The 129970-nt window shown below is 42.8% G+C and overlaps 9 protein-coding genes across 18 annotated transcripts; 4 read left to right on the top strand and 5 right to left on the bottom strand.

Annotated features, from left to right (window-relative positions):
- The first annotated feature begins 23185 nt into the window (after positions 1–23185).
- On the top strand, positions 23186–41394 carry scn1ba (sodium channel, voltage-gated, type I, beta a). The gene is made up of 6 exons (XM_029679862.2): positions 23186–23629; positions 36118–36284; positions 39011–39248; positions 40573–40714; positions 40904–40975; positions 41260–41394. The coding sequence occupies exons 1-5, from the start codon at positions 23578–23580 to the stop codon at positions 40968–40970; spliced, it is 666 nt and encodes a 221-aa protein (XP_029535722.1). The 5' UTR covers positions 23186–23577; the 3' UTR covers positions 40971–40975; positions 41260–41394.
- A 2511-nt stretch (positions 41395–43905) lies between these two features.
- On the bottom strand, positions 43906–77406 carry gramd1a (GRAM domain containing 1A). 4 transcript variants are annotated; one of them, XM_065000091.1, is made up of 21 exons: positions 77040–77406; positions 76246–76422; positions 71884–73088; positions 63571–63787; positions 60335–60355; positions 59431–59515; positions 59207–59310; positions 58777–58872; positions 55497–55577; positions 55054–55172; positions 54405–54702; positions 53673–53829; positions 52608–52754; positions 51678–51799; positions 51119–51261; positions 50406–50509; positions 49990–50196; positions 49637–49715; positions 48832–48939; positions 46540–46660; positions 43906–46398 (listed from the first exon to the last, which is right to left on the bottom strand). In XM_065000091.1, exons 3-21 carry the CDS (start codon positions 72357–72359, stop codon positions 46297–46299), a joined length of 2787 nt encoding a protein of 928 aa, XP_064856163.1. In that variant the 5' UTR covers positions 72360–73088; positions 76246–76422; positions 77040–77406; the 3' UTR covers positions 43906–46296. The 4 variants fall into 4 exon arrangements, with proteins under 4 accessions (XP_064856163.1, XP_029535719.1, XP_064856165.1 ...); XM_029679859.2 differs by having other exon boundaries at positions 71884–73042; XM_065000093.1 differs by lacking the exons at positions 71884–73088; positions 76246–76422; positions 77040–77406 and adding an exon at positions 74960–75530.
- A 1335-nt stretch (positions 77407–78741) lies between these two features.
- Positions 78742–81830, top strand: si:ch211-225p5.8 (uncharacterized protein LOC555567 homolog). 2 transcript variants are annotated; one of them, XM_029679855.2, is made up of 7 exons: positions 78742–78990; positions 79131–79191; positions 79532–79698; positions 80000–80237; positions 80645–80819; positions 81049–81103; positions 81323–81830. In XM_029679855.2, the coding sequence occupies exons 2-6, from the start codon at positions 79146–79148 to the stop codon at positions 81092–81094; spliced, it is 672 nt and encodes a 223-aa protein (XP_029535715.2). In that variant the 5' UTR covers positions 78742–78990; positions 79131–79145; the 3' UTR covers positions 81095–81103; positions 81323–81830. The 2 variants fall into 2 exon arrangements, with proteins under 2 accessions (XP_029535715.2, XP_064856167.1); XM_065000095.1 differs by having other exon boundaries at positions 78743–79191.
- Positions 81831–81896: 66 nt separating this feature from the next.
- Positions 81897–93683, bottom strand: LOC115141160 (dnaJ homolog subfamily C member 28-like). Its single transcript, XM_065000094.1, has 4 exons — positions 93505–93683; positions 87057–92969; positions 86773–86948; positions 81897–86331 (listed from the first exon to the last, which is right to left on the bottom strand). The coding sequence occupies exon 2, from the start codon at positions 92939–92941 to the stop codon at positions 91772–91774; it is 1170 nt and encodes a 389-aa protein (XP_064856166.1). The 5' UTR covers positions 92942–92969; positions 93505–93683; the 3' UTR covers positions 81897–86331; positions 86773–86948; positions 87057–91771.
- On the top strand, positions 90037–91736 carry LOC115141159 (potassium voltage-gated channel subfamily E member 1). Its single transcript, XM_065000096.1, has 3 exons — positions 90037–90242; positions 90334–90414; positions 90555–91736. The coding sequence occupies exon 3, from the start codon at positions 90600–90602 to the stop codon at positions 91020–91022; it is 423 nt and encodes a 140-aa protein (XP_064856168.1). The 5' UTR covers positions 90037–90242; positions 90334–90414; positions 90555–90599; the 3' UTR covers positions 91023–91736.
- Positions 93684–97592: 3909 nt separating the features above from the next.
- On the bottom strand, positions 97593–98996 carry LOC115142061 (apoptosis-associated speck-like protein containing a CARD). Its single transcript, XM_029681537.2, has 3 exons — positions 98907–98996; positions 98428–98496; positions 97593–97998 (listed from the first exon to the last, which is right to left on the bottom strand). The coding sequence occupies exons 2-3, from the start codon at positions 98462–98464 to the stop codon at positions 97736–97738; spliced, it is 300 nt and encodes a 99-aa protein (XP_029537397.1). The 5' UTR covers positions 98465–98496; positions 98907–98996; the 3' UTR covers positions 97593–97735.
- Positions 98997–99488: 492 nt separating this feature from the next.
- LOC115141157 (protein C-ets-2-like) lies at positions 99489–107625 on the bottom strand. 2 transcript variants are annotated; one of them, XM_029679851.2, is made up of 9 exons: positions 107523–107625; positions 103326–103551; positions 103043–103124; positions 102034–102144; positions 101835–101909; positions 101491–101691; positions 100954–101220; positions 100572–100690; positions 99489–100431 (listed from the first exon to the last, which is right to left on the bottom strand). In XM_029679851.2, the coding sequence occupies exons 2-9, from the start codon at positions 103389–103391 to the stop codon at positions 100150–100152; spliced, it is 1203 nt and encodes a 400-aa protein (XP_029535711.1). In that variant the 5' UTR covers positions 103392–103551; positions 107523–107625; the 3' UTR covers positions 99489–100149. The 2 variants fall into 2 exon arrangements, with proteins under 2 accessions (XP_029535711.1, XP_029535712.1); XM_029679852.2 differs by lacking the exon at positions 107523–107625 and having other exon boundaries at positions 102034–102111; positions 103326–106131.
- Positions 106087–120660, top strand: LOC115141155 (retroviral integration site protein Fli-1 homolog). Of its 5 annotated transcripts, none has more exons than XM_065000090.1 (11): positions 106100–106217; positions 112187–112283; positions 113267–113472; positions 113888–114057; positions 115444–115647; positions 115763–115837; positions 118115–118186; positions 118449–118511; positions 118642–118689; positions 119024–119107; positions 119711–120660. In XM_065000090.1, the coding sequence occupies exons 3-11, from the start codon at positions 113333–113335 to the stop codon at positions 120232–120234; spliced, it is 1380 nt and encodes a 459-aa protein (XP_064856162.1). In that variant the 5' UTR covers positions 106100–106217; positions 112187–112283; positions 113267–113332; the 3' UTR covers positions 120235–120660. The 5 variants fall into 5 exon arrangements, with proteins under 5 accessions (XP_029535704.1, XP_029535708.1, XP_064856162.1 ...); XM_029679847.2 differs by lacking the exon at positions 106100–106217 and adding an exon at positions 106535–106773; XM_029679844.2 differs by lacking the exon at positions 112187–112283 and having other exon boundaries at positions 106087–106217.
- A 5492-nt stretch (positions 120661–126152) lies between these two features.
- On the bottom strand, positions 126153–127595 carry lypc (ly6 domain containing, pigment cell). Its single transcript, XM_029681536.2, has 3 exons — positions 127022–127595; positions 126566–126685; positions 126153–126444 (listed from the first exon to the last, which is right to left on the bottom strand). Exons 1-3 carry the CDS (start codon positions 127071–127073, stop codon positions 126239–126241), a joined length of 378 nt encoding a protein of 125 aa, XP_029537396.1. The 5' UTR covers positions 127074–127595; the 3' UTR covers positions 126153–126238.
- Positions 127596–129970: the final 2375 nt, after the last annotated feature.

Here is a 129970-nt window from a genome sequence, read left to right as displayed (position 1 = left end):
CAGTGAAACAAAATTGTACACTTTACACACATGTTTATTGACTTTTAAAAAGACCACAGTAACATGACAGGTATAGTGGAGATGCTACAAAAATCTGCTAGTGGATATTCAATGTACAACAGTAGTCTTCTGTAACAAGCAATACGTGTTAAATATGTGTCACAGTCAATCATGACAGCCTCTTAATGAAAGGCCTTATGACTTAAACAGATTCATTTTCTACCCATCTTATTAATTAATGCTGTGGGCATACCCAGGATTTACATGCCAAACGGATTATCTACCCATGGAGTGAAAATTTACGGAGCTTTGACGGAGCGTGCAAGCGTCTTTGCGATTGTGAATTGGAAACGGATAATGGTCAGGGCTAACCAGCTCCTTTATCTGTAAGAAAGGAATAGTAAAAAGGTTTAATTATAACGTGCTTTAAACGGTATGTACTAAATATTTTGAATTAAATAAAATGGTTTTAAAATTGTATATCACCCCTTAATGAACGGGAAGCTCTCGTTTTCACTCTCACCCCGGTCTGTCACAAAGAAAAAGACTTACGGAAAAGCCATGTGCGTGCGCGGGTGTGCTTGTGCCGGGCCAGGAGGTGTGTGTGTTTCAAAAACAAAAGGGGTGGGGGGTGTGTGTCTCTGTAGGGATCGTTTGAAACCAAGGTTTGCACTATCATGCATACAGTATGTCTGGATATCTGCTTCCAAACACTTTTTATATTCAGCTTCTTAATGAACTAACTCATAAATATGTTTTTTTAAGTCAGCTTAATGTATATACTAGTACAACAGACTAGGTACATACACTTCAATCATTAGAATAATTTTCGTACACTCGAGAAAACAACACATACAGTACATAATATAAATGTGTGTGTTGTGCAAAGTATTATTTATTCTCAGTCCACAGGATGGAACACCTATCATTGAACCATGATAACGTGAGTTACCAATGATATACACTATTAGTTTCTGGGAAATACATCCTTGTTCCTATCTCTTCTAGCATATTTATTTTGACCCCATTTATGAAAGCTCACCCTTCCAGGAAAACATTAATTTGTTCCCCCACAACGTAGACCAGGTATAACAATCACATATGTGTGGATTATGTCTGGATTTTGGACTAGCAGAGCATACCTATAAAGCAAAAAACACTGGGGATGACAGATGAGAAAATGTTGCATATACATTTTTTAGTATCTCAATATTGTGTTATATGTTGGAAGGTCTAATAAACATTTACATTTAAGTCATTTAGCAGACGCTCTTATCCAGAGCGACTTACAAATTGGTGCGTTCACCTTAAGACATCCAGTGGAACAGCCACTTTACAATAGTGCATCTAAATCTTTTAAGGGGGGGGGGGGGTGAGAAGGATTACTTAATCCTATCCTAGGTATTCCTGAAAGAGGTGGGGTTTCTTGACATGCAGAGATGCGATTCGCCACCTGGTCATCAGAAGGGGGAAAGGAGAAGATTAATTGTGTGTCGTCTGCATAGCAATGATAGGAGAGACCATGTGAGGTTATGACAGAGCCAAGTGACTTGGTGTATAGCGAGAATAGGAGAGGGCCTAGAACAGAGCCCTGGGGGACGCCAGTGGTGAGAGCGTGGTGAGGAGACAGATTCTCGCCACGCCACCTGGTAGGAGCGACCTGTCAGGTAGGACGCAATCCAAGCGTGGGCCGCGCCGGAGATGCCCAACTCGGAGAGGGTGGAGAGGAGGATCTGATGGTTCACAGTATCGAAGGCAGCCGATAGGTCTAGAAGGATGAGAGCAGAGGAGAGAGAGTTAGCTTTAGCAGTGCGGAGGGCCTCCGTGATACAGAGAAGAGCAGTCTCAGTTGAATGACTAGTCTTGAAACCTGACTGATTTGGATCAAGAAGGTCATTCTGAGAGAGATAGCGGGAGAGCTGGCCAAGGACGGCACGTTCAAGAGTTTTGGAGAGAAAAGAAAGAAGGGATACTGGTCTGTAGTTGTTGACATCGGAGGGATCGAGTGTAGGTTTTTTCAGAAGGGGTGCAACTCTCGCTCTCTTGAAGACAGAAGGGACGTAGCCAGCGGTCAGGGATGAGTTGATGAGCGAGGTGAGGTAAGGGAGAAGGTCTCCGGAAATGGTCTGGAGAAGAGAGGAGGGAATAGGGTCAAGCGGGCAGGTTGTTGGGCGGCCACACTGATATATAAACAAATATATTGTATACATTAATAATATTATTTTGTCAGAAATTCAAGCCGTGGCCTCCTGGGTGGCACAGTGGTTAATGACGCTGTACTGCAGCTCCAGCTGTGCCACCAGAGACTCTGGGTCCATGGGGCGACGTACAATTGGCCTAGCGTCGTCCGGGTTAGGGAGGGTTTGGCCAGTAGGGATGTCCTTGTCTCATCGCGCACCAGCGACTCCTGTGGCGGGCAGGGCACAGTGCGTGCTAAACCAAGGTTGCCAGGTGCACGGTGTTTCCTCTGACACATTGGTGCGGCTGGCTTCCGGGTTGGATGCGCGCTCAACCTTCGTCTCTCCCCAGCCAGTAAGGGAGTTGTAGCGATGAGACAAGATAGTAATTACTAAACAATTGGATTCCATGAAATTGGGGAGAAAAAGGGGTAAAAAAAAAAACATTAAAAAAAAAAGACATTCAAGCCGTTGATACAGTTATGTACTCTATCGCCCGAACTGCTGATCGTGCTCTATCTGAACTACATTATGCTTTCATTATTTTGCATCAAATCTTTATTGACCTTAAGTTATTATAGAATACGTGTAAAAACTATGTATCTGTTGTTTTCTCGAGTGTACGAAAATTATTCTAATGATTGAAGTGTATGTACCTAGTATGTTGTACTAGTATATATGTTAAGCTGACTTTAAAAAAAACATACTTATGAGTTAGTTAATTAAGAAGCTGAATATAAAAAGTGTGGCTTCTTACATAGACATGGGTCAGGCCTCTTGCTCAATAGCACAAAGCAGATCATTCAATCTATGTTCTTACTAGTTCTAGACTATGTTGAAATAATCTAAATGAACGCAGCGACCACCTCATTAAAAACTATAGATGCATTTGACCGTAGACCATTTTGTTTTATAATAGGTACATGTTCAGTACACATCCCTGCATTCTATATTATAAAGTAGGCTGTCGGTCTTTGAGGTCACTTAGGTCAATTTGTTGCTCTCTTTGCCTTTATACATCTCATTGACCTACTGTAAACTCCCTCAGTTGTAAACATCTACAATAATCATTAGACATACGCATCAGAGTATAGCCAGTGTCGGGGTTTGTACAGAGTTGGGTAAATCAGCTCTTTGCACCCCCCCTTACATGGGTAATAATCTCCAAGCTGCTCTAAACGTTGATGTTTTGGTGTCTCTAGATTAATCTCTAGACTGTTGAATGAGGCCATTTACAACTTTCTTACAAAATCTTTAAAGGTAGTTTGTGAAACCATTCAGTCATGGATGTATGTAAAACATGTTTAACACGTATTGCAGGTTACAGAAGACTCCTGATGTGCTATGAATCACCACTCATCCCTGTTAGATCTTGATGTGTTGGCTCTCTATGTATGTACATGTTAATAATCCACATAGTGTGAATATTGTTTTCCATAAAGTTAATAACCCCTAAACCGAAATATGAAATTACCTTTAGGATCTTTCTTACCCCCTATTACTTTTAGGGTTCTAATCTCCCTCTTTCAAAATCGCCACTGTGACCAAATCTCTAACATTCCTGATCCTTCCCATATATTTTAACCCTAAACCTCCCACAATAACTATTGTCCATTGTTAGTCTCAGTGACCTTACTGACAATATCAATGTTTTATACAGATCGAAATACATTGTTGGACACAGTTTTCATGTCTTTCATTATGCAGACAGTTGTTTATTAGATTATATTTCTCATTAAGAATACTGTTGTCAGCCACTTGGAGGCTTGGTGCATGTACAAAGAAAAAGTACCAAATTCAACCATTGGTGGATGGTAACTAAAATAATGGCAATGCATGTAGTCATGTTAAGGTTTTCATTGTTTTCTTGTCAGAGTTTTATGGTTTTGCATATGACTGTGCATTATATGCTGCCGTAATAGTGTTGAGGATCAGATCATGCATTCTTGATCAATTATTGTTCCAAAAAAGACACACACACACACCGGTTCTGGGTTAATTCCATAGCTGTTTGCATGGCTTGGTAGTGTATTAGCCGGGTATGAGACATGATAAATAATACAATTTAAGTATTGTATAAAATAAACAGTATTATCCTAAATTGAGAGATGAATTAAAAATCACATCAACATCATAATCTTTCAGAATGTACCTGTTTTCCATATAGAATGACAGGTATACAGATTATATTACAACTTGTTGTGTTTTGTCTTAGTGGTTGTTCTTTAGTAAATAGGAAACTCAACAGTGTGTTAGTCCGAGAAACATTATTGAGATGGTTGTTTTATTGTTGTTGAAAGCTTGAAATGTACACATTGTGAAGTGATATTGCAGCAACAGTTTTAAAGGGGGTAATTGTATCAAATATATATCCTTGCATGTTTGAATTAGAGCTCCTTTAAAGTGTTTTCATCACAGCCTGGTAAACACATTCTTGTAAGTTGTCTACGTTGACATTTCTGGTTATGTCTCGCATGTAACATAATAATACTAAAGATTAGGATAATAATGTTAGATTATTTTTATAATAATACATTTCTGCAAACCAAATGTATTTCTGAAAACCCCTTTTTGCATCTTCAATAGTTGTAGATGTTCCAACGTTCGTAGATGACCCTCAGGGTCATATAACAACCAGGATTGCTGTGGAGTGGGCATAAATTCATCACTCAGGAATCAATGTCCTATCTTTTATCTTTTTCATAGCCTGAGAGAGAGAGAGAATATATTCCACACTTAAATAAAAGGTCATCATTCACGCACACACAGCCCTGTCTTCATAGTTGTTTATAGTTTATTATCATAGTTTTGTCATAGCTTCTAATTATCGTTTCTAATCACAGATTGAATATAGTTGGCCTTGGTTTCTAATCACAGATTGAATATAGTTGGCCTTGGTTTCTAATCATACTTTCTAATCAATAAGGGCAGAAGCTATTGTTTACAAAGAGTATGAATAAAGACAATGTTTCATTGTATAAATAGCCTTCATTTTTAAAAACATACACGTAAATGCCTAGAATTAATACCTATCATTCTTAAATAATATATATCTATATACAAACATCACCTTGAATATTCAACTCCCCTTCAAAAAGTTCCATGAGGAAGGAAGGATTCCCTGATTATCGTTGTATCTGTCCTGGGACTGCTGACTTCTTGTTTGGAGTTAGGGTAAGGCCGTTAGTACAAAAAACGTAGAATAGCATGTGTTTTGATCTGCTCTTCCGAAGTCGTTCAGAGTCCCTAATGCTGCATGTATCGCTGTTTGTTGGCTGACCGCTGTAAACACAAAAATAGCTTTCTAAAATAGGGTGCACACTTTTTGTTTTTAATATATAAATATCATTATGGAAATAGTGTGATGGTGAAGGGCTACGTAAAGGACAGGGCGCAGTTTTCTTCTGAGAATCCCCGTCTAACTCTCGCTTCCCAATCAATTATGTCCGGTAGCCTCTAGATATCCTGCGAACGTTAGATAATATTGATATGTTATACGATATATATAGATTTTTTAAATTACAAGGAATATGGGCATATTACATTTAAACAATCACTGTCATTGGTTTAAAACACATATAACTCCTGTTTAATATTACAATAATATCCATAATATTCAAACAATTCCCCGCATCCAAATCGAATATATATATTTTCACGGACTCACCTTCAGAATGCTCCATTAGGATGGATTCACAGACTATCTTTTTATCTGTCCTGGCCGCTAAATATTCGGGGCTGTTGGCCTGTGGGTTTGTGGGCTTGTAGTTGCGCTAAAGCGGTGCTAACAGAGTGGATCGGTTGTCACTAGACTCGCTCCACGGTCGTGTCCCTAACTAGACATAGTACGGAATGAGTTTACTTTGGGGTGACGTTTTTTGGGGGCGATATCCCGTATGTCATAAAAATGTGGATGAGTACCCCCCAGAATGTTTCAGAGAACAAAAGGCAGTGAATTCAAACAACAGGGGGGATGTCGAGACATTTTGTATGCATGTATTGCCTTTTGATTTAGACCGGGGTGGGGGCACCGGGCGCTGATCAGAAATAACATTGTTTAACCCCGGGGTCGGTTTATACATACTGTATTCTTTCTGGGGTGTTTGAATTTAAATTCGGATTTGAAAGACCTGTGTGTTAATGAATCGAACGTGCCCATTTTAAGAGACGCCATCACACTTTTTGATGGGGGGTAGGCCGATATCCGGACATACTGTATGCATGATAGTGCAAACCTACAGAGACCCCCCCCCACCCCCACCCCTTTTGTTTTTGAAACACACACACCTCCTGGCCCAGCACAAGCACACCCGGGCACCAGCGCACGCACATGGCTTTTCCGTAAGTCTTTTTCTTCCCGACAGACCGGGGTGAGAGCGAAAACGAGAGCTTCCCGTTCATTAAGGGGTGAGATAATTTTAAAACCATTTTATTTAATTCAAAATATTTAGTACATACAGTTTAAAGCACGTTATAATTAAACCTTTTTACTATTCCTTTCGTACAGGTAAAGGGGCTGGTTAGCCCTGACCATTATCCATTTCCAATTCACAATCGCAAAGAGGCTTGCACGCTCCATCAAAGCTCCCCCAGTTCAACCAGGTCCCTACACATCACATCAATCATCATGACTACTTCAAAGGAATAGATACAATATATACATAATTTCACACACCGTGAAATTAGGCGTGAGAACAGGAACAGGATGTCCTGACCGGATGCCCAAATATGGGCGTGCCCACGTCATCCTGACATAGGGTCATAAATCATACGTTTGACGTGTGCCGTCTACTTTATTCTCTGTCATGGAAATCATTGTATTCCCCATACCAAGTCATTTACGGTTTCTATGTCTTTAGTTTTTCATGTGTGCCAATTCACCGGTGAATTCTGAAAAGATTGTTCCATAGGGGTGTTTTTAGGGTGTGAAATTGGTCTTGTAGAATACGCTTCATTTTCTTCCATATTGTCATGGTGTTCGTAGCTATGAAGTTGTTAATGTTCTTAGCTTCATCCTTTGAAAACAGACACGTGAAATATTCTGGGGATGAGCATGCGCATCTTCAATATGTACCCATTGTTCCTCTTCAGTGTATTTAACTATATGTCACAAGTAAAGGCATTGGGTGGCGAGTTGATACAATTCCAGGTCTGGAAGGCTAAAACAACCCTCAAACTTAAGGACATGTAAAACTTTCCTATTTATTCTATGAGTTTTATGTCCAAGTATACTTTTTTAAAGAGTTTCTTCGATGGGGTAATTGGTATTACCAAAAATAAATATAAAGTCTTTGGTAGCCATGCCGTTCTAAATAGGTCTATTCTACCGGTAAGATTTATGGGTAGATGGCTCCATTTAATTACATCTGCTTTCACATAGTTGAGTAATGGAATAAAGTTGTCTTTATATATTTGTTGTTTGTTGTCGCTCATTAGTATTAGTATTTAATATGTTTTTGTGGTCCACTTAAAGGATTGCTGTAGATCATGAGTTATTCTTTTTCCTATTGCCATTATTTCAATTTTCTCCACGTTAATTTTATATCCTGAGATTTAAGAGTATTCTGAAAATATTATTTACAAGGGGGCAGTTTTCAATATTAGTCGTCAGGTATATCAAGAGATCGGTGTCAAATAAGTTTAGTTTATATTCATGTTTACCAATACTGATGTGTCCTGTCTAATTATTTTTGCAAGTGGTTCAAATGCCAGTGCAAACAGGAGAGGGGAGAGGGGACATCCCAGTCTCATACCCCTTTCTAAAGACATGTCATCAGATGTATTATTTGTGTATATTTCTGCTTTAGGATATTTATATCATATTTTTATTAAATTATTATTTCAGTTGGAAAGTTCAAGGCTTCCAAAGTTTGAATAGAAAAAGCCAACTTTGTCAAGTTACTTGCTCATCTCATATGCACATGAATTAAACATAGACAACAAAAAAAAGTTTTCATTCTATTAAAAAACAAAGAGGTGGTGTGTTTCTTATAAAGTTCTCTAGATTACGTAACTTAACCATACAATAGATACAGGACATGATACCTAAAAACATTTCTGCACAGCTTGTATTCTCACTTTAATCTGTGTTGACGGAAGACCACAATACTCAGATCATTACTGTGGCAAAAAGGAAGATGGCAAAGGCTTTGATATCATCAAATTGTCTTAACCGCTGTAGGTGAGATTTTTCAACCCATTCAGTTATTATTGTATTAAAAATGTTATAGCAAGACAAATTCATATTTGAAATAAGTCTGACTGCTTCATCATTACTAAACCATGATGAACACATAGCCATAAACTATATTTAGAGCAAACTATGTTAACAATCTGTCACGAGTAAAGGATAATATCCATTAAATACCATGGCTAGTAACAGGTACGTAGTAGGCTAAACATAGAATTTTGCTTGATCATCCTCTATGTTTCTCAGGAACCTGGGCCCTTAAAGTTATCCAGAGACCTGATGAGATTGTAAAACTGGCTCAGAATACCGCATTGGGTCTGTCAGTTCATCCACATCCCAGACTAGCAGGTAGCAAAGAAGTCCCATTCTCCACTGGCATAAAATGACCCAAATGACAAGACTGTGGCCTGACCCAGAGTCACCGTACAAGGATCGTGTGGATGTTCTGGACAGTGACCGCAACTCACCAAACAGATCTGTACTTCTGAAGAATGTCCAGTGGGACGATAGCAGAGGAAAGTACGAGTGTAAACTTTGTTATAGGGCCGCCGGACAAGAGGACCAATGGGAGCGGCGTTAAGCTGTTGATACATGGTAATGATATAATTTCTATGCTTTTGCCATGTTGTCCACTAATTGCAGTTTTTCAATTTCTATACCAGACTATGTTATGATACAAATGTGTGTGTGTGTCTTTCTGTATGTCTAATCCAGATTCCATGAGAATGAGACCCAAATCATGTGTGATGTGAATGTTTCCCGGGACTATCGGTTTGTCTTATCCTTGCTACAAGTATACACCATTCATCCTCGTCACCCCAACATTCCACTGTCTGTTACCCTGTCTGTGATTCTCCTGTTGGACAAGGGCAAGAACTATGAGTGCCAAATCCACCTGGGCTCCACCATGATAACGAGCCAGCCCTTCCAACAGCCGCTTGATTACAGTGGGTCACATCTATGATGACTTCTTGTCCTACGCAGGTCAGACAGTAAGACTGACTGTCACTGGCTCATTCTACAACACATTGAAAGCCATTCATGAAAGCGGTGGATGTTGTTAATATTTGTATTATTTATTTTATCAAATCAAGTTTTTCACCACATTCGTGTGAGGATAGACTTTTGTTATAAAATTAACTTTACTGCGTGATGAGGGGAATTCTAACTCTTTTGCTTCCTCACTGTTTTGACATCCATGTTTCAGTAAATGTTTTCTTGTGCCCAAACGGGGGAAGTTCTAAAAGGGGACATTTGTGCTCCTATATACCAGCCAACAATATATTACCCTGTCAACAATCATGAACATTTTGATTATAACTGAAATTACTGAAGTTGTATCTATCAGGTTTCAGGTATGACCCAGATGCAGACAGTGTCGAAGAAACAACAACAATGTTCTAGTACAGGGGCAGGCAAACGACAGGTCAAAGGCATGCAGAGGTCAGTAATCCAGAGAGGGCGTAAAAGGTCCAGAACAGCAGGCGGTCTCAGGGTCAGGGCAGGCAGAGGTTAGTAATCCAGTGAAGTGGGCCAAGGTATAGAATGGAAGGCAGGGTCAGGGTCAGGGCAGGCAGAGGTCAGTAATCCAGGGAGGGCGTAAAAGGTCCAGAACGGCAGGCAGTCTCAGGGTCAGGGCAGGCAGAGGTCAGTAAATCCAGAGAGGGCGTAAAAGGTCCAGAACGGCAGGCGGTCTCGGGGTCAGGGCAGGCAGGGGTCAATAATCCAGTGAGGTGGGGCAAGGTATAGAATGGAAGGCAGGGTCAGGGCAGGCAGAACGGTCAAAACCGGGAAGGACTAGAAAACAGGAGCAAGAACAGACAGGAGAAGGGGAACATACTCTTGTGGGTTTCACAAAACAAACTGGCAACAGACAAAAAGAGAACAAAGAGATAATGGGGAAGATGGGCGACACCTGGAGGGGGGTGGAGACAAGCACAAAGACAGGTGAAACAGATCAGGGTGTGACAGTATCAGACTAAAGTGCCTTTTTCTAACTTGTGTAAAATATTTCTTCAGACAAGATTATCGATCTTTTCTTGAGAGAATGTTTTTCCACGTCTCTTACATAAGATGGAGTGTTTACCCTTTCCCGCTACCAAACAGAATGAAACATATGGCATGGCAACAAGGCCCCAGGATACAAGCGCCAATCAAATTGGAAGTAATCGACCAGTCAGTCGAGTCACTGTGCAGCTGCAAATGTCTTAAGGAGACTCTCAAGTAACATCTGTGACTTGCTTCAGTATTGCTGGGATAACACTTGAGTACTAGGAATCAGCGACTTCTTCACTGTCACCAAGCACAAAACTGACTTCTTGTTGTTAGAGTCCCAACTAACCATATCTACAGAAATCTGTTGTATTAACTGTGTGTTCTTTTGTTGTTTTCTCATTGTTTTAGCAATATTATATGTATTGTAAATGGTCAACTAAAATGCACTCATAAATCAAATGAATACAAAAGTATATTCTCACAGCTTTGCTCCCTGGAAAGTCACAATTTGTGTTTGAATATGGGTCATATTTTCATTCCCTCATTTGATAATGCTGTGATTTATAAAGTGTTATCCTCGTACAAAAAAAAATACAAATGACTGGAGTTAGAGGAACAAACAATTTGGAGGTCAGGTCAGACTGACTGGAAGAGATGAGTAGATGTGTCTCCCTGTGAGCCAAAACATGGGACAATAATCCTAGAGTCTACTGTCATTGTTCAAATGTAAAATGAGATATGAGCCATTCATTTGGCTGATGTTCCCTGTCCCAGTGTGCACTAGACTTGCTTTAGTTGGCCTGTGTTCAGAGAGCATCTGTGTGTGCGTGTGTGTGTGTGTGTGTGTGTGTGTGTGTGTGTGTCGATGTGTGTGCTGGCGAGTATTCTTCACAAATGAGCTATTATAACACCGTTATAGAATAAGTTGTGTTTTATTGGGAGTCCAGTAATACAACTACTTACTAACACTCCTTTATCTCTCCTTTCTCTCTATTCCTTTTCCTTTTTCCTCCTCCTCCTCTCTCTTCTCGTCTTACGACTGAACTGTCATCCATTCCTGGTTTATTCATTTCCTATAGGAAACACAGTCACCATGTTTAGATACAATGTTAATTAACAGCAATTGACACCTCTCTCTCTCCCCCTCTCAATTCGATTTCAATTTAAGGGCGTTGTTGGATTGGGAAACATATGTTAACATTGCCAAAGCAAGTGAACTAGATAATAAAGAAAAGTGAAATAAACAATAAAAATGAACAGTAAACAATACATCGTTGTGATGGCACTGTGGTATTTCACCCAAAAGATATGGGAGTTTATCAAAATTGTGTTTGTTTTCGAATTCTTTGTGTATCTGTGTAATCTCAGGGAAATATGTGTCTTTAATATGGTCATACATTTGGCAGTAGATTAGGAATGTAACAATAGTGCTAGTAGAGTCTTAACAGAAACAAGGCAACCGCTCAAGAGCACACTAATAAACATGAAACCTAAGCAAAGATACAGGCCAACTGTGGAACCTAATTAACAAGGCAACCAGGTGAACAGAGAAAGTCATTCAACACAGGTGAATCCAATAAGTAATAATCAGGGTAACCTGGAAACTAGAAAACAGGGTAAGGGTGCCCTCCAGCGGTAACCTAAGGTAACAACAATCAAATAACAAACTGTGAAGGAAGTGCAGCTCAGTTTCCACCTAATTTTGTGGGCAGTGTGCACATAGCCTGTCTTCTCTTGAGAGCCAGGTCTGCCTACGGCAGCCTTTCTCAATAGCAAGGCTATGCTCACTGAGTCTGTACATAGTCAAATCTTTCCTTGAGTTTGGGTCAGTCACAGCGGTCAGGTATTCTCTGTTTAGGGCCAAATAGCATTCTAGTTCGCTATGTTTTTTTGTTAATTCTTTCCAATGTGTCAAGTAACAATCTTTTTGTTTTCTCATGATTTGGTTGAGTCTAATTGTGTTGCTGTCCTGTGGCTCTGTGGGGTCTGTCTGTGTTTGTGAACAGAGCCCTAGGGCCAGCTTGCTTAGGGGACTCTTCTCCATGTTCATCTCTCTGTAGGTGATGGCTTTGTTATGGAAGGTATGGGAATCGCTTCCTTTTAGGTGGTTGTAGCTGCTTAATTCTGCTCTGCATGCATTATTTTGTGTTTTACGTTGTACACAGAGGACATTTTTGCAGAATTCTGCATGCAGAGTCTAAATTTGTTGTTTATCCCATTTTGTTAATTCTTGGTTGGTGAGCGGACCCCAGACCTCACAACCATAAAGGGCAAAATGGGTTCAAGTATTTTTAACCAGATCCTTTTTTGTATGTTAGATTTGATGTTCCTTTTGATGGCATAGAAGGCCCTTCTTGCCTAGTCTCTCAGCACGTTCACAGCTTTGTGGAAGTTACCTGTGGCGCTGATGTTTAGGCCGAGGTATTTATTTGTTTTTGTGTGCTCTAGGGTCGTGGTTCCCAAACTTTTTATAGTCCCGTACCACTTCAAACATTCAACCTCCAACTGTTTACCCCCTCTATAGCAACCGGGGTCAGCGCACTCTCAAATGTTGTTTTTTGCCATCATTGTAAGCCTGCCTAACACACACTATACAATACATTTATTAAACATAAGAATGAGTGTGAGTTCTTGTCACAACCCGGCTCGTGGGAAGTGACAAAGAGCTCCAGGGCACAAATAATAATATTATAATAATTAATAATTTTGCTCTTTATTTATCATCTTACATATAAAACCATATTTGTTCATAAATAATTGTGAACAACTCACGACAGGTTAATGAGAAGGGTGTGCTTGAAGGATGCACATAACTCTGCAATGTTGGGTTGTATTGGAGAGAGTCTCAGTCTTAAATAATTTTCCACACTCAGTCTGTGCCTGTATTTAGTTTTCATGCTAGTGAGGGCCGAGAATCCACTCCCTACATAGGTACGTGGTTACAAAGGGCATCAGTGTCTTAACCGTGCGATTTGCCAAGGCAAGAAACTCTGAGCGTAGCCAGATCCAGAAATCTGTCAGTGGCTTCTGATTAAATCAATTTTTACAGAACCGCTTGTTGCAATTTTGATGAGGCTCTCTTGTTCAGATATCGGTAAGTGGACTGGAGGCAGGGCATGAAAGGGATAACGAATCCAGTTGTTTGTGTCGTCCGTTTCGGGAAAGTACTTGCGTAATTTCGCACCCAGCTCACTCTGGTGCTTCGCTATATACATTTGACATTGTCCGTATGCTTGAGTTCATTTGCACACAAGAAATCATACAATGATGGAAAGACCTGTGTGTTGTCCTTGTTAATGCAGACAGAAAAGAGCTCCAACTTCTTAATCATAGCTTTAATTTTGTCCCGCACATTGAATATAGTTGCGGAGAGTCCCTGTAATCCTAGATTCAGATCATTCAGGAGAGAAAAACATCACCCAGATAGGTGTGAGAAACTCGTCATCATGCAAGCGGTCAGACAAGTGAAAATGATGGTCAGTAAAAAAAAAACATGTCAATACTTTGCCCCTTGATAACCAGCGCACTTCTGTATGTTGTAAAAGTGTTAAATGGTCACTGCCTATATCATTGCGTAATGCAGAAAATACACGAGACTTCAGGGGCCTTGCTTTAACAAAGTGAACCATTTTCACTGTAGTGTCCAAAACCTCTTTCAAGCTGTCAGGCATTCCCTTGGCATCAAGAGCCTCTTGGTGGATGCTGCAGTGTACCCAAGTGGCGTCGGGATCAACTGCTTGCATGCGTGTTACTACTCCACTATGTCTCTCTGTCACGGCTTTTGCGCCATCAGTACAGATACCAACACATCTTGACCACCAAAGTCCATTTGATGTCACAAAGCTGTCCAGTACTTTAAAAAGATCCTCCCATGTTTTCCTGGTTTGCAGTGGTTTTCAGAAGAGGATGCATTCCTTAATTGACCCCCCATAAACGTAACAGACATATACCAGGAGCTGTGACAGGCCCGCCACGTCTGTTGACTCATCCAGCTGTAACGCATTGAATTCACTGGCTTGTATCCGAAGCAGTAATTGTTTCAAAACATCTCCTGCCATGTCACTGATGCGTCGTGAAACAGTGTTGTTTGATGAAGACATTGTCTGTATAGGTTTATGGCCTTTTCCCCCAGCATTGTCCAAGCCATATCCACGGCAGCAGGAAGAATTAAGTCCTCCACAATAGTATGGGGCTCGCTTCTAGCCCCTTCTTATTAATAGTATCTGTTGCTTTTATACACGTCTTACTACTCGAAAGTCGTCTTTATTCTCACTCAAAAAACCCTGTGGCTTATTTTTCAAATTGTTTCTAAATGTCTGCGCAAGAGTGAAGGTTTCCTGCGAGAGAGTAACAGTTAATGTGATTGGATGCTAATTATTTGACTAGGCTACCTATGTTTGACATTGTGTTGTTATTAAGCTGAACTCTAGATGGTTTCATTTTATTTTTGGCAGTGAAACAAGGCTACTCAGGCGAGAAAAAAACCACACCCAAATGTATTTTTTATTTGGTGTACACCCGACGGCATTGCGCATACCCCAGTTTGGGAGTACCTGCTGTAGGGCAATGGTGTCTAGATGGAATTTGTTTTTGTGGTCCTGGCAACTGGACCTTTTTTGGAACACCATTATTTTTGTCTTACTGAGATTTACTGTCAGGACCCAGGTCTGACAGAATCTGTGCAGAAGATCTCTCTCTCTCTTTCTCTCTCTCTCTCTCTCTCTCTCTCTTCTCTTGTAAGACTTGCCATTCTACTTTTTGCCTTCTTTAGCCTCCTTTTCCCCCCACCCTTCTTGTTCCTCACTAGATCCCGTGTCTCTTTTAAAACCTTCCTTTCTAATTCCATTTTTGTCTTCCCTCGTTCAATGGCTTCCAGTTATTTCATTGTTGTTTCAATCTTGATTGTGTCATTATCTCTCTCAATCATTTCTTTGTTCTTTCTTATTTCCCACTTTGTGTCTCCCTTTTAATATTATCTCTTTCTATCTTAGCCCTCTCTTTTACTGTCTCAGCTCTCTCTTTTACGATCTCAGCCCTCTCTTTTACTATCTCAGCTCTCTCTTTTACTATCTCAGCTCTCTCTTTTACTGTCTCAGCTCTCTCTTTTACGATCTCAGCCCTCTCTTTTACTATCTCAGCTCTCTCTTTTACTATCTCAGCTCTCTCTTTTACTCTCAGCCATCACTTTTTCTATATAGGCTTTCTTTTTTCCTATCTCAGACAATTTTTTCTTCAACTGTTCCTCGTTATCCTCCAACCACCATTTCTCTTCCTGGATCTCATGTTGGGGGCATCTCCCCCCATGTATGGTCTTGAAGTGTATCTCCTTATTTCTGACCATATCCTTTCCCTCTTTCTCTCTTTTCTTTCTCCATTTCTCCATCTGGTTTGAGTGTGGCAAGAACTGCAACATTGCTGGGGTTTTCACACAACAGTTTGCACTGTTTATCAAGAATGGTCCACCACCAAAAGGACATCCAGTCAACTTGACACAACTGTAGGAAGTTTTGGAGTCACCACTTACACCTTGTAGTCCATGCCTCGAAGAATTGAGGCTGTTCTGAAGGCAAAACGGGGTGCAACTCAATATTAGAAAGGTGTTCCTAATGTTTTGTAAACCTAGTGTATTTTACAGTAACAATATAATAGAATATAACAGAATAAAATACAACATATATTTTTCCCACACAACTTGTGGAATTTGTAGAACCGCTGTCATATAAAAGAGTGATTGTTTCAAACAGTGCCCAAGCCCATGCTTTTTTGATTGCACTTTTCAGCTCTTTCCTACCCTCACTCTGCTTTGCTAGGGAGCAGGCGTGGGGTCTTGCCTTCATAGAAAATAATAGCAATCCTATTTCCAAAAGCATGTAAGTCTCGTTCATATTTCACAACCTCCACAGGCTTTTGGAGTTGCTATACACGATAGAGCAAAAATAATAGGCCTACACTTGATTTGGTCTACATTATTGCTTACTAAATGTTTCTGATCAGTGATAGATGAGCAAACCAATAGATGAGCTATACCACCTCCCCTTATTTGCACAACCAGAAACCAATTAATCAAATAGCCTATAGGCCTGGAGATGGAGATTCAGTGAAACAAAATCACATTGATTATCATACGTGTCAGTGAAGTCACAGGCTTTTGGTCGGGAGTAGGCCGAGGCTACTAAGACACTGTGAGTGAAGAGCGAAATAATCCACTTGTTAAACTAACTATAATGAACACATAGAAATTGTTGCATGTTGCGTTTAAGATTTTACTGAGTTACAGTTCATATAAGGAAATCAGTCAATTTAAATAAATTCATTAGGCCCTATGGATTTAATATGACTGGGAATACCGATATGCATCTGTTGGTCACATATGCCTTCAAAAAATAAAGTAGGGGCGTGGATCATAAAACCAGGCAAATGTGACCCCCATTTGCCTCATGCAGCGCGACACATCTCTTTCTGCATAGAGTTGATCAGGCTGGTGATTGTGGTCCTGTGGAATGTTGTCCCACTCCTCTTCAATGGCTGTGCGAAGTCACTGGATATTGGCGGAAACTGGAACACGCTGTCATACACGTTGATCCAGAGCATCCCAAACATGCTCAACGGGTGATATGTCTGGTGAGTATGCAGGGCATTGAAGAACTGGGACATTTTCAGCTTCTAGGAATGTGTATACAGATCATTGCAACATAGGGCCGTGAATGATCTTGCTGAAACATGTGGTGATGGCGACGGATAAATGGCACGACAATGGGCCTCAGGATCTCGTCACTGTATCTCTTTGGATTCAAATTGCCATTGATAAAATGCAATTGTGTTTGTTGTCCGTAGCTTATGCCTGCCCATACCATAACCCCACCGCCACAATGTTGACATCAGCAAACTGCTCGCCCACATGACGCCATACACATTGTCTACGGTTGTGATGCCGGTTGGACGTACTGCCAAATTCTCTAAAACGATGTTGGAGGTGGCTTATGGTAGGTAACAGCTCTGGTGGACATTCCTGGAGTCAGCATGCCAATTGCACACTCCCTCAAAACTTGAGACATATGTGGCATTGTGTTGTGTGACAAAACTGTGCATTTTTGAGTGGCCTTTTATTGTCCCCAGCAAAAGGTGCACCTGTGTAATGATGTTGTCTTATCATCTTCTTGATATGCTACACCTGTCAGGTGGATGGATTATCTCGGCAAAGTAAAAAATACTCACTAACAGGGATGTAAACAAACTTGCGCACAAAATTGGAGAAAAATAAACATTTTGTGGATATGGAACATTTCTGGGATCTTTTATTTCAGCTCAACACTACATGTTGCATTTATATTTTTGTTCAACTAGACAAGAGGATCATGGGAAGCACTCACTTCAACTCCATTTTCACAGCCTAATTGTAACCTACCCAATGTCCAAACGGAGATTCAGGTTAAACAAAAATCTGACATTTATTGATTTATCAAGAGGATTCCCCACGCTTGTCTCAAAGCAGAGCCATGGCGCTGTCCCAATCAAAATGGTACTTAAATTGTGGTCTAGTTGACCGCATGCTTTTGCTTCAAATGTATTACAATGATTGGATGACTTTGAAAGTGTCAGTAAGCAACTATTTCATCCATACCTTCAATTGCAATAGCCTACTTTATTACAATACTTTCATCATTCAGTGATATTTATTCACACAGTAATTATTTATGGATGCATTCGGTTGTGGTTAAGAAAAGTGTATCCTTAGTGGTGGGCTATGCGAAGAGACATGCCTTGCAAAGTTAAGAACTGGCAGGAGGATGGTTAACAGGCCACTACAGCAACCATCAAGAGTTTAAGAGCATAGTGCGTGCCAAAGCTGCCTCGGCCTTACATGCTGACCAAACCGTGTGCATGTGTGCATTTGCGCACAAATTGATTTTGTTCACCCACACCAGACGCGATCAGGACACGCAAAGCAAACTCTGAACCAATTATATTAATTTGGGGACAGGTCAAAAAGTATTAAACATTTATGGCAATTTAGCTAGCTAGCTTGCTAGCTATAAATATTGGGTTGTTATTTTACCTGAAATGCACAAGTAAATCCTCTACTTTGACAATTAATCCAGAGAAAACGGTAAACCGAATGTGTTTCTGTCATCTCTCCTCCTTCCTTCAGGCTTCTTTTTCTTCTTTGGACTTTATATGGCTGTTGGCAACCACCTTTATGGTGCATTACCACAAAGATGAACTGAGTGTGGACCTCAGTTCATCTTTCAATCACTCACGTGGGTATATGCTCCTAGAAACAAATGTGTCACTGGTGTAGAGAGGAGTAGGCAGTCGCAGGTTAAGAAATACTGAATTTATTTAAGCACCATAGATCAAAGCATGACGAAACCCAAACACTCTTGTGCTCAAAATATATCTTCATAAACGAAAAGGCACAGGGTGAAACCAAAGTGCAAAATATAAAGTACTCAGGAAATAGAAGAGATTCCTCTCAGGAAAACAAATAACATTCACAATGACCGACAAAGACAAATGGCAGAGGGAGTATATATATATATACAGTGATAGAGTGGGGATTGGAACCAGATGTGTGTAATGAGGCACGAGGACTGCAGATGTGGCCAGGGCAATAAATTGCAATGTCCGTACTGTGGGATGCCTAAGATAGCGCTACAGGGAGACAGGGTAGACAGCTGATCGTCCTCGCAGTGGCATACCACGTGTAACACCACCTGCACAGTATTGGTAAATATGAACATCACACCTACGGGACAGGTAAAGGATGGCAACAACAACTGCCTGAGTTACACCAGGAACGCACAATCCCTCCATCAGTGTTCAGACTGTCCACAATAGGCTGAGAGAGGCTGGACTGAGGGCTTGTAGGCCTGTTGTAAGGCAGGTCCACACCAGATATCACCGGCAACAACGTCGCCTATGGGCACAAACCCAACATCACTGGACTGAGCGTTACACCGAGGCCTGTACTCTGCAGGCCTGTACTCTGCAGTGGGATCGATGTGGAGGGCCCATCATGGTCTGGGGCGGTGTGTCACAGCATCATCGGACTGAGCTTGTTGTCATTGCAGGCAATCTCAACGCTATGTGTTACAGGGAAGACATCCTCCTCCCTCATGTGGTACCCTTCCTGCAAGGCTCATCCTGACATGACCCTCCAGCATGACAATGCCACCAGCCATACTGCTCGTTCTGTGCGTGATTTTCTGCAAGACAGAAATGTCAGTGTTCTGCCATGGCCAGCGAAGAGCCTGGATCACAATCCCATTGAGCACATCTGGAACCTGTTGGATCGGAGAGTGAGGGCTAGGGCCATTCCCCCCCGAAATATCCAAGAACTTGCAGGTGCCTTGGTGGAAGAGTGGGGTAACATCTCAAAGCAAGAACTGGCAAATCTGTTGCAGTCCATGAGGAGGAGATGCACTGCAGTACTTAATGCTGCTGGTGGCCACACCAGATACTGACTGTTACTTTTGATATTGACCCCCATTTATTCAGGGACACATTCTTCCATTTCTGTTCGTCACATGTCTGTGGAACGTGTTCAGTTTATGTCTCAGTTGTTGAATCTTGTTATGTTCATACAAATATTTACACATGTTAAGTTTGCTGAAAATAAGCACAGTTGACAGTGAGAGTACGTTTCTTTTTGTGCTTAGTTTAGAAGGCCGGCAACACCCAACGCCTGAGCTGGACAGAAAGGGGAGCCAAAGCGAAGGCTGGTGTGCCAGTACACGCTGGCAGAAACGCAGCCCACTCCCCCGACCAGTCCTGACAGTAACTACGAAGGTACGTACCCAGTTCCTGATTTAACCTTTCCACCTGCCCATTTGATTGGGGACGGTACCCGGAGGTGAGGCTGATCGTGACCCCCAGTCATTCCATGAAGGCCTTCCAGACATGGGAGGTGAACTGAGGACCACGGTCAGACACGATGTCCTCCGGGATCCCGTAGTGCCGGAAGACGTGAGAGAAGAGAGCCTCCGTGCTTTGCAGGACCGTAGGGAGGCCAGGTAGAAGAATCAAATGACAGGCTTTGGAAAACCGGTCCACAACGACCAGGATGGTGGTGTGCCCTTCTGAGGGGGGAAGATCTGTGACAAAGTCCACAGAGAGATGGGACCAGGGTCATTGTGGAACCGGCAGCGGGTGGGGTTTGCGATTAGGAAGGTGTCTAGGTGTCTTGCTCTGTGCGCAGGTGGAGCAGGAAGAGATGTAAACCCGGACTTCCCAGGCCAAGGTGGGCCACCAGTACCAGAGAGACTGTCGATAGTCCAGGCTATACCCGAGTGCCCCGACACAGGTGATGTGTGGCCCCAGGTGAGGAGACGGTCCCACACATCAGAGGGCAAGTAGATATGCCCCTTGGGACAGTGGGCAGGTGAGGGCTCCTATCGCAGGGCTCGACGGATGTCCGTGTCCACATGACAGGAGCCACAATGCGGGAGAGGGGAATAACGGGTGTCACTTTCTCCCTCCGATCCTCTGTGTCATGCACCCGGGACAACGCATCGGCCTTAACGTTCTTTGATCCCAGCCTGCAGAGGGTAAAGTCAAACCTGGTGAAGAATAGGGCCCACCTGGCCTGATGCGGGTTCAGCCTCGTCGCTTCTTGAATGTACTCCAAGTTCCTGTGGTTCGTCCAGACAAGGAAAGGGTGTTTAGCACCCTCCAGCCAGTGCCCCCATTTTTTCAGCGCCTTCTTGACGGCCAACAACTCACGATCGCCCACGTCGTAATTCCACTCCGCGGGAGACAGCTCCATGAGTAGATGGAGTTTAGCTGGCGATCCAATGCGTTGGGAGAGAACAGCCCCTACTTCAACCTCGGAGGCGTCCACCTCCATGATGAAAGGCAGAGACGGGTCAGGGTTTAGAAGGCCGGCAACGCCTACCGCGTGAGCTGGACATGAGGGGGAGCCAAAGTGGAGGCTGGTGAGATGGCATGCTCCTAAAAATCAATGAGATGGGAGGACTTGCAGCGGCTGATGAGAGCAGTGTGGGTGCAATGATTGAATAACATGTATGTGCAAATGTATTATGTAACGCTCGCCAGTATGTTACATACATGTTTAATGCTTTTTGACCTGTCCCCAAATTAATATAATTGTTTCAGAGTTTGTTTTGATATTTCAACCTGCGTGTCCTGATCGCATCTGGTGTGGGTAAAACAAAATCAATTTGCGCGCCATGGCGGACGCACGCGCGGTTTGGTCAGCAAGTAATGCTACAGCGCCGTTTCATAGGCGTATTGGCTCTGATTTGACCATTTTACATTTACTATAGGCCTATACAGTATGTTCGAGAAACACACGTGGATTTAGCATGGGATGAAAACAGCACATTAAATCATTGTTGCCATCACAACAACATCCACATACCTCTCCGATCCTCCCTCTCCATCCCAGTGCTGCAATACACTACTCCTCCCATTCACCTCACCTCTCTTAGCGCTCCCGGTCCCAAAGAGTGATACAGCCTAAATAGGCTGCAGCCTTCCGAAGACCATGTAATCTCGCAGATTCATCCGTTTTCTCCTCGGCGCTCTGGTCACCTATTCAATAGCAAATTATGTTGAATAATAGCCTGTTCGTAGGCCTACTGTGGATATTATTTGAAAGTGCCTAGAATGGGATTTTTCGCTTTTTATTTGTAAAACTCTGTGCCACGTTTTACTCGCCGCAGCAGATCTCTCAAACGCACGGATTTGCCTGGGAGGCAACAGTCGTCCGAAAACCTTGGAGTAGACGCAATGGAGAATATAATCTAAAGAGGAACACATGGGGAAAGAAAATAAGGAATATGAGGGCACCGTACATAACGACACATATTGCTCATAAACGCAGCCTATCTTTTTAAAATGTGAAGTGGCCAGAATCAGAGAAAGTCACGAATTTTAATCGGTTTTTAATGAGGCATTTTGATTAATTAATTTTGTGCTTTGTATAGTCATATCCAATAATATACCGGAATGTAGCTTTGCAGGGTATGTATATGACCACTGCTATAATAACAAATGGTAAAACGTTAGATAGGTCAATAAGGCCTATTGTAAAGTTATTTCTACATGCCTTCTTGGCCACAATCACCCTCAATTGTTGTGTATGGAATGACATGTTATCCTGACCAAAAGGGATTAGTGTTACCATGCAGGAGTGTATTGGTATGAACAAGAACAAACATGTAAGCACTAAGAAGGCCTACTGTAAGTCCTCTGGATAAGCGCATCTGCTAAATGACATAAATGTCATGTAAAAACCTCAATTATCATAAGTGTTGTGGAATGATGTTTATTTTTGCAAATATAACACTTTCTTATGTTGAATGGTGCATTGCATCTCTCAAACTCATTGCACAATTATCTGTCTTCCGTGAAATGCACAAATTCTATCAGACACACTAATGTTGTCTTCTAAATTTCTGAGCCTAAACTCAACATGTCTTCCCGAACAATCTCATCAGAAAGAATCATTGATCATATCAGCTGCTAGTCTATTCACCACATGTTGCTTTTTTGTCTGTGCACAAGCAGTCACATTGCCAACCAACGCGTCCAGATTAGAAATAGTTGAACAAAAGCTTTAAACGAGCAGCCAGGGTTACTGAAACCGAAGGCGCAGGGCATTATTTCTTCATCATTAGTTACTGAATACGGTTGTGTGGAGACTGTGAATTCTGTATACTATCAGCTGGACAGGCACCAGTCTGATTTAGAACGGAGGCCGGTGAGGTAAAGAGGAGGCTGCTTATTCCTGACGCTGAAGGGGCACTGACAAGGACTCAGCCTAGAGCTGACATCCACCTCACCTGGCCACTCGCCCCACTCCCCCCCCCCCCCCACACACACAGGGACACCCCCTAGGCCGAGCACCAGCTGAAGAGGAGGACGAAAAATGTACTCTGACTGTGAGCTGCGTCTCACCAGAAGAGGTCCTGCCTCAGATCTCCTCCCTCAGACTGGTTGAGACGCTCCGGTTGTGTTTTGATACTTTTCTCTTGAGTTTTTTTTTTTACTCATCCTCACTGGAGTGAGAGAGTGAAGACATTTTGAAGACCCAGAGGTTTTTGCTGTGGGAGCACCGTTACTTGGAGTAGCTGCTAATAGACGGAGACCTCCAGTCTTTCTTTGTCTTCCCCTGTCTGTGGTGTTTGTGGTGTGTGTGTGAGTGCTTGTCGGTTGGCATCGGTGAGAGCCGTCTCCCTTCCCTCCGTCAGGATGTTTGCAGTTCAGCTGCTACTGGTCCCGCTGGCGCTGTGGGCTCTGCAAGGTGAGTGGGCATTGGGTGGTTGTCACAGCCACAGTCCAGTCTTCACTCTTTGTCTGCTCTTATTGGGGCCAATAAGCATCGGGGCCCAGTACTGTGTGCATGATCAGCTTTTGAGAGGAGAAGGGTGTGTGAATCTTTTGTTGGTTTAGCCTTAGTTACAGGAACTCTGACTGCTGTTGTTACACTGATTGTTAAATAATAGATATACAGTATATTGAATATCCTGTGCACTGTTTAACCAAGCTTTCCTTCCCATTAACTGCAATGAACAAGACCAGTGTGTACTTCTGTGTGTGCGTGTGTGCATGCGTGGGTGGGAGTGTTCCCTCATTTTGCCGGATTGCTCACTAAAAGCCTAAACCAGCTGCTCTTGTTTTCAGAGCGAATAATGAGATGAGATGAGATGAGGCCATGCGTTGGAGTTAAAATTGAGGACTCAGTAGCGGCAGCATGGAACAGTCTAGAACAGTGTAGATTATTACCTGTACTCATTGTTGCTTAATCGGTCACACAAGCCCACTGTGTCTACCCACCTAGCATCATGGAAAATAGAATGGACTGTGCTGTGAGGTGTACTTCACTATGGTTCGCATACATCAAATATATTACAGTATGCACATAATGCACATAATGCACATAATGCACTCTGAATCCATATTACATGGACAGTGATGTGAAAAAGTATTTGCCCCCTTTCAAATGTTCTCTCCTTTTGCATATTTTCGATACTGAATGCTATCAGATATTCAACCTAACCTAATATTAGATAAAGGATAAAGCGAACCCGAGTGAACAAATAACACAACAATGACATATTTCATTTATTTCATAAACAAAGTTATGCAACACCCAATGCCCCTGTTTGAAAAAGTATTTGCCCCCTTACACTCAATAATAACTGGTTGTGCCACCTTTAGATGCAATGACATCAATCCAATGCTTCCTATAGTTGAAGCTGAAGCACAGCTGGGTCATGTACGAGATGAGTCCCGTACTGCAGTCCACAGTAAGAACCTCATACCAACGGTCAAGCATGGTGGTGGTAGTTTGATGGTTAGCAGATGTTAATGTGAGTGTAGCGAAATGCTTGTGCTTCTAGTTCCAACAGTGCAGTAATATCTAATCTAACAATTCCCGACAACTACCTAATACACACAAATCTAACAAGTAATCTAACAATTCCCCAAAAACTACCTAATACACACAAATCTAAAGGGATGAAGGAGAATATGTACATATAAATATATGGATGAGCGATGGCCGAGCGGCATAGGTAAGATGCAGTAGATGGTATAAAATACAGTATATACATGTGATATGAGTAATGTAAGATATGAAAACATTATTAAAATGGCATTGTTTAAAGTGACTAGTGATCCATTTATTAAAGTGTCCAGTGATTTGGGTCTCAATACAGTATATACATGTGATAGGAGTAATGTAAAATATTTAGACATTATTAAAGTGCCATTATTTAGAGTGGCATTGTTTCAAGTGACTCGTGAACCATTTATTAAAGTGTCCAGTGATCTTGTCTCAATGTAGGCAGCAGCCTCTCTGAGTTAGTGATTGCTGTTTAGCAGTCTGATGGCCTTGGGATAGAAGCTGTTTCTCAATCTCTTAATGAATTCTGCTCTGTATCAGAGAATTCTACAGGAGAATGTCACGCCATCCACCTGTGAGCTGAAACTGAAGCACAGCTGCGCCATGCAGCAAGACAATGATCCACAACACACAATCAGATCTACATGAAAATGGTTCAAAAGCAACACATTTTAAGTTTTGGGATGGCCTGGTCAAAGTCCAGACCTAATCCCAATTGAGATGTTGTGGCAGGACTTGAAACGAGCAGTTCATACTTGAAAACCCACACGTCGCTGAGTTACAGCAGCTCTCCGTGCAAGAGTGTGTCAAAATTCCTCCACAGCGATGTGAGAGACTGATCAACAACTACAGGAAGCGTTTGGTTGCAGTCATTGCAGCTAAGGGTTGTCACGACCAGTTATCAAGTGTAAGGGGGCAATTACTTGTTCACAAAGGGGAATTGGGTGTTGCATAAGTTTGTTCATTAAATAAATGGAATAATTATATATTTTTGGTTGTTATTTGTGAAGTCAGGTTCCCTTTATCTAATATTAGGTTTTGGTTGAAGATCTGATAACATTCCGTATTAAAAATGTGAAAAAAATAGAGAAAATCAGAAAGGGGGCAAATACATTTTCACAACACTGTAGTAGCCTTTACAACCTCATTAGGCAATGCAGGAGGCAAGGTATAGAAAAATGCTATTGGAGAATAAGGTCCTGTTTTACAATGCTAATGCCCCAGTTGGTAATTTGGAGAATGTCCCCTATGGTGCAATTCATACACACCTGTACCTGTGTGGAACTGTGGAACAGAGTAATCCATCTCTCCCCAATAAAATATGTTATAAATAGGCCAAACTGGCCAAACTGACCCTCTATGTCATGTTTCCCAAACTGGTTCATTGTTGGACATAAACGACCATAAAATCCCAGGAAATCAGCTCCAAGTGATGTTAATTTTGGAAATCTGTTCCCAAGTGTTCCCACGCATAATAGAGACACATGTGATTGTATAAAAATGTAAGTATGGTTTGAAATGATTATGTTTTAGTCAAATATTATACACTGTATATACAAAAGTATGTGGACACCCCTTCACATTTGTGTATTCTTTGTGTATTCGGCTATTTCAGCTACACCCGTTGCTGACAGGTGTATAAAATTGAGTACACCGCCATGCAATCTCCATAGACAAACATTGTCAGTAGAATGGCCTTACTGACGAGCTCTGTGACTTTCAGTATGGAACCGTCATAGGATGCCACCTTTCCAAAAAGTCAGTTCATCAAATTTGTGCCCTGCCAGAGCTGCCACGGTCAACTGTAAGTGGTGTTATTGTGAAGTGGAAACGTCTAGGAGCAACAATGGCTCAGCTGCGAAGTGGTAGGCCACACAAGCTCACAGAACAGGCCTGCCGAGTGCTGAAGAGTTTTATTTATTTATTTCACATTTATTTAACCAGGTAGGCCAGTTGAGAACAAGTTCTCATTTACAACTGCGACCTGGCCAAGATAAAGCAGAGCAGTGCGACAAAAACAACAACTCAGAGTTAGACATAAACAAACGTACAGTCAAAAACACAATAGAAAAAAATCGATGTACGATGTGTGCAAATGTAGAAGAGTAGGGAGGTAAGGCAATAAATAGGCCATAGAGGCAAAATAATTACAATTTATCATTAACACTGCAGTGATAGATGTGCAGATGATGATGTGCAAGTAGAGATACTGGGGTGCAAAAGAGCAAGAGGATAAATAACAATATGGGGATGAGGTAGTTGGGTGTGCTATTTACAGATTGGCTGTGTACAGGTACAGTGATCGGTAAGCTGCTCTGACAGCTGATGCTTAAAGTTAGAGAAGGAGATATAAGACTCCAGCTTCAGTGATTTTTGGAACCCGTTCCAGTCATTGGCAGCAAAGAACTGGAAGGAAAGGTGGCCAAATTTACATTTACATTTAAGTCATTTAGCAGACGCTCTTATCCAGAGCGACTTACAAATTGGTGCATTCACCTTATGACCTCCAGTGGAACAGTAGTGCATCTAAATCTTTTCAGGGGGAGGGGGGGTGAGAGGGATTACTTTATCCTATCCTAGGTATTCCTTAAAGAGGTGGGGTTTCAGGTGTCTCCGGAAGGTGGTGATTGACTCCGCTGTCCTGGCGTCGTGAGGGAGTTTGTTCCACCATTGGGGGGCCAGAGCAGCGAACAGTTTTGACTGGGCTGAGCGGGAACTGTACTTCCTCAGTGGTAGGGAGGCGAGCAGGCCAGAGGTGGATGAACGCAGTGCCCTTGTTTGGGTGTAGGGCCTTTAAATCCAAAAACCTCCATTTGGTTTGCGCGTTATGTTCAGAAATCCAATAGTATCCGTAAAGTTTGTAGAAACATGTCAAACGTTTTTATAATCAATCCTCAGGTTTTTACAATAAATAATCAATAATATTTCAACCGGACCGTAGCTTTTTCAATAGGAGTGAGAGAGAAAATGTCTGCTCCAAGCTGCTCACGCATGCAAAACTCTGCTGACACTCAGCCAACCAATGACGAGATGTGATCTTTCTCACTCATTTTACAGAATAAAAGCCTGAAACTATGTCTAAAGACTGTTCACACCATGTGGAAGCCATAGGAAAAGGAATCTGGTTGATATTTTCCTCAGGTTTTCGCCTGCAATATCAGTTCTGTTATACTCACAGACAATATTTTGACAGTTTTGGAAACTTTAGAGTGTTTTCTATCCTAATCTGATTTATATGCATATTCTAGATTCTGGGCCTGAGAAATAGGCAGTTTCATTTGGGTACGTTTTTCATCCAAACATCAAAATACTGCCCCCTACACTCAAGAGGTTAAGCATATCCCAGTTTAGGTCACCTAACAGTACGAACTCTGAAGATAGATGGGGGGGGGGGATCAATTCACATATAGTGTCCAGGTCACAGCTGGGGCTGAAGGGGGTCTATAACAAGCGGCAATGGTGAGAGACTTGTTTCTGGAAAGGTGGATTTTTAAAATTAGAGGCTGGAATTGTTTGAGCACAGACCTGGATAGTATGACAGAACTCTGCAGGCTATCTCTGCAGTAGATTGCAACTACTCCCCCTTTGGCAGTTCTATCTTGTCGGAAGATGTTATAGTTAGAGACGGAAATTTCAGGATTTTTCATGGCCTTCCTAAGCCATGATTCAGACATGGCTAGGACATCAGGGTTGGTGGAGTGTGCTAAAGCAGTGAATAAAACAAACTTAGGGAGGAGCCTTCTAATGTTAACATGCATGAAACCTGAGGAGTAGGTTAAGGGTACGGCTAAAGGCTATAAGAACTGGTCATCTAGTGCATTGGTAACAGAGAGTAAAAGGAGCAGATTTCTGGGCACGGAAGAATAGATTCAAGGCATAATGTACAGGGTATGGCAGGGTATGGTAGGATGTGAGTATGGTAGGATGTGAGTACAGTGGAGATAAACCTAGGCATTGAGTGACGATGAGAGAGGTTTTGTCTCTAGAGGCACCAGTTAAGCCAGGTGAGGTCACTGCATGTGTGGGGGGTGGAACAAAAGGGCTATCTAAGGACTATTGGGCAGGGCTAGTGGTTCTACAGTGAAATAAGACAATAATCACTAACCCGAAACAGCAATAGACAAGGCGTATTGACATTAGGGAGAGACATGTGTAGCCGAGTGATCATAGGGTTCAATGAGTAGCACTAGAGGAGTCAGGGAGCCAATTCCGTAGTCGCTGCTACGCTAGGCGAGCTGGATGCATGGCGATTCAGACAGCTAGATGGGCATCCGGTGACGTCGCAACGGAAGAGCCTGTTGAAACCACCTTGGACAGTTACATCAGCAGACCAGTCATGATGGATTGGCGGGGCTCCGTGTCGGCAGTAAAGGGTCCAGGCCAATTGGCAAAAGAGGTATTGTAGCCCAAGAATTGGCTGGTGGACCTCTTTGGCTAGCCGGAAGATGGGCCTAGCTCCAGGTTAGCTCCAGGCTAACTGGTGCTTGCTTCGGGACAAAGACGTTAGCCAGGAGTAGCCACTCAGACAGCAGCTAGCTAGCTGCGATGATCTGGTGTAAAGGTTCAGAGCTTGCGGTAGGAATCCGGAGATGTGGCAGGGAAAAAGCAGTCCAATATGCTCTGGGTTGACATCGCACTGTACAGACTGGCAGGAATTGACCGGGTTGAGGCTGGCTGATGTCCGAGTTAACGGTGAGGACCGCTAGCAGTGGCGGTCTGACTACTAGCTAGTAGCTAGTTAGCTGGCTAGCTTTTGAAGGGGGTTCCGGCTCTAAAGTATAAAAATAGCAGATCTGTACCACATTGGGTGAGGCGGGTTGCAGGAGAGTATATTCAGTCCGTAGATGGAAAGTGAGATTAAAATATATACGAAAAATATACGAAAGAAATATATATATTGTGAAGAGTGTAAAATTAGTCTGTCCTCGGTTGCAACTACAGAGTTCCAAACTGCCTCTGGAAGCAACGTCAGCACAAGAACTGTTCGTCAGGAGCTTCATGAAATGGGTTTCCATGGCCGAGCAGCTGCAAACAAGATGAATATGCGCAATGCCAAGCGTTGGCTGGAGTGGTGTAAAGTTCATCGCCATTGGACTCTGGAGCAGTGGAAACGCATTCTCTGGAGTAATGAATCACGCATTTCCATCTGTCAGCCCGACAGATGAATCTGGGTTTGGCAGATGCCAGCAGAACGCTACCTGCCCCAATGCACACTGCCAACTGTAAAGTTTGGTGGATGAAGAATAATGGTCTGGGGCTGTTTTTATGGTTCGGGCTAGGCTCCTTAGTTCCAGTGGAGGGAAAACTTAACGCTACAGCATACAATAACATTATAGACAATTCTGTGCTTCCATCTTTGTGGCAACAGTTTGGGGAAGGCCCTTTCCTGTTTCAGCATGACAATGCCCCCATTCACAAAGAGAGGTCCATACAGAAAAGGTTTGTCGAGATTGGTGTGGAAGAACTTGATCGGCCTGCACAGAACCCCGACCTCAACTCCATCGCACACATTTGAGATGAATTGGAATGCTGACTGTGAGCCAGGTCTAATCGCCCAACATCAGCGCCCAATCTCACTAATGCTCGTGTGGCTGAATGGAAACAAGTCCCTGCAGCAATGTTCCAACATCTAGTGGAAAGCCTTCCCAGAAGAGTGGAGTTTTAGCAGCTAAGGGGCGGACAAACTCTATAATAATGCCGATGATTTTGTAATGAGATGTTCGACAAGCAGGTGTCCACATACTTTTGTTCATGTAGTGTATCTGTTTGGGCTTCTTGCAGTCAATTTGCAGTCTACAAATGATTTGTAATAATGTTCCGGCCCCCCGACCATTTGCTGAAGAAGAAAATCGTCACCATGCGGAATCTAGTTGATGATCCCAGCCCTATGTGAAAAACCTGCATGTTTCTATTTGAATGGATGTACACACATTGTCTGGCTACCCAAAATTCTTGCTCCGGCCAAACGCTACGCCACGCCCAGGAACGTTAGTTTCTTCTCCGCAATTAGTCTGGATCTGAGTACCTCCCAGATGATTTCTAGAACGCTAACAAATTCTTACCATTCTGATTGGTCCCAGAAACCGATGGGTTGGGCGAGAGCCAGAACACATGTGGGTAAAGCAGCACTTGGAAAATTCGCCATTGGCTTTGTTACTCTGATTGGTTAGAAATGATCCAATCGCTGATGACTTTGTTTTGTACAACACTCTTCATTTTGACGTCACCACAAACGACTTCAGTGATAGTAGTCAGACTGAAACATGTAGTGAACATAGAGCAGCGGGACGAAGTCAGAGTCGTCAGGCAAGTACGCACACGTGGCCCTTACTATTACAGAGTGGTGGTGAAAGCACAAATCAGAGAGAATGTTTGCTGATGCATGGTCAGATCTATGAGTGTACAGTATATTCTGTATATATGTATACAGTATATGTACGTATGTATAAGTACGTGCTGTGTGGTTTTGCTTATGCTTCCGTGTGACATGCTTTGATTATGCTGAGGCTCTGAATACAATAAAGAGCTTATCTCCCCCAGCCATCCTCTGTCCCCCTCTAACCCTGCCCCTGTAAACGAAACAACCGCTACCACCACTCGTTGTCCCAAATGTAGGACACACAGTGTGCCCACCATGTCCCCATCTAAACCTGCCCCCGTTAGCAGTACCGCGGCCCTCACGCTACCATCTGTAGGACACACAGTTTACCCTCGCTGGCAGAACTACAGCCAAATCTCCTAAAATTATGTCAGTGCATCAAAAGAATGGATGGATGGAGAGAATGGAGAGTTTCTGCACAAAGAGAGCTGCAGAGTGATGGAGGACAATGAGACCATGCTAACAAAAAAATAGTTTTTGAGAAAAGGTAGAGGGAGAAAGAGCGAGAGAGAGAGAGAGAGAGAGAGAGAGAGAGAGAGAGAGAGAGAGAGAGAGAGAGAGAGGTTGGGGTGGAGGTATGAGCGTTATGCAACAGCACTTCTGCAACGGGTAAATAAAGCAGCCTGTCTGTCTGCTGGACCGGCCGGGCCAAGTGAGGGCAGCCCAAAGAGAGACAGGGTCTGGCGTGCTGTGCACATCTGTACCCATTCAGGGAGAGGAAACGAGAGAGGACAGACAATGGGTGATGATAAGGACAGACAGAATCCTCAAAGAAGCCTGGTCTTCAAATACAGTAGATGAGAGTGAGACAGGTAGATAAGAGTGAGACAGGTAGATGAGAGTTGGACAAGCAGATGATTGAGACAAGTAGATGGTGAGACAAGAAGACCAAAATGGGCTGATCTCAGTTTTTCCCCGATATGACTAAATTGCATACTACCTGCCTCGCTTGTGCTTGCTGTTAACAAGAGTGTAAAACATAAAGACATATCAAAACTAAAGAATGGCAGCCTTGAGGAAACCTCGCTGTTAGAGTGACCATCCTCGCTGTTAGAGTGACCAGCACAGGCCCATAGACCCATAGCCTGTCAAATGGACGAGCAGGAATTGCTAGAGGACGAGGTCAATGTTAATATACTGGAAGTGGCAAGCCTCTCCAAACTCTCAAGCACTTTGAAGATGAGATCAATTTTAATAGTTCATATCTTCAATTAAGATTACCCTAATTTCTTCACTTGCCCATTTCAAATAGCCCTCCCAAAGGCTTTCCTGATTGATGGGCTCAAGTTGTGTGTGCTAGCATCTTGGGCATGAAGACTGTAAATGGAAATGCAGCAGCCATCATTCAAATCCTTGCAGTTGTGATCTGGTTCAAGCTTCTCCTATGTGTTCAGAATAGCCTCAAAATGAAATATATTATTCAAATCTGTAAATTTGATGGAAGGTGTAATCTATCCGTTTAATCTAATCCACTAATCTGGACCATGACCAAATGTTCTAATTGCACACACACACACACACACACACACACACACACACACACACACACACACACACACACACACACACACACACACACACACACACACACACACACACACACACACACACACACACACAGTGAATGGAGTGTTTTTATAAGCTCTTTGCACGTTCTTAAGTATGTTTTACTTGACTGTAGCTAGTATAATGGCAGAAAGTTTGTACCTGTTATGTACTCACTGATAAAACAGTACTCTAAAAAACATTAAAGAAGTTTTCCATTAAATGTAAGAAAAGTATGCATAGCCTTTATTTTTGGATTGAACTAAAATATTTGTTTCTATCTAATTACAACAATCGACGAGACAAGAGAAACAACCCAAGACAAACACATGCCCAAGGTCACCTGCAGTGGTAGCCATACATTTGATAGATAAACTGACTGTTGGTCATAGATCCTCTACTCTCGCTTGGTGCTCCGTTCCTAGTCAGTCTAGACAGGCAGGCACCACTGATGCGGGGTCCTCCGTAAGAAGGGACATGGCGGCGTCTCTCTCTCCCTCCCTCTTTCCCTCTCTCTCTCTGGGTCTGCCCGTGAGTCAAAGCAGTTCAGCCTCAGTTTGAATCAGTTCACACACACAAACACCTCCACACACAAACAGCCAGCGTATTGGGCCTGGAGACAGGGAGACCAATGAGGAGGGAGGATAGTGCTCCAAAATGATTTCCTGATGTGTGTGTGTGTGTGTGTGTGTTCGCTCTCTTTCCCCAAACTGATAGAAGTCCCCAGACCACACTTCAATGTACAGTACTATGGACACAACTCCTTCCCTGGAGATTCTAATTCAAATATAGAAAAATCGTAGGGGGTGTCAATAGGCCATTTTCAACACAGATCCAAGAATTCTTGCATCCTCAAATGCGACGCTGGTCTAGATGTGTCCATTCCTCTGAGAAAATGAATGTGACAAACAGTACATCACACGTATTTGTTACTATGGAAAGTTTCTTTCTTGGTTAGTGTCCAGGGACATGTCGTGGATGTTTGCTATTTCCTCAGGTCGAGGGTGTGTGTGTGCATCTCCACTGTGAATGGGTGGTAACCTTGTCATGGAAACTGACGTGATCTGCTTCCCTTCTCTCTCTCTCTCTCTCTCTCTCTCTCTCTCTCTTAATCTCTCTCTCTCTCCTTCACTCTATAGATTCCTCTTTCATTCTCTCTATTTCTCTCTGTCCCTCCTTCACTCTACTGTAGATCAGTCTCTTTTATACTTTCTCTCTGCTTTTTCCCTCTATCTATCTCCTCTCTGGCTCAGAGAATGACCATCCATCCTCTTGCAATCCCTTCCGTTTCTAACAGTTGACTTACCAACATCAGTCTGTAGGGACTGACAGATAGACAGCCTTTTCAGGGACTGAACTACAACTCACCATTTTGTATTGTTGCATTCAGACTGAGGGCATTCAGTAAATTGATATCAAAGGCTAATCCCCCACACTGCCTCCTCTCCTAATCTAATCTGCAGTTTCTGGAATATTAGTTGCATAAGGCGAATCTCTGCCCAACCGTCAACAGATTACGCAACGGATTTGGATATTGTGCTCTGTGTCTGTCACATTACCGGAAATGAGTTTGCAGAAGGTTGATGTTAGGTCGCTGAGTCTGCACTTTGTTTGGATGAGTCTACACACTCTGCATGTTCTGTTCCTCTCGCTGTCTCTGCTATGAACAGCCGGCAGCAGCATCCACTCCTCCCCACTGTGCCTCTCTCCTCTCCTCTCTTCACTCCTCTTCAAACAACGGCCTGCTACTGTTTGTGTACTCTATAATTACACTGCACTGTGTCAGTTTTCACCACTCTCCCTCTCTCTCTCCTTCCTCTGCTGTCTTGCAGCAATGGTGCATCAGCATTATCTCCTGTCTTGCGACCTCCCCCAACCCCCTTCCAACTCTCTCATTTGCTGGATGATATGGTGGTAGTGTGAAATGTGACAGTGTTGTGTCCTCATGTCTCTGTGTTCCTCCCGGGTCTTTTCCTTTCTGAGCAGTCAAAACCAGCCATCTCTGTCCCCTTTCTACACGTCTGTCTGCATGGGCTGTCTCCCAATCCCCCCCACCCCACCCCCCATGTGGAAGTAGCTGATGTGATGAAACTGTTGTGATGTTAACTTTCTTTCCTCCTCCTCCCCCTCTCTCTGCAGTGAATCAGCAAGCATTACGCCTGTCCCCTCCTCTGCCTCTCCTGGAAACGGCTGTGTTAACTCTCTCTCTCTTTCCTCCCTTCCTTCCCTCCCTCTGTTTCTTCGCTCCCTCCCTCTGTTTCTTCCTCTTTCTCTGCAGTATTCTCTCTCTCTCTGTCTTCATCTGTATAAGTATTCAGTGTTGCAATATTTCTATCAGAGAGTTCTCACATTGGTGCATATCAGGTAGTATATTATGAATGGTGACTATGAAATTCAACCAAACTATGTATTGGTTTATTTTCAAGTCACTTTCCATCTGACCACGTGTGCAATGTGTATCCTGTCCCCTTCATCTCATTACGGTTGAACAAAAAAGCATCGCCAGAGGTCAAAGCTGAAAATAGCACAAGATCATTGGTTGAGAGCGATGCAGGTTCAGATGCCTTTGTGGAAACTGCAGGGTGCAGTGTGAGAAAGGAACACTTGCAGTTACAGGTGTGTTGCTCTCGGCCGATGTACAGTATGTGAGATTATGTCATATATAGACTTATGCGTCTATATATGCAAATAGCTTACTTATATAAACCTCGCAGTCAGGCTGCAAGGAGACTAGCGTCGCTCACTGCAATCTGTTTATTTCCCCTCAATTTCTACATCCAGGTCACCCTTAGCCATTGTAGCTTTTTTAGCTAATTCGTCAATCGACTATATGAATCTGAAAAACAAAAACACAATTGACCAAAACGACAACAAAAGGTATATCGAAATTATGAGTGGAAATAAAATAAGAAAATAATTTATGCTCTGATATTGAAAAAAAGACAAGCATGCTATGAGCGATAGGAGCAAGCACGCAAAACAAAAACTCTGAATTATATAATTTCCATATCATTGTCATATTATCTGCAAATTCAATTGATAAGCATTATGAGACAGTTTGCCTGCAATGTATTGAGACGATATCACTAGAGCGTTGGCCTTGTGTCAGCCTGTTCTCAAGCCATCGATCAATGAACAAGGGTCAACACCCATTATGGCTCTCAGGCCTACTTCAGATTTACTCGTACACTGCACTCCATTTTTAGTGAACGTGGTTATATTGACCAACCGTTTATAGTGATCAAATTATCGTGCTGCACGGATGTGAGGTGTGAGGTGTGCACTCCCACTGGGCACAGACGTCAATTCAACGTCTATTCCACGTTGGGTCAACATCATTTCATTGAAATGACGTAGAAACAACGTTGATTCACCCAGTGGGCTGTAAAGACAAATATCCCTGGCTAGCACCAAATATCCATGGCCAACTGTATGTTTGTTGTACTTTATCTCTCCTCAGCGTCTCTATGCCATGGAGCGTGTGTGGAGGTGGACTCTGACACTGACGCAGTGGTCAATGAAGGCTTTAAGCTGGGCTGTATCTCCTGTAAGATGAGGGGCGAGGTGCCCGCCGAGGCCACTGTTGAATGGTCCTTCATGCCCAAAGGGGAGAGCGAGTTCACAAAAGTGAGTAGACACGGATCTTCGGGCCCATAGGGACAGTAGCGGGTTATGTCCCAATTATCTCTCCTCCTCGCAAAATGTGCACCTGTTCACTTTCCTTCACTGATTTGATAGGAAATGACAGAAGAAATATGGTACGCCCACCAGCCCATGACTGCACCAATACAGTGATTTTAGTGAATGAGTGCACACTTCAGGAGAAAATAGATATTGTTGAGACACACCTTAGATTCTCCACACTTTGCCTCTATTGCTTGACCTAACTAACTATAGCTTGACTAATCATGATGTATTGCTTGACCTAACTAACTATAGCTAGACTACTCATGATGTATTGCTTGACCTAGCTAACTATAGCTAGGCTACTCATGATGTATTGCTTGACCTAGCTAGCTACTCATGATGTATTGCTTGACCTAGCTAACTATAGCTAGGCTACTCATGATGTATTGCTTGACCTAGCTAACTATAGCTAGGCTACTCATGATGTATTGCTTGGCCTAGCTAACTATAGCTAGGCTACTCATGATGTATTGCTTGACCTAGCTAACTATAGCTAGGCTACTCATGATGTATTGCTTGACCTAGCTAACTATAGCTAGGCTACTCATGATGTATTGCTTGACCTAGCTAACTATAGCTAGGCTACTCATGATGTATTGCTTGACCTAGCTAACTATAGCTAGGCTACTCATGATGTATTGCTTGACCTAGCTAACTGTAGCTAGGCTACTCATGATGTATTGCTTGTTTGTTTTTTGCTTTTGAAGCGCTTTGATTTTTATGAAAACCGCTATAGAAATGTAATAAATTATTTTTAGCATTCAACTTTGCACTTGCGCACTCACCGACATGGATTTTAAAGGATTGGATTGGTGTTAACATTGGCTAGAGGGAGTTTCCACCGCTGTTAAATCCATGACAGGGAGTGTGCAAGTGCACAATAAGTGATCCCTCCCAGCAGAGTTTAAAAAGTGTCCCCATTCATTCTGTGGGGATCGACCCCATGAGGGGTCAATGAGGTAGCCAAGCAGGTTGACTTGTCTGTTGTATCAGCAACAATGCAGGTCTTTTAGTTTCAATTTGAATTGTGAAACGAGGTGTCATAAGCAATTCATGAATGGGAGAGCCCCACTGAACACAATGACTACCAAGTCATCACACCAATGGGTGCTGTACAATGGAGATAGATCATTTTAACGTATTCAGTAAAAAGACAAAACACATCAATCAAAACAAGCATGTATACATTTAGTAGGCAATTTCTATGTCAGCAGAACAAGTAGTCTTTTCTCCAGTGAAATGGGCGCTATCATGTATCATGAAAGAGCATCACAGCCATGTAAATCATGCAATGCTGTCAATAAGAGATTGTTTTAAATATGCACACTGGTCTAAAACGGATTCACCCCTTAACATCCAAACTTTTGTTTCACAGTTTCCAAATATTGTAGTGTCAAACCAGGCAACTGGCTGCTGCCACTCCCAGCAGGAGCCCTTGTTGAGGCTGTATTAGTCAGAGCCTGCCTGCACCACTTCCTGATGGGATCTCTCTCCTCATGTATGCGTTTATGTGCTGGAGCGATTTAACGGCTAATGGCCGCCCTGTATTGATGTTGGAACACACTCCTTCCTGGTAGGGAAACGTGTGCATGTTTACATCTGACACCGAGGAAAACTAAAACCATCTCTTATTGATAGCAATAATTGTTATACACATGCATGATGTTATAGACATGCATGCTGTATCAGGAAAAACACTGCAAATTAAACTTAAATTGATGCAAAAGTACTTGGAAGTTTTTTTTACTCCATTCCTTTTCCCTGACACCCAAATGTACTCGTTACATTTTGAATGCTTAGCAGGACAGGAAAATGGTCCAATTCACGCACACGTATCAAGAGAACATTCCTGGGCATCCCTAATGCCTCTGATCTGGTGGACTCACAAAACACATTGCTTAATATAAGGAATTAGAAATGATTTATATTTATAGCAATTACATTGACTTTTGATAAAGTATATTTAAAAGCAAATACTTTTAGACTTTCACTCAAGTAGGATTTTAATAGGTAACTTTCACTTGAGTTATTTTCTCTTAATGTATCTTTACTTTTTCTCAAGTATGACAATTGGCTACTTTTTCCACCACTGCTTATACTGTAATAACCAAACTGCTTTAGAAATCACTTCACCCTTTTTTTTAATCACTCCATAATCAAATCATAACAGAACCAAAGTGCCCGATTGAGCACTTAGTCAAGAGATATGAGCCCTTGTTGATGCAGAACATTGGTGCTTTGACAAAAGTGCTGCACAGATTTCATCCAGTAATGTAAAAATTCTAATATCCTAATATGATCTGCCCAGGATGAGTGTGTTGGCTCACCAAACTCGTATAGCCTAGAATAAAAACAAGTAATCTTGTCCAAGCCAGAATAGCAGGATCCTATCTCCTGTTTCTGTAGCTCATGTGAGGCAGCCCGATGTACAAGTACACCCCTGGACAGGATGCGAGTCTATCGCAAGGCCTTTCCCCAATACATCTCCTTAATGTTTTAACAGTCTTTGGTATGAGACAACCAAGGTTCAAACGGCCTACCTTCCAATCTCAGGGCATACGCTCTAACCACAAGGCCAATCCTAACTGATATGCTCCAGTTAACAGCATATTAGTTTGGATTGCAAGCTCGTATTTCTCACTTTCCCCCATTGTGTTTTCCAATAGATCTACAGCTACGAGGACCTAATGAGCGACATTCCGGACGAGCGCTTCTACGAGCGTCTGGACTGGAACGGCAGCAAGAAGACCAAGGACCTGCAGGACGGCTCCATCTACATCCTGAACGTGACGTGGAACGACACGGGTACCTACCGCTGCATCTTCAACCGCACCCTCACCTTCACCTCCTACGAGTTCCACACCAACGCCACCAAGATCGTCCAGCTCAACGTGGTGCCAAGACGTAAGGCTTTGGCTTTAGGGTTCACAGGGTTAAGCTTAGGTCTAGACACAAACGAACACATGCAAACAAACACACACACACACACACACACACACACAAAACAGTATAGTAGACACACACCCTCCTCTTGGGATAGGGGAGAGGGAGAGAGGAGGGGAGGGTGGAAGAGAGGGAAATAGTACACTAAGATCACCCTCGTGAAAGTAGTGCCATGACATAGGCTTACTTACACCCTGCATGGGGAGGGGGAAGAGATGGAGGGGAGAGAGGGTGCTGGGGAAGGGGGTGGGGTAGAGGGAGGGAGGGAAGGAAGGAAGGTTAGAAGAGAGGATGAGAGAGGACAAACACTCGATGTCCATGCCTGAATTGCCAAAAATTGCAGTATTGTCAGAGCGGATGATGGGTTATGCATGGGTTATATAATTTTGATTTAGGGCCAGGGTTCGATAGCCCATGGTAGATTGGACCATGTTTCAAAATGGAAGCATTGATATCAAAATCAAGGACATATGACAGAGGGACAAACAGGAAACAGTCATACAGCTCATTATCTATACAGCTGTTGATGGATGGTTAGTAGTAGTAGCCCTGTAACAGAAGCGGTCACAGCTGTCATTAACGCTCATATCTCCCAATCCAAAGGCTCAGCCACAGCCACGCCAATGATTGTCCAACACATCACTGTCAATGACAGCTGGCCATTAAGTAGATACTGTATCAAGAAAGACATACAGTAGACATGTACATACAGAGACAGATACAGTGCCTTCAGAATGTTTTCACACCCTTTGAATTTGATGTTATTTTAATGGACAAAAAAAAAGCTTTTCTTTCAAAAACAAGGACATTTCTAAGTGACCACAAACTTTGAACGGTAGTGTACATACATACATACATACGAGACCTACTGTACTGCTTTAATGGACCTGCATTTGGATGAATGATTTTTCTCCTAAAGAGAGGAGAGGACTTCCAAGAGCTAAATAGCTTTCATAATCCTAAGTAATATTTTAAAGGCTTCCACAAAAGGTTGATACAATGTCTCTAGAATGTTGGGTTTGGCAGCAAGCTTAGTCAGCTCACTTGCTACTTGAGGTCATTCCACCAGTTTTAGTTGAGATTAATGTTCACCTTGAAAAACTGGGCTATTTACAGTGAAACACTGAACCCTTGTGGATGTCTGGGGATAATTGTACCATTATGTTTTCCAGGAGGCATCAGACATTCAGAAGCCTGTACATTTTCATTGAAATAGCTTCTAATGAATTAATAATTAATTAAGCCCAAGGCGGACTCTCTCTTAACCCCTCCTCTCATTCTCTAGTGACCAGGGGGATAGCGTCCATCTTGTCTGAGGTGATGATGTATGTCACCATCATTGGGCTGCAGGTATGGCTGGTGGTAGAGATGATTTACTGCTACAGGAAGATATCAGCACAAGGCGAGGAAGCATTGAGAGAGAGCGCGTGAGTAGACACAAACACACTGCTCCAATTCATCGCAGACACCTTCGCACAAGAGCACACACTTTTTCCTCAATCTTCCTCTGAAAATATTATTTTCTTGCCATGTAATTTCCTAGCTAAAACTGCTACTTTCTAACTGCCCCCCTCTCTTATTCCTCACCTTCTCTCTCTCTGTCTCTTGTCTCTCAGGGCGGAGTACTTAGCTATCGCTTCGGAAAGTAAAGAGAACTGTGCAATGGTGGCAGTGACAGAATAGCACTGGTAGGTTTCCCCTACTAATAATCCATAACTGGACTCTTGGCCGTTTGTTGTCTGTTCTTTCCTTTACTCCTATTCTGTCACTGATGAGAACTCATATCAGCACCCAGAACCAAATCCCCTACATTTGAATTTTAAAAGGGATTGTTCAGGATTTTATAACTTGATATTAGATGGTTTCTTCCCCGAAAATAAATCCAGGAGAAACTTCACCTTTAAAGGCAGTCACAAGAGACTAGTGGACTCATGGCATCTCCATGTTTTCTTACACGTCGTCTTCATTTCAGGTTAAAGAATGGCTCCAAACGACGAATAGCTCTCGATAGCTCTTCGACACTTCTCCACTTCACCCCTTCTTCCAGACTTCCATCATGACACCATCTCATTACCCCATCCAAGAGGAGCAGCCAAGAGGCTTGTCCAGAGAACAGATGGATGAGAAGTGAAACAGCCAATGAAAAAGGACTTGTGTTGAAAAGCAAATATACAGCACGAGTGTACTATCGAGCAGCACTATAATATCAAGGAGAGTTGTAAATACAGTACGTGTGCTTAATTATGCAATCCAAAAATCCTCATTGTAATACCGATACATTATAATAAGTTAGTTCATACATAGCATTGTACATTAAGTAGAGCTGCATGTTTACTGATACATCATAACTAATGGCGTTAATGTTTCTTAAAAGGGTCATTGTCAGGATTATAAAAAGTGTGCTTGTATGAGAGCAATTAGAGGTCAGAACTCAACTGCGATCTTGCCCAATGGCTTTAGTAGCCTGTCTTGATCAGACCTTCCATGGCTATTTATGCGCAGGTCCAGACTAGCCTAGCGGTATATTCAAAAACATTCCAAGAAAACTTGAGGTTATGCATTCAGGTGAATGAAATGAGTACCCTGAGGAGGAGTAGCACAACACGGTTGACTAGCTGGGAGTAATGGATTGTACACAACCAGAGCAACTATTTCTGGTTTGACAGCATCTGTCTACCTGTTAAAAAGGTTCATGCTTTATTTGCTAGATTTTCCTTATCATATTTACAACAACCAAGGGCTTGTGATATTAGCTACCATTTTACTGCCGTGGGAAACTACCATAATTTGTCCAGAGTGCCTAGAGCAGGTATGTCTGACTGGTCAAAGACCAATCCCTACGGAGCAGAATACAGTGAGCTGCTATTGAATAAAATACTGGACATCCCTGTCATTACTATTCGGCAGTCAATTCTGTATTACACCTCCAGGGGCAGCAGAACACTGCCTAATGTGGACTGCAATCTTGCACACATACTTTCTTGTACAATTTCATTGGGATCTGGGGTTAACTACTAAGGGGTCTGGGTTTTCTACCTTTGAAGTACGGAAAAGTGAAAGAATAACTGCCACACGTGAACAAATTGTAATTAATGTTCAAGAGTCGAAATTCCCTTTAAAAGTCCTTGAAGCTGGTTTGGTCAGATTAGAGATTCTAGTCACCTTTCACAGAACTTCTACATTCAATAGCGGAATATATGTTGGGAAAAAAAACAGGCTTATCATAGGGAATAATCGACTTCTGCTGTAATTTAAAATGTTCACTGAAGAGAGCTGATCCAGTACACACTACTGTGGAAATGTTGCTTGCCAAAACGGTCAGCTTTATACCTTAATATAATTGTCATGTGAGAATGGAGTAGGCTTTATGTCTGGTTTATTAAATCAAAACAATTCCTACCTTGTCAGATTTCTATATTTGGGGAAATGTTTGTGGGAACTTTTCAGGTCTTTGACCGGACCCTCTTTCACTGCACACAGACAGACAGAGAGACAGACAGAGTGTAATAATACAATCTTAAGAGCAGAGAGGCAACTGAAGTGTGGGACAGAAATGGCCTGTTGTTCTGGCATGCAGTCACATGTTTGGCTGTCACTGAGCTGTGGCTAACCTCATGATAGAGTACCTGACTGGAAACTGGTGATGTGACATTTCCAGGGAACTTGACGGGCTCACTGGGAGTCAGGAGGATCAGATAGCAGATAATGTAGTCTGTTGACCGTGGCGTTGACCATGACCGACTTCGGCGAGTGTCAAACACAAACTTTCCCTTCTGACCCTTTAAAACCACTCATATTAAATATTTAATTGACAATTTCAAAATGTACTTTAACATAAGGTACAAGGTGCCTGAGGGTGGCCTTTACAGTTAAGGGCTCTATCCTCTGCACATATACCTTCTCCCCCCCCCCCCCCCCATTCGAGCTTTGACTCGACTGATAGCTACGTTGACGGGAGAAAATTTACTTTCTATACCTGTGATATGTGGTTGTCCCACCTAGCTATCGTAAGATGAATGTACAAACTGCGTCTGCTAAATGAGTAAAATGTTTTTTTAAATGTACGTATCCTAGCGACTACCAGCCCTACATTGCAAACCCCTTCTCTCAGTCTCCTCTTAATTTCATATCTTCTGTTAATAAACAATAAAAACACAGGAGAGCTCAAGTTGTCTCCCTTTAAATTAACGTCGGAACAGCGGGTTGGATTCCCGGGACCACTCGTAGGGATAACGAATGCACGCATGACTACGTTGCTTTGGGTAAAAGCATGTGCTAAATGCCAGATATTATGCTGATATATTATCTAAGAGGGGAAGCAGAACAGGTGGGAGTCACCCAATAACCGCCCTTAAATATATAGATATAGCAGATCTATTAATGTCACAGGAAATTATCATAACAGTGTCTTCCTGCTCCTTGGTAATGATGTAGGCCAGTAGTACAAATGTGTTTGTAGGTCAATTGACAGTATCGATCTACATGGACTTTGTCTGAAGTCGCTGTCATTGGCAGACATCTAAATCAATTAAATGCTTTGCCTGAACAGGTCAAACCAACAGATCAGCTTGAATTTGGACACACTGGGAAGTCAGAAAGATGACATAATTACACAGACTGTTTTTAAATACTTTTGTAGTTAAACTTTATGAAAATGGTTGATGACACACACTTAAAAAAAATAACACTCCGATGAGTTGTTGCATATTTTAGAACTTTTCATTTCTCTCTAGGGCATTGTGTACAATCAAATCTTTTACAGTACATTTGCTCCCCCCACCCCCCCACCCCACTTTCCTCCCTGAACCTAATAAATACAGTACATCCTTTGATCACTCACTGTTTGGCCGTGCACAGCAAGGCTCACACACTTACACAGCTGACTTACTCAGTGCACAGGCAAGAGACGGAAGGAGAAGGGGGGGGGGGGGGGGGGGCAGTACAACGATGGAAGAGAGAGAGGAAGAGTGAAAAAGACAATAGGAGTGGAGATGAAAGGGAAAATAATTAGGAAAAGAGAAGATGGTTTTTGATGGGAGTGAGCGGGAATCAGAGGTTGGGGGAGTGAGCAGAAAATAAAATGAGATGACCCTCCGACAAACAAAAACAAGAAGAAACAAGACAGACTACAAAATAAAGATATAAAATGAAAAGGAACAACATATAAACATCAATTTGAACTCACAAAAACAATACTGCAATATTTCCCTTTATCCAGGCCTACACTTCTGGTTGGTCCTTTTTAAGTCCAGCCCAGTTTACACTAGAAAGTCACTAGTTTATTGCATCCCTCTGTTTACCTGGTCTACAAAGTCGGCGTCCCAAAGGGCACATTATTTCCTATGTAGTGCACTACACTATAAAGGGAATGGGGTGCTATTTGGTACGCAGAGCCTGGGTCTACAGAGTACAGTCAGTAACCCTGAAACACTTCAAGTCCAATCCAATAACACAATCAGAAGTTGACCAAGTGCGAGAGAAAAAAAAAGTATCCGACAAAAACAAACTCAATCATACTCATCTTAATAATACCAAATGTAACAGTGACAATGTGACGTTGAGGACACTCCATTCTAATACACATATATCTCCGTCTTCTTGTCCAACTCCAGATCTTCGCTTGCTTGTCTCATTTTGCCCTAAACACACTTTAGTGATATACTACTTTTTACACATTCAAAAGTAGGATAAAAAATCTCCAAATATCCTTATTGCTATGACCAGTAAATATAAAAGATTAACTTAATAGCTCTTTCTTGGTCCGCGCTGAAGCATTAACACAGAACATATAGGGGGAAGAGAAATCACTTGTGTTGAGAGCGGGACAGGACTTTTCGAAATCAAAGTCGTGCTAAATAAATACTGGAACGGTCTGGCACGCACACTCATCATTCGCTCGCTCGCAATTCTCGAAACAACCCAGTCACCCTCAAAAAGACAGCTAACGATAAAAATAGAGCTAGTAGAGGATTTAGGAGTCTTTTTGGATTATTAACGTCTACAAATAAAAAATAAAGTATTGTTTGGAAATGATTCTCCAATAGCAGATAAAGTCTAAGATGGAAGCTGCTGATCCCAGATGGAGAGAGAATGAGAGAGCGAGAGAGAGAACGAAAAAAAAAAGTGTTAGAAACAGGAGACTTTCTGTAATCCATCAGAGCTTTCCCCTCCCTCGTCATGTGTCCCTCATTTCCAGAGGCTCAAGGGGGACTTAGCTGAGCGGACCCCTCACACCGAGGCACATAAGTCCCCTAGGCTGGCTTCAGCTGGGAACAGAGCCATAGCTGTTTATCAGGGCTGGGAAAGCTCCCAATTTCCAAAATGTCAGAGTCCATCCATTTTGAAACGCAAAGTTAAATCTGGGTTGGCCCATTTTGAGAAATGCCGTCGGTCCAAGTCAAGTCAGTCCGTTGTGAAATGCGCTGGACCGGAGTCTGTCCATTTGAAACGCAGCAGCAGGGCTGCACATGTTGAAATGCAGTAGATCGTCCGTTTTCTTTTGAAAATGTCTCTTGGATTCTAAAGCAGGGGAGATGGTTCAGGGTGAGCAGCATGGTTGGTTGCATGTGAGGAGCAGATGGTACTATACAAACTGGCCAGCCTTTAGCCCTGACTGTGGGAGATATGGTTGGCTCACCGTGCTATGTTATTGCTGTAGTCCTGAAGACATTCCCAGTCTGTCTGGGCGTGAGAGAAGGTGGGACTTTGCCATTGCAGGTTACTCAGACTGAGGTGTGGGGAGTTATGGGTAGTGTAGTACCCCAAAGGTCACTCACCACCCACCCACCTCATTGCAGGTTGCCCCCCCCCCCACCCCCACATCTCTCCCTGTCTGTTTTGAGTAGAGAAGCAGGAGCGGAGCTTGGGATCGGGTGAGAGAGAGTGTCACTCTCCCTGATTGGCCCAGCTGGACCCTCCCTCTCTGGCCACCTCCACCTTGGTTCTCTCCCCCCGTGGACCATTCATACCCACTTGAGGGCTTGAGGTTGGAGGGTGGAGGGAGGGAGGATCAGTGCTCAGTGAGAGACTCTGAAGTGGGGTTCGAGGGGGGATCCTGCTGGACTTCTGGAGTGACGACGCCTCGGTGGAGCTTTTCCAACGACTGTTTCATCTGAGAGAGAGGACAGAGGAGGAGGATAATGTCATTACGACAGCCATGATGACTCACTCATGAATAACAGTGAAGCCGTTTGTAAGCCTTAGGGAACGCTTCGTAAATGATGCGTGCACATGCTTGGACACATACACACACCTGGTCTAGCAGAGTGACTGAGGATTGGAGGATCTGTTGCCATTTGCCCAGCTGGGCCTGGTGGAACTGTCTCTGGAGCTGCAACACCTGGGCCCACTCTCCTGCCGACTGGGGTAGAGGACTGGATGGAGAGAAGAGAAGAGAAGAGAAGAGAAGAAGAGAAGAGAGGGAGAGGAGAGGAGAGGAGAGGAGAGGAGAGGGAGAGGAGAGGGAGAGGGAGAGGAGAGGGAGAGGAGAGGGAGAGGAGAGGAGAGGAGAGGAGAGGAGAGGAGAGGAGAGAGAACAGTTAGTTCACATGCTAAAAATGCATCTTTGGTAGTAAGTAATATCCAATGAAAGTGCTGGTTTGTTCTTGAGCAACGGAAGAGAACAAATCATAGAACAAAACAGAACAGTGGGAATCAGAGGTGCATTCGGTTCTAGTTTAAATCTAGTTTTCAATGAAATGGAGAACAGGAAGCCTCCTGGGAGGCGCAGTGGTCGAAGGCAGTGCTAGCTGTGCCACCAGCTCCCGGTCGCGGGATATCCTTGTCTCATCGCGCACTAGCGACTCCTGTGGCGGGCCGGGCGCAGTGTGCGCTAACCAGGTCGACAGGTGCACAGCGTTTCCTCCGACACATTGGTGCGGCTGGCTTCCGGGTTGGATGTGCGCTGTGTTAAGAAGCAGTGCGGCTTGGTGGGTTGTGTTTTGGAGGCCGCACGTGTCATGACGTTGGCCTGGGGGGTAGGTTTATGACAGTCATAAATACCTCTTCCCCCCTTTCTCTACCCTACTGAGGTTACATTTGCAAAACCCTTGGTTAACAGAGATTCTGGGAACATCGGAAGGTGAGGGGGAAATTAACTATATTCTGGTAATCCGACCAATGAAACATATGCGGTGGTACTTAATGAATATGATGTCAGTTCGGTTGTCATCTGAGACATTCTCATCAATGATATGACATAAACTCTACAGTGGAAAGTCTACACAGAGTTATCGGATTCACATGGAATTGTTGTTCAATTTAAATGTTTGAATATGAAAATATTCGTGATGGGATGAAATGTGATTTCAGCTTCTAAAATGTGAGATTTTGGTTTTCATAAGATAGGGCTTCTCAATCAGTGGCACGCCCCTGTGAAGGGACATGGGCTATAAAACTTTTCAAACACGCCCTCCACTCCCTTCCTATATAAGCCCTTGACGACAATATAACCTCCTGTTCCGAGGACGTGAGGACGACGGTCCTATGTCAGAATGGTTCAGATAATAACTACAGAACGAAGCCAGCATCAGCGTGAGCTTGGTAGCAAATGGTATGAACTTTGAACTCTTATTCACTACAGAAGTGATACCTCCTAGCCGTTGAGTTAGCAACAGCAGATGCAAACAAGGGTTAGGAAGGAACAGACAGAATATCCCATCTATCACCCAACAATGTTACTACAACGTATGCAATTGACAACCAGAGACATTCTTCAAAGGACTCGGTTGGGCAACACGGCCTTCCATCTACCACCAACCTACCGAAGCGAAGCTCAGAGTAAATATTTATTGCATTTTCCTTTTCCAAATGGGCGGTAATTTAGAATGCATAAGATACTGTATTTACGATAGCACAGCTTCTTCCCTTTGTACATCAGTCTTCCCGCTCTTTCACTCAAACCCAGCCCCTTTTCTTTTGTGTGACAAGCTGTCATATCTGTTCCGCCCGCTAGGGACGTTTTCCTTTATGACGTAATTTGTAATCAAGTTATGATTTAATTATGTGTATGTGTAATTCTTTGTGATTAGTTAGGTATTTAGTAAATAAATCATTAAACCCAATTTTGTATCATTGATTCAAGCCAGGATTCGTGCAGATAACCAAGAATTTACAACTTTCAGATGAGACTGAATTAAGGTGAGGATTAATATTGACTGCTATTGATGTAAAATATTACTAGGTCTTTAAGAGTTTATTCGGAAGATTACAGCTCAAAAATATTATTTGGTGGTGCCCGACTCTCTAGTTAATTACATTTACATGATTAGCTCAATCAGGTGATATTAATTACGGAGAAATTATTTTATAGAATAGCACTTAATCCGGCATAGCCAAAGACACGACACATGTCTTTCGATCTTCGTCTCTCCCGAGCCCGTACGGGAGTTGTAGCGATGAGGCAAGATAGTAACTACTAACAATTGGGTACCATGAAATTGGGGAGAAAAAGGGGGGTAAAAAAAGAAAAAGGAGAACAGGACAGTGTCCTCTGATGGGTAAGTAGTAATGGCTATAATATAAAGATGTATCCTGGTTTGGTTACCTGTCAGACAGAGAGAAGGAGTGCCACGTCTCCAGTGTGTGTGCAGCTCTCTCCAGAGAACACAGCTTGTAAAACAAGAGCATGTTGAGGGCCACCAACACCACCAGACTAGAGGAGAGAGAGGAGAGGTGATAGGACAAAACAGCATGGAACGAGAGAGAGGGTAAATGTATTGACGTTAGTAGGGGCCAAAAACGGAGGGAGCGAGACTGGGTTATGAATAAAGGGAATATGAGAACTCGAGGAGGAATGGAAAAGTGGTTGCGCACCTCAAACTGTAACACAGCACAAAATGTTTTAGACTAGACCATCAAATGACAGCGCAAACGCCACAACGCCGAACAGTCATTCAACGAGACATTGACGATGTGACACCCAGTCTCTTATTATACTGTACCTGACACAGATCCTATGCACATGAAGCGATAGAGAGGGAGAGACAGTGGGAGGCCGTCAGTAAGCAGAGGAAATATACATTTTCATTGAACCCCTCCCCTCAAAACACTGACGACATGGACTACAGAAACAAAGAAACAAGCATTCAGACTCATTTGTCACATACTGTGGTGATTACGGTAATGCTACAGGGATGAGAAGTCCCCAAAAACACTTCCACAATCACTCACAAAAGTTCCAATCCCAACTTGAGTTTAGTGTAGGTTATGTATTGATGTCAATAGGAGGATTGTCTCAAGTATGGATTCATCCTAAAGCTCATACGCTGGACAAGATTAGGCCATTGATAATTCCCTTAGGGGAAACGATCAGTGTTTCTTTTCACATACGCCGAGAGGTCAGAACTCACATGAAGCTGACTATGAGCAGTATGGTAGAGATGCTGTTGCCTCCGCCACGCGACCGCTCTCCGTGCTTGTACTGACCACCTGGTCAAAGGGAGAAACGCATTACTTCCTGCCAGAAGAGCCTGGATGCAGTTCCAAAATCACACCAGCAGATGTCAGTGTATAAAGCAAAGAGGAACACCAGTGGCATCTGACATTTAGCTGTATGAATCATCATAAACCTGGAGACAAATAAGTTTGAGGTAATCGTTGAACTCTGCTTGACAATCTTTTATATGGGTCTTATTTATCAGGTGATAACAGAAGAATATTAACTGATGCATCTCCTGACGCCACCACGACCCTGTTGACTCACCCGCCTCTCTCCGCTCCTCTCCTATTCCTCGGTCCCCGCGCTCTCCACCTCCCTCTCTTTCCCGGTCCGCCAGGCGCCGGGAGCAGGTGCGTTTGCGTCGCCGCAGGGCCGGGGGTGTCTTGGCAGAGTCTGCCCCCACCACATCCCCAGAGGTCACCACTGACACCTCAGACTGGAGCAGGGTCTCCAGCTTACACACCTCACTCTCTGATAGGGAGGGAGGGAGAGAGAGACGGCGACAGAGAAAGGGAGGGAGGGAGAGAGAGACGGCGACAGAGAAACAGAGAGGGGGAAACACAGAGAGGGGGAGACACAGACATAACCAGAAAGAACCAAAAAGAGAGGTAAGCAATAAGAACACAGACACTTCTTTATCCCGAGTAGGAGAATAAGACTACAATGTAAGTCAGTCTCACCCATGTGTCTGTAGTACTCCTCGATGCCGCTCCAGGTGTTCTTCTCGATGAGCGCCTTCACCAGGCTCCACGGCTGCTTCTTGTAGCAGATATCTGACGACACCCTGCAGACACACAAGCAGCCACAACTCAGAGTCCATCACACTGTAACCAGTAAGCCATGCCTGAAGCACTCTGCACCACTAGACATAATACACGGTACTGCACATACCTGGGATCCCCAACAGAATTAAATAGAACGTATTATATAACAGTATTATATGACATCTCTAAAGGGATCACACGGTTCACCAACGACAGAAGCTAGAAACGTATCATAATGAACACCGATCTGCCACTCGCGTGATGGCGGCGACAGACCTGGCAGTTCTGCTTCTAGCATTTCGCTACGCCCTCAATAGCAATCTGCTAAATATGTGTACGTGGCCAATAAATCCGATTTTGAGTTAAACTTGCACCTCTTAGAACAGTTTAAAAAGGACACTTCATCCATATCGGGTGTATTTTATGTGACGTAAGAACATACGCTTGCGGTTTCTAAGGCAGTGAGTTCACCTGGTACATACAACATTTAGTAGGTTAGCACACAAAAAAAAGTCGTTTCAAACAACTAAATGTTCCTATTGCCATTTGATCTGCACAGGCGACTCATATACAAACTATTAGTCAAAAGGCCTTCTTCAGTGTGCTGGGTGGTGAAAGTAGGTATATACCGGAGTCTGCTCTTGTTCTTGTTGATGGCGGTGAGGCAGTAGCGGTGCACGGTGTAGAAGTAATCCTGGTAGGGGATGCCCGAGGTAATCACCTCCGAGTCCACCACGTAACACTCGCCCGGCGCACTGTTCTTAAACAGCGTCTGGATGGAGCGAGGGAAAGAAAGGTGTCAGCGTTAGTGAATGAACTACGGGGGTGTGTCTCGATCCTCAGAAGGCGAGTCAAGTCTTGTTCTCCAACCCAGTGGAGACTCCCAACTCCAACGTCTCTGTGCCGTGACCTAGATTTTGTGTTGTTGTTGTTGTGTGAACCGGATATTCAAACCAGAACATGGGAGGACAATGGAGGCTGGTGTCACTTTAGAAATTGGAGGACAGGCTCATTGTAATGGCTGGAATTAAATGAATGGAACCCTATCAAAACACATCAAATCTATATGTTTGATCTGGTTCCATTCATTACAATGAGCCAGTCGTCTGATTTAACGTGACACCAGCTACCACTAATGTTGACCAAATGTTTTTTAAACTGTAAAATCCAACGTGCTGACTGACTGACCTGAGTTTCCACTACGGGGGCGGTCTTGGGGCCCAGGGGGTTGTTGATGGCGATGGTGTAACTCAGGATCCGGTTGGTGTTCCCACTGCAGCTGTCCTGCTGCCACTCGCGAACTGACAGGTCTGAGAGGGACAGAGAGAGAGGACAAGGAAAAGAATGAGGGAGGGAGTGAGTGTGTGTGAGGGAGAGAGAGAGAAAGTAAGTGAGAGAAATCGAGAGAAAGGAGGAGTGAGAGGACAGAATGAGAGGAAGACAGAGGGAGAAAAGCGAGAGGGACACAGCACCGCTTCACAGAGGGAAATGCACTAATTAAAGCCACACAATGTCCTCAAAAGCTGGCAGGGGCACAAACCAGGGAGGCGACCAACCAACCAACTCCACGCCTCTATGGCAGCATCTAATAAACGACAACTTTAGGGAACTGTGCTAAGAACAACGAATATGCAGAGCCCTGTTCAGCTTCTCTCAAAACAGACAATAGCATACATATCAGGTGTTGAAGAAAAGAAAAGAGAGCGAGAGAGACAGATGGAGGAAGGTTAACACAGTGTAAACAAACACAGTGGACTGCTCATTAGCGCTACAACACACTGGCCTATGTCTGAGGAGAGGGGAAGGAAGGGGGCGGAGGGGGGAGACCCTGACCACATCCCAAATGGCACCCTATTATTCATGTAGGGAATAGGCCAGGATGCCATTATTTGGGACAGCTCCAGTCTAAGCACTAGGAGGATAATAACAATCATTCCATCCCCGTACATGACGACAGCCATACTGCGTGGAGCAGCAGAGACGTACCAGGACTACTACAATTTGGACTATTTTGTGTATGTCACATTACATGAAATCCAAATAAATTAAAATATGAAACAATATGAATGTGTATGTGAAGAACAGGTGTGAGTGTGTACACGTTTCCGCTGTACGGACCTGTGAAGTGCCGCTGGGAGAAGAGATGCTGGATGAAGTGTGTGTCTGCGGAGAAGAGCAGGTCATGCAGCTTGTCCACGCTCATGCGCACCACCATGTTGATGTGCAGCCGGCCAGCCAGGTCCGCACAGAACGACTCCACCTCGTCTGAACGGGGACAGAGTTACACAGTCGTCACAACTATAGTAGAGATACCACAGGTGAGATCAAGTCTAATCATCAGAATTTCTATGATAGATTTTTAAAATGTTATATCCCCCCAGGATTTGTTGCAACTGCATTGACAAACGGGGCCTAGATAAGCTGGCTTGCCAATCAACTTCAATTCCAGTGTCAGATGAAATGGCTTTTCAAGTCAATTAAATATAAAAACTTTCAGCGATAATGGGGAGGATAATGTCATTTTTGTTGATGAGAGACACAGTTTAACACAGTTCTGTTTGAGCAGAAGAGAACTGTAAAAGACTCCCCACTTTACAGGCCTCAAAGTAAATACATTGTGGTTGCGAACACTAGCACAGTTCAGACTTCTGTAACGTGAACGTTGCACTTTATCGGTCAAATCAGTCACTATATATTGTTTTTCTGTTCCTAGTACTCTGTCATCTGCTAAGTGAATGCTGACGTCTCGAGTTTCTCTTGAGTTTTGCCTTTAATGCAGCAAGTAACAGTCTGTTCTCAGGAGAGTCCATGAATACAGTAATGTAGGTCCTACTAGACTACTATTATGGTATCAACAGGAAGGGAGTATTTGCAGTAGTTTCAACTGGCGTTCTCTTCTGCATCTACACTAATCTGAGAAAAAAGGATAGCTGAAAGCAGGAGAGTGGAAACCAATCGCTTTCACCTGTCACCTTCTTTCAGATTAGTGGGAAGGAAGGAAAGGAGACGAGGAGAGAACCACCCTACGGACTATTATAATTTCACCTTTGTGAAGTGTCTACAATCCCATTTTTCCCTCTCAAATCTCCCACGTCTGCATCAGATTAAAATGTATTTTCTATGTTTGCCTAAACGTAAATGTTTTTCCATTAAACTACTCTCCTGTGGGCTCCAGGAACTCACCCTCTTCCTGTGTGTCTGAGGAGTTGCTGGGGTCAGTGGGCAGCTCGTCGTCGTTGGTGAGCTGGTCCAATGAGGAGAGGTTTCCCAGGCTGGTGGCAGACGGGGGCATCATGTGATTGGCAGACTCCAACAGGAAGTCCCCGTCCTCCTCCACATACTAGGAAATGGCATGCGAGGGGAGAGAAAGGGGTAGTTAGTTACCACACGCCGTGAGGTCATTATGGCAGAAACACACACTAACACAGCAATCCCAACACCCTCACATAACTGAGGAGCCTTGGAGGACTAGTACGACCTCAAAGCCTCTCTACTCTGCCCTGGTCAGACAACAACACTGGCTCTTTTAGGCACAGCATGGGCCACGTCCCGAATAACACCCTATTCCCTATATATTGCACTACTTTTGGCCAGGGCCATAGCACCCTATTCCCTGTAGTACACTATATAGGGAAGAGGAAGCCATTAACATTACATCCGGATGGCCGTTTAGAGCCAACAAGCGACTCTGATCTACTGGGGTATGACTGGGGTATATGTATCCTATCAAGATAAACCACGGAACAGTCATAATTATGAATCTCCAAAGTCAGTTCAAAGTTATATACAACCCCCCACCCCACCCCCCGCCTCCCGATGCCCTGGGTCATATTCACTTAAGACAAAGATTTGAAACATTTTACCCTAATGAATACGACCCTGTAGTTCCCTGGCATGAAATCAAATAAAACTCACGAAAGAGGCAGCAGCCGAGGCGGGGGCGGACAAGGAGGCGGTGTGTGTGGTGGAGGGCAGGGAGCTCTGGGAGCTGGGCGGGCTGGGGTCCGGGGGGTCGAGGGAGAGGCTGCCGGGGATGTCTACGGGCAGACAGGTGGATGAGGAGGGAGGAGAGGAGCCCAGACCACCGCTGGCTAGGAGGGGGCCACTGGGGAACAAGGCTGCCATGGAGGAGGGCGAGCTGCCCAGAGAAGCTATGGCCCCCAAGGAGCTGAGGTCCAACAGGTCAGAGACAGAGACCGACTCATCCATTGGCCTGAGATGTGGTGGGGGGATGGAAGGAGAGGTTGAACGATATACAAAGAGACAGAAAGAGAGACAGAGAGAGATGAAGGGGACAGAAAAAGGGCAGTACGGGGGAAAGAGGGCGAAAACGAGAGAATGAAGGACGGGAAGACAGAGGAGAAAAAGGAGAAAGAAACAGCATGATTAACAATTCACAATCCCAGTAGTGGCTTTTAATTGAAGGGATCGATAATCCAGAGACATCAAAGTTAACGGACGAGAGTTCTAATTTAATGGACAATGCCAAACTAAATGGTCGCACGCACACACACACACACACAATTCAGACTTTTTCTCACACACAGCGAACATGTACACTCACAGTAGACCGTTAATGTGCTCGTCGGTGGGGGAGACATAGTCATCGTCTTCACTGGTGAGGCCCAGCTCAGTGCCGTAACACTGATGGACGATGTGCCACAGCTCCTTTGGGGAAAGAGGCTGAGGGGAAACAGACATTAACCGTCTCAATAACTTCTTGGATTTTCCTCTTGTAGGACATTAAAACGCCAATCAATAATTCAATCATTCAGTAACCGATAGTTTTGGTCAGTGTTTTATGCATTTTGGGTCCCGTTGCATTATGTTATATTTCATCACTGAAGAGTTATATTATCCAATAAACGAAATAAATAATATTGTTTGCCCCCCCTCTCAGTATTTGGAAGTGCCTTCGTTCCGGCACGGTGATATATATGCCCAGTTAATGTCACACTGGCAGGAGTGTGAGAGCTGGAGGTGGGAGGAGGGAGAGGAGGTGGGTACCTTGTCCATCAGTGCGTTCTGCCACAGTCTGAACATCATCATGTAGCTGCGGTCCCTCGCCCCGAAAGACGTGAAGAAGTGCTGGATGAAACGACAGAGAGAAAGAAAGCAAGCAAAGAGGAAAACAAATACAGTGAACGATGGAATGATGGCTAGTGGTCATTGCTATTGATTTGGCTTGTCAAAAACAATGACAGAAATAGTTAATTTTGCCATGATAAAAAAAAAAGTTTGTCAGTCAAGCATTGGAAGCATCTGAACCAGTGGTTCTCAACTGTTTTTGCCTTGGGACCCAAATATGACAATTGAGTCGCGACCCAATATTATGAAATGTTGATCATTACATTTTGTAATGTTGTATTGTAGCTGCTTTTTTGGGCAGGTTTCACTTGCTAAATAGACTCTCTCAATTGTGGTATTAAAAGGAAGTACACACAGCCATATTAACTGAGAAAACATTTACCAATTGAAGAGAATAAGCCATTTAATTTTAGACCACCAATTCAGCAGTGGGGTGTAATAAATGATCAGACTCAGAACATAACATTATTGGACTGGTTTTGATGTCAATGAAAAGTAACACATACCAGTGTTTAAAATAGAAAGAAACACCATCATTAGGAATTCTTAATGATTAATTACAATATCAATAGTTACACAACCTTGACCTTTTTTTAAAGGTGTACATTTTTAACCAGATCACTAAAATGTAATATGAAAATCATAATGAATTAACAATAATAATTAACATAGTGAACAATAAGTCATTAACCTGTTTATTTATTGTTTGTGTGTTGGGGGTGTTTCTTTAGTTTGATAAGTTAATTTATTATTGAAGTCTGGGGTGATGGTTGACAAGGCAACTCGGAGGTCATGCTGGCTGTCCAGTTTTTTTCCTGATTTTAGTTTGTTTTCAGCACTGCCATTGCAGAGAAACCACTTTCAGACTGATCGGTACCTTGATTCTGATTGCATGACAAGTGAGAGCAGGATACTCTACCATTACGCTCACCAGAACTGTCATTTCCGGGAAGCGCATGCTCAGTCCACGATCAAATGACAGCTCCACCAGCTGATCCTCTTCGTTGCTTGGCAACGTGATGTTTCCCATCTCCTCTTGATAGGGGTCCCCGTATCCAGTCATCTTGTCTCCTGTTCTCCTCCAGGAAGTTGTTGCAAAACTTCCCCTGCAGCTTGACAAGATGCTATTAAACGGTGTGTCGCCGTGCGCTTTGTTGATCGGATTCTGAATCTTGAAATCAGCTTTGGGAAACATGTTCATCCCTCCCGTTAGAAACATGATTTGCCCAAACGTCAAGCTTCATCTTGAAGGCTTCCACTTCGTCCCCCTGTACAAATCGATTGTGCCTCCTCCCTTGCATTGACACATTGAGAAAATTCAGATAAAAAATATCCACCAGGTAGGCAACCTGCGCAAGCGTTTCCTCACAATCGGAAAGTTCGGGCAGAGGGGACTTGTTTACCAAAAGAAACGCAGAAATCTCTGCTCGAAGCTCATAAAAGCGACCCAACACTTTACACCTGGAAAGCCAGCGAACCTCTGCATGATAAAGCACCTGATGGTGCTCCCTCCCCATATCCCTGCAGAAGGCCTGAAACACCTGCTTCTCCTAGAACTCTTTTTGATATAGTTGACACGCATGATCACATCCTGAAGAGTGGCGTGGAGCTCAGGCACCATGTCCTTCGCTGCCAACGCCTCCCTATGTAGGAAGCAGTGGTTCCACGTCACACTCTGTGCTCTCTCCAGGATCCACTTTGCTACCCCGGAGTGCTTTCCCGACATAGCAGCTGCCCCATCAGTGGTCACACCGACGCACCCATCCCAGGCCAGTCCCACGGAGCCCAAGTGCATATCCATTGTGTTAAAGACAGGCTTTGCAGTGTTGGTGGTGGGCCAATCAGCACTTAAAAGGAACTGCTCCTAAAAGTTATTATCCCAGGCGTGTCTGACATAGACCATTAGAATTGCATGTGGAGCCAAATCTGTAGATTCATCAAGCTACAGGGCGTAATGGCCATTTGGATGTCTGCCGTATTATGCCCTCAGACATGTCCTGGATTCTCCTGTCATTGGATAGGGGTGTGGTTTTCAAGTTGGTTGGCGGCAAACTCTCCCAAGATTTCAGTGCACATATCAATCGCAGCAGGGAGTATGAGATCCTCTGCGCTGGTGTGGGATTCTTTGCACGTGTTCTTATGCGCTGGGCCTCAAGGAATGATGCGAAGTGCCTTTTCTTGTACCGTGCATAGGTTCTTCAATTAATCTTGTGAGGACTCCAGATAATGACATTTCCTTTTTTTCTCTTTTTTAAGTCAGCCATCTTATCTTTGTCTTGGATGCTTGGTGTCCAGATCCCATTTCATTTTGGAGGGGTTTCATGCTCTCATTAGCTAACAGCTCGTTGCATAGGACGCACTGCGGTCCACACTCACCCTGCCTGTCTTATATGTAAAACCATATTTGATGGGGAGGTTTTTTCTCTTCTTGACAGGGACCGGTTTGTCTGCCCTTGGTGTTCATATGGGATGCAGCAATGGATGAAGAGGGAGCTGCACGTTTTAAAAACTTGTCCATGATTTGACTCTGATGGCTAGCCGACATGAGTTAAATGACAGTTAACTATGCACATGTACAAGGCCTGCAGAACACACCTGCATAGTTAGCTTCCTTCTCACCCCCCTTAAAAGATTTAGATGCACTATTGTAAAGTGGCTGCTCCACTGGATGTCATAAGGTGAATGCACCAATTTGTAAGTCGCTCTGGATAAGAGCGTCTGCTAAATGACTTAAATGTAAATGTCAATCAAGCTAGCTGTCAAAATATCTGTATTATCTAAGTGGACGTGTCACATTTAAACAAAATAACAATCTTTCATTTCATTGGATCAGTGTGTGTGTGTGTGTGTGTGTGGGAGGGGGAGTGAGAACGTTATTGGATTGGTCAGCGAGTGACCGCAGGGCGAAAACCCTCCGAATCCGAACGTAGCTAGCCATTTCACCACTGGGGACACTGCGTCTAAAGTCAGCAGCAGTAAGTGCTGCAGCGGTATCCTTTCAAAATAAACCTCTCGCGACCCTCCCCCCAGTTGACAATCACTGAGCTAAACAATACGTATACTGTCTACAAGAACCTATAATAAAAGTTAGTTTCCTTTTTCTTTACATATCATTGATGCACCTGTTAACTACTGTTCTTCCACTACTCTGAACCGTCATAGTAGGCTGTGTGACTGAATATCGAGCCCCTTGGCTCACCTTGTCGTGGTCGGTGCTGATCTGAATGGCGTTGGGGATGACCTTGGCAGTCTTCTCCTTGGTCAGGGTGGTCACATCTTTCAGCAGGATTGTAATCTGAACAGAACAGAAGGGTTAGTGTGCGTCTGTGGAGGGTTGGTTCTTCTATCCTTGTGGTGACCTAAAATCTCCCAAAGTCCCCACAAGGATAGTAAAACAAGGGACTTTGGGGGATTTTTAGGCCCACACACACACACACACACAGGATTAAGGCTATTTAAAGTTCAGATGTTAGGTTTAGGGTTACAATTAGGGTTAGGGTAAGTGGTGAGGTTTAGGCTTAGGAGTTGGGTTTAAGGTTAGGGAAAATAGGATTTTTATTGGAAATCAAATTTAGGTCCCGACGAGGATAGAAGAACAAAAAGTGTGTGCGCGCGTGTCTATAACTTACAGTGGTTTCCCAGCGGAAGATATTGCTATAGAAGCAGAGCCAGTTCTCTGACAGATAGAGTCTCCCCTGGAGTAGAATGTCTTTCTGCAGCGCACATGAGTAGTCTGGGGAGGAGAGGAAGAGGTTGGAGGAGAGACGTCAGGCTGACAAAGCCACAGCATAGGCCCTTCACTTCCACAGTGTCAGCACAAAGTACGTGTTTGTGAGTGTCGCGCGTCACTCACCCACTATGAGGCGTTCCGTGTCTGGCAGCTTCTTGAAGAGTTTACGGAAATCCTCATTGCGCTGTTTATAAGTTGGACTGAGAACCTGAGAGAGAAAGAAAGATTCCTTTGTTGCTCTTCTATGCTTTATCAAATATAATCTTGCAGAACCAGTCTTGCAGAACCAGTATGAATATTGTATATACATCGAGTTCCAAAAGTATTTGGACAGTAGCAATGTTGTTTTGGCTCTGTACTCCAGCACTTTGGATTTGAAATGATACAATGACTGAGGTTAAAGTGCAGACGGTCAGCTTTAATTTGAGGGTATTTTCGTGCATATCAGGTGCTGTTTAGAAATTACCCCCCCAATTTTAGAGAACCAAAGGTATTTGGACAAGTTCACTAATATGTGTATTAAAGTAGTCAAAAGTGTAGTATTTGTTCCCATATTCCTAGCATGCAATGACTACATCAAGCTTGTGACTCCCAACAAGACTCTGCTGACAGTCTGCACTTTAACCTCATAGTCATTGTATCATTTCAAAATTATATGAGCCAAAAACAAAAAATGTGTCACTGTCCAAATACCTTTGGACCCCACTGTACATCTGGCATGTGAGATTACATCAGATACTATGTCCCTGAAGTAAAACAGACAGGCTGAGTAGGTAAATGAGAAGAACACTAAGGTGACTGAACAGTTAAATCACCTAAAGTTCCAAGCTTAGTGAAATGGTTAAATGAGGGAGGTGGCAATTTAACAGAAACCGTTTTCGGCATCTGTTGGTGCCATTTCACTGTTAAGTGCCATTTCATACTGTACTGTGCACTCCAACCAGGAAACACTGGAGCTACCATCAGCAGAATAAAGTGCACCGGAGTGTGAGCCCCTGATGAACAATTCCTTGAAGTGTATACTTACATTGTACCAGCTCTGCATTTTCTGCAATGGAAAGAAAGAACAGCAGATAATCAGTGACGAACAGCATCCAAAAGGTTTCTCCATCATTAAACAGTAAATGTAGAGTCTTATCTATTTTGACATTCATGTAGTTGGGGAATATGTTAAAAAGGGACACTGCGGAAAAACTAGCTATTAGGCCTGTATGGCGTTCCTTGATGTTCTGGTCATTTATCAAGCTTGGTGTGTGTTTCTATCATCTCTGACTTTCCTGCGTGTTAAGGTCTGATGCAGCCGTTTTTATCTTAATATTAAATAATTTGTGTAAAAATTAAGTACATTTACTGTGATTTTTTTTTTTTTACCATTTTGATTCAAAACAAACAAAAATGGCTTCTTAGCAAAAAGCAATTCCTTAAGCAAGAATTTTTCTAAGACTGTCTAGGAGTGGGGAGGGAAAAACTGAAAACGAACTGCTATTGTTAGAGGTTTGGAACTCCATCCCACCAAAACAGGTTGAAATGCCAGATGGTCTTTTCAAACAGCTCTTACACTAAAATGGCATCATCATCGTCATTTTCACAATATTTTTCCAAACTCATGTGGAAATATATATATATATATATATATATATATATATATATATACACACTGCTCAAAAAAAATAAATGGAACACTAAAATAACACATCCTATATCTGAATTAATGAAATATTCTTATTAAATACTTTTTTCTTTACATAGTTGAATGTGCTGACAACAAAAATCACGCAAAAATTATCAATGGAAATCAAATTTATCAACCCATGGAGGTCTGGATTTGGAGTCACACTCAAAATTAAAGTGGAAAGCCACACTACAGGCTGATCCAACTTTGATGTAATGTCCTTAAAACAAGTCAAAATGAGGCTCAGTAGTGTGTGTGGCCTCCACGTGCCTGTATGACCTCCCTACAACGCCTGGGCATGCTCCTGTTGAGGTGGCGGATGGTCTCCTGAGGGATCTCCTCCCAGACCTGGACTAAAGCATCCGCCAACTCCTGGACAGTCTGTGGTGCAACGTGGCGTTGGTGGATGGAGCGAGACATGATGTCCCCGATGTGCTCAATCGGATTCAGGTCTGGGGAACGGGCGGGCCAGTCCATAGCATCAATGCCTTCCTCTTGCAGGAACTGCTGACACACTCCAGCCACATGAGGTCTAGCATTGTCTTGCATTAGGAGGAACCCAGGGCCAACCGCACCAGCATATGGTCTCACAAGGGGTCTGAGAATCTCATCTTGGTACCTAATGGCAGTCAGGCTACCTCTGGCGAGCACATGGAGGGCTGTGCGGCCCCCCAAAGAATTGCCACACCATGACTGACGCACCGCTAAACCGGTCATGCTGGAGGATGTTGCAGGCAGCAGAACATTCTCCACGGCGTCTCCAGACTCTGTCACATGTGCTCAGTGTGAACCTGCTTTCATCTGTGAAGAGCACAGGGCGCCAGTGGCGAATTTGCTAATCTTGGTGTTCTCTGGCAAATGCCAAACATCCTGCAGTGTTGGGCTGGAAGCACAACCCCCACCTGTGGATGTCGGGCCCTCATACCACCCTCATGGAGTCGGTTTCTGACTGTTTGAGCAGACACATGCACATTTGTGTCCTGCTGGAGGTCATTTTGCAGGGCTCTGGCAGTGATCTTCCTGCTCCTCCTTGCACAAAGGCGGAGGTAGCGGTCCTGCTGCTGGGTTGTTGCCCTCCTACGGCCTCCTCCACGTCTCCTGATGTACTGGCCTGTCTCCTGGTAGCGCCTCCATGCTTTGGACACTACGCTGACAGACACAGCAAACCTTCTTGCCACAGCTCGCATTGATGTGCCATCCTGGATGAGCTGCACTACCTGAGCCACTTGTGTGGGTTGTAGACTCCGTCTCATGCTACCACTAAAGTGAAAGCACTGCCAGCATTCAAAATCAGCCAGGAAGCATAAGAACTGAGAAGTGGCCTGGTCACCACCTGCAGAACCACTCCTTTATTGGGAGTGTCTTGCTAATTGCCTATAATTTCCACCTGTTGTCTATTCCATGTGCACAACAGCATGTGAAATGTATTGTCAATCGGTGTTGCTTCCTAAGTGGACAGTTTGATTTCACAGAAGTGTGATTGACTTGGAGTTACATTGTGTTGTTTAAGTGTTCCCTTTATTTTTTTGAGCAGTGTATATAAAACTCAGTAAAAATCATGTTTTTGACTGCACTGGGCCTTTAACATTTGGCTTTTAGCCTATGATTCATGCATTGACAATATGCACACAGTCAATCAATTCCATTTAACACTGTGGCCGTGTCCAAAATCTAGATGTCAAAGTGCACGACAGGTCTCCTCTGCAAAAAGGTCCATATTAATGACAGATTCTTGAGTTATCTTCGAGTAATTCTGACTATTTTGAGGAAATGTATACTAGCTACAGTGTGTCAAAATGGACAAACAGTACTATTGCTGCTTTTTTCTAGTTTTTCCAGCTAAGGTCTTTTAAGGGAGTGTGCGAGCACACTCGTTCGGTTAGCTGAGTTCAGCTAGGCGTCAGCCGAACTGAAGCATGCTGACACCATTACTTAAACTCCATACTGTGTACTAATCGTACCACATACTATTTCGAACTTACTGTTTAGTAAAAACAAATGCTGTAAGCAACAAATATCAGCATACTAGGCATCCTACGGATAATGTATCTAATGGCAATTGCGTTTATTCCCTTCATTCATAAATTTTGGCACAGTGCATCCCATCAGCTGATTATCAGCTGTTGTCAGACACACGTGGGCCTCGAAAGACTATTCTCTTCCTCAATAGTGTTCATTGAATTCTACTAGATTAAATTCCGAAATGAGTATGACATCCTGACATTTAAAGCACTACATTTCAAATACTATAAAAGTTACTTTTCGACCCTTCCCAAAACGCCTACTATTTATAAAGCAATTATGGGTATTCGGACACGGCCAATGACTACTGACTGTGTGGCTGTGTCGTCATGTCTGTCCTTATCTCTAAGCAGGGCTGTATTCAGCAGGACACATCGTTGTGGAACGTTCAAATAGAAATATAGTATAGAAATACACAAATTCCTCTCTGACATGTAGACAAAGGACTCACGTCAGCTCTATTCATGACATTTCTGTCTGCAACGCTCCACCTCCTTTTCCAACTGAATATGGCCCCGGTATATTGTTGACATAACAAAATGAGAGTGGCATTAGACGGGCACCCTTACCTTGGCGTTGCGGCTGAAATGGCGTGAGGCAACGGGGTATGCGGAAGCGGCGGCGGAGGGCAGGGGGCTGTCCGAACCTCTCCTTTCCCCACTGCGCTCCCCCGGGCCACCCTCCACGTCACTGGTCCTGCTTCCACCCCCACCACTACCCCCCAGCACCCGACGACGCAGAGAGGGGGAGCTGCCAGGGGTGCTGCGCGGAGAGTTACTGGCGGTACTGAAGAGAGAGACAGAAGAGGAGGAGAGATTAGTGGTAGGCTAAGGGAAAGAGTATAGACATTCATGTTCATGTCATCATCAAGATTTCACAGTGGCCAAGGATGTAAGTAGTTAAGCCCATCTGGCCATGCTGGAAAGGATGGAAGAACTGTGCTTTGTATTTAGCTAAAAACACACTAATCACCAACCACTAACTCTAACCTTTCTCCCAACTGATTGGTGGCGATTAGAGCGGTCAGACACGGTCCATTCCTATATAGCCCAGATATCCTACCTGTGGCAGTGCAGTCGTATGAACCTTGTGGATCCTTCCTCTACCATCAACATAAATGGGGGAAAAAGCACTGCATGGTAATACTACTGTAGGTAGGTGCTGTTTCTCAATTGATCTTATTTCCAAGGCACTGGAGCAACAATGAATACGCCTACATTGAAACACATTAGGGCAGAAAATGTTCAATGGAGGTTTTTATGAAGAGCACTTTTATCAAGTTAGGTGTGTAGTGTGCTTACACAAACATGCTGTTGTCTTCCTTATAGTGAAAGCAGACATTCGGAACTTAAAAGACAAGGTCAAACCTATATTGCTGCCATAATATGTGCAGCTCATGTTCAGAGTTCAGGTATGGCCCCATAAAAATGGCTGTATTGATGCCATAACAAAAGTTTCCATGGTTGCAGACTTGCGCTTAATTTGCAGTTTGGTGAAAACTGACAACCGCCTTCTGTTTTGACTCTTACAATCATATCGTACTAACTAGCTATAAACACACACAAACAGTCTCTTTCAACAGACACTGTGGTCTACTGTGTGAGCTGATTTGATCCTTTTGTTCATCTCAAGCAATAACTGATAGCCCACACACAGACACAGAGTAATCCCTCCACTGTATACAGCTACAAGCATTTATACACTACCACCAACCTCTAGATCATATTGTTCACCCCTTCTTTTGCATCTGTTTCTATTTCTCTCTTCATGCACCGTCTGTTTCTCTTTTCTCAGTGTTCCCCTCTTCTTTTTTCCTATCCATAGCCTCAGTTCAGTCAGCTTCCCCTTCTCCATTGCAGTCTCTCTTCCCTTTCCTCTAACTCTTCTCTCATTACTGCCAAAACCACACTGGTCCAACTGTCAGTTGTCATGGTGACCTGAGGGAAGGGGGGGTGGACTAGGGGTTAATATCAGCATTATCGCCAAGGTAACAACCCCCTTGTGAAATAACCCACCAATAGTAGCTGTGATTCTGAATAATGAAATCATAAGAATGAGCCAACACTTGAGGCGATGCCTGCTGCCAGATTTGTGCAATCAGAAATGTTCTCAAAGCACTTTATCCATGTACAGTACAGTAGGGTTTCCCAAACTAGGTCCTGCCCCCCCCCCAAATTGTGAAAGAATTAAATGTCAATGTAAAATACTGTCATATAATTATACAGTTAAAGGTTTTATGCACTTTTCGGTATAAATAGCCTCTAAAATATAAATAGACCATAAATGTAGAAATGTGTGTTTTTCTGGGAGGCTGAGAGTGCTATTATATGATACAATATCAGTAGGCCAACTTGTTACATTTACAACGTGTCTAAATCCTATCATCAACTGATTTCAGACAGTGTATGTATAGCTGTGGATTAACTGCATTGTGTGAATGGGATGTTACAATATTGGCAGTTGATTTGACAAATTAATGGAATCATTCCTCTAAAAAAGGCTGGCTGGCTAGCTAACATACAGTGCAGATAAATTCTTCAAATTCACAATTTTAAATATTTTTTTAAATCACAGAAATAGCAAACCATGGTTGACCAACTCCCTGACCAAAATGGTTTAAGTTTATCCCATCGTAAGAAGGTTCATGTCCTTTCTAGTATTCTAATTCTGTGGGGTGTGACCCTTCAAATACGTCACTGGTGTAACCCGAACCGGACATTATCGTGCTTGTGTCAATCTGTCAGTGAGTTTACAAACGAAATGTAGAGATGCAAATGACTGTCAAATGGAACTACCACAATATTGAATATATTTTATTTAGAGCTCTGTTTTTGAGATTACTTTCATCCAAGCACAGCCTAATGTAAAATGAGTCAGGCGCAAAATGAACGCTACCACCATCCATAGCGCCTGTCAGACAACAGAACGTAAACAACGATAGAATGTAACTCCGTGAACTCGCGCAGCCTACGTGAGATATGAATTATACAAGCACAATAACAGATGCTGTCAGAAATTAGCCAAATCAGATCGCTGATTTCAGACTGCTATAGACGCACACGTATGGCAGGCACGGGTTCCGAAATTGCCATTCGAATCAAACGATTCATATCCTTTCTACCAGTCCATCCATCTTTCAAATGGCAATCACTGACTGCCCACAACCACCCCCCCCCCCCTCAGTTCCGCATCCACATGGATACGAGTGTAGACTATACCTTTAAAATACGAGGACAGACAGGCAAAACATTTCCATTTGGAGGGCAGACTGCCCTATTACGTAAATAATAATATTGACACTTACTCTACCATGTCATGAGGTGTTTTCAATTTGGACGTGATGTCCACACGCTGCTTTATAGTATCTGTATCACTTGGGCACCGGTCCTGTGTGCACAGCGCCGAGCCAGCCGACGCAACACTGTCCATCCGATGCCTGTTTTGTCGAATATATAAACGAGCACTTCATGTGCGACCTGTTTCACTTCCCCATAACCAACATCCTTCCCTCGCAGGCAGGTAGCCCGAACTCAACCAGTCTCCTATTCTGTGTCTGGGCAAGCTAGCGTTGACAAGCTGCGCCCATAAGTAATCCGTTCTGAACACACAGGCAGCAGAGAAAGGGGGGAGGAGGAGGCACAAGAGAGGCCATGCACAGTAGCAGTGCACTCTTAAGGAAAAAATAAAAAAGGTGCCATCTAGAACCTAAAAAGGTTCTTCAGAGAACCCTTTTTGGTTCCAGGTATAACCCCTTTGGTTCCATGTAGAACCCTTTCCACAGAGATTTCTGCATGGAACCCAAAAATAGTTCTACCTGGAACCAAAAATAGTTTTACATGGACAGCCAAAGAACTCTTTTGGAACTTTTTTTCTTCTAAGAGTGTAGCGTTGAACAGAGAGCCAAATAAAATGGGTTTTTAGAGTATTTGTGAGTTATTTTAAAATCAATAAAGACAGTATTGGGAAAGGTTATGAAAGAGGAGAAAATGCAAGCATGAATTAGGGCCAGTTGTAGACAGATTATATATAGGCCTAACATGGTGTAATACCAAAATATCACAGCCATTTGCTAACATGGTTTATCACACTGACTGTAATTATACAGTGCTAAAACAGTGCTGCCCGCAGTGTCCACCTGGCCGAAGCCCACCCAATCCTTTAACCCTCAATCGCTCTGTCCATCTCTGGATTAGAGACCCACTGAGTAGGATACATCATAATCCATGCTGTACAGATCCCCCTTCTCTTGCTCGCTCCCTCTGTAATCTGCTTTTCTGAGGTCCAGGAGTGCCTGCTGTAATCTCTTCCATTCATAGGGCAGGCAGGAGGGGAGGGGGGTGAAGAAGGGAGCAAGAGAAAGAACGAGAACGTGAAGACGAGTGAGGGGGCAAAGAAGATGGGATGCTCAAATCTGGTCCCTGGACCATTCAACAGAAAGTCACTTACCAAAGAGCAGTGGTTGCACATCATTGATGGGGAGAGATCAATGTTCTTTGGGCTAATTAGATGAGTGGTGTTTTAGGCCTGTGCGCCACACATTTTTCAGGTGAGGCCCTGTTCCAAACTATCTAGCAGAAAAATGAGTGGCAGCCTTTCTGCTTGAGTGGGAGACCTGAGCCAAAACTCATTAGTCAACATTAATCCAAACATAAATATGATGAACAGTGGGCGACGCCAAACACCTCAAATATAGGCTACAGAGAGACAATGGCCTGGCCTGCAGACAATTGATCTGCAGTTGTTTTTGTGTGTCGGTGGATTATCAACTGGGATTATGTGGCCAGCAGAGAGGGGAATGGGGGGGACGGTACAAAGGCAATTACTCAATTAGATATCCGTCTGCCAAGCAGGTCAGGCCTAAACACACAGGGAGGACATGCATCAGCTAGTGGATTTCCCTTCACCTCAGTTAACCCCACTCTGCAAGTAATGTTTGACGAACTGTTGACTAAAAGAAAAAGCCCAAGGGTGAAGAACATATGCCTAACCTACTTTTTTTTATTTTATAAATGTGATGGGTTTTAGTTGTTCAGCTTCAAGTGTGCACACAACGGTGGTGGAGCTGGAGAAAACATGAACCCCTCCCCCACCCACCATATTACTGTCATCCATCCTCTTGTTACCGAACAGATTATGGAGAAATGTTACTAGGAAACTTACACGTCACATTTGTCTTACATTAACACTTTGTTAAACGATCAAAGTGCAATCTTTAAGATGTTAACTGACTTCATGACTGTGGTGCTGAGATCTGATAGCCAACTGCAGTTGTGCAAGTGACTGAGGTCTGATCACCACGGGAAAGTGCTTTTAAGCCACTGAGGAATCCAACTTGGTCTCTAATAGATAAACACCCCACACAGCTGTCCCCAACCAACAAAGTGTTGGGGTCTGACATAGACTGTAGACTGTAGCCTCTCTGAGGTTTAAGGTAGAGGTAATATCACCTTAGGTAGACTAAGGCTAATATTTAGCCTAACTACCAAGTCTCTACAATAGAATGACTGGGAGTTGTGGCTACACAGCATCCTGTAGGAACATGCCTCGCATAACATATCTCGCATTTCTCCACGTCATACTGCTTCACACACGAGTTGTTGGCCTCCGATTCAAATCAACTGCCGCCCCCACTAAACACCCTGAATACTCGACTGTATTATAACTCATTATTTGCATTAGAATCCTTCCATGTTCTTCCAATGCAAATTGTTTTTCAGATCCCCATGGAAATTAGCCGTCTGTTGAGACCACCACAGCGGCCACGCAGAAGTCATTAGCCTAACCATAACTAAAATGCCTTCATTGGCCTCAAATCATCTGTCCCCGTCAGGGTGTGGCTGTCAATGGTCAATTATTCTCATCTACACTGTGGGTTTCTTTCATGCAACAGGACAAAAACAATGGTAACCAAAATATATTAAATGAACTGGCTAGTGTTTTAATGATATAAGAATATTGTGCCTCATTGTATTAATGCGTCCAGGCTAAATGGGAACGAGTCCAAATAGTCTCAGGCCTAATAAGTTCACGTGTCCTCTCAAACAGAGGGTCAGCAAAAAATATTCTAATTTAGAGTCAGTGTTACAAAACACTGGAATGAAACAGAAAATGCCTGGATTTCACCACAACTTGATCAATTAAGTGTTGATGACAAGATGACCATCATTCACAGCAATGGACTTTTCCGACTTCAACTGTATATGCAACAGAAGTTTAAATGTATTTGGCTAAGGCTAACTCAGTTTTTCACAATTCCTGACATTTAATCTGAGTAAAAATTCCCTGTCTTAGGTCAGTTAGGATCACCACTATTTTAAGAATGTGAAATGTCAGAATAGTAGAGAATTATTTATTTCAGCTTTTATTTATTTCATCACATTCCCAGTGGGTCAGAAGTTTCATACACTCAATTACTATTTGGTAGCATTGCCTTTAAACTGTTTAACTTGGGTCAAATGTTTTGGGTAGCTTTCCACAAGTTTCCCACAATATGTTGGGTGAATTGTGGCCCATTCCTCCTGACAGAGCTGGTGTAACTGAATTAGGTTTGTAGACCTCCTTGCTCGCACATGCTTTTTCAGTAATGCCAACACATTTTCTATAGGATTGAGGTCAGGGCTTTGTGATGGCCACTCCAACACCTTGACTTTGTTGTCCTAAAGCCATTTCGCCACAACTTTGGAAGTATGCTTGGGGTCATTGTCCATTTGGAAGACCCATTTGCGACCAAGCTTTAACTTCCTGACTGATGTCTTGAGATGTTGCTTCAATATATCCACATCATTTTCCTCCTCATGATGCCATCTATTTTGTGAAGTGCACCAGTCCCTCCTGCAGGAAAGCACCACCACAACATGATGCTGCCACCCCCATACTTCACAGTTGGAATGGTGTTCTTCAGCTTGCAAGCTTCCCCCTTTTTCCTCGTTTTACTGTGGATATAGATACTTTTGTACCGGTTTCCGCCAGCATCTTCACAAGGTCCTTTGCTGTGGTTCTGGGATTGATTTGCACTTTTTGCACCAAAGTACGTTCATCTCTAGGAGACAGAACGCATCTCCTTACTGAGCGGTATGACGACTGCGTGGTCCCATGGTGTTAATACTATTGTTTGTACAGATGAACGTGGTACCTTCAGGCATTTGTAAATTGCTCCCAAGGATGAACCAGACTTGTGGAGGTCTACAATATTTTTTTCTGAGGTATTGGCTGATTTCTTTTGATTTTCCTATGATGTCAAGCAAAGAGGCACTGAGTTTGAAGGTAGGCCTTGAAATACATCCACAGGTACACCTCCAATTGACTCAAATGATGTCAATTAGCCTATCAGAAGCTTCTAAATCCATGAAATCATTTTATGGAATTTTCGAAGCGTTTTAAATGCACACTCAACTTTGTGTGTAAACTTCTGACCCACCGGTATTGAGATACAGTGAATAAGTGAAATAATCTGTCTGTAAACAATTGCTGGAAAAAATTACTTGTGTCATGCACACAGTAGATGTCCTAACCGACTTGCCAAAACTATAATTTGTTGACAAGACATTTGTATAGTGGTTGAAAAAATGAGTTTTAATGACTCCAACCTAAGTGTATGTAAACTTCCGACTTCAACTGTATATATAGCCATTGATTCTTGACGATTATAACTTATGTCGTACCCCATCAGAACTGATATTAGCTATAAAAAAATGTTTTACCTTAAACAATGTAAAAGCAAAAACTATAATTTTGTCCTTATATCCATAGCTCGGTCAATTAATTTAAAAGCGGTTACATTTATCCAGGCCCATCCCTTAGCTTAACAGGCAGTATAATTTAGGTGTAAAATTATGTCAGAGGTCTATCGAAGTAATGTTTCATTAAAACAAAACAAAAACTGGTAAATGAACAGGACAAGGGCACTGCTGTTAATGTGGAGCAGAGGAACACCCTCTGCCTGCCTGGATGGTCCTTTAACAGGCTCACCGAGGACACTGCAGCACCACCAGAGACCCCCTCCAATTGGACAGAGGTGACATCATCAGACAAAGCGTGGGCTCCTATTGGCCGGCGGTGATGTTATGGATTCTAAGCAGGATGAGCGGTGCACACAAACCCGCCTCCCTGATCCTTGTGAATGACCAAGCGGAGGTGTCTCTCTCTCTCTCTGCTACAACAGATAGATCTCTCGTTTTCCCTAACATTTCCTTTGGCATACTCTCTTTTCAGCCTCATGCCTTTGTCTTCATATGCTTATTTCTCTCCCTCAATTTTACAATTTATCTAGAATAGAATTTAAGATGCAGGCTTACTTTAATTATGGCGAGGTAGCACCTTTAATATTGTGACCTGGGCTAATGATTTTGTTCTCTGAAAGATTATAAGAGCATAATGAACATGCTCCTCTGCCTGCCTGACCAAATCAAACTGTGACATAACCCAGATTGGAGTTCACCAGGACTTTAACAGCATAATCTGCCCTCTGTGGTTTTAGTGCTTAACCAATAAGCCCTCTGCTGTGCCCTTTCTAAATAGTTGGCTTGTGGTGTGCCATTACAGAAAACTGTATCGCTGTCAAACAGTGCCATTTATTTTATCTGTGACACACCATTAGCAGTCTCCTCGTCTTATCTAATGTAATATCAGTGAAGTATGTAGCCTATGAATTATCATTTAACCTAATGCTTAGATATAAAATGGACTAAGTGCCTTAAGTTACAGTTCCCTGATTCAGTACATCACAAGGCCATGAACCAATGTGCTGCAGCTTGCAGATAACTGAGCCCATCCCTAGATGGGAGAGCCTTGAGGGGGGTCTGAGGTGAGTCTTGCAGGGAACCTGAGGCCTCTGGCTGCCTGGCTGTCCTAGAGAGGAGAGAGATAGAGAGCAGAGCACTGACCTGCAGCTGTCCCAGTCAGACTCCCTGCTGAGCAGACTCCTGAGGGACCAGCGTGAGCGCCGGCCGAGAGACGAGCTACGTGACCAGGAGATGCGAGACGACGGGGGTAGCAAGAGGTCCAGGGAAGGGCCCAGGACTGTGTCCTCCACGTGGGGGGGCAAGAGGGGTGAAGGGAGAGGTGAGGGGCTTCCTTGAGGAGTAGCGCTCCCCTTCACCCTCTCCACCCTCTCCTCCTCAGTGCCGTTCCACCGGGGTTTGGATGACTCCTCTTGTTCTCCATCACTCCTCTTCTTGATCCGGCCTCTGCTCCGGTGGGGGTGGGTGAGCCGGTGGCGGCGGGGAGGCAGAGGGCTGGGAAAGCGGGACCAGGCCTCGGTGTCTGAGGATGGGGGAAGGATGTTCAGCGTGGGAATGGGGACGAGCTGGGTCACCCCACTTTCTGGTCCGGCGGTGGCCAGCACAGACATGGTCATCATTCTCAGAGCTTCTTCAGACCAATTGTTTTACTTCAAAACACCCCGATGAAGGCTTGCTGTGGCGAAGCAAATTATGCTGACACTAGGTCAGTATGTTGAGGAAGTTGGTCTGAGAAACGATCACAACTTCTGCTTTTTGGTACAAATCAATTGTGGACTGGTCCTAGACTGCTAGGCTAGGACCATTGTGAATGTACCTCATGTTTCCAGTGACGTCCAGATGGTGCAGTATGAAAGAAGCCATTATGGAAGGCAGGTTTTATTCTCCATGGTAGTGCAGGGCATGACAGTACTACACTAGGTTATAGTCGTTTAGCTTCTCCCCCTAATTTCAGTCAATAATGTTGCAGCAGGAAACCAGGGTGGGACCCTTATTGAATTAAAAAAAGCTAATACAACGCAGTCTTCTACCTCTCTAATATTTTCGAACTCTCCACCTCATGCTCTGTGCGTGGGGCTTCTTTGCATCTTTTTGTCAGTAGTCTGTAGTTTTGTTCCTCACTTCCTCCTCTTCTGCAACTCCCCCTCTGTCCGATGTCTCCGTCTCTCCTTCGATGTGCCTGCTCTCCCTCTTACATTGAGCCAAGTTCACAGGCCGTGCAGTCTCACATTTGGTCTCATTATAGCAACGGTTGAACTTGCAGTGGGAGAGATAACGATCTATGTCCCGCTGTTGCAGGGGGCTGAGGAGAAGAGAGACTGTAGTATTGGCTAACAGTCGAATTCTCCCTTAATAGACAGAAAAAAAACTAACATTGTAGAAGATCAATTTTCTGGACAAAAGATGATCCCAGTTACTTTGATACATGTTATCTATTTCTATTGGTTTTGAGATCTGACCTCAAATGGTATCAGGAAGTACTGAATGACACAGACAGCTTGTTTTGAATTATTGATCGTCAGAGAGACAGATCGATGGAAGTTATGTATTCCGTGTCCAATATCAGTGGTGTCTGATTGCTTTTGATGCATCGTTTGGTTGGAAATTGCTGTGAGGCAGATTTTGCAGCTTTGCTCCCTTCTGGTATTAAGTCAGTAAAAGTGATTATAGTGCGCACTTGGAGTCAAATGAGAGATTACGCTATTAAAGTACTTTAAAAAAACATACACAATACGTACAACAATCCTTTATCCCATCTCAAAGATTAGCTCAAACACCCCAACAACACCTCCCATCCTTCAAATCTCAAGATCCAGCTCAACCACATTAACATCCCCTCTTTTCATTCTTAAAGCTTCAACACGTAACTTTTGGGACGACCCGACAAAAATCACATAGGATGTCTAAGAAGCGGTAGATCTGTGCACTATTTCTATGCTCCCCATTCTTAAGTTTCATTTTTTACTTTTGGTTTTGTACACCAGCTTCAAACAGCTGAAAATACAATATTTTTGAGTATGAAAAATATATTTCAGCGGTTTAGATGGTACAATGATTCTCTACACTATACTCACTTGTTTTGTCACAAACTGAAATTAGGCTACCAGCAAATGGCAGAGAGATTATAAATCGACAAAGACAAAAATCAACTCTCTCAGCCAGACAGCACAGATGATGCAGAACATATGTTATATTGTCACAGACATGATAATATGTGTGTGTGTGCGTTTGTATCTATTGTCTAGCTTCTTTTGACCAATTTAATTTTTATAATTGTTTTTACCTTTATTTAACAAAGTCAGTTAAGAACAAATTCTTATTTTCAATGATGGCCTAGGAACATTGGGTTAACTGCCTTGTTCAGGGGCATATTTTTACCTTGTCAGCTCGGGATTTGATCTTGCAACCTTTCGGTTCAAGTCCAATGCTCTAACCACTAGTCTACCTGCCGCCCAGCAGGTAAGTGCAGGCACTAGTTTTAGTCAAGGCCCAAGCCCTACAGTGTATTTGGTCATCTGTTTACACAAGAGAAATCTTGGCATGCTCTTGTTTGCTAATCCATGGTAATACTCGTGTGACACTCTCGATCTTTGCTTCACACACAGCCATATCTTGTAAACTAGCAATAAAACACACCACAGAGATTCAGATGGGCTATAAACAATCATCAACAGCAAGGACTTCCCCAAATCATGTTTACGTAGGTGCAATACTAACCTGGCTCCAGTCTTAAAAGTTATGATGACACAAACGCATGGGTAAAATAAGATCATGGCATAGATGACAACAATTTTGTTCAGGCAGGGCCAAGAAGTTATCAGTTGGGTTGCTATTATTCACAACTTCAACGTCCTCACGTCAACTTCAAACGCTTTTCAATACAGTAACGTTAACCAGTCTGTGTTCAATACAGTCTGTCTAGTTAGCTAACGTTAGATATCTAGTCTCTGGTCGGTACAATAAAAAAAAGACACTATTGTAACTAGTTAGCTCAAATTAGCCTAGCTTACTGTCTTGCCAAGCTTTCAATATCTCCAGAGCCTCTGAGGAAGTTCCCAACAACGTGCTTCTACATCTCCTGCATTTTTTGATGTTTGGGATTGTAGGCTTGGTTTCTGTCTAAGCACTTTGTGACATCTGCTGATGCAAAAAGGGCTTTGTAATTACATTTGACTGATTGCACAAAACAAAACGGTTAACATTTGGATTCAGTTCCTACCTCCCGTTTGATGAATTTCCCCCATTTCGATTATCTTGCTCGGCTTCGAAGACAAGCCGAGCGACAGTGCGAGGAGCGATATTAAAATCCACTTTTTCACAGGATCCCATCAGCAGCATCCTTTTGAGATGTAAAACCCTCCACTCCTGCTGCCAACACACCAGGCAGCTCGCCGAAATAGACCTGACTGACAAGATAGTTAGCTAGCTAACCAGACTTCCTTGCTAAATATACACGTAGCTAGCTACTGGTGGAACATAGAAGCAGTCAACGTATTGTTTATTCCGACATATGCCTAGTTGAAGCGAGCTAACTGTTGGCTAGTTAGCTAACAAAACCATTAGCTAGTTATGCTAACGACGTCGTAAGCCAGCTAGCTACGCACCGGGTAACGCTATTCGTTGTCTGCTGGTCTGACGTTATAACTGGCTTGCTAACGCTAGCGACATTGCTTGCTGGGATTTATTGTGCTTTTATCTTGTTGTCTTATATGGGAAACTTTAATGTTTCCCATTTTTGTGTCTACCACTTTTGGCTAAATATCTTCTGCAAGACAGAAAGCGACCGAAGCGGAATCTCAACAGAGGCAAACAAAAACTTTTAAGAGGGGGGCATCAACACTCATATATATTAGTATATTTCCTGACTACTTCTAAAATGTAACATTATGTTCCGAAGCAACACAAATATCTAACTGTGGGTTGATTTTTATCTAAATGCTTAAAAATATTGCTAAATAATAATACACTGATACATAATCATTTTACATTATAACCCTTTCCCCAAAACTTGTGGTACAGTCTGGTGATAAGAACGCTGGATGACAAATAACGGGTTCTCATGATGATGGGAAGCACTTTAAGCGAATCAAACGAAGCTCTATCCTAGTAGGGCGGGCTTAAAACTGTGAAACTTTATTCAGCCACAGGTGACTGAATCAACGCCATCTCAACGATCAACACTAGAATAAAAAGTGCATGGCAAGCGCCCACAACAATATGTGAATATGTAATGCCTCTCAATTAATGACTTAATACCATGGGAGCTGTTTAAAACCATGTCCAATAATGCAGATAGAAATGTATAGATGAAGGCCAGGAATAGACATGTTGCGCCCTCTTGTGATTCAAGTGTGTGCAGTCACAATAATGATATGCAAAATAATGGATTTAAGCACGCTTGAAATGTCACACAGAGAAAAAGTACAACTAAATACACATATTTAAATGATCATGAAACAACCTTGATATTATTGATTAATATAGGTTTATTAGTCCGGATCTCACCTTCATGAGGTAGGTCACAGTGGTCCACCATTGCTGCAAGGCTTGTGTGTGTATGCTGCTATCGGCAACTCTCTCTGAGCTGTAACTGATTAACTTCTGGCCAAGCTGAGAGATACGATATCCTTTGCGGCTGCAGGCGCCTGGGTGAAAGACAGGTCACCTTGTTCTGGTAGAAGACTGAAAGCAAGAATGGGATATTGACAAGGAACAATAGCATTTGGTTTCACCACTTGGGCATTCTATCAGAAACAACAGACAATACAGTAACCTATGTTTTATAATAATAATAATAATTAATAAAACTGAGAATTTTAGTAGACTAACAAGATGTATGTATAAATGTATGATATTTAGGTTAATATGAAAGTGCAATGGTCAACAACAGGTCAATGTTTGTGTATGACATCTAGACAGGGGCAGAGACATGGACAGTGTTCATGCACGTGACAATATTTACTTACAATATGCTCTCTCTGCTCACCCTCGTTTCCATGTGTATGCATATATTGTATAAGTACCTGTGTAACTAGGCTATAACGTTGTTGTCTTAGCATTTACCTCCAAAAACTTGTGAAAAGTTTTTCAAGAAATATACTGCTCAGTCTACATTTAGTCTACATTTAGTCTACATCATGATTGATACTTCAAGGACAGATGGGCTACAGGGCTGTATGTAAAATGCAAAGAAATATCAAATCAATAAAATACGTTGGTATGTTCGTTTGTTACATTTAATATGTTAAATAAACCACTTTAAATTTAAACAAATCTATCACACTATTATACGTCCATACCTGAATAATGTTGCTGGTAGAAGCTGCTCCTCTCACAGGGGTTTATAAGTTTCACTCGAGCTTCAGTTTATCAGACTATTTCACGAGACAATTATTCTGGAGAATAGCCAATAGTGGTCGCAATTACTTTGCATTTTCAGAATTCCCTCTTTGGTTTACATCTTCGCGCTTCATGGCATTTTACATCCGGTTATAAACACATGGACAGCTCCAGTTCCATGGTGCCAACGACTCAACGAGAATCCGAGTTTATGCCTGCGCAAACCAGGTCACGGAGAGATGTGTTGCTGAACGCTTCCCTTCGCAGAATGGGGAACTAGAAACCAGATCTGGGCTAAAAATAAAAAACACCAGCATGTGTGGTTTGGAATAAAGAGAGGGTAGGTGTGTGTGTGTGTGTGTGTCCTATACAGGAGAGGTGAAAGCAACATAACAAATGGATACCCCCCCCCCCCCCTCTACACCAACAGGCATCAGTTTTCATACACAAATGTAACTGTTTATCTTGAGTCAATATTTGCTTTAAAGCTTTAATGATGTCAACCCTCAAGGTCTAAGTAAATCTGTGTGTGTGTGTGTGTGTGGTTACATCACATGAGAATGTCCTAGACATACAAACAAGACCTAGACGTTCCCTGACAGAGATGAATTGCATCTCTTGTTATTGTGCATATCAAATTACTGTACATCATAGAGCACATTTCATTAACCAGTTGAGATTTCATCACATAACAAATACATTTGAAAACATTTGAGGTAGACATGTTATTAGATCCTCAAAGGCTATCTGCTCCTTGGGTCTTTTTGTCATTATGTTGTCCTTCAGTCATCTGTTTTGTTGACCTTGCCTTCTATTGCAATAGCCTTGTGTTTCCAAGTCATTTGGCATTGAATGAACTTCAGATTCCTGATAACAGATATCTGATGACATTTGATACATCAACCCTGCCTGTGCATCAGACTGACAGTTTAAGAAAATGTTGCTTTTGCCAAGGAAGTTATTAGAAATATAATATAATATAATAACTTCATTTTCCATCCCACTTCTGACACTACTAGGAAAGGCCAACAATGACAAATACATTAATGGATTGTTTGAGGTTCTGGATGGAACATTATAGAGTTGTGCATCATGTGTGTCCTACAAGCAAACTATAGACAGGCACACATTTGAATACACATACGCATGTCTGTATCTTGCCTCATTTGCTTAACAAATTTGACATCATGTCACATTTCCTGGTCAGTGATAGCGAACTGAATACTTATTTGTTGATTTTTTTTCTCTCAGTTTAGAGTGTGGACAAAATGTTTATCGAAATAATCCGCCTTCATAACCAAACTGTTAATTGGGCAATGTGCATTACAACTGCAGTTTCATTACTGCCTATAGGGTCCATCTATTCTCAGAGATTAAAACCAGAATGATCAGTGACAGACCATTCAATCAAAACCATAGGCCACTGAAAAAATCCAAAGAAAGAACAATTTAATTGATTGATAAAATAAGAATAGATTGTTGGTTAAAACAAAGCTTAATTAAAAACAGCCCCATATGGTAATTAGTTATTAGCTATGATTTGCATTAGAAAGGTTTGGTTGGTTTGGCTATCATGCAATAATAGTACATTGATTTCAACTTCTCTTTCGCCTTGGCCTGGGTGCGCTAAAACTGTTGGACATTCAAGACAGGCATGTATTCACACGATCTAAAAATAGCATTGTAAAATACGAACTCATACTGTGTAGACTAGACTGTAGGCTGAAAACTGCATCGATAGCTTCTGTATTGTTATTATTCGCGTAGCTTGAGACAAATGAATAAGTAATAGACTCGGATTAATTGAGAGAGATCGTACATCAACTTCAATCCGTTTTTATCTGAACAGTTATCAATTGGAAATGTCAAACCAACCCTGATTAAGCGGAAATTAGAACATGCCAGAATAAGGTGGGGAAAGTATTGATTAACAATGGCGAAGTTAACAACATAGCAACCTATTGGAAATTAGTTCACTCCGTTTCATGCAAGGAGAATCTCGTGGGGAGTAAAGCAAGAAAATAATTTTATTCTATTCATTTGCTGGCAAGAGTTTTGGAAGAAAAATGATACAACAGTTATTATCGTCACTCCTGGTCTTTATTCTTTGTGGTAAGTTTTCCATTAAAAAAAGATAACGAATCAGCCTGCATAACACATTATAAGGCTATGGCCTAAGGCAAAAGTCAAGTGTGTACTGCTGTTATAAAATTATATGTAGCCGACAAAATGCGTAAATATTAGCTTGTTTATTATAGTATACATAATTATAATTATCAATACGAAGTATTGTTCCTGATCATGTTAGTGTTGTTGTTATTTATAACCCCACTGAACTTAGGCAAATCATCATGTCAAACTGCTGTCTAATTCCTTGCTCTTCTCTCTTCTGACCCCAACTCCCCACTCCTCTTACTCTTTTTCTGGCACCATGATCCCCTGGTTACCCAAGTGCCACATTGTCATGGGGGCTGTGCAGAGGTGGACTCCATGACAGAGGCGGTGGCTGGGGAGAGCTTCCTCATGGGCTGCATCTCCTGTAAGAGGAGAGAGGAGGTCCAGGCCCAAACCACGGTTGACTGGCACTTCAGAGCCACAGGAGAGGAGGAGTATATCCACGTAAGTAGGCCTACTACATAGTACTAGCTGTAAAGTGTATTATGTATTAATTAGTGTGTATTATGTATTAGTTAGTGTGTATTATGTCAGTGTATAATGTTTTTGTAAAGTGTAATGAGACTTGTTAAATGCACTGTAAATAAAATGTGACTTGACTACCAAGACAGTAGAAAGGCTAAAAATGACAATATGGAACAATTTGTTATAGAGGAATGCATGTGTAATACCATGGGTGAAATATTACGTAATTTATCATCTGGGAGTGTATAAACACTGTGTGGGTGTTCTACTTTCTTTCAAGATCTTTCACTATGACCACCCACACCCCAACACCCTCCACGAGGAATTTAATGACCGGCTAGAGTGGCAAGGAACAATGGGGAGTAAGGATGTACAGATAGGAGCCATCTTCATTCACAACATCACGTTTAATGACACAGGCACCTACCGCTGCACCTTCCAGCGCACCCTCTTCCTCCCATTGGATAATGAATATATCACAGTGGAAAAGGAGGTGGAGCTTACTGTGGTGGCCGAAGGTAATGGGGATCCCCCCCAGTGAACAATGTTTCTACTATCTATTGCTTTTTAAATCAATCTCTCTTTAATGGTCTTTGTTGTGTATGTGACAAAGTCCTGAAGTTCTTCCTTCATGGTTTTCACAGTCTGACCACGCTGTATATTTAGACTCTTTTCCCTCTTAGTAAAAAAACAATGCATCTTATGTAACACATGTTTATGTGATGATAGGATGAATCCAAAAATACTGTTAATTATCCACATTTCCTTTTCTTACTTCCTCATCCATACCTATTTAAAAATGAGGCCCATTAACCATCTACTTAAAAGTACTCAGATTCACCTTGAACTCTACATGCACGCTATAGAAATGAATGTATACAGTAAAGTACACATGATCTCTGCAAAGCACTCCCTCTCCTCCTAGCCAATCGGGAGCTGTTGTCGGTGGTGTCAGAGATCATGATGTACGTGCTAATTGTGGTGCTGCAGCTGTGGATGATCGTGGTGCTGATCCACTGCTACAACAAGATCTGGGCTGAACATGAGGCACGGGATGCCCGCAAAGCCCTGAGGGCCCAAAAACTGGCCCTAATAAAAGAGTGAGAGCCAGTCTTAAGTATTTGCTAATTTATACCTTATACTGTGCAAATGTACACACCATAGAGATTGTGTAATTTGTGAATCAAAGTATGTCTATGGTACATATTCTCCATTCTACTCTATACCAGATACTGTAACTTCACTTTCTATGTCTATTTCTCTCTCGTCATCCCTCCATCTCTTTTCCTTCCTGACAATTAACTCAGTCTATTTTTTTTACATTTCCAGACCGTTAGACTCAAAGGACAATTGTGACGGAGTGCTTCTGGAGTGACTTGTTTCAGTGAGTTTGTTTTGAAATCCTCTCACATGATTGAAAGTGTAATTTTATAGACTTGATTGTACCATAGATATGACTGTAGACCGCTGACTGTAGAGAATAAATTGAATTACTTTCCCCATTCTAAATTAGGACACAATTTACTGCAATCAAAAGCTTTTTTTGCATTGCTATTCTTAAAGCAGATGTTCGATCTTGATGTATTTTGTTTGTATCTAACAGGTAAACATGAAAGGTGGAGAACCCTGTCACAAGCAACTGTTACCACCACACTACCAGGCTATTATATCATAGAAATAGAATTTGAATGTCTTAGCATAGTGTGTAACACATGCAGTTTACAATGTACTTGATTTACTGTACGAGGTAGTTGCAGCTGGTGTGAGTGGTGATTAGATTAACAGGTGGTGCCGAATAGCCTTAGTGTGTCAGCTCAAAAGAGAATGTCATCACGTGATGGATCAACAGTTCTGACAAAGCTCTGATTACAGATGGTTCCACCTGAGCTACATAGAAAGCTTTGGCAGGAACAACCGTGCATCTACATAGGTCTCATCTGCAACCATGTTATTACAGATTTTTTAAATCGCTATTTTCACAAGTATGTGGTACATTTTCACAACTCTTAGAACAAAATACCAAACTGGTCACACTTGTAATGCAGCAAGTCTTTCATTCAAAACCTGTCATTGTCCATTCATTTGGATTATAAACATCTCTCACCACACAACCATTGATTCAAGTTTATTGTGAAATGTAATGAGAATTGGTTTCAAATCACCGAAACACAACAATATATTTTCAAATTAGTTGTTTTAATTACCAGTTAAACCAATAGCAAACAATGCAAGATAAGGTGTTTCAAATCACCCTTACAAGGTTTGAAAGTAATATGTTACAGTACTGTTAATTACAGTAGATTCACAGTTTTCATATTAGGCAATACACTTACAGTACCCAACAACATTGACAGAAAATGTATCCAATGTGTGATCAAAGGTGTGATCAATGAAAACATCCTCTACAATCATTCATGCACGTTAAAAAATATATATAATTGCAACATAGGTGTACTGTCTGTAATCAAATGTAAAGTAAAATAAAACAACGTTTAGCATGCATTAATTTGCATCAAGCCTGTCTTGCACATTTGGCCAAAAATTCTCATCCACATCACAGTGGATGTCATTGTTCATGCAATTGAGGTAAAAACATTTTGGTAAGGCAAATCCAAGCTTGATATTGGTCTGAAATGATGTTGTCACATGCCTCATCCATGGCCAGAAGGAGGGTGGCACGCTCCTGGGGAAAGCGATCGTACACCTTCTACCACCATGCTGAAAATAATTCCTCAATAGGGTTGAGGAAAGGAGAGTATGGGAGCAGGTATAGGGTCACAAATCAAATCAAACTGTATTGGCCACACACATGGTTAGCAGATGTTAATGCGAGTGTAGTTAAATGCTTGTGCTTCTAGTTCCAACAGTGCAGTAATATCTAACAAGTAATCTAACAATTCCACAACAACTACCTAATACACACAAATCTAAGTAAAGGGATGGAATAAGAATATAAATACATATACATATATGGATGAGTGATGACCGAGCGGCATAGGCAAGATGCATTGGCTGGTATAGAATACAGTATATACAGTTAAAGTCGGAAGTTTACATACACTTAGATTGGAGTCATTAAAACTTGTTTTTCAACCACTCCACAAATGTCTTGTTAACAAACTATTGTTTTGGCAAGTCGGTTAGGACATCTACTTTGTGCATAACAAGTCATTTTTCCAACAATTGTTTACAGACAGATTATTTCTGTATCACAATTTCAGTGGGTCAGAAGTTAACATACACTAAATTGATTGTGCCTTTAAACAGCTTGGAAAATTAGAGACAATTATGTCAGGGCTTTAGAAGCCTCTGATAGGATAATTGACATCATTTGAGTCAAATGGAGGTGTACCTGTGAATGTATTTCAAGGCCTACCTTCAAACTCTTTGCTTGACATCATGGGAAAATCAAAAGAAATCAGCCACGACCTCAGAAAAAATAATTGTAGACCTCCACAAGTCTGATTCATCCTTGGGAGCAATTTCCAAATGCCTGAAGGTACCGCGTTCATCTGTACAAACAATAGTACGCAAGTATAAACACCATGGGACCACGCAGCGATCATACCGCTCAGGAAGGAGATGCATTCTGTCTCCTAGAGATGAACGTATTTTGGTGCGAAAAGTGCAAATCAACCTTGTGAAGATGCTGGAGGAAACACATACAAAAGTGTCTATATCCACAGTAAAACGAGTTCTATATCGACATAACCTGAAAGGCCGCTCAGCAAGGAAGAAGCCACTGCTCCAAAACCTCCATAAAAAAAGCCAAACTACGGTTTCCAACTGCACATGGGGACAAAGATCGTACTTTTTGGAGAAATGTCCTCTGGTCTGATGAAACAAAAATAGAACTGTTTGGCCATAATGACCATCGTTATCTTTGGAGAAAAAGGGGGAGGCTTGCAAGCCGAAGAACACCATCCCAACCATGAAGCACGGGGGTGGCAGCATCATGTTGTGGGGGTGCTTTGCTGCAGGAGGGACTGGTGCACTAAACAAAATAGATGGCATCATGAGGCAGGGAAATTATGTGGATATATTGAAGCAACATCTTAAGACATCAGTCAGGAAGTTAAAGCTTGGTCGCAAATGGGTCTTCCAAATGGACAATGACCCCAAGCAAACTTCCAAAGTTGTGGCAAAATGGCTTAAGGACAACAAAGTCAAGGTATTGGAGTGGCCATCACAAGGCCCTGACCTCAATCCTATAGAAGACTTGTGGGCAGAAGGAGGAGGCCTACAAACCTGACTCAGTTACACCAGCTCTGTCAGGAGGAATGGGCCAAAATTCACCCAACTTATTGTGGAAAGCTTGTGGAAGGCTACCTGAAACAATTGACCCAAGTTAAACAATTTAAAGGCAATGCTACCAAATACCAATTGAGTGTATGTAAACTTCTGACCCACTGGGAGTGTGATGAATGAAATAAAAGCTGAAATAAATCATTCTCTACCATTATTCTGACATTTCACATTCTTAAAATAAAGTGGTGATCCTAACTGACCTAGGACAGGGAATTTGTACTAGGATTAGTTGTCAGGAATTGTGAAAAACTGAGTTTAAATGTATTTGGCTAAGGTGTATGTAAAGTTCCAACTTCAACTGTACATATGAGATGAGTAATGCAAGATATGTAAACATTACTAAAGTGGCATTATTAAAGAGACTTGTGATCCGTTTATTAAAGTGTACAATGATTTTGAGTCTGTATGTAGGCAGCAACCTCTCTGTGATGGCTGTTTAACAGTCTGAATGCCTTGAGATAGAAGCTGTTATTCCAGTCTCTCGGTACCAGCTTTGATGCACCTGTACTGACCTCGCCTTCTGGATGGTAGCAGGGTGAACAGGCAGTGGCTCAGATGGTTGTTGTCCCTGATGATCTTTATGGCCTTCCTGTGACATCGGGTGCTGTAGGTGTCCTGGAGGGAAGGTAGTTTGCCCCCAGTGATGCGTTGTGCAGACCGCACCACCATCTGGAGAGCCTTGCGGTTGTGGGCGGTGCAGTTGCCATACCAGGCGGTGATGCATCCCAACAGGATGCTCTCAATTGTACATCTGTAAAAGTTTGTGAGGATGGTTGCGCCTTCACCACACTGTCTGTGTGGGTGGACCATTTCAGTTTGTCCGTGATGTGTACGCTGAGGAACATAAAACTTTCCACCTTCTCCACTGCTGTCCCGTTGATGTGGATATGCAGGTGCTCCCCTCTGCTGTTTCCTGAAGTCCACAATCATCTCTTTTGTTTTGTTGATGTTGAGTGAGAGGTTGTTTTCCTGACACCACACTCCGAGAGCCCTTGCCCCCTCCCTGTAGGCTGTCTTATCGTTGTTGGTAATCAAGCCCACTACTGTTGTGTTGTCTGCAAACTTGATGATTGAGTTGGAGGCCTGCATGGCCAAGCAATCATTGGTGAACAGGGAGTACAGGACAGGGCTGAGCACGCAGCCTTGTGGAGATGTTGTTTCGTACATTCACCACCTGGGAGCGGCCCGTCAGAAAGTCCAGGACCCAATTGCATAGGGCGGGGTTGAGTCCCAGGGCCTCAAGCTTAATGATGAACTAGTCGACAACCAGCATTCTTACATAGATATTATTTTTGGCCAGATTGGATAGGTATGCAAATTGAAGTGGGTCTATGGTGACAGGTTAGGTGGAGGTGATATGATCCTTGACTAGTCTCTCAAAGCACTTCATGATGACAGAAGTGAGTGCTACTGGCGATAGTCATTTAGTTCAGTTACCTTTGACTTCTTGGGTTCAGGAACAATGGTGGTCATCTTGAAGCATGTGGGGACAGCAGACAGGGACAGGGAGAGATTGAATAAGTCCGTAAACACAGCAGCCAGCTGGTTTGCGCATGCTCTGAGGACGCAGCTAGGGATGCCGTCTGGGCCGGCAGCCTTGCGAGGGTTAACACGTTTAAATGTCTTACTCACGTTGGCCACAAAAAAGGAGAGGGGGGGGGCGTAGTCCTTGGTAGCGGGCTGCGTTGGTGGCACTGTACTAAAGAAGGTGTTTAGTTTGTCTGGAAGCAAGACATCAGTGTCCGTGACGTAGCTGGTTTTCTTTTTGTTGTCTGTAATTGCCTGTAGACCCTGCTACATATGTCTCGTGTCTGAGCCGTTGAATTGTGACTCCACTTTGTCCTTATACCGACATTTTGCCTGTTTGATTGCCTTGCGGAGGGAATAAGTGCACTGTTATTCGGTTGGCCATATTCCCAGTCATCTTTACATGGTTAAATGCAGTGGTTCGTGCTTTCAGTTTTGTGCAAATTCCGCCATCCGTCCACAGTTTCTGGTTAGGGTAGGTTTTAATAGTCACACTGGGTACAACATCTCCAATGCACTTCCTTAAAAACTCACTCACCAAATCAGCGTATAAAATCGATGTTATTCTCTGAGGCTGCCCGGAACATTTCCCAGTCCACGTGATCAAAACAATCTTGAATCGTGGATTCCGATTGGTCAGACCAGCGTTGAATAGTTCTAGTCACGGGTACATCCTATGTGAGTTTCCACTGACATTGACCAAAAAGGGACACCGTCTTCCAGCTGATGGCTAAACTCGAGTTACACTGCCTTAGGCACAAATTCATGCTGTTCCTCCTATGAACAGAGAAAGTGAAATATTCTGTTATATTAAAAAAAGCCCAAGCCGCTAATAATAACAACGCAAGCCTATAGATACACTTTCCTACTCATTCGTTACTGCTGCAATGCTTGTTGTAGTGCTGAGTAGAAATAGGAAGAATTAGCATTTTATTCCTTATAAAAGTGTTGAATACAAAGTGTTGACAGTAATTAGTAAGAACATAAACAGCATATCTTTGCTGTGTTCGTTGACAGTCTCTCTCTAGTCATGGTTTAAATGTTTTGAAATCTCACAGTATCAACTTTGCTGTAGCTTTCTTTTATGCCTGCTATGTTACTACAGCCAGCGGTAAACCTATAGCGCAATTGATTTGCTCTCTGGGCCCGCCGGAAAGGCAGAGTTTGTACCTTCAGACACATGAAATGGTTCAAAATGGCAACAGTTCACCTACCCACCTAGCAAATCGGGTGCACCTACCGCCAGCACCCTGAGATGTTTGGAGATCAACCGTTGGTGACCACTGCTCTTGAAAATTGAGGTTCAATCTTGTGCTTCTGTCTGTGGGCTGTTATTTCTGCGCGGCAGTCGCGGGGGAGTGATGGTTCACAGCAGCATCAAGCACCATCACCCGCTAAAAATATATTTAGGTTAGTTGTTTTTTACAGCATAATTCCAATATGATATTGTTAAGTAGCATGTGCATGAAATAGTAACAGTAAAACAGTACATAGTGCTGTACCTGAGCATACTCGGCTGCAGTTGTTGCACCCGGTCGTTTTTTTCTCTCAAAAGTCACCAGTTAAATGTGTTTCAAAAGGCGGGCGATTGTTGGTAGGCTGATGGATGCCACATTGGCAAAGGTGTCATCATTCTCCTCAATAGCTTGCATTTTTTCAGACAACTGTATGTCATTCCTGGCCCTCACCATTTCCACCACTGTGCACTCCTGCTCAGTGCTCGTCTGTCAGCACACGGCCACAGCCACCACCATGGGGTCTTCTGTCAATTCTGAGGGTAGAACAGTGTGTACTGTCAATAGATCATACTGTAAGAATACTGTAACATGTTTTGTGAATTTACATACATTACAATATGTAACTTACTGTAAATGGAATGGTGCATATCCTACAAACTTACCGGTTTTCTTGGCAAAATGTTCTCATGATCAAATTGACAGTTGATCTTTTCAGATTAGGGTGAACTAATCTGGCAGCCTCTGCCATAGTAAGGCCTCTGTTTACCACATGGTCAACGACGATGGCCCGGATTTCACTAGACACAACAGTTCCCTGCCATCTGCCACCCTCTCTCTGATGTCCACCTCTTTGATGGGGCCCATACCCACCTCTTTGACCTCTTTGATAGGGTCCATGCCCACTTCTCTGATTTCTTCCTCTCCCTTGCTGTCTATCCTGCTCCACGTTGAAAGAAATTGCAAGTGTTGACACCCACCCTTTTATATGGTGACCAAATGTGGTTAACACTATGTGAAATCAATTAGCAATAATGAGTAGTCATTATGTATGGTTATCATGTATCATACATGTCATTTAGATGTTTATACTTTACAAACAGACATTTTATTTCTGTAGTTCTCAAAATCCATATATAGTTGACAAAATCTTAAAATCTATAGGGTACCAAACGGTTAAGTGGTTAACCATTAAACGCAGTTGGATTAAGTGATGGTCAACTGTATTTCAGACCTGCCAACCCTGTCCAACCTTTAAGAGTACCAGACGCCCGCGGCAAATTGGAGATGTAACACGGGACGAATTAGGGTTCTCTTTCTCCCGCAAACCGGCTACATACACAAAGTTTAAGCCCGCGGCAAAGGGAATCTGAGCAATGTTCGCTAGAAGAGTCCGGTGTTTCAGCCTATGTAAAGGTGCCTATTGTATTTCTTTGCAGCGCATACATCATTTCAGATTTTCAAAATTGATAAAACCTCAAATCTAGTACAAAGGCATTTTAGAAGCATTGCCTCTCTAGCTAATACCGGACACTCATTCATTCTTCATCGCGCAGTCTTCTAAACTCCCGACTCCATTTAATGCCAAGATGTTTTTTGGCCATCCTCACTAACGACGCCTTTTTACCTATTCCCTGCCTGACCTTTTGCCTATCAGATGTCCTGTCATCAACCTCTTGCCTGATCCTGGACTACGTTATTAGCCTTTCCTGCCTGTACTGTTACCTTTTTGGAGACCCTGTGTATGCCCTTCTGCCTGCCCCTGGACCCAGCTACCTGCCTCTTCCTGTGGTCCTTTACAATTAAACACCTGCTGCGTCCTGCGCTTTAAACCAGCACTCTGTCTCCCATCGTATTCATTACACAAATGAGAAGAGGGTCATATTAAAAGTATTGTGAGCATTGCATTGTGAAAGGCAATGACTTTATATGAAAGGTATTTCTAGGATGAAACACTGATTTAGGTTTGGTGAAAAGGTCACTGTAAGATTGTTTACTTAGTCAATTGAAAATGTGCTTAATGTTTTGAGGGGAAAAAACAGCCTTTTCGATGATCTGTTTTGAGTTGTGAAATTTCATCACACACTTGTGAAAATAGTACCGAAGCGATGAAGAAAAAAAACTGCGTTTGACATGATCAACCTATAGGAATGTAATGAATGTTGAGTGTGATCGTTTAAACCCGCCACTGTATATTTCTTTATAGTGTGTGTAGGCAGAATGTTAACTGTCATATATGGAGCAAGGAAAATCAAATCGAATGTGCTCACAAACTCGGGACTTTTCCTTGTGTTTGAAGGATGTATCCGTCTTGAATGGAACATTTGCAACAGAGCCAGCGGTCCTGTCACAAACTAATCCAAAATGGCCAGCTGGTGGCAAACTCTACTAACGGATGAGAATTTAGACCACGCAACCTTGATATTCATCGCAGTCAGCAATAGTAAGATATGATCAATAATGATAAGTTATACAATTATTCCAGAGGTCACAGAAAAAGATCCAATAGGATTATAGGATATTTGTTTTGTATAGGCTTACACCAAACATCTAAAGGCATAGTCAAATAATATTTTATCTGCAAATTATGAGATTGTCCCAAGGACAATAGGTGCAGAATGCCTAGGGTCTAGTCACTGGGACATGTTTATCATGCAGAATGGACTATTGACACAATTATATGTTGTTCATTCTGTCTGCAATGCTGAATGTTCGCTGGATTGCTTAGGCCCCTGAAGGTGAGTCTCTAGGTAACACACACATGTACGCACACACACACGCATGCACACACACGGAAAAGCAGTGGGATAGCTAGGACGTTTGGAGGTGATTTGTGATTTGCTCCTGTTGTAACTTAATCTCGCCACTCTCCCTCCAGTCTGAATGCCGCTTTGTTCTACAGCCTAGCTCCATCACAACCACACATGAACATAAGACTGACCATACATACAGATATGACAATTCAGAAGTGATCACAAAACTGACCATACACCTTACAACACTGAAGCATGTTGACCAGGTGATCATAGCTATGGAGACAACTATAACAGAGTTATTACCACACAGGTTTAACTGTACTGAAGTGTCCGTAACTGAACCACAGTGTCCTGCGGTCATAAGAGTAAATCACACGCCCCCACTACCATACCATGCGGAGGTTCTGACCTTGACCTCTGACATGACATCTATGGCTCATTAAACGTGTTGACGTGGTTAAGCTCTTAGTGTCCGTCAGTGTGTGTGTGTGTGTGTATGTGTGTGAGGGAGAGAGAGAGACAGAGCGAGAGAGAGAGCGAGAGAAAGAGAAGTCTTGGAGTGGAAGTGTAGGTGGAACCAGATTACCTTACAGTTTTTCCCCTCGAAATCAACGGAAATCAACGGAGTACTCTATTTAAAAAGGTCACCATCTTCTACTAGCACCTTTGTGAGCAACAATACCGAGAGCTTCCAAAGGTATTTGCACTCTTCATTTTACATATTTCTTCTGTGATTGATAATTTGTCCTACACTTGTATCTTAGATGTGTAATACCAAGTTTTCTCAGGCAGGTCAACAGAAACTGAGGCATAAGCCATCGGAGCAACTAGAGATAAAATATTTTTATCCACAGCAAGAGAACAGAGAAGTGAGTTCCGCAGCATTAGTTTGTGTGTTTGTCAAATTGGCTGTGCCGTGTCTGTGTTAGACTTGTGCAATGTGCAATGTGTGTTTTTGTTTGTGTCTCATTGGGCGAGTGTACTGACCAAGGCTCTCCTCCCTCATCAGTTGACAAGAGCAGCAGTTCCCTTCCACAACCAGCAGAGATCAGCAATGCTGCACTTAAATGGCACAGAGCTGCAGACTCTCCTGCTATCCTTCCTACAGCAATGTCTGAACGGCACAGGTTTACTGGTCCCAGTACTCTCTCAGAACTACACTACCCAGCAGGCCGTTCTCCCAGTGGGCGGGGCTATACCTAAGGCTCAAGCTCAGGGATTTGTGTACATTCTACTGATGGTAGGTATGTTTAGTTTCTTCACGTTTGGTATCATGCTGAGCTACATCCGCTCCAAGAAGCTAGAGAGCTCCCACGATCCGTATCACCAGTACATTGCCCACGACTGGACCAAAGGACTCACCCTCCCACGGGCCGTCACACAGGCACTGCATGAGGCAGACACACGTATTGGAGACAACGGGAAGAACCCCATGGTCATCTGCAACCCTGCTGCATTGGAGCAGCTCCCAGGATAGATTGGGATGGATAGTGAGGAGTTAATAGTGTTGATGTTCTCAATCCTAATATAACATATTATAGTCACAATGACAAGTGAGAGAGAGATTGAGTTACAGTACCTCTTTTATTGTAATGCAATCATAGGCAGAATCTACCGCACACCCATTATCGATTAGTGAAGTTGCGGGAGGCAAAATGCAAAACTGGAAAAAGTCACCACACACTTCCACTCATAGTAGCTTAGCATTCGGTCAGTCGACTGACCGAAAGCTTACCTCCTATTTAAAGAGATTTTCATCTGACTGGAAGTCAGTCAACTGCTCATTCATAACGAACATTGAGTATTCTATACTTTCATTCCTTCATTCAGCAAAGAAACAAATCAATGTAATAAGAATTGCTTTGCTTATAAACGTAGATTAAAAGTATTTAATTAAATGGATTATTGTAGTCCGATACCATTAACATTGTGTCCTGAGGTCCAGACACTGACACTGTGTAGCATTATTGTAAAGCACAGTTGAGTTACAGTAAGGTCAAGTAACCGTGTTGTAGTAGCAGCTTGTTGTATTATTCTGTGTGTTATAACATGCTACTGTAATCAACCCAATGTAGCAAAAACACTGAAAATGACATAAAAGACAAATGATTCAACACCTCTGTCTTATCCTCTCGAAGTGTGTTGACGCCTGTGTAAATGGATTATAAATAAAAGTTTGATTTGAAATATCCTTTTTTATCTCATTTTGGCTTCAAGGTCCATTGCTCATTTTAGTAAATTCTGCATCCATGCCAGCAGGCCGCCTTGCCAAGAGTGTTGATGTGTTTTAATCTTATCTCTCTTCTCCCGCTCCCTTTCTCTTTCTCTTCTCTGCTCCTCCCACTCCCTCACTCTTTCCCTCTTGCTCTCCTGTCTGCCTTGAATGGCTGCTTTCTCTGCGCGGTCGATCTCACGCTCCAAACTGAAGTGGACCATTTGCATGGTAAGCATGGGCGCAATCAGGTTGAAGTTATCCACCGTTTTATTGAGCTTCATAAGGTCATCCGCCACAACCCCACACAACTGCTGCCACTGAGCATGCTCCCTGGGGTTCATGGGGTCGGCAAGCCGCGCCTGGCCCTGCAGCAGTCTCTCTCGGATCTGCGCGATGTCCTCTCGGATGTCGCGTTGCGTGACAATCCAGGGTGGCTGGTAGCCGTTGTCGATGAGGATGCGGTTGAGGTTGTGGGTCATGGGGTCGGCATAAGGGTTGTGCTCAAACTTGTTGATGGGCTTCCCGGCGCCACTCAGGTTGCGGAAGTCTCCCCGGGACATGGATTCCTGAATGAGGTCTTCCACCAGCCTCTCCACTGCCTGTGTGACCTTGATCTGCCGGCTGCGCTGGCGGACGTCCCTCTCCACCAGCGCCCCCTCGGCTGCAGCCGCCGTTTCATGCTCCTTCTGGCGGTAGTCGAGGACCTGCTCCACCGCCCGATCCACTCGAAATTGACGGTATTGGCGCTCGCGCTGGCTAGGCGTCCCAGCGCCCACGCCCTCGTAGCTCAGGTAGTGGCGGTGCTGAGGAGCCACGCCTTTCACCTTCTCCTCCTCTTCTTCCATCGAACCCCCACAGCTCTGAAGCCGGGACTGGTGCGCCAGCACGGCGCGGTATGCCTCCTCTACCCGCGCAAACATTGCCTCGTCTGCCGTAGCAGCGCCCGAGTCTGGATGGTACAGCTTGGCCATGCGTCGGTAGGCTTCTTTCACCTGCGCAGGGCTACTCTCGCCCACATCTGGAAGCTCAAGCTGTAACAGCTGGTAGCTCTCCCGGAGGCTGCGGCTCACATGGGGACCAGAACTCAGAGTGCGGAGAAGAGACCGGAGGCCCAGGGGGAGCAGCGTGCGGCCATGACAGAAATCCCCACGGTGAATCAACAGCTGCATGGCGTAACTCATCTCTGCTGGGGCACGCAGAAGCACACACCTGCCCAACAGTGACAAGAAACATGATGTTGCTTGTTGTATTTGTTCCCACACTTAATTGTTAGCATAGGGATGCATATCATGCATTTGAAAAGGTCATGGGATACTTTTGAACCATTGTTTACATTTTGTTGGTAGTGGTCTAGTCTGAAACACAGAACCACATTTGCTAACATGCCCCTCCTTGTACTCCATGACATTGCCAGGGATTGGTGGTGAGTGGAATGATAGTAGAAACAAATTGGTGGTACCCACGCTGGTAGTAATTCCAATATTTGATGGAATTATGCACTTGTTAATTTGACACCTACTGTCACATGCATTAAAGCTACAGCATGTAACCTCACAGACATGTATCGATGACTACTGTAACTATTCCCGTGTTACGAAAGAACACCAGTAGCTAGCTGTCATCTTTATTACCCGGATAGCTAGAAGCTAAATCATGCTAGCTGAGCTCCATGGCTAACTGCATCGTTCTATGCGCGTTTTAGGTGAACAAAGCATCTAGCTAACAAGATACTAATTGCACTAACCTTATTCAAATACAGTCGTCCTTCTCATTAGTTTCAGACAGTGTTATTTCCCAATAGGTTCAGCGCCAGACAACAATCAGGTCGGATCACTTTGGTATAATTAGAAGGGGTCGGACATGCTTGTTTGGTGATGTTAGCTAACTCTCCCATTGAATGCAGGGAGTCCCAATGAATGCAGGGAGTTGCAGTTTTTGCCTAATCCTGTGTTTTCTTAAACTACAGATACACTGAAGACAAAAACTAAACGTGAACAACTGTGGCTTTTGATTATGCTAGCAGCATAGTGTATGCATTTTGTTTTATACTTTTTTATTACGTTTTATTTCAAATACATTGAGTTGACTGTTCAATATTACATTTGTTTTGTTCAAACAAAGTATTGTCACACAAGCCTACTAAGATAACATTTTGTGCAAGTAGCCTGCATTTTTAAACATGATGTGTCCTCCACAAAGATACTTTTTTTTTTTTTTTAAAGACACTGTGAATGTGTTGAACATGCAACTAAAGGCAGAATTCCTTAAAACGTGTAAAAACAGGCTAATGTGCGTTCATGTGTTAGTCGGAACTAGGAGAAAGCATTTCCGACTTGCTAACTGACTGAACGCAGCACCAGTATAACTACAACCAGTTCGGAAGTTTGGAAATGTCAGTTTCCTAGTTCAAACTAGTTCACCCAGTTAGTAAATCGGAAATGCAGTTACCTAGTTTCGACTAGCACATGAACTGCCATTATCCCATCTACATCTACAGACAGCCAAATATGGACGGTAGCCTATATTCACTAGCTATAGCAACCAAAATAAACCAAACAGAAGAGACTGATGCAAACAAAACAGAAAGAACGAAACGGAGGGAGCTTCCTGAATGTGTCCAATAGAAACTCTAATGCGACTCAAAGATACACTCCTGGATACCAATCTGTTTGTGCCATCATCATGCCAGTCCTTGCCGCTCCATGTCATGCAAACAATGACAACTAATTGACAAGACAGATCAAACAGATCTAGGACCAGGCTATCAATGGCTCACTTATGATAAGCAGACGTTTACGTTCAAATGGCCGTATGCTTGTTTATGTTTAAGAAACGACATAGCCTCAGCACAGATGTATTGTAAACTCATTTTTATAGGCTACATAACACCATGTTACTACATGTATTCAATGGCACCGTAGAAGAAGGCTGATGTTTTAAGTATCCCCTAACCAATTGTGCTTTTTTGGTCGTTTCTTTGCATTGTTTGTAACTTATATTTTTACTTATTTTGTACATAATGTCTTCTGAGAATTTGTAAGCGGTCAAATAAACTCCCACTTCCATTCTGCTAGCAAACGTGCAATATTTGGAGAATAAAATCGATGACCTACACAGAAGATTAAACTACCAATGGGACATTCAAAACTAATATCTTATTCTTCACGGAGTCGTGGCAGAACGACAACACTATCAACATACAGCTGGCTGGTTATACGTTGTACCGGCAGGATAGAACATCTGGCGTCTGGTAAGACAAGGGGCGGCGGACTATGTATTTTTGTAAATAACTGCTGGTGCACGATATATAAGGAAGTCTCGTGCTATTGCTCGCCTCAGATAGATTATCTCCTGATAAGCTGTAGACCACACTATCTACCTCGAGTTTTCATCTGTATTTTTTGTAGCTGTTTACATACGACCCCAGACTGAGGCTGGCACTAAGACAACATTGAATGAGCTGTATTCCGCCATAAGCAAACAAGAAAATGCTCACCCAGAGTCGGCACTCCGAGTAGCCGGGGACTTTAATGCAGGGAAACTTAAATCCGTTTTACCAAATTTCTATCAGCATGTTAGATGTGCAACCAGAGGGGGAAAAAATTCTGGACCACCTTTACTTCACACACAGACGCATTACAAAGCTCTCCCTCGCCCTCCATTTGGCAAATCTGACCATAATTCTATCCTCCTGATTCCTACTTACAAGCAAAAATTAAAGCAGGAAGCACCAGTGACTAGATAAATAAAAAAGTGGTCAGATGAAGCAGATGCTAAGCTACAGGACTGTTTTGCTAGCACAGATTGGAATATGTTCCAGGATCCCTCTGATGGCATTGAGGAGTACACCACAACAGCCATTGGCTTCATCAATAAGTGCATCAATGATGTCGTCCAAACAGTGACCGTACGTACATACTCCAACCAGAAGCCATGGATTACAGGCAACATCTGCACTGAGCTAAAGGCTAGAGCTGCCGCTTTCAAGGAGCGGGACTCTAACCCAGAATCTTATAAGAAATCCCACTATGCCCTCCTACGAACCATCAAACAAGCAAAGCAGCAACACAGGACTAAGATCGAATCGTACTACATCGGGTCTGACGCTCGTCAGATGTGGCAGGGCTTGCAAACCATTACAGACTACAAAGGGAAGCACAGCCGAGAGCTGCCCAGTGACACGAGCCTACCAGATGAGTTAAGTTACTTCTATGCTCACTTCGAGGCAAATAACGCTGAAACATGCATAATAGCACCAGCTGTTCCGGAAGACTGTGTGATCACGCTCTCCGCAGCTGATGTGAGTAAGACCTTTATATAGGTCAACATTCACAAGGCTGCAGGGCCAGATGGATTACCATGACGTGTATTGTGAGCATGCACTGACCAACTGGCATGTGTCTTCACTGATATTTTCAACCTCTCCCTGTCCGAGTATGTAATACCAACATGTTTTAAGCAGAGCACCATAGTGCCTGTGCCCAAGAACACAAAGGTAACCTGCCTAAATGACTACCGACCCATAGCATCTGTAGCCATGAAGTGCTTTGAAAGGCTGATCATGGCTCACATCAACACCATTATTCCAGAAACCCTAAAACCAATTTGCATACTGCCCCAACAGATCCACAGATGATGCAATCTCTATTGCACTCCACACTGCCCTATTCCACCTGGACAAAAGGAACACCTATGTGAGAATGCTATTCATTGACTACAGCTCAGCGTTCAACACCATAGTGCCCTCAAAGTTAATCAATAAGCTAAGGATCCTGGGACTAAACACCTCCCTCTGCAACTGGATCCTGGACTTCCTTACGGGCCGCCCCCCAGGTGGTAAGGGTAGGTAACAACCCATCCACCACGCTGATCCTCAACACAGGGGCACCTCAAGGGTGCATGCTCAGTCCCCTCCTGTACTCCCTGTTCACTCACTGCACGGCCAGGCACGACTCCAACACCATCATTAAGTTTGCCAATGACACAACAGTGGTAGGCCTGATCACCAACAACGACAAGACAGCCTATAGGGAGGGGGTCAGAGACCTGGCCGAGTGGTGCCAGGACAACAACCTCTCCCTCAACGTGATCAAGACAAAGGAGATGATTGTGGACTACAGGAAAAAGAGGACCGAGCACACCCCCATTCTCATCAACGGGGTTGCAGTGGAGCAGGTTGAGAGCTTCAAGTTCCTTAGTGTCCACATCACCAACAAACTAACATGGTCCAAGCACACCAACAGTCGTGAAGAGGTCACGACAAAGCCTATTCCCCCTTAGGAGACGGAAAAGTTTTGGCATTCGTCCCTAGATTCTCAAAAGGTTCTATAGCTGCACCATCGAGAACCTCCTGACTGGTTGCATCACTGCCTGGTATGGCAACTGCTCGGCCTCCGACCGCAAAGCACTACAGAGAGTAGTGTGAATGGTCCAGTACATCACTGGGGCTACGCTTCCTGCCATCCAGGACCTTTATACCAGGCGGTGTCAGAGGAAGGCCCTAAAAATTGTCAATGACTCCAGCCACCCTAGTCATAGACTGTTCTCTCTGCTACTGCAGGGCAAGCGGTACCGGAGCACCAAGTCTAGGTCCAAGAGGCTTCTAAACAGCTTCTACCCCCAAGCCATAAAGCTCCTGAACATCTAATCAAATGGCTACCCAGACTATTTGCATTGCCTCCCTCTCCCCTCTTTTACACCATGTGACTAATAACATTTGATCATTTGTTTTGATTTGATTTGTTCATTTGTTTTCTGTTGTTGAGTTTTAAAAAAGCTAGATGATTAGAATTTACCACACAGTATTTGCTAATGAAAAGAAAAAAACAGCGGTCAATATAAAATGTTTCATTTATTGCAAATGTTGGAGACAATTCATTTTTCCAATTTAAGAATATAATGTCAAACAGAGTGCATTATTATCATCATATTTTTGTCGCTTGCCTTAAAAAAAAGAAAAATGGCCCCTATCCACATTATTCCCCCTTCAGGTCACTGATCAGGAATGGCTCCAAATCCATCAGGATATCCAAGAATATATCTTTGCCTTTGGGCCCACATGCTTTCAGAGGGCCGTCGAAGAGCTCCCTCATCTTTTTCTGACTGGTTCTGTTAGCCCTCACTTCACTGTAGGCGTTTTGGGTGATGATTCCCCTCTCCAGGAGTCTATCCAGTAGGGGTTCCACCTGGCTCACTCTGTCGATCAGGGACGTCCGGTGATGGTCCACAAAGTGTTTATCTGAGGTAGAGAGAGTACATGACTTGGGACTTTTGACAGTGATGGAATGCAAAGCATACACAATATATGTGATAGGTGCCTATATCTCTACATGCCTCCTTTAATGTTGTGTTTGTGTGCGTGCATGTGTGTAGGGTGAGCAAATTGGAGGATAGACGTGATGCACATTTTCTAATTCAGACAGGATTAAATAAACTATGGGGAGTGAAAAATGCTGTTGAGGATTCTAGAGGAGGGCAGCAGTTGCAACTACAGTATGTTGAAGAAGAAATTAAATGGAAGGACTTTTGTGATTGCTCATCAAGGTAGAATACTTTAGGTATTGAATGTTTCCCCATTAACCATCACTAATTACAGTAAAACATACATTTTAATAACGTCGGCATATTTGAGACTTTAGGCTATATAACACCTGGTTTTAGTGTTTACCTTTGATCATGTTCTTTGTACCAGGTGCACCAGCCATTGCAGCACCCGATGTTACGCAAGATCTGTGAGCTGTAAAATAGGCTTCATGAGACACTACCAATCGAATAAAAATATGAATAGTAGGCCTAAAGATACATCGAAATCAGCAAGAAATCGAAATGTGTGTTTATGGTATAATGTATTAGGCCTATTTTGAGTTGCAAATTGAATATATGCTACTGTATGATATCATTCTGGCCAGAAGAGCAAAATAGAATTCTCACATAAGTGAAAGTAAAACTGTCAACTTCCTTATAGTTTACCTTCCATACGTTATGGACATTTCAATGCAATTTATTTAGGACCTAGGTCTAATAAAGGTTTGTTCTAGCCTACTTTTGTGTTAACTGAAGTGGTTTCTAAACATTTCAAAGATATGAAATTAAATATATTTTTTTAAATGTCCGATGTACGTGCCTCCCTACTTTAATTCGACTTACATTTCTTGAAATCCGTCAGTTCCCTGCTGCACCCTGGAAGTTAATTGCACCCAAGACCTCTATATCCACATTCACAGCCCCGTATTCAGTGAATGTACGGGTCAGAAGCTCTACCAAGTCCACTGGGCCCGCTTTCTCAACAATGCTCTTGTGAACTTTTGGCTCCTGCTTGCGGTCACAGAGTTTACGTCTGAACTTCTTCAATTCAGCTTCTCCCAAGTCTTCAAAGACACCGATTAATATGTCGCCAACGGTTTTTGGCCTATTTTGTGCCAACCTGTAATTTAAACCAGGTTTTGTGAGATTGGGCTATGTATCTTCTGTTCTATGTTGTTTAATAGGCTTCTCTTCAAGATACTGTACATCTTCGCACCGTCTGACGTCATAGGCCAAGGGGCGGTCCATCAGCACACTCCAGAAGAAACAAAATAGCCTAATCCATTATTATTAATTTAGCATTTATCTAACGAATGTATTATTTATTATATTATTTGTATATATCTTTGCCTGCTCATTTGAGTTTTTTATTTTATTTTAAATATAGGCCTTTATACCTTTCGAAATAATACAGAACATTTTAAATAGTATTTTCAAGTTATGTACAGTTTATTTACAATCATTTTACAAACAATATTGTTCCCTAAAGCATGTAAATCACACACATTATATTCAACAGAACAAGCATGGTCCCTCTTAGCTTTATTTTGTCAGCAATAAAAGAGGTAGATATGTTAGGGTATAAAAATAGATCCTCACAGTCAAAGTTAATGTTGAACATTGTTCAACAGCATGGGTGGTAAGCAGTGGTGTCATGCACCCATTATTTTAGAGGGGGCAAGAAGTACTTGAGGATGAGGGGGGTTGTTAATCACTAACCATGTAATTAACATAAAGAGCATCAGTATTGGAGACAGCTGGGCTTACAGTTTCATTGAGCTCTTATTCTGCTGATGTTAATAAGAGGTAAGTCATACACTAAAATTAAATCAAATTGAAGGCTACTACAGAATTTGTTTATTCTGATTTTCAGGGGGTGCTGCACCCCTACTTTAGCACCCCTACTTCCCACAGCTATGGCTACTACTGTATCACTTGGTAATAAAAGTCTTACACCAAACATTGTCTAATGTTGCAGATAGAAATGCCATAAATAGAGCCAATGTGATTCATTTTCTACATGTCTAAGAGGCATGTTTGTTCTACATAGCATATTTCTAGTGATGTAGCTGCTGGTACACTCCCCCTACTGCGACGCCCATGCTTCGCTGGACTCTGGCGATAATACTGGTGCCCCCTGGCCTTGCCAGGCTGACTCTGTACCCGTGGGTAAAATGTTCAGGCTGGCTAGGACCTCCTGTGCCGTCTTTCCCAGCATCCCCTGCACGTCGCAGACGAAGCGGTAGACGTAGCGCTTGCCCGTCGTTTTGTGGATAATGTTCTTGTGGTAGTAGTAGCGCAGGCCGCGGCTCAGCTTCTCATAGTTCATCTTGGGCTTGTTCTTACACTGACCCCAGCGCTTGGCCACCTGGATGAAACACAAAAGGGGTGGTTGTTAAAAAATAACCACAAATGCCTGATAGCAAATTCCCACTGCTCAATCCTGTGCTGGTTTCCAACTCCTACTACGAGTGGTTAAAATCTCTCAAAATCAGTAGAGAAACTCACCTCTGCTGGGTCGGACATCTTGAACTCCCAACCGTCTCCTGTCCAGCAGATGAAGGTACAGCAGGCGGAGTCTAGAAGCAGCTCCAGTAAGAACTGCCACAATTGGATGGGCCCTGATCCTGAATAGAGAGAAAATACACATGAACAAATTCTGAATGGACTCTGGACTGGATACAAAAGACTGGATACAAAAGTTGTTTATTTGCCTGCTACTCTTAAGATATACTATGAATTTGTTTCTATTTAAAAGAAGACACAGTAATGACAGAGGCACATTCTAGAGCAAACACACAATCAGGCTCCAATATACACATACTACCCATGCTCACACACACGTGTATAACAGTAGTAATGATAAGTCATGATAAGAGACTAGTCTTACCTGGATAAACTGACATTCCCATCACTTGTCCTCCTTCCCTCTCCGGTCTTTGGGAGTGTGCACTTTTGCGTTTGGCCACACGGGGGCAGTACAGCTCTGAGGGCTGCTGTGGTCTAGGGATTGAGGAACAAGATGGAGGGTGCTGAGGGGGCGGCAGGGATGCGCTATAGCTGGGAGAGGGGTAGTCCGGCCAGAAAGAGGTCTTCTGTGCTCCTGAGTCATACAGTTTTTCACCTGAGTGACGGGTGTAGCTTTGCTCAGATTCATCTATGGAAGAGGAGGAGGAGTTAGACATTGTAAATATTATCCAAGTAATCATAGCCTATGGATTTCTCTGTGTGGTTATTTTTTACAAGTTAAATAAACAAAGAAGAGCTGATTATAACAAACAGCTTAAAAATGATATGAATTAGATATTACACAGCCTACAAACAAAAACAGGCAATATGTTTTTAAACACAAATAGGCCTCATGGTCATGCATTGGTTAATACATTTTTTTGTTGCGTTATGTCTCAAAATGTGTGGTCTTTCTTACTGAGGTGGTCCAGGCTGACAGTGCTGGGGGTCCCTCTGTGGCTCGTTCCTTTTCCAGGGAGGAAAGAGTTGCTGGTGCTGGCATCCTCCATGCCCGGGCTGAACTGTCCACTCTGGGCTGGGGAACACAGGGGCACAAGGCTGTGGTACGTCTGGGTGGAATCCTGGAACCCCGCTTGAGACTGGCCCAAAGTCAGCCCATCTAATAATGAATAGAGAGAAAAAAGGAATGAACAATCATGATCAATATTCATTCATTTCTAAAACTACAACAGGTGTTGATAATAGAATCATTCTCAAAATGATAGAAACATATGGATTGGAGAATAGGGGACTGACACTCACCACTTGGGTATGACGCCCAACAGTTAAACTCTGGGTATGAATCCAGGTTGAACAGGACAGAGTCACTTGAGGTTACTGAAAAAAAGAATGAAAGACGTCAAAAAGTCATTGACAACCCCCCCCCCCCACAGAATGCTTATCAGAGTGGTCTAATAAAGTGGTTGTTAAAGAGTCTCTGTAAGAGTCTTTGTAGGTGTACCTTTGTTGTCGTACGGACGTGGATTCTTCTGCAGCTCTCCATAACTCTCTGGATACTGTTGCTGCTGCCCTTTACTGTCTAATAGAAAAGACAGGTCTTCATCACTGTAGTCTGGAGGTCACGGAGATAGAAGAGAAGGATGGGGGTGAGTCAAAAGGCGTGAAGATCTGAACAGAACTCAAAATGGAATAAAAATAGAATTGATTTAGAATGTAATAGGTTATAATGCCACCCAAGGGGTTACAAGCGTATCTCTAAAGACTGTCCAACTGCTATTCTACAAGCAATAATATGTTATGGTCTACTACTATTACTCATCATTCTTATTTATGTTTAATAATAGCAATACTAATACTAATTGATATATCTATTCAACAACTATTCTGCAGCACCCAGAACAAAATCTCAACCATACCCATTTGAGTTGAATGGCGGGAGAAGGGGAAACAGAGGGAAAGAGGAGGAAAGGCCAGTGGAGGGAGCGTGACAGAGTAGTGATGAAGGGGGAGGAGAGGGGCTCTAAATCTGTTGGAGAAGGAAGTCTGGAGGAAAGGATTAGGGAAAGAGAGAGGGAGGGTCTTTAACCCGACCACCCCGTCTCGCTCTACCTCCCTGAGTCAGACTGACATTCCTACAAACAGTGCATGGACACACACCCCAGCACCCCTTTTCCTGACACAGCCCTCGGTTGGGTAGAAGAAGCAGATGTCAAGGTCTCATTTTGAGTTTCTGACAGGGCTGATGAGATACCAACTCTGCAAAAAACATTTCCTTTGTCCTTCAACTACCACACAGAGCTACAGGAAACATAGCTCAAAATCTTATCGTAGAAAAATGTGGATACTCCGAAAGTTAGTTTCAGAGTGTAAAATGATAACTATTAAAGTTGATGATTAATCGTAATTCTAGTGGCGTTGGTGGCAGTTATTTGGTTTGGGGTGTAGTTCAAACTGAACTGATACATTGATCCGTGTTCATCAATAAGTGATCCAAGGAGAACATGACTTACCATATGATGCAAAGTCCAAACCAGCAGGGACTTCCTGTGTTCTGAAGTCTTCCATATAATATCCAGCTTGGTATATCTCCATCTGTGTGGAAAAAGTGGAATACATGGGCCATGCCCATTTCATTGTAGAACATCTTTTTCATACAATTTTACAGCTTTGGTTGATATGTATAATCGAATGGTCTCTGAAAATGTAAATATATATTGCATTCTTAATCATTGTAAGTGTTCGTACAGGCTGCATACATGAACAAACTTAAAATCGCATGAGGCAAAATCCTACCTTTATTTTAGAGTCTCTGGTATCTATGTTTCTCTCGTTGGATTTCAGGATGGTATCCCAGTACATCTTTGACTGGAACAGTTGCTTCCACTTGCAGTTCGAGTTACAATTGTGTAGTCTCCCTCTGCCCGGCCCAGTCCCGTTATAAAGCAGCGGAGCTTGGAGGGGCGTGCCTGCTCCCCGGCGCAAAGGAATGTGTCATCTTGCTTCGTGACTCCCCGTCCCCCTGTCCCAAAACACTGCGGTTTAACTGGCCGTGACGTCAGCCACGACTCACGAACACAGATTTGGCAGCCGCACACACACACCCATTCACAAAAATGTATCATAAAATGGTCAATTGAGCGCCCAAAATCTAATTAACATTGCATGCCCATTTGGCTATCTTACTCCCATGATAAATTGACAACCCATTCATGATCAGATAATGAATGGAGAGTTTATTAGTTTAATCCTAGATATATTATTTTATAGGAATACAACTTGATCTACAAATTATTTTATTTCAATTAGGCCAGTTTAAAAATAGCCTATGTATTGAGAAAATGTTTTCCCCAATTAGGTCAATAGCGAATACCCAATAGGCTACACCAAAACGTATGTATGCCTATCAATAGGCTATTGACTTAGTCATTAAAAAATCTATGGAAATCATAACCTTTTTCTATGCTTGGCAACGTCGACTAAGCTCAAACCCATGCGAGACAGGACGGGGGACAGATAGGGTGTTTTAAAAATCAGAACTTGCAAGTTGGTTATAATGAGGTTGGAGGCCATGAGCATATCTTTAGAAGCCATTCGACAGAACAATAGCCCGTAAACGACATGCTGAAGCTCTGAAATCACGGTGTGAGTGGCCTGAGCAGATAAGGCCGGCACAAGCTCCTTGTATAAACAAACACCGCAATTTTCCCCAGCAGAGAAAAAATACATCTGGAAAAGTGAGCTGCCAAGTCGTGTATGGTGTGGGAGACACGAGTCGTGATTGGGACCCCCCCTACCCCCTTGTCTCCAGACAAGGACACATGGGGGTTCTAGTTACACAACCTCCTGGCCGGCCTAATGATGACGAGTCCATCATCAACTCAACTGATTTACCAACCGAGTGACACAATGAAAAACTCCAGAATATCACAAAGCTGAACAATGCCAGAACCTCAATCACAATATATCATAGATGATCTTAATAAAAATAGGCTTAAACATGGACAGGGACAGCTTAAACATGGACAGGGACAGCTTAAACATGGACAGGGACAGCTTAAACATGGACAGGGACAGCTTAAACATGGACAGGGACAGCTTAAACATGGACAGGGACAGCTTAAACATGGACAGGGACAGCTTAAACATGGACAGGGACAGCTTAAACATGGACAGGGACAGCTTAAACATGGACAGGGACAGCTTAAACATGGACAGGGACAGCTTAAACATGGACAGGGACAGCTTAAACATGGACAGGGACAGTTTGAACAGGGACAGTTCAATTATTTTTCGTTATCTTCTTTCACAAATGAGGACTTTTAACTTTTATATGTATAAGACAGAAAATGCATAATACATCTAAGTATACTAGTAGGCTATTAATGCTGTGCCTTGTTATCGGGCTTGGGTTCATCTCATCTAGGCTATTTATTTATTTTTTATTTATTTTTTACCTAAAAGGCCAAAGAAGGTTTCGATTTTCTGAACACATTATGATGATAGACAAACGTAAGTAGCTTTGGTCTACTCCATGCCTTAAAGCCAGATTGAGGCATAAGCAATGTGTGATAGCTTTCCTGATAAACCCATTGAAATTGATAATTAAAGGCAAATATTTTCTATGAAAATACAGAAACTCACATTTTCTACTGTCTAACGTTGCACGCTATTAAATCATAAAACAATGTATTGTGAATTTGTTTAAAGTCATATTTTACATTCAACCTCAAGGAAGTGCATTGGGCCTATCATATTATTAGCCATATCTATAGTCTCCATCTATAGACCTACTTGCAGACTAAAAACGTAAAGGCCTTAAAATATGCACTTTCCTACATCGACGATAGATGGTTATTTGTAAGAGCACATTTAATGATCCGTTTGCTAAAGGGAACATGGTCTTACTTTGTAACCTACTTTGGAAGGAGAATCTTTTTATCACAGTGCGCAAATTTGCGGTCAGAGTTTTTTTTTACATCAATTGCAATTTCCGGAGTCATATTTAGAAAAACTACAGGAAGGCTCTACAATGTTCATCACCACTATGGTTATTAGGATGTGGCTATTCAAGTTTAGAATGTTGCAAGCAACAGGCTTTTGAATGACAATGTCCTATAACAAATTAGAAATGGGCCTACATTCAATTGCAAATTACATGTTGCTTGAAACACACATGATGCAATGTGTTTGTGCACCTCAAAATGCATGACGGCAATAAATACTTCTCAAAACATTGCTGGACGATAACAACACTCGGAGCAAAGCCTACAGAAGCCCAACAGCTCTGCACCTTAATTGCTCTATGTCCAATCATCAGCCTGATCAACTTTTACGCAGTCAGATTAGGAAGATTGTCATCGTTGGTTTGTAGGCTAATCAGCAGTTTTCTGTGTGCAATATTGTAAGATATTAAAAAGGACTTCGTTTCACCAGTAGGGACCCAACCCTAATGCGTTGTTAGAGTGACTTCACTTCCCAATTTAGAGTGAGAGAGAGAAAAAAAGCTGCCATCCGGTTATGGACTAAGCAAGAATTGTTGCTGCAATGGTTTGCGCCAAAGGGTAAATGCGCGTGTGTATGGGTTGATGCGATTGAGTCAGGCTATCCAGACTAGTTATAACGTGTTTAAATGACTAAATGAGAATCAACGACTGAGTGACTGCTACAATGGACTGTACGATAAAGGTAGGCGATTGAACTGGTTTTAATGTCGCTTGTGAAAACGATACGCAGCCACCCACTGAGTCGGTTAGCACGTCTCTGCTGAGTGAGAGAGGCAAAGCGGTGATGCGAGGTCCCCACTCTTTCCTTCTTGTACAAAATTTCCTCTTCCTTCCCGTTCGTGGTTGTATGTCGGCTCTTTAATAACACAAGTAACCACTACATCTTTACACACCGATAAAAAACGAAATGGTGTCCAGCACTGCACGCGTAAAAAGGGGAGCGCAAAACTCGCGATTTTAATTGTTTCATTTAATCAAGTTTTATGCAGACGTTCCTGGTTTAAAAGCACATATGCTAGTCTAAAGAAAGTTAAAGATAATTTAAAGAAGTGATGCACCTGTCACAATTTATGATAAAGACGACGCCTTTGAGGCGCATTACACAGCATATAAGCAATCTTGATCAGTACAAGTTTATTGGAGCGCGCTCGTGGCAGGTGTCTTGGCGCCATGGAATGTATTTGGAGTATAAGGCCACTTTCCATAGAGTTGGAGGATCGAAATCCATGAGATGACTGGTATTTCATATTTTACATTTCTTTCAACATTAAATCATCATTACCACGACATATGAATAACTGTTAGGATTATTTTATCCAATTAACAAATCTGGACTTCAGTAAATTATTATTCTTTAATCGAATTATTAAAATGGGGTAATGTAAAGACGATCTAAAGCTACATTGGTGAGAATAACTAGGCTACTAGATGTAGCCTAACTGTTATTGGAATATATCAAATATTGACTTATCGAATTGTTCTGAAACGCATTTCTCTCATGAAGTGCGGCACAAACGCTGACCAAGACAACAGAACAGCATCAATTACAAATATAACGCATTGAGGTATTCTTTGTTATAGCAATACTGATTATTATTTTCACAAAATAGGGTGAATTTAACCAAACAGTTAACGAATAGTTCGACAAAAAAAATATGTAGAACCGGATTAAATAGCTTGTCCTATAAAACAACAAGGACCTTCAATTTTGAGGAAAAAAATGCACTAAAACAACCAATGGATTTTCTGCCAAGGTTATACATCTCACGATCAATTCAGTCTATTTGCAGAACGAAACATGTCAATTTAGAGGCTAATAACGAAACGAAATAAACGATTTAACAGGTTTTGAAATTGGTTGAAAAACCATGTTGATTATATTTTGAAGTAGCTAAGGCATTGGAATAAACCAATAACATTAAAATGTTATTAAACTTGATTAAATTGATTGAAATGTATATGTTTTGGACCAACAGCTTTAGCCTACTTTCACGCATTGCAGGTGTCCATCCTGTTTCTCGTCCACTGAAGTCAAATCACTTCCAGAAACGTATAACGAAATTATCATTACTTTTCTTCATACCCTACAGCTATTACAACATATAGGCCGTACGTAGGATATTATTTGGATATCCTGAGCGGGGGGGAAAATAGGCTACTTCTGGTTACTGAAAATGTATGTTATTACAGTGACATAGTGAGCGTAATTTAGGAGCGCGCGCGCACACACACACACTTTGAAAACTTAAATATGAAGGCCCATCTACTGAAACATGGATATTTACTAAAACATCCAGATAAAGTCAGTTGTTTTTGTCAAAGTTATTTAAAGAATATAGTGGCCTAAACTGCAAACAGGAGCGCTTGTCAGGTGTCGTTATCTGAACTCTGCAGGCTTCCTGTCTCAAACCTCTTTCCGCACACATTTCCGCTCCCTCCACACGAAAAAAGAGAGCCTTTGCAAAACAGTATCAAGTCACTGGATGTGTCGAGGCAGTGCATTGTTTTATATGTGAATAAATGAACTCTGAATATAACCAAGGTGACCGTGCTCATACTCCATGTGTATCCTTTATTATTGTCAGCTACAGTACATGCTTTATGTTTCTACTGTCTAAAAGCCATGTAAAAAAAAAAGCCATATCAAAGTTGTGAAAACCACATGTTTTTGCATGTTGAAGGAGCAGATGCTGCAGGCCTTTGCAAAATCAGCTCAACACAACCTCTACTTCTGCTTTCTTGGCCTCTACACCATATTGAGGACAGAGTTGGTCACATGTTACATGGATCACCATAGTGAATTAGGGATCAACTGCATGCAATAAGCAAAACAAACAGTTTCTTGATATATGGCTCTGGTTTCAAAAGGCAGATATTTATTCATTTCAATTGTGATAAACAATAGCATAATGAACTTTTTTTTAGATGTACACTTTTTATCCATGAACTTTTTAAATAATAGACGATTGAATATTTAGCGGAGTCAATCTTTTTGTTTGGCAATGAACATTCCCCTTCGTAGACAAACTCTGCAATTTGAGGCCTCTGTAGAAAGGCACCATCAGCACAGATCAAAGCTCAAATAAATTCACAACATACAGTTGAAGTCGGAAGTTTACATACACCTTAGCCAAATACATTTAAACTCAGTTTCACAATTCCTAACAATTAATCAGAGTAAAAATTCCTTGTTTTAGGTCAGTTAGGATCACCACTTTATTTTCAGAATAATAGTAGAGAGAATGATTTATTTGAGCTTTTATTTCTTTCATCACATTCCCAGGGGGTCAGAAGTTTACATGCTACCAAATACGATTTGAGTGTATTGCCTTTAAATTGTTTAACTTGGGTCAAACATTTCAGGTAGCCTTCCACATGCTTCCCACAAAAAGTTGGGTGAATTTTGGCCCATTCCTCCTGACAGAGCTGGTGTAACTCAGGTTTGTAGGCCTCCTTGCTCGCACATGCTTTTTAAGTTCTGGATTGAGGTCAGGGCTTTGTGATGGCCATTCCAATACCTTGATTTTGTTGTCCTTAATCCATTTTGCCACAACTTTGGAAGTATGCTTGGGGTCATTGTCCATTTGGAAGACCCATTTGCGACCAAGCCTTAACTTCCTGACTGATGTCTTGAGATGTTGCTTCAATATATCCACATCATGTTCCTTCTGCATGATGTCATCTGCATGATGTACACCAGTCCCTCCTGCAGCAAAGCACCCCCACAACATGATGCTGCCACCCCCGTGCTTCACGGTTGGGATGGTCTTCTTCGGCTTGCAAACCTCCCCCTTTTTCCTCCAAACATAACGATGGTCATTATGGCCAAACAGTTCTAATTTTGTTTCATCAGACCAGAGGACATTTCTCCAAAAAGTATGATCTTTGTCCCCATGTGCAGTTGCAAACCGTAGTCTGGCTTTTTTATGGCGGTTTTGGAGCTGTGGCTTCTTCCTTGCTGAGCGGCCTTTCAGGTTAAGTCAATATAGGACTCGTTTTACTGTGGATATAGATACTTTTGTACCTGTTTCCTCCAGCATCTTCACAAGGTCCTTTGCTGTTGTTCTGGGATCGATTTGCACTTTTCGCACCAAAGTGCAGTCATCTCTAGGAGACAGAACGCGTCTCCTTCCTGAGCGGTAGATGGCTGCGTGGTCCCATGATGTTTATGTAACGGATGTGAAACGGCTAGCTTAGTTAGCGGTGGTGCACGCTAAATAGCGTTTCAATCGGTGACGTCACTTGCTCTGAGACCTTGAAGTAGTAGTTTCCCTTCCCCCGCGGCTTTTGTGGAGCGATGGGTAACGATGCTTCGTGGGTGACTGTTGTTGATGTGTGCAGAGGCTCCCTGGTTCGCGCCCGGGTATGGGCGAGGGGACGGTCTAAAGTTATACTGTTACATTGATGCTGTTGACCCGGATCACTGGTTGCTGCGGAAAAGGAGGTCAAAAGGGGGGTGAGTGTAACGGATGTGAAACGGCTAGCTTAGTTAGCAGTGGTGCGCGCTAAATAGCGTTTCAATCAGTGACGTCACTTGCTCTGAGACCTTGAAGTAGTAGTTCCCCTTGCTCTGCAAGGGCCGCGGCTTTTGTGGAGCGATGGGTAACGATGCTTCGTGAGTGACTGTTGTTGATGTGTGCAGAGGGTCCCTGGTTCGTGCCTGGGTATGGGCGAGGGGACGGTCTAAAGTTATACTGTTACATTTATACTTGTGTACTATTGTTTGTACAGATGAATGTGGTACCTTCAGGCATTTGGAAATTGCACCCAAGGATGAATGACTTGTGGAGATCTACAATTTATTATCTTAGGTCTTGGCTGATTTCCTTTGATTTTCCCATGATGTCAAGCAAAGAGGCACTGAGTTTGAAGGTAGGCCTTGAACTACATCCACAGGTACACCTCCAATTGACTCAAATAATGTCAATTAGACTATCAGAAGCTTCTAAAGCCATGACAATATTTTCCAAGCTGTTTAAAGGCACAGTCAACTTAGTATATGTAAACTTCTGACCCACTGGAATTGTGATACAGTGAATTATAAGTGAAATAAACTGTCTGTAAACAATTGTTGGAAGAATTACTTGTGTCATGCACAAAGTAGATGCTCTAACCGACTTGCCAAAAACTATAGTTTGTTAACAAGAAATTTGTGGAGTGGTTGAAAAATGAGTTTTAATGACTCCAATCTAAGTGTACGTAAACTCCCGACTTCAACTGTAAATCAACTTCAGCAACGATATGGAACAAAAGTTAATCTAACCATGATATTTAAGCATATAGACTGTAATGCATTTGGTTTAGACTAGTAATCAGTCTCCCTTGTGAATAAAGGATATATCTAGAAACTAAGAGAGAGCAGGTGGGAAGCAAGTGTTGGACAAGTAAATGTTTGTTTGCTTTTGCACTGCGTTTGAGTTCCAGCAGAGGTTATTAAGCTAGAGCTCTGTTGTGAGTGCGAGGGTGTTTCACAACGTTGGTAGTACATGGTTGTGGTACAAGGATGTGTCACTATTGGTGAACTGTGTGAGCACCACCCTTTGCGGCTGATTCATAAGATGATTATCTAATGTGCTGCTAACCATCAACCATTAAGCAGATGAACCTGAGACAACAGACTTCTAACTTACAGTCCGACATGTTCTTGGTTTAGTTGGCTTTTGTATTTTGTTGAACCTTTTTATGGCAGCATCTAGTATTAGCCTTAGGTGGGCCTAGTACATTCAGTACAAACCTTTCAATGGATAAGAAAAATGGCCTAAGTGTGATAACGCACAAATATGCTGAAAATAAAGATTTGAATTTTGACAGCAGAACTGACAGGAAATTGATCATGTGCGTTTGTACTGTGTATGCTTGAACTTGGACAGCAGAACTGACAGGACTTTAAAATGTGTGTTTGTAGTGTGTATGCTATGTGTGTGTGCAGACAAAATTGTTTTCGAAACTATTTTGTGTTCCTCAGCAACAGGGCCCAGCTTCTACGAAACTCATTGAACAGGAAGTCAGTTGTGGCATTGGCGGTCAGGCCACATTCGGTATATTTGTGTCAGTTTGCAAGCTATAGAGGGAGAGGGAGGGGGGGGAGAAAGAGCAGGTGTATGAGCTTGTGGCTGTGAATGCACAAACACGCCATTGAAACAATGAATGAACTTAATGAAAGATAAGAAGTTCAACAATTGATCAAATCACTCCAATGCATAACATTACAATATGAGAATGGCGCTCATGACCCTTTCCATGAATTGTTGCTGCTCAGCCTCAACCTCTTCTCAGCTCAGCCCTTAGTTTCACTTCTGCTGTCAGGGCCTCTGCACAACATGAGAGGAGGAGGGAGACAGACAGGGAGAAGAAAGAGAGTCGAAGAGAGAGCGAGAGGAAAGAGACAGAAAGAGAGGAGAGAGAGGGTAACGGTCAGGGAGGAAAGTGTGGTGGACCTGTGATGTGTTGTTCCTCTACCACTGAAAACAAATGTATCACGTGTGCTAACATTTCAGTATCAGTACTGAAATAATATTATGTCTGTTTGATATATTAATGTCATTTATTTAAGCTACAATGTTGCTTTGGCTAACAGTCCTGTCACTGTTAGCCTGAATAAGGAAATGCCACTAAATGTGTACCATGCATAAAACACTTTACCCTGCTCAGGTAACACAATGGAAGAGCGGGACTTTGAACTTCAATCAAGGCTGTGTATTCTTGCTGTCCGACGTACCCAATCCTCCCCTACCTTCATCAAACCTAGGTTGTTTTCCAGCTTTAAATGAGCCACATCTTTACACTGTGCCCCCCCCTGTTTCCTTTCCCTTGGCCTGTGCCAAAAGGTTTCTCTGCACATGGGGGCCAGATTTCCTGTGGGCCACCAAAAAAGCCCGGCACTGACGTACGAGCCGCAAAGACAATAGTGAAGTCCTCTAAACACACACGCACTTACTCCCACTTAGACCTACACATATATACTTACCCACACAACACAAAGACTCAAAAACAAGGCCTATCCTTACCCACTGTATAGACACAACACGCCCTCGCAGACACACACACACACACACACACACACACACACACACACACACACACACACACACACACAGACACACACACACACACACACACACACACACACACACACACACACACACACACACACACACACACAGACACACACACTCACACAGAAGAGTGCCATCTTGAAGAATGGTTTGGAGTTTGGGGGCCTTTGTCAGCGTTAAACACAGGAAGCAGCACAAAGAAAGCGTCTCAAATCTTGATCTGACTCCACCAAGCTCCCTCCCATCACCCGAATCCCAACAAATTAAAACTGTGACAAAGATCACAGAAGCTCTCATTTCTCAAAACGTTGATGCCAGTGTACAGCATGTAACTGCAATCAAACATTATGGTACAGCTACATTTATCAAATAAAGACAGTGATTTATAAGCTTCATGCCACAATCTCCTATTTTCCAAGTAATGTTCCTCAAGTCACCAATCACAAATTCTAAAGACATCTGGACTATGACAAAGTTAGAAACAGGAGTTAATAAATCCTTCATCAATAGAACAAGACTCATTAGGGTGTGGAATCTCATCATGCGTGTTCCATACAACCTAGTGTGGAAAAACCTCACAGAGGTGTGGGCAGTTTCCTGGATACCGTCACTACATGACTAGTTGTGGCCCATACTTACCGTAACCGCTGACTCCACTGTTTGTCCGTGCCGGCAGGAAGCACTGTCCGTGGTGAGCGAGGACCAGTCCATTTTCGAGTCGCCCTTCCCTGCCGCCACGACCATGCACATGAAGGGCGAGATGACGTCACCGGGAAGCTTCAGCCAGGCCTCCGAAGAGAGCCAAGAACCCACCGAGCCGGAGTGGGCCGGCCCGGGAGCACAGAACCCTGGGAAGAGAGGAGAGCACATCAACGGAACCAGGTGAAGGAGGGCGCATCAGTATTAGCAGTCTTTGAGAGAAGAGTTATTTAGTGTTATATTTACCACATTCCCACTTATTTAGTGTTATATTTACCACATTCCCACTTATTTAGTGTTATATTTACCACATTCCCACTTATTTAGTGTTATATTTACCACATTTCCACTCATTAGTGTTATATTTACCACATTCCCACTCATTTAGTGTTATATTTACCACATTCCCACTTATTTAGTGTTATTTTTACCACATTCCCACTCATTTAGTGTTGTATTTTTCACATTCCCACTTATTTAGTGTTATATTTTTTACATTCAAGAGAGTTGACCATCACCATAATAAATACTGCAACAGGATCACCCAGAATCATACGAGAATATTACTCATCTCCCTACTCTCTCCCTCTCTCGACAGTCGTGAGTCCCCTGTGGACTGCAGTGTGACCAAACGCTCCCGACACATGAGCAGCAACGAAGGGGGTCAGCTGGCCTACCAGGCCTCATACCCTGAGCCCCGCGCCAGCCCCCAGACCACCACCCCGCCCAACAGCGCCACAGAGGAGAAGAGAGTCATAGTGCCCGCAGGTGAGGTGCCAACACACTCAGCGGAGGGGTGACCAGATCCTGTGGCACAAAAAGGATCTGCAAAGAGAATAGGCTGGGATGGTGTTCCCATCATATTGCCTTCACCTGTTAAATGATCTTCCATCATCTGTGAGTTAGCCATTAAGAGCAGTTTTTAGGAACTGGGAAGGGAGCACATTTTTGGAATGGAATCCAGCCAATGAGTCATTGTTGGGAGATTCCAACTATGATATTCCAAACATTAGACATCATTAGGCGTATTTCATCCTTACAATTAATAGACAAGACTACAAGGTTTGATTCTTACCCTGAGTCACACAGGCCAAGTTATTCTAGTGGCCATGATAATACACGGATATTACATCACAGCTGTGTTAAACAAGGACAATGAAGACCCTAGGGCTGCCCCCCCCCCAAAAAAAACATTTTTAACTGTATTTTTTATTTCGGGACTTTTTTTTTTTTTTTAAACACCAGTAAGTAAATCAGCTACAAGTTATTTACATTTTGGAAATCTGTTAAAAAGTATTCCCACACATAATAGAAGTGATCATATAAAAATGTAAGCAAGGTTTTTTAATCAAATATATCTGTTTGGGCATCTTGCGGTCAATTTGCAGTCTACAAATGATTTGTAATTATGTTCCAGCCCCCTGACCATCCGCTCAAGAAAAAAAAAGTTGATGATCTAGTTGATGATCCCTGCCCTAGGGCAGTGTTTCCCATACTCTGGGTCAGGACCCACTTCCGGGGACACTGGATAAAAACGCTTTCAGTGTAAACTTAAACGACTGAAAACCAAATAGAAAGTATGCAGAAAATATAAAGGACCTATTTATTTTTCAATAGCAGCCTATAGTCTTTGAAAATTAACAATCATCTGAATAAAAGCTAGACCATCAGCCCCCATTGATTTTGTCATGTTTGAGCATAAGAACACAGCATTAGCCATGTCAAAATGCATAGAATTGTAGGAAATGTAGATTAGCTTTGAAACTGCAAAATGTTCTCTCCGCTGCTAAGATAATATGTTTTACTTATTATTTGGTTTGTGTCACTGCTCACCCCTTTTGGTGGGTCGTGACACAAAAGACACCTCAATTGGTGGGTCACAAAGCAAAACAGTTTGGGAACCCCTGCCCTAGGGTACAGACAGAGGCTAGGCATCTCCAAACTACTGTCTGATATTTTGGGGTATTCATGAGGTCCATACGTAATCTTTGGGCTCTTACTGTACATTTTAAAATACCTTTAGTTTCATTTGAGAAGAAAACAAAAGAGTAACTCCTCAACTTTATGAGATGCTGGGTCTGTGTGAGTTACAAGAACCTCCTGTTACCCCGACTTACCGATCTCTCTTCCTTCTCCTCTTCCTCCTGGTCCCAGACCCTGAGGTGTGGACCCAGGACCATGTGCGCCAGTGGCTGGACTGGGCCATCAAGGAGTACAGCCTGGAGGAGGTGGACATCATGCACTTCCACACACTGGAGGGCAAGGCACTCTGCAAGATGACCAAGGAGGATATGATGCGCCTCACGTCCGCCTACAACACAGACATCCTGCTCGGCCACCTCAATTACCTCCGGCAGAGTAAGGGTTACGGCCTGGGACTCGTAGAATGTTTTCATTTGACTATTTTCATACTCCACGAGGACATAACTGATCTATGTATCCATTTTGTAACCTTCTTTGAATCTCTTTTTAGGCAGCCCTACTTTCTCCTACCCCACAACTCCAACCAACAACACACAGCAACAACCCAGACTACAGGTTAAATCAGGTAAGACAATTAACTTCACAACTCATTACCAATGACATAGTGACTTAGTGCATGCATAAAGAACCTGGAGCTTAGCAAGCATTGAGATAAACTGCCTTAAAATGAGAAGGGGAGTAAAATGGAGGGGTTTTGTGGCATCTATTCAAACCTCTCTCAGAGGCAGATCAAATACTTCACTCATTTAATGGATTCAAAATGAAGTTTTGAGTTGCCATTTCAGATTACATAGTTTAGAGTGCTTTAACGTTTCCCTGAGTTGATGACTCCACAACTCAACAGTCAGTTTCAGACAGGAAACAGCTGCACCAGCAGAGGAAAATGGGGGAGTATGGGCCCCACTTTGGGACACAATTGACAATCTAATGGCAGCAGAGGTGGCCCGGAAGAAAAGAACACTCACTCCAAGGAATACTGGACCATCTTCAGCTCTCCTTTGTCTGTTTTCTTCTGGCTGCTTCAAATCACTTTTTTTGAGGCTCCATTTATGGGCTTCCTTCCATAGACTGTAAAAAAAATATGGACAAAGCCATCGATGACGATACCCCATTGTTTCCTATAGGAATGCTCAATGGCGCAGTTGATGATCAGGAAGTATCATTTCAGTGTCACCATCTTGCTACATGGAGGAATTTTTGAAAACAATGCATGTGCAGTTTGAGCTACTCTGGGAAGTGGCCATGCATCCCACTGATGGCTTGCTTCTGAAGCTAAGCAGGGTTGGTCCTGGTCAGTCCCTGGATGGGAGACCAGATGCTGCTTGAAGTGCTGTTGGAGGGCCAGTAGGAGGCACTTGTTCCTCTGGTCTAAAAAAATATCCCAATTCTCCAGAGCAGTGATTGGGGACATTTCCCAGTGTAGGGTGCTGTCTTTTGGATGAGACATTGAAACGGGTGTCCTGACTCTCTGTGGTCACTAAAGATCCCATGGCACTTACAAAAGAGTAGTGGTGTTAACCCCGGTGTCCTGGCTAAATTCCCAATCTGGCCTTCATACCATCATGGCCACCTAATCATCCCCAGCTTACAATTGGCTCATTCATCCCCCTCCTTTCCCCTGTAACTATTCCCCAGGTTGTTTCTGAAAATGAGAATGTGTTCTCAGTCAATGTACCTGGTAAAATAAAAAATAAAAGTTGCAGGCTAGCTGTGTTGACCCCTCTCATGTAGTATTTCAAGTTGAAGGCCCTCTGGGGTACCACAGGCTAACATTAGCAACTAAATTATCCTTATAACTTTGTCTGTCGAAGTAATCAGACATGTATCTGGTGAAATAGAAGCAATTATTGATACCACGATTGTGTTGGGGAAAAAATGCTTCCTTCCTTCTATGGCTGCTGGGTAAATCCATTTGAATTCAATCACTTTTTGACAACCCCCCCTTTTGATTTGAATGAAACATTCCATACACATTTGCACATTGTATATAAGTGCCCAGAAAGTTACTTTTTGGACCCAAATGCAAAAACATTCAAGAGATAAAGGTGCTCGAAGTTTATCTATTTTGCATAATCCACCATACCATGAGACAGCCATGTCTTAATCAATGGAACAGGTAAACGGTTGAGATTGCTCTCATTTAAAAGCTTACAAATAGTGTTGTCAAACTATTTGATACTTTCTTGAAAATAAAAATGTAATTCAACCTTAAACATAAATTATCAAAAAATGCAGAAACTCCAATTTGTTTCATGTTGAAATATATGTCCATTCTATTTCTAGGATTGAAATGACACCCACCCTGTATTAAAGAGCATGTTATGTCTCAACCAATGGCAGGCACAACACAAAAACCTAAGATTATGTAAAGTAGGGTTTAAGCTACAAGATATGCATATAATGAAGAAAATAAGAGTTTGCGTGTTTTTAGATAATTAACGTTAAAAGGTAAAAAAAGTCCACAATTATTTTTTATATTTTATATAATTGATTTGAAAACAGTTTGAAAAACCTTTTTATAAGCTTTTAACTGATATCATACTCAACTGTTTATCCTTTCCAGTGATGAAGACAAGGATGTCTCATGGTAGAGTATGCAAAATGGGTCAACTTTGAGCACCTTTATCTCCTAAATGTTTTGGCACTCAGGTCCAAAAAGTCATTTTCTGACTACTTCTTCCATGTACAAAAATGTTGTAGAAAATTTTGTTTAAATCAAAAGGGAAGCTGTCAAAAAGTGATGGATTTACCCTGCTACCCTGTCTGTCCTCTATGCTTAAAAGCCCTCTTTGAACTTTCTTCCTGTGGATGCCTCGTCTCACCTTCCGTTCTTTTCGAGCAGAGAACAGTTATGAGGAGATAGGCAGAAGGAACAGCTGGCCTTCGAACCCCATGCCACCTCCAGTACCCAAAGGTATAATAACCGACATCTCATCCTCAGTGCTTTACATTTATTGTGAGCACTAAGGCAGATTCATACTAATAGTTGTATCAAGATATTAATTCTAAAAATGATTACTACAGTGTTTCACAGTGGAGAGAATGAATTCATTAAGTCAAGCATTTTGTAGTTCTAGATGGAATAGTACTGATAGAGCAAATTAAGACTAAACTGAGGAACTTTGTTGACATGTTTGCATTATGCTGATAAATACATCATGTTGTTTATGATTTAGGTTCTCCCATGGAGCACCAACACAGCATCAGAGTCACAGAGCCTCCACCAAGAAGTGTGCAAGGTGTGCATCTGTACTGCTTTCTCGTTTCCTGATCCTAGTTTGTTGAAACACTGGTATAACCTTTGTATCATAGTCAAGCCAACAATGTCTAAAAACAATCTAACTTTTCAAACCCTTAATTTCCTTGCAGACCCATACCAAGCATTAGGTCCCATCAGCAGTCGTCTAGCCAACCCAGGTGAGAGCATATCCCATAATGCACCATGTTAAACTGGTGAACCAAAAAGGTGGTGACAAATGTGGCCTTTACACTGTCTGCTTTGGTGTCATGAACTGTCACACTCCAAAAGAGATTGAATAGGAGAAAAGAGGAGGGCTGAGGTATTCCTTAAAGAGAGAGAATTAATGGTCATACATTCCCTGTCTGGGATGGCACATTGACAAAAACCTCCACCGAGATGAAAGCATTATACATTCACCCTCAGCGAAACTAGGCTGAAATATTTGAATTATTGTCTCCCGTTGACCCGAATGACCCTGTTTGACAGAATTAATTCTGTATCTCCTCACAGAAGGGCAGGCCCTCCACTCCAAGAACCGAACAAGCAAACACAGTTCATACAGGCTGCCTGACCCCAGCGCTCACAGGCCTGTGGGTAGGTTTCTGCCTGGTCCACCCACTTTCTCTCTCTCTCCATGACACACAGTGAAAAAGGTCACATTTGCAGTAGTTCAGACTTCAAAGTATATTTAGAATCCTGGTGTTCTCTTACACAAGTTATATTCTCAGACACAAAGACACCCATCGGGACATTGATATGACAGATGTTTTAATAGCAAAATAGTCCACGAGAAGGAGACATCAATGGTGCATGAATGAAATGATTCATGATTTAAATTGTATTTTCGTGTCAAATTGACAGTTGGCAATCCATCCCTTACAGGATTAATTGACACAAACAAAAATGACAATGATTCACAGTGAAAATTCTTCCAGTGTTCTGTGCATTGCAAATCGCATAAAGAATGAAATGGAAATCAATACATAATAGTAGATAAGTATATTCAAGCAAAAAACATCTTAAAAATCTATACAAATACAGAAAAATTTAAATGTGTATATGGATAAAACTACACTAATCTACAAACAATCCTATTCTTAAGAGAAGCATTTCAGAAACAGATCTTGCTCACTTTAACAGAATCCAGCCCTTTGATGCATCCATTCCCCTCACCCCCTGTCCCGTTTCTCTTCCTAGGCTCTGGACAGATCCAGCTGTGGCAGTTCCTGCTGGAGCTGCTGTCGGACAGCAACAACTCCAGCATCATCACCTGGGAGGGCACCAACGGCGAGTTCAAGATGACCGACCCGGACGAGGTGGCCAAGCGTTGGGGCGAGCGCAAGAGCAAACCCAACATGAACTACGACAAGCTGAGCCGCGCCCTGCGCTACTATTACGACAAGAACATCATGACCAAGGTGCACGGCAAGCGCTACGCCTACAAGTTTGACTTCCAGGGCATCTCACAGGCCCACCAGGGTCACGGCGGAGAGGGGGGCATTGTTAAGTATCAGACTGAGGTATCTTATGCCCAGCCCTACCACAGCCACCAGCCAAAAATGAACTTCATGAACACACATGCCGCCCCTATGCCCGTGTCCCCTGGGAACTTTTTCGGGCCGCCTACAACTTACTGGAACTCAACAACCAGCCCAATGTATCCGGGGTCTCCTATGCCAAGGCACCCGGGGACTCACTCCCACCTGAGCTCATACTATTGAGGCCTGGGTGTCTTGCACTAGACTGGATGGGCTGGCAGAGCTTTCTGAAACAGACATATCCAAGATACCATCCACAATGTATCTGGTCTTTAATGTCTAAATTACATTGTAACGCTATGCAAGTTTTTTAATTTCTCAATTATGGAGGTTGAGAATGTTCATTTCCTGTGATTCAGTTTTTTGAAAAACCAAGTTTTTCAATTATGTAAGTATTTTGTTTAATATGTAATTGAGGTCATTGAAGGATTTAAAGGGAAAGTCACTGAGTGTGGGAAGTGGTAAAACTGTTGACGTCTTTATCGCAATTACTATATTCATTAAATCTAACATTTGTAAAAGTATAATTGTACAGAATGTTTCATACAATTGTAGCAATAAAACATTTACCCCTGTAGTAATGCTAATAAAAGGAACTTGTATATTTGAGTTGGTCTCCTCCCTTTTCTTCAAACCATTGATAATTTTAACCGACAAAAATATTAACAAGATGGTGTATCAGAATAAAAAATAAAAAAAGTCTTACTGCCAAGATGAATTATCGACATGAATATCAGGCAGTGACCACAGTTGCTGTCTATTTGTCCACACCAAAGAACTCCGCGAATGTCCTGTGTGCTTCAGAGACCTGCTCCACTTCCACGACAGAAAATCCCTTCACAGGCGTCCCTTTAAGTCTCTCCTCCTGCCTCACACCTAACTGCCCCTCCACCACGGTCTCGGGCTGTGAGGTTGTCGTCACCTCCTGGGTCAGAGCGGGCTTTGTGTTGTACTCAACTGACCACTGACCAGAGCAAGTTAGATGCTAAACTTCCTCACCAACACAGACTGAATAAATGGATACTTATTGATGGCGATAGGCTAAGCTTTCTGCATAAATGTTTGAAAATGGCTTTCAAAATAAAAAAATATTCATATCATAATGAGGCCACCCGTACAAGCGTAAAAAAAAGTACTCTTAACCAAAACAACCTCAAAACCAACAGTAAGCAAATGCAAAGATACACTTGTAGGTACGGTAGTCACCAGAGGGGACAGCAGAGCTACATGTGGACTCACAACAGGAGCAGACTGAAGAAGCTCCATACAGCTCCTTCAATCTGATTGGACCAGACCAAGATGTGTCAGAGCAACATGAGTCTTTTTTCTATTATTCATGGTTTTCTTCCTTCCATCTGATTGGACCAGACCAAGATGTGTCAGAGCAACATGAGTCTTTTCTCTATTATTCATGGTTTTCTATCATCTTTTGCAGGGCCTATATGTATAAAGTATCAGACAGCTTCAGCATTATCAGGGCTTACCCTCCTGCTGCGGAATCGTAAGCGCAGGCCTTGGTAGTTGAAGAGGGGACAGACCTCCCTACAGACATAGCAGAGTGCATGTAGAACTGCTGTGGCTGAAGAGGAGAGGCTCAGACTGATTCAAATGTGGCACAGAATCTACAAATCAAATCAATTTATATAGCCCTTCTTACATCAGCTGATATCGCAAAGTGTTGTACAGAAACACAGCCTAAAACCCCAAACAGCAAGCAATGCAGGTGTAGAAGCACGGTGGCTAGGAAAAACTCCCTAGAAAGGCCAAAACCTAGGAAGAAACCTAGAGAGGAACCAGGCTATGAGGGTGGCCAGTCCTCTTCTGGCTGTGCCGGGTGGAGATTATAACAGAACATGGCCAAGATGTTCAAATGTTCATAAATGACCAGCATGGTCAAATAATAATAATCACAGTAGTTGTCGAGGGTGCAGCAAGTCAGCACCTCAGGAGTAAATGTCAGTTGGCTTTTCATAGCCGATCATTAAAAGTATCTCTACCGCTTCTGCTGTCTCTAGAGAGTTGAAACAGCAGGTCTGGGACAGGTAGCACATCCGGTGAACACGTCAGGGTTCCATACCCGCAGGCAAAAAAGTTGAAACTGGAGCAGCAGTACGTCCAGGTGGACTGGGGCCAGCAAGGAGTCATCGTGCCAGGTAGTCCTGAGGCATGGTGCTAGGGCTCAGGTCCTCCTCCGAGAGAGAGAAAGAAAGAATTAGAGAAAGCATACTTAAATTCACACAAGACACCGGATAAGACAGGAGAAGTACTCCAGATATAACAAACTGACCCTAGCCACCCGACACAAACTACTGCAGCATAAATACTGGAGGCTGAGACAGGAGGGGTCAGGAGACACTGTGGCCCCATCCGATGATACCCCCGGACAGGGCCAAACAGGAAGGATATAACCCCACCCACTTTGCCAAGCACAGCCCCCACACCACTAGAGGGATATGTTCAACCACCAACTTACCATCCTGAGACAAGGCCGAGTATAGCCCACAAAGATCTCCGCCATGGCACAACCCAAGGGGGGGGCGCCAACCCAGACAGGAAGATCACATCAGTGACTCAACCCACTCAAGTGACGCACCCCTCCTAGGGACGGCATGAAAGAGCACCCGTAAGCCAGTGACTCAGCCCCTATAATAGGGTTAGAGGCAGAGAATCCCAGTGGAAAGAGGGGAACCGGCCAGGCAGAGACAGCAAGGGCGATTTGTTGCTCCAGAGCCTTTCCGTTCACCTTCACACTCCTGGGCCAGACTGCACTCAATCATATGACCCACTGAAGAGATGAGTCTTCAGTAAATACTTAAAGGTTGAGACCGAGTCTGCGTCTCTTACATGGGTAGGCAGACCATTCCATAAAAATGGAGCTCTATAGGAGAAAGCCCTGCCTCCAGCTGTTTGCTTCGAAATTCTAGGGACAATTAGGAGGCCTGCGTCTTGTGACCGTAGCGTACGTGTGTACGGCAGGACCAAATCAGAGAGATAGGTAGGAGCAAGCCCATGTAATGCTTTGTAGGTTAGCAGTAAAACCTTGAAATCAGCCCTTGCCTTAACAGGAAGCCAGTGTAGGGAGGCTAGCACTGGAGTAATATGATCAAATCTTTTGGTTGTAGTCAGGATTCATCAGCTGTATTTAGCACTAACTGAAGTTTATTTAGTGCTTTATGCGGGTAGCCGGAAAGTAGAGCATTACAGTGGTCTAACCTAGAAGTAACAAAAGCATGGATTAATTTTTCTACAGTTTGCATACTTATGTACATACTACTTCCAATGCAATGTAGAGTCAGCAGACCTCAGTAAATCAATTGCACAGACAAGGGAAAGATATTCAAGCTCAGTAGTTATAATGCTTTATGAAGGCCATTTATTGCATAGGAAATCTAATGACGGCATAGCACTCAAAGTTAACCATAGTCAACTGACCAGTAGTTTAACTGTTGCATATTATGAATGGAGCGCATCTTCAGTATGTGCATCCTTAACATACCTGCCCTGCTGTCATTCCCTGCAACAGAAAGGCATCCATGGTAAACCTCACAACATCCCTTTTTAGATGGGATGAATCTGGAGCCACTGTCGTTTCTGCTCTCAACTATGCACCTGAGCAGAAAATAGATTACTGTTTAATCCAAGAAGTTCCTTAAAAAAGGGTCAATCTGCAATTGCGACATTCATTTTTGGACTTACAAAATGTACCCATTGATTCTTGAAGAACTTAACTTATAAATGCTGCATGGGTCTACTAGTTCAACTGTCATACAACAATCAGCAGCCAAAACTATCATTTGAATATCGTAGATGGTCAGTACTTGCATCTATTGTTCGGTCTATTAATTTGAGTGTGGTTCCATTTCTCCAGCCCCATCCCTCGGATTTCTGCCAAAACATGAGCTGGGATTTTTTTTGTTATTGTTTCAGCTACAGATTGCCTCTTTAAAAGCAAAGTACTGTGCAAATGATACCGATAGAAGTGATCTGGCATACTGCATGTCTACATTACCCAAAATTGTCATTACCCAAAATTGACCATAAAGTGAGGCGTAGAGGAGTGTGACTTCTTAATGGTCACATTACACGAGAGGAAATAGAGACGTCCATCTTTAGAGATGGAAGGCGCTTCAGCCTGAAAGTACATGGGCTTTCCCATAGAGTACACGACGGTTTGGGCAAGTCTCTCCCATTGAGCTGAGGGAGAGAGAATGAGTAGTCCGATCTTTCAATTACCTGAGGGCTCATTGAAGTATTCTATAACATGAGGACTATACTCATTTGATGTAGATCAATGACTCATCTATACCCTACCATTACGTGCAGTGAGCATGGAACGGGTTCTGTTCTTTATTGGTTTGGAGACCTTGTGTACCATGTTCAGCATGTAGCCTATTTGGTAGGAGTAATGATATCTGGAAAGAACTAAGCAAATCTAAAGAGCAATTGACTATAACTCAACGTTTAAATGTTGTGCCAACCTGACTAATTTATGTACTTCTTGTGTATGCAGTGATAACTCCTCCAGTGACATGAACAAGGTAAACATTAAAATTATCATTATTAAAAAACATTATCATAAAATAGTGTAGGTCACCTGTTGAAGTGACAGACAATTCGCAAGGTGAATGGTGCAGCACGATTGATAGACCCTTGGAGCTTCGGAGGGTCATATCGAAGTGTGTTGGAGTAGACAACACGATCATTTACTAGCGGTTATATTGACGATAAGTATGCCTATGTCAATATCAACAAGAAGGTATTTCTGATAAATGTAGGCCTATGAATGTTAAACACACTCGCTGGAAAACCTTCTCCGCCTTGTGGGAGAAAGCGCTCGGTGTCGTATTCGAACACGGTATCTTTTGTAGATGTATTGGCGGGGCATGTTCCGAGCGTCAGTTGCAACGGTAACCCACCTGAGCCTAACATGTTGTTTTTACCTGCACGAACATCTTGTTGATGTTACAAAGTGTTATCATTTCGCGGGCTTGACTTTTTGGACCAGATAGCTTCTGTGTTGGGTACACCGGGGTCAGTATTTTCCTGACGCTATCCGGTAATTGTTCGTGTCCAGTTCCACGGACCGGAGAGAAATGTTCCTTGTCTACCAGCGGCACCCTTGAGTTCAGGAACACACGCCGTTCGAGGCAAGATGGTGAATCTTCGGCGAGTAATACCTTCACAAAAGGTTTTATAAATGACTTGCGTTCATTTGAGCCCCCCTCTGCTCTTAGACAATGCAAAAGGCCAAGTTGAAAATATAAAACATCTATATTCCTGTACCAAAATATAATAACTCGAGCAAAATCAGGCCCTGCGTCAATTAATCTCCATAGGTATGCCGCGTTCAAATACTAGTCGGAACTGGGAAGCTTGGAAATTTCCGACTTGCAGATTCGTTGACAACCAGTTGGCAATTCGAATATTTCCGAGTATCCTAGTTCCAACTAGAGCGTGAACGCGGCAGTATGCGCCAGAATCAAAAGCACCTTTTGGGGGACCTAGTCGACGATTGGTGCGCACAACGCTCGTGCCACCGAGACCATTTGAACTGCAGGAAAAAATATTAGATCAATTGGAAATATTCAAATATTATAATATATGATTATGCCTACCTATACGTTTTGATAGGCTAGACAAAAATGGCCAGAGCCTATAAAAATTAAGACATACCCAAATATAGAAAATACAAATAGACAATTATAGATGATATCCAGACAATGTATTATCCATACAGTGGATGCTTTATACGTTGTTAGATCTCATTTTCAACTTTGATGACAGATAAATGTGGGATATTGTTAATGCTATTATTCCTAGATGTAAAAGAAAGTGTTAAGCACATTATTTTACATTACTTGAGGAAAACCATGTGTGTGCTTTGCTCATCTCTAAGAAATGGTCAGTTCAATGGAAATGATCTCATCTGTCCATATTTCATGTACAGAAAGCACCCATTTACTGTGTTAAACACCTGGGTCACGTTCAGCAGAATACAACATTTTGGAACTGATAGAAAGTTTTGGAACTGACAGATAGAAATACGCTATGTACATTATAACAAACATGCCTCCAACAATTACAACAAGGAATCATGCCAGCTCTGTTCATCACATTTATATCTGAATGTGGTCATGTTTTTCTTATGAATTTAGCAACAGTAGCATTATCTTTAAAGTTGGGTAAATCACAGTGAGAGAGTGAATGAGAGGAGAGAGAGAGCAGAGCCAGTCCAGTAGAGGGCAGAGGGGGCTGCAGCTCCATTACACAGGTGGGTGGAACAGCAGTCATTGGTAAAGGTGAAGTTGAGGCCCATGGCGTACTTCTCACCAGTCAGGCCACACAGGGCGGAGAGGACACAGCTCTTCTCATACAGTGTCACACTGAACTCTCCTGTAGATTAAAGGTGTTTTATGACCGAGTTAGTGTTACATTAAAGGTGTTATTTGTACACACTCAATCACAAACGTGCGGGCACACACACACAGTGTATGTAACTTAAGGAGCTTCTCACCGCGCTTCCCCACAGCTTTGCTGGACAGACATTGCTGACCTGGAGGACACTTCTGAGGGAACTTGATACAGTCCAGTGGGGAGATGGCAGGGAAGACACAGGTGAAGCAAAACAGAGGAACTGAAAGAGAAAGATATTGATTTACACTAAGAACAAAGTCAAACTAAAGTTTGGCGCAGGGACTGAAGGATAGTAGAGATTTTTAGTAGGTCATATTGCCAGTGAAGATTAAAAGGAGGAAGAAGCTAAAGCCTTATGATGGACAGTTGAGGGAAATGGGTGGGAGGGGCTTAAACAATGATGTTAATGTAATAACGCACAAGTCAATGTACAAAGCTAAACACCAATTAAGCAATGAGCTTCTCCCATAAACACACGTGCATGCACACACAAACACAGTATATGATACATTGCAATATAAGCATTCCCTTTCTAACTCCTTTCTCTTCCACTTACCCACAGATGGTACCAGACACAGTAAAAGCAGATGGCATAGAAGCTGCGACATCACTTGTTTTTTTTGTCTCTCTCCAAACAGACAATATCCTGTTTTTCCCTTTGATTTGACTGCTTTCCCAGCTCCTCACGACCTTTCTGTCTTCTCGTTATCTAGTTAGTCTAGATAAATGATCATCTAAAACACAATTACTTGTTGCAAACTTCTCTTATCCAGTAAAATGTGTTGATATCGTCCTTTCTGGGGATGCGTCGGTACAAACTAATGGGATTATGCCAGTGCTTTTAGTCTTCCCTCTCTTCATGCATCGTCTGCACAGATCTGAAGATAGCCTCTCGTTTTTCCTTGATACTACCTTAAATATCTCCAAACATCTCCCCACCCCAACACATCTGATTCAATTAGGACATTAGCCGCCCAGTGATAAGACTGAAGCCACTCCTCCGCCACGGCAGATTGTGAAGTTTGCACTGGAGTCTGCATAAACACTAAAGTAGAAACAAACCATTTGAGTATTCAGTTAAATAGTGTGTATTGCAAGGAAGATACACAACTATATTGCTGGTATCTACAGTACTGCTTTGCCGTGTATAGAGGGCCTTTATACAGTGATTCTGTAACCACTCAATAAAGAAGAGGCTTATTGAATCATCCCTTATTTCTTAATGAAACACATGAAGTTTAGAGGGAGGATTGTCAAGTGACTTGCAGTCTTATGACTCGGACTGAAGAGGAGGGGGGCGATGGAGACTGGACTTTATAACGGTATACATTTATTCAGAGGTGAAGTTGAACATAAACAGTACACGGTTTGTGATTCCGATGCAGTCTATGCTGAACATGTTCAATTCGCATTATAGATGCCAAGCTGTACAAAATGGCAGTATGACTAGGAGATCAAGTACAGGCGAATGAAACCCATCCACATTTATGCTCTAATGGACTCCCATACAATAAGCAATGGGGCTGAGTTTGCAGAGAAATACTGTTTATGTTTATTTCAAGTACATGTTAATGGTGTAATGCAGAAATGTGGTTAATTGAGAGTTGGGATGCCACACATGACTAGGTTAAACATACCTTCCTAACCATCTTGTTTAAATGGTCCCTTTTCAGCACATTGGTCCCTCTTTCACTTCATATCCAGGATAAAACACACACATACCATTTGTATACAACTATAGATAGGGGCTCTTCTCTTTCCTTGATTCCTCTCCTCATCTACTTCTCAAAATGCATTGGAGGAGACGATCAGAGGGGAGGAACCTTTTATCTTTCTTTCCTCTGATCTTCTCCTCCAATGCATTTTTGAGAAGGAACCAAGGAGAGAGGAAACAATGAAGAAAGATGAATTGAGTCATGCACTACATAATGAGTTTAGTACAACCCCTGTTGGAGGAAAGCGGGCATTGCTCGTCTGTCGACCAGCTGCCGCCGCAGCCTGACCACGGCAGAGTCCACCTGCTCTGCGGCCCTCTTGCTGTGCAGGTTGTCCACCCGCTCCAGACATGTGCCCTGTAGCCTGAAGAGCTCCTCTTTAGAGGACAGCAGGCAGCGTCTCTACACAGAACTACCCTGAGAGAAAAACAAGACTCAGAGGGCTGAATTCTAACATGACAACAAGCACTTAACTCGACAATTACATAAATCATGCATTGATGTCAATGGAAGACTTGCACAGAAATTTGAGTCTACTACAGTAAAATGGCTAAGTACATAATATAAGAGAAAGAGTGTCAATCATGTTCGGTTTTAGAGGAAGACCATTGGTTACCTGTATGAGATGAGCAGCCTCAGGTAACTGGGTCCCAGGGTGTCTGTGGTAAACGTTTACTATAGGCCTGTTCAGTTTCTCTCTGGAAAGCATATCCCCGCTGTACTCAGGGCCCTGGAAAACACATGACAACATAAGAAGTTAGGGGTGGAGTAGTGAAGTCACCCACTACAACATTATTACACCAACATTAGTGGCTCTTTCTTGACCAAATAAGCACAGATACAGACACCATCTCCAATGCACACTCTTGTCCATGACAAAGCCACTCACATACTGACCAGTGCTCTGTCATGGCTGTGATGAATGCAGTTCAGCTGCCTCGGTTAGCGGAAAATGGCCAGCCTGGAGGCTGCGGACATAATTGTGAGATTTTGGGGTGTGAGAGAATGAGAGTTTTACTATTTTGACCTTTAAATGTTAAATACTATCGTATGTCCCATGCTGTACCTTCAGAGTGACTGTCTCGGCTATTTTCTTCACCAGAGCTTCACTGACAGTACCGTGGGCAGCTTTTTGCCATGTGATGGCATTGCCAATCATCTGCCTGATGTTCTCTCGTAGCAGCTGTGATTGGTTCACAGCAGAGTGGTAGACTCCAGAACCTACTTACATTCTGAGAGAAGGGAAAGATGTGGGTAATTCTTTATTTTTCAAACCTGTTTCAGCTGATATTTGCCTTGTATCCGCTAAGAGTGTATAGTAGAAATGGGCAATTTGTGGGACTAACAAGCAAATGGTAAGCCTACAGCTGCTGGTTTAAATAAATCCCAAATAAATAAATGAATGGCTATTATGTAACTACACTGTCACCATGTAGTGTTTAAGACAAAAACTAGGTGAATCACTGACAAAACAAAGTGCAACCACAATAGGCACTATATGGGACAAGGTGACGTCAATGCAGTGCTGTAAACTGTGTTACATTAGTACAGTATGCTATTGACATAACACCTGGAGTGAAGGGGCCAATAGGCTCTGGTAGTTTTATGAGGCCTTGGGAGGGAGTTCCCTGTCTCCCTGCAGAGAGAGGGAGAGTGAGAGAAGTAGAAGCTCCAGAACACAAGCTCTCTCACTGGCACAGTCCAACAGCTGCCTACTGCACTGACCCAGGGTCTATACATGGCAAGAGAGAGAGAGAAATACGGGCTTTTCTTTACAGGTATATCAATAG

This window comes from Oncorhynchus nerka, linkage group LG14 (assembly GCF_034236695.1).
Source record: "Oncorhynchus nerka isolate Pitt River linkage group LG14, Oner_Uvic_2.0, whole genome shotgun sequence".
NCBI lineage: Eukaryota > Metazoa > Chordata > Actinopteri > Salmoniformes > Salmonidae > Oncorhynchus > Oncorhynchus nerka.
The sequence above is the reverse complement of the archived record's forward strand: the minus strand, read 5'-3'. Positions and strand labels throughout refer to the sequence as shown.

What these genes read in the sequence shown, in the direction of transcription:
- gramd1a (XM_065000091.1), bottom strand. Translation starts at nt 72,359, where the DNA reads ATGATGACCATGTCTGTGCTGGCCACCGCCGGACCAGAAAGTGGGGTG. An exon ending in ATTTCAGCCGCAACGCCAAG is followed by an intron (nt 60,356 to 63,570) that starts GTAAGGGTGCCC and finishes TTTCCATTGCAG; the next exon opens with AAAATGCAGAGCTGGTACAA. An exon ending in CTCAGACACACAGGAAGAGG is followed by an intron (nt 52,755 to 53,672) that starts GTGAGTTCCTGG and finishes GTCCCCGTTCAG; the next exon opens with ACGAGGTGGAGTCGTTCTGT.
- LOC115142061 (XM_029681537.2), bottom strand. Translation starts at nt 98,464, where the DNA reads ATGGCTGGTGCACCTGGTACAAAGAACATGATCAAAG. An exon ending in TACAAAGAACATGATCAAAG is followed by an intron (nt 97,999 to 98,427) that starts GTAAACACTAAA and finishes TCTCTACCTCAG; the next exon opens with ATAAACACTTTGTGGACCAT.
- LOC115141155 (XM_029679844.2), top strand. An exon ending in CCTCAATTACCTCCGGCAGA is followed by an intron (nt 115,648 to 115,762) that starts GTAAGGGTTACG and finishes ATCTCTTTTTAG; the next exon opens with GCAGCCCTACTTTCTCCTAC. An exon ending in CAGCGCTCACAGGCCTGTGG is followed by an intron (nt 119,108 to 119,710) that starts GTAGGTTTCTGC and finishes TTCTCTTCCTAG; the next exon opens with GCTCTGGACAGATCCAGCTG.
- LOC115141160 (XM_065000094.1), bottom strand. Translation starts at nt 92,941, where the DNA reads ATGAGTTACGCCATGCAGCTGTTGATTCACCGTGGGGATTTCTGTCAT.
- lypc (XM_029681536.2), bottom strand. Translation starts at nt 127,073, where the DNA reads ATGTCGCAGCTTCTATGCCATCTGCTTTTACTGTGTCTGGTACCATCT. An exon ending in GTGTCTGGTACCATCTGTGG is followed by an intron (nt 126,686 to 127,021) that starts GTAAGTGGAAGA and finishes TTTCTCTTTCAG; the next exon opens with TTCCTCTGTTTTGCTTCACC. An exon ending in CAAAGCTGTGGGGAAGCGCG is followed by an intron (nt 126,445 to 126,565) that starts GTGAGAAGCTCC and finishes TTTAATCTACAG; the next exon opens with GAGAGTTCAGTGTGACACTG.
- si:ch211-225p5.8 (XM_029679855.2), top strand. Translation starts at nt 79,146, where the DNA reads ATGATACAACAGTTATTATCGTCACTCCTGGTCTTTATTCTTTGTG. An exon ending in CCTGGTCTTTATTCTTTGTG is followed by an intron (nt 79,192 to 79,531) that starts GTAAGTTTTCCA and finishes TGGTTACCCAAG; the next exon opens with TGCCACATTGTCATGGGGGC. An exon ending in GCTTACTGTGGTGGCCGAAG is followed by an intron (nt 80,238 to 80,644) that starts GTAATGGGGATC and finishes CTCTCCTCCTAG; the next exon opens with CCAATCGGGAGCTGTTGTCG.
- LOC115141159 (XM_065000096.1), top strand. Translation starts at nt 90,600, where the DNA reads ATGCTGCACTTAAATGGCACAGAGCTGCAGACTCTCCTGCTATCCTTC.
- LOC115141157 (XM_029679851.2), bottom strand. Translation starts at nt 103,391, where the DNA reads ATGTACTGGGATACCATCCTGAAATCCAACGAGAGAAACATAGATACC. An exon ending in TTGGGCGTCATACCCAAGTG is followed by an intron (nt 101,692 to 101,834) that starts GTGAGTGTCAGT and finishes ATTCATTATTAG; the next exon opens with ATGGGCTGACTTTGGGCCAG. An exon ending in GGGAATGTCAGTTTATCCAG is followed by an intron (nt 100,691 to 100,953) that starts GTAAGACTAGTC and finishes CTCTCTATTCAG; the next exon opens with GATCAGGGCCCATCCAATTG.
- scn1ba (XM_029679862.2), top strand. Translation starts at nt 23,578, where the DNA reads ATGTTTGCAGTTCAGCTGCTACTGGTCCCGCTGGCGCTGTGGGCTCTG. An exon ending in GGGAGAGCGAGTTCACAAAA is followed by an intron (nt 36,285 to 39,010) that starts GTGAGTAGACAC and finishes GTTTTCCAATAG; the next exon opens with ATCTACAGCTACGAGGACCT. An exon ending in GAAGCATTGAGAGAGAGCGC is followed by an intron (nt 40,715 to 40,903) that starts GTGAGTAGACAC and finishes CTTGTCTCTCAG; the next exon opens with GGCGGAGTACTTAGCTATCG.